The 129,986-nt window shown below is 39.8% G+C and overlaps 1 protein-coding gene and 1 long non-coding RNA gene across 2 annotated transcripts; both read right to left on the bottom strand.

The window, feature by feature from the left end:
- Nucleotides 1–31,055: 31,055 nt before the first annotated feature.
- On the bottom strand, nt 31,056–40,628 carry LOC103891972 (uncharacterized). Its single transcript, XR_656212.2, has 2 exons — nt 40,558–40,628; nt 31,056–31,310 (listed from the first exon to the last, which is right to left on the bottom strand). It is a non-coding gene; the product is annotated as an uncharacterized LOC103891972 (long non-coding RNA).
- Nucleotides 40,629–59,650: 19,022 nt separating this feature from the next.
- On the bottom strand, nt 59,651–111,077 carry LOC100450639 (ovostatin homolog 2). The gene is given in 30 exon segments (XM_063711978.1): nt 59,651–59,828; nt 61,262–61,374; nt 61,935–62,108; nt 63,106–63,356; nt 64,123–64,288; nt 65,434–65,508; nt 67,517–67,673; nt 68,296–68,377; nt 69,136–69,309; nt 70,034–70,117; nt 70,904–70,955; nt 71,667–71,785; nt 73,362–73,491; nt 73,737–73,965; nt 74,405–74,497; nt 75,903–76,051; nt 76,857–77,027; nt 82,709–82,858; nt 83,215–83,410; nt 85,390–85,631; nt 86,326–86,484; nt 86,827–86,936; nt 87,698–87,818; nt 91,847–91,964; nt 95,529–95,613; nt 96,429–96,597; nt 99,180–99,231; nt 100,989–101,161; nt 101,706–101,855; nt 111,006–111,077. Coding segments are annotated over 30 exon segments (4,194 nt in total).
- Between the last annotated feature and the right edge of the window lie 18,909 nt (nt 111,078–129,986).

The raw sequence follows: 129,986 nt of genomic DNA on the forward strand, positions 1-129,986 counted from the left end.
CTCTTTTGGGGCGTGGCTTTGGCACTAAAGGCCTTCCGGAAGTTGCTGCTCAGACCAAGGGGGGCTCCCCTGCTAAAGATGGGAGGGAGGAGTCACCAGGAGTGGCCACCTTACGTATGGAATTGATTGTAGCCATCCTAAGGAAGGTCTGTGGGCTCTTGAGGAAGGCAAAGGTCTTGTATAATAACTGACCCACAAGCTGTCTTTTGCCTGTCTTTTGCCAACAGCAGTGCCAAGTTGTCTCTGGCTATTGGGCAGCTGATGAGCACTGTCATGAAAGAGTGGGGCCGAGATGTGCTGCAAGTAGTGTGGCGCTGAGGCAGGAGCTCTGCCTGCAGAACAGGGGCCAGGCTCCCTCCTGGCTCTGTCACTCATCAGGTGCAGGGCCTTGGCCAGTCCCCTCTCCTGTGTTGGTCATGATTCACTCACCTATCAAATGGAGGCTTGGACTCAGTTTTCTCTGCAGTCCCACTGAGCTCCAGCTTTTTAAATTCTCACCTCCCTACTGCCTCCTCTGCTGTGGGCCAGTTTCTCAGCTACAATATCCATGTTCAGGGGTGTAGGCAGTGGAAGTGCCCTCACAGGCAGGGCACAGGGAAGCCTTGTGGGTTCATTCATGTGGCTTTCCTGGGGCAGCTGGGGGCTTAGACTGTGGCTGCAAACCAACAAGCTGGTGGAGTGACTGTGGCCTTGGAATGCTTTTCCTTTTTAGGTTGACACGTTAAAATGGGAAAAATTTGCTTACAAATCTCCATTTCCCACTTTGCTGAAAGAACTTTAAAATGGGGTCACTTAGGACAACCTGAACTCTCTCACAACCTTCCTCCTTCTCTTTCTGAGCCTCCTGACACCCCTGGCCTCCACTAATTTAGGTGACTTGCCTGGTGTAGCTACTGGAAGTGGAAGAATACCCTGAGGGCATCTGGGAGGCATTGCCCTGTAGTGGGCTTCCCAGAGGCCATGTGTTAGGGATGTGAGGGCCAGGCCAGAGCCTTGCTGCCCCTCCTGCAATGCCAGCTGTCCCTGCAGTTTTGTGGGTGGAAAGTTGATCCCAGCTGAGAGTGGCAGCCTTGAAGTGTCTCCAGGAGGGTCTTGTACCTCTTGAGTGTTGGAAGTAAATGCTCGGTGCTGCCAAGTGAAAATAGCACTCAGGCAAAAGTTTTCTCAGCAAGGCAATTTACTTCTACAGAAGGGTGCATCTCACTGATGGAGCAATGGCAAGAGCACACTGGACAAGGGAGGGGAAGGGGTTCTTATTCCTAATGCAGCTAGTCCCTACTGCTGTGTCTTTCCCCTATTGGCTGGGGTTGGACCGCACAGTCTAAGCTAATTCCAACTGGCTATTTTAAAGAGAGCAGGGGTATGAGCCAGAGAGGTGGGGTGAGTAATTTTGGCAGGAAGGATGGTTACAGAGCAAATGACTAAGGATGACTAAGGACACAGCAGGTGATTAAGGATGACTAAGGACAGAGCAGGTGATGGAGGCTAGGAGGGGGTTGTTTACCAAAACTAGGGGCAAAGAGACGTAAAGAACAAAGTTAAACTTTAAAGTGGAGAACAAACAACAGGGAAGCTGAACATACTGACATGTTGGTTCTTTGAAGAGGAACTCAGAACTCATTGTACTTAACAATTTTCCCCCTCTTGAATTTTTTTTCAAGTTTCTGATAACTTTATTTCTTTTTTTTATTATACTTCAAGTTCTAGGGTACATGTGCACAACATGCAGTTTTGTTACATAGGTATACATGTGCCAAGCTGGTTTGCTGCACCCATCAATTCGTCATTTACATTAGGCATTTCTCCTAATGCTATCCCTCCCCCAGCCCCCCACCCCCTGACAGGCCCCAGTGTGTGATGTTCCCTGCCCTGTGTCCAAGTGTTCTCATTGTTCAATTCCCATTTATAAGTGAGAACATGCGGTGTTTGGTTTTCTGTCCTTGTGATAGTTTGCTGAGGATGATGGTTTCCAGCTTCATCCATGTCCCTACAAAGGACATGAACTCATCCTTTTTTATGGCTACATAGTATTCCATGGTGTATATGTGCCATGTTTCCTTAATCCAGTCTATCATTGATGGACATTTGGGTTGGTTCTTTGCTATTATGAATAGTGCCACAATAAACATACGTGTGGATGTGTCTTTATAGTAGTATGATTTATAATCCTTTGGGTATATACCCAGTAATGGGATTGCTGGGTCAGATCCTTGAGGAATTGCCACACTGTCTTCCACAATGGTTGAACTAATTTACACTCCCACCAACAGTGTAAAGGCGTCCCTATTTCTCCACATCCTGTCCAGCATCTGTTGTTTCCTGACTTTTTTTTTTTTTTTTCTGTGACGGAGTCTCGCTCTGTCGCCCAGGCTGGAGTGCAGTGGTGCGATCTTGGCTCACTGCAAGCTCCACCTCCCGGGTTCACGTCATTCTCCTGCCTCAGCCTCCCGAGTAGCTGGGACTACAGGGGCCTGCCACTATGCCCAGCTAATTTTTTTGTATTTTTAGTAGAGACGGGGTTTCACCATGTTAGCCAGGATGGTCTCGATCTCCTGAACTCGTGATCCACCTGCCTCGGCCTCCCAAAGTTCTGGGATTACAGGCGTGAGCTACCGCACCTGGCCGTTTCCTGACTTTTTAATGATCAGCATTCTAACTGGTATGACATGGTATCTCATTGTGGTTTTGATTTGCATTTCTCTGTTGACCAGTGATCATAAGCATTTTTTCATCCATCTTTTGGCTGCATAAATGTATTCTTTTGAGAAATGTCTGTTCATATCTTTGCCCACTTTTTGATGGGATTGTTTGCTCTATTCTTGTAAATTTGTTTAAGTTCTTTGTAGATTCTGGATATTAGCCCTTTGTCAGATGGGTAGATTGCAAAAATTTTCTCCCAGATGGTAGTTTCTTTTGCTGTGCAGAAGCTCTTTGGTTTAGTTAGATCCCATTTGTCTATTTTGGCTTTTGTTGCCATTGCTTTTGGTGTTTTAGTCATGAAGTCCTTGCCCATGCCTATGTCCTGAATGGTATTGTCTAGGTTTTCTTCTAGGGTTTTTATGGTTTTAGGTCTAACATTTAAGTCTTTAATCCATCTTGAATTAATTTTTGTATAAGATGTAAGGAAGTGATCCAGTTTCAGCTTTCTACGTATGGCTAGCCAGTCTTCTCAGCACCATTTATTAAACAGGGAATCCTTTCCCCATTTCTTGTTTTTGTCAGGTTTGTCAAAGATCAGATGGTTGTAGATGTGGGTTTTATTTCTGAGGTCTCTGTTCTATTCCATTGGTCTATAAATCTGTTTTGGTACCAGTACTATGCTGTTTTGGTTACTGTAGTCTTGTAGTATAGTTTGAAGTCAGGTAGCATGATGCCTCCAACTTTGTTCTTTTCGATTAGGATTGTCTTGGCAATGCAGGCTCTTTTTTAGTTCCATATGAACTTTAGTTTTCTCCAATTCTGTGAAGAAAGTCTTTTGTAGCTTGATGGGGATGGCATTGAATCTATAAATTACCTTGGGCAGTATGGCCATTTTCACAAATATTGATTTTTCCTATCCATGAGAATGGAATGTTCTTCCATTTGTTTGTGTCCTCTTTTATTTCATTGAGCAGTGGTTTGTAGTTCTCCTTGAAAAGGTCTTTCACATCCCTTGTAGGTTGGATTCCTAGGTATTTTATGCTTTTAGTAGCAGTTGTGAATGGGAGTTCACTCCTGACTTGGCTCTCTGTTTGTTATTGGTGTATAGGAATGCTTGTGATTTTTGCACATTGATTTTGTATCCTGAGACTTTGCCAAAGTTGCTTATCAGCTTAAGGAGATTTTGGGCTGAGGCAATGGGGTTTTCTAAATATACAATCATGTCATCTGCTAACAGGGACCATTTTACTTCCTCTTTTCCTAATTGAATACCCTTTATTTCTCTTGCCTGATTGCCCTGGCCAGAACTTCCAACACTATGTTAAATGGACTGGTGAGAGAGGGCATCTGTGTCTTGTGCCAGTTTTCAAAGGGAATGCTTCCAGTTTTTGCCCATTCAGCATGATATTGGCTATGGGTTTGTCATAAATAGCTCTTACTATTTTGAGATACGTTCCATCAATACCTAGTTTATTGAGAGTTTTTAGCATGAAGGGCTGTTGAATTTTGTCGAAGGCCTTTTCTGCATCTATTGAGATAACCATGTAGTTTTTGTCATTGGTTCTGTTTATGTGATGGATTACGTTTATTGATTTGCATATGTTGAACCAGCCTTGCATCCCAGGGATGAAGCTGACTTGATGTTGGTGAATAAGCTTTTTGATGTGCTGCTGGATTCGGTTTGCCAGTATTTTGTTGAGGATTTTTTCATCAATGTTCATCAGGGATATTGGTTTAAAATTCTCTTTTTTTGTTGTGTCTCTGCCAGGCTTTGGTATCAGGATGATGCTGGCCTCATAAAATGAGTTAGGGAGGATTCCCTCTTTTTCTGTTGATTGGAATAGTTTCAGAAGGAATGGTACCAGCTCCTCTTTGTACCTCTGGTAGAATGTGGCTGTGAATCCGTCTGGTCCTGGACATTTTTTGGTTGGTAGGCTATTAATTATTGCCTCAATTTCAGAGCCTTTTATTGGTCTATTCAGAGATTCAACTTCTTCCTGGTTTAGTCTTGGGAAGGTGTATGTGTTGAGGAACTTATCCATTTCTTCTAGATTTTCTAGTTTATTTGTGTAGAAGTGTTTATAGTATTCTCTGATGGTAGTTTGTATTTCTGTGGGATTGGTGGTGATATCCTCTTTATCACTTTATTGTGTCTATTTGATTTCTCTCTCTTCTTTATTAGTCTTGCTAGCGGTCGACTAATTTTGTTGATCTTTTCAAAAAACCAGCTCCTGGATTCATTGATTTTTTGAAGGGTTTTTTGTCATTGATTTTCGAAGTGTCTTTATCTCCTTCAATTCTGCTCTGATCTTATTTCTTACCTTCTGCTAGCTTTTGAATTTGTTTGCTCTTGCTTCTCTAGTTCTTTTAATTGTGATGTTAGGGTGTCGATTTTAGATCTTTCCTGCTTTCTCTTGTGAGCATTTAGTTTTATACATTTCCCTGAGATTCTGGTACGTTGTGTCTTTGTTCTCATTGGTTTCAAAGAACATCTTTATTTCTGCCTTCGTTTCATTATTTACCCAGTAGTCATTCAGGAGCAGCTTGTTCAGTTTCCATGTAGTTGTGTGGTTTTGAGTGAGTTTCTTAATCCTGAGTTCTAATTTGATTGCACTGTGGTATGAGAGACAGTTTGTTGTGATTTCTGTTCTTTTACATTTGCTGAGGAGTGCTTTACTTCCAATTATGTGGTCAATTTTATAATAAATGTGATGTGGTTCTGCGAATAATATATATTCTGTTGATTTGGGGTGGAGAGTTCTGTAGATGTCTATTAGATCCACTTGGTGCAGAGTTGAGTTCAATTCCTGGGTATCCTTGTTAACCTTCTGTCTCATTGATCTGTCTAATATTGACAGTGGGGTGTTGAAGTCTCCCATTATTATTGTGTGGGAGTCTAGGTCTTTTTCTAGGTCCCTAAGGACTCACTTTATGAATCTGGGTGCTCCTGTATTGGGTGCATATATGTTTAGGACAATTAGCTCTTCTTGTTGAATTGACCCCTTTACCATTATGTAATGGCCTTCTTTGTCTCTTTAGATCTTCGATGGTTTAATGTCTGCTTTATCAAAGACTAGGATTGCAACCTCTGCTTTTTTTTTCTTTCCATTTGTTTGGCAGATCTTCCTCCATCAATTTATTTTGAGCCTATGTTTTGAGTTTGGTAATAACTCCTATGAGCTATTGAGCAAATAGGAGCAAACTCAATATATAGGAGCAAACTCAATATATAGGAGCAAATTCAATATATTTTGAGTTTGCTGGAGGTCCACTCCAGACCTTGTTTGCCTGGGTATCACCAGTGGAGGCTGCAGAACAGCAAATATTGTAGAACAGAAAATATTGCTGCCTGATCCTTCCTCTGGGAGCTTCATCCCAGAGATGTACCAGCATCTATGAGGTGCCTGTTGGCCCCTACTGGGAGGGGTCTCCCAGTTAGGCTACACTGGGGTCAGGGACGCACTTGAGGAGGCAGGCTGTCTGTTCTCAGAGCTCTCTGCACGTGAGCTGGGTCTCCTGAATATAGCACACTAATGGGTCTTGACTCCTTATCCAATTTGCCAGTCTGTGTCTTTTAATTGGGGCGTTTAGCCCATTTACATTTAACGTTAATATTGTTGTGTGTGAATTTGATCCCGTCATTACAATGTTAGCTGGTTATTTTGCCCATTAATTGATGCTGTTTCTTCATAGCATCGATGGTCTTTACAATTTGGCATGCTTTTGAAGTGGTTGGTACTGGTTGTTCCTTTCCATGTTTAGGGCTTCCTTCAGGAGCTCTTGTAAGGCAGGCCTCATGGTGACAAAATCTCTCAGCATTTGCTTGTCTATAAAGGATTTTATTTCTCCTTCACTTATGAAGCTTAGTTTGACTTGATATGAAATTCTGGGTTGAAAATTCTTTTCTTTAAGAATGTCAAATATTGGCCCCTACTCTCTTCTGGCATGTAGAGCTTCTGCTGAGAGATCTGCTGTTAGTCTGACGGGCTTCCCTTTGTGGGTAACCCAACCTTTCTCTCTGGCTGCCCTTACCATTTTTTCCTTCATTTCAACTTTGGTGAATCTGACAATTATGTGTCTTGGGGTTGCTCTTCTTGAAGAGTATCTTTGTGGTGTTCTCTGTATTTCCTTAATTTGAATGTTGGCCTGCCTTGCTAGGTTGGGGAAATTCTCCTGGATAATATCCTGAAGAGTGTTTTCCAGCTTGGTTCCACTCTCCCTGTCACTTTCAGGTACACCAATCAAATGTAGATTTGGTCTTTTCACATAGTCCCATATTTCTTGGAGGCTTTGTTCATTTCTTTTTACTCTTTTTTCTCTAAACTTGTCTTCTCACTTAATTTCATTAATTTGATTTTCGGTCACGGATATCCTTTCTTCCACTTAATCGAATTGGCTATTGAAGCTTGTGCATGCATCACAAAGTTCTCGTGCCATGGTTTTCTGTTCCATCAGGTCATTTAAGCTCTTTCTACACTGTTTATTCTAGTTAGCCATTCCTCTAACCTTTTTTCAAGGTTTTTAGCTTCCTTGCGATGGGTTAGAACATGCTCCTTTAGCTCATAGGAGTTATTACCAACCTTCTGAAGCCTACTTCTGTCAACTCGTCAAAGTCATTCTCCGTCCAGCTTTGCTCCATTGCAGGTGAGGAGCTGCCATCCTTTGGAGGAGAAGAGGTGGTCTGGTTTTCAGAATTTTCAGCTTTTCTGCTCTGGTTCATCCCCATCTTTCTGGATTTATCTACCTTTGGTCTTTGATGTTGGTGACCTACCGATGGAGTTTTGGTGTGGATGTCCTTTTTATTGACATTGATGCTATTTCTTTCTGTTTGTTAGTTTTCCTTCTAAGAGTCAGGTCTCTCAGCTGCAGGTCTGTTGGAGTTTGCTGGAGGTCCACTCCAGACCTTGTTTGCCTGGGTATCACCAGTGGAGGCTGCAGAACAGCAAATATTGTAGAACAGAAAATATTGCTGCCTGATCCTTCCTCTGGGAGCTTCATCCCAGAGATGTACCAGCATCTATGAGGTGCCTGTTGGCCCCTACTGGGAGGGGTCTCCCAGTTAGGCTACACTGGGGTCAGGGACGCACTTGAGGAGGCAGGCTGTCCGTTCTCAGAGCTCAAATGCTGTGCTGGGAGAACCACTGCTCTCTTCAGAGCTGTCAGACAGGGACGTTTAGGTCTGCAGAAGTTTCTGTTGCCTTTTTTCATCTATGCCCTGCCCCCAGAGGTGGAGTCCATACAGGCAATAGGCCTTGCTGAGCTGCAGTGGGCTCCACCCAGTTCGAGCTTCCTGGCCACTTTGTTTACCTACTCAAGCCTCACCAATGGTGGATGCCTCTCCTCCCTCCAGGCTGCAGCCTGGCAGGTCAATCTCAGACTGCTGTGCTAGCAGTGAGCAAGGCTCTGTGGGTGTGGAACCTGCAGAGCCAGGCATGGGAGAGAATCTCCTGGTCTGCTGGTTGCTAAGACCATGGGAAAAGCACAGTATTTGGGCAGAGCACAGTATTTGGGCAGAAGTGTCTCATTTTTCCAGGTACAGTCTGTCATGGCTTCCCTTGGCTAGGAAACGGAAATACTGCTACCCTGTGCACTTCCTGGGTGAGGCAATGCCCCGCCCTGCTTCAGCTCACCCTCTGTGGGCTGCACCCACTGTCCAACGAGTCTCAATGAGGTGAACAAGGTATCTCATTTGGAAATGCGGAAATCACCCGTCTTCTGTGTCAATCACACTGGGAGCTACAGACTGGAGCTGTTCCTATTCGGCCATCTTGGAACTGAACTCCCCCCTCTTAAATTTTAATGGAAGTTAACAGGATTAAACCTTTGAAGGGGAATTTACTGTGTCCTACATGAGTAACTCTATAACTTTGCCAGGGACTTTGGGGTTGTGGACAAGGTTTTGCTCAAGTGGACCTTGGCACCGGCTTCTGGAGTTCCTCCTATGGCCCCTGCTACTCTGGTCTCTGCCACCCAGAACTGCCTTGAGAAGGGAGTCGCAGGCAGGACTGTAACAAGGCCCCTTAAGTTTAGGGAGCTGGTAGAGGAGGAAGTGGAGAAAGCCAGAGAGAAGAGTTACGGAGATTCCTTGTGGCTCTGTCCTGCAGATTGAGGAAGTTGTACAGGGCTTCCTGGAGCAGCTCAACTCGAAGCTGGAGCCCAGCACAAAGGAGACCCTGCAGGCCATGTGCTCACTGGCAGGCCACAACACCCAGACTGTCTTCCCCATGCTGTGTAGCAAGCCACTGCCTTAGGGCAGTTTCCTCTCCCCTGGCCCAGGGCATATTCTGCAGCCCAAGAAACCCTTCCCTGCTGTCTGGCTCCAAGCCCAAAATTCACTATGCAAGGATGGTTTTTTTCTGTCCCTTCTTTTCTTGGATGCGCATCAAGCCTTATCTTCATGTCCTATGTTCAATTCTTCTTTGGCCTCACTCCCTCTAGTCCCTGAAAACTGGCTTTTCATGGGCCCGAGACCAGACTTGTCCTAGGGGCCTCTTCAGCAAGGCCCATGACACAGCTGTCCCTGGGTCCTGCAGAATCACTCTGGGCCTGTGGAAGGCTTTCGGCACCCATCAGGAGACTGCCAATGGTGTCTTGCAGCTGCTCCCTGGCATCCTGGAAAAGACCTAGTCAGGCAGGAAGCTCAGGGGATGGACTTCCAGCCTGTAGTTGTTGGTAGAAGGGAGGAGAGGGACCCAGGGCTTTCTGTTCCAGGAACTTGGAGGTAGAGGGAAAGATTGGTCAAGAGGTTTGACCTTGGGAGACTCAAGCAGGTAGTGGGGAAAGGCACAGAGCAGCAGGTCCACATTAGAATCATCTGCTGTGCACCACCTCCATACTCTCACCTCGTATTTGTACTTTAATATCTAAGAACTGCATGATGGAGAAAGGGCAGGGAGCAATCTCATTCTTTGAACAGGGACACTGACATGCAGTCATCAGGTTTTCTTTCCTCTGATTTCAGGGCTGGCATTTTCCTGGAGGCCTGGCACAGTCCCATGGGGGATGGGAAAGGGGGAGGTCTGGCTGCCTGGCATTGGCGTGGACAAAAACAGGTAACACAGCATCTTTTGCTGAACATTTATAGCTGGCTCCCTTTTCCTGTTTAATGTCAAGTGAGCAGAAGGGAAAGCAGTTTGTATGTGTGTGCCTTGGTTTTCTGGGGATGAGGTGTGGCTTTTTAGTCTTTGGATGTGTCTTACATCCCAGAGTCCCAGTGAGCTGAGCCCATTGGAAGGACAGGGTGGGACTGTAGTCTTGGCTTTCAGTGTGCGGGATCCTGGCCCACTCGATGCCGCTTCCCCCCAAGCATCCTGTGCTTTGTGTGCCATGCTGTCAGGGTCTGTGTGCCAGGGGCAGTCCAGGAGCTCTACCCGCAGCTGCTGCTGGCTGTGCTGTGCCATCTCTACTGGGTGATTGAGCAACATCCTCCCCAGCAGACTGTGTCTACAGCAAGGAGAGGGCCCGGGCAACAGGAGCAGCTTTGACCCCACCAGATAAGCCTCACCACCAGGGGATGCAGAAATGAAGCCTGGCAATTCCTGAGAGCCCTGGACAAGCAGATGTGGATCCCTTAGCAGGGTGGGGAAGGGAAGAGTAGGATGGGGTATGGGGGCTGCAGCATCATGCATGAGAACATTCTCCCGGATGCTCCAATGTCCTGACTCCTTTTGCTGCGTGCATTCTTCCACTGACCCACACGATGTTCACATACAAGCTCATCACTGTGCACATGAAGAGATCAGTCAGACAAGGCCAGGCTGGATTATGCTCCCCATGCAGTTCTGGCCGTGTCCATCACAATGATTGGCCTGTGGCTTGCCTTTGTTCACAAGTTGAGTCCTCCTGTGCAAGGCCCTGTTAAGAGTTCAGTTGCCTCATCTGTAAAGTGAGGCTCCTGACTGAAAGTTTGCCATGCTGGTTTCTTAACCTCCGCATTTTATTCCAATGAAACCTTGTATGAAAAGGAATATGAATGAAACCAACAGAGCAGAGACACTTGGATTAGGTGGGTGTGGAGGTGAGTGATCCTAACCCTCCTTCTGTGCCCCAGAGAGCAGAATTTGGAAACCACAGCACTGGGATACCTCTGTGTCCTCTTTCATGGGACTCTGTGGCTGGATGAGGGACAGGGGTGCAAGGCTGAGTGGATGGGTGATTGGAGATGGGTTCTGGTAGAGCTATGCATTTGTGTCAGCAGAAAAGCAGAAGCAGGTATCAGGGGTTGCCAGCCAGAGCATAACATTCTGTCCATCTTTCTTTTTCCATCTTTCTTTTCACAAACCTGAAGGTGGTGGCCTTCAGTGGTGCCCTGGAGGTTGTGAGGTTGGTGCTCCTGGCAGGTTCATATGACAAAGTGGTGGCCTATGGAAGCGAGCATGGCTGTTGGGAACTTCTGTCCAGTCCCAGAGCTTATTACACAGGGATCATGGAGCTCACAAGATGGGACCACTTCCCCAGGACCCCTGGCACCACTCTGGCCCCTGATCCTACTCTCCCAGGTCTCAGGCTTCAACCCTCCCTGCCCGTCTCCCAGGCCTCTGGTGTCCTGATTCCTCAGCCCTCACATTCTCCCCGTTCTCTGCACATTGGTCCCTCACCCTGCACATTGGCACTCCTCACCCCCCTGCAACTCCTGGTTTCCTGTGTCCCATCCCAGTGGCATGGTGCAGAACTGCAAGTCCTCCATCCTTCTTCAACTCGTGAACCACGTGCGGAGCCTGCTGTACAGCTTAGATAAGCGGAGGAAGGTCATGGCCAGGGCCTTCTATGTACAGGAGAGAGCAGGGAGAGCTCCACAGCTCCAGCCACGCATTTCCTGTAGCTGCGCAACTAAGCATTTCACAGGACCTTAACTAACTTGCTCCTGAAAGAAGAGAAAGAGAACCATGCCATCTCAAATAGGGTTCCCTTCCATGGAACTTCAGGGGCATGGTTAACGGAGGCCGGGAAGGCCTGAGGAAGGGTCAGCAGTTCCAGTCCTCCCAGGACAACCCATGGGTCCCAGCATCTGGCTCAAATTCAAGCCTTATCAGCATCAGCCACCAGCCCCTCCCACTTTGTCTCCATCCTATGTGGGCAGATCTGCCCTGCTCTGGACACAGTCTTTACCTAACCATGAGGCCTGAGGGAGGACAGGGGGCCCCCTCCTCCAGGGGCCTGAACCCGCTAGGCCTTCTGTCTCTTCACTCACTTCAGTTCTGAGGTTGCCCACATCTGCTTCTTTTGGATTCTGTTTCTTTTCTCAAAACCTGTCCCTGAGGGTTACATGATCCCCAAGGTGGCAGTGACCTCTGCCTTCTTCCAAAGAGGCGGAGGCCCTGAAAAGCCTGGTTCCATCCTTGGGAGGCTTCCTGCACGGTGAGGCGTGGGTGACAGTGCAGGCGGTGAAGAGCCTGCGCAACATCCTCTGCCACAGGCAGGGTTGGGACATCCAGCTGCTCTGCGGCATTGCCAGGCAGCTGCGTCCACTAATTAACATAGATGCACAAATTTTCAGTCTAATACTAGCAAATCAAATTCAACAGCACATTAAAAGGATCATTCACCACGATCAAGTGGGAGTTACCTCAGAGATGCAAGGGTGATTGAATGAATACAAATCTGTAAATAGGACACACTACATTCACAGAATGGAGGACTGAATCCATAGGATCATCTCCATGAATGCAAAGAAATAAAAACTCAACAAATATAGAAGGGCCGTACCACAATACAATAAGGCCACATATGACAAGCCCAAAGCTAACATCATACACAATGAGATAAAGTTGTAAAGTTGCAAAGTTAACATCATCCACAATGAGATAAAGTTGCACTGGGACTGCTGCAGCAGGGAGAGCTGGTTTTGAGTGTTAAATAGAGAACAATGCATCAGCCTGGAAAGAAAGGGCCCAAGTCCCCATATAGTTTCATATTTCATATAAATATTTCATATAAATATGAAATATCTATATTTTCATATAAATATTTCATATAAATATGAAATATCTATATTTTCATCCAAGATATCTGCACCCCCAGGTGCACTGCAGCACTATTCACAATAGCTGAGAGATGGAATCAATCTAAGCATCCATCAGCAGATGAATGGATAAAGGAAATGGAGCATATATATAACAATGGAATACAATTTAGCCTTTAAAATAAAGGAAATCTCTTCATGACGTGGATGAACCTGGAGGGCATCCATAACGTTAAAATAAGCCAGGCACAGAAACGCAAAGCCACACAATATCACATGTGGGAGCCGAAAAAGTTGAACTCATGAAAACAGAGAGTAGATTGGTGGTTATCAGGGGGCTGGAGGTGGGGGTCGGGGAGACGTTGGTCAGTTAGGCAGGAGGAAGAAGTTCCAGAGAACTACTGTGTGACATGGTGACTAGTGCTAACAACACCACGGGTGTAGACAGGAAAATTGTGAAAAGAGTATGCTTGAAGTGTTCTCACCACAAAAAATGGGTGTGTGAGGCCATACACGTTACATAACTCAGTGTGGCTCTTCCACAGTGCGTTTATAGTTGAAAAACACTACATTGTGCACCATAAATATATCCAATTTTTATTTTTCAATTAAAAATATGAGGCAGACATTCTGCAGACGGACTAAGTTCAAGAAGCAATTCAAGGTAGAGGGAACAGGCCAGGCGCGGTGCCCCATTGGCGAGGGGCAGGAAGGGCACCTGGCACCTGCTCAGCACATGGCAAATGCTGGGCAGACCTGGTTCTCTTTCCTTCTTCCAAGCCATGGTCAGTGGTTTGCTGTAAGCATGATTTACGCCTAGGCATTACCTGCCGTTTAAACATACCCCTGACTGCCCTGTATTCACACCCTTCTGATAGCCAAGTTATACGGCGATCAGCTGGTGATTTTGCTGCAAAACACCATCAAATCCGTGGAGCCTGCCAAGGCAGTGACAGCCCTGCAAGTCTTCAGGGATGTGTCCTGTAGAGGTGAGTGGGAATGGGGCACAGTTCTGGGGTTCTAGGACTCAATTGTTCCTAGGAAATCTGCTTTTTCTGGAGACAGTCCGGTATAGTAGTTACAAGCACAGTTTTAAACGTAGAGTCATCTCAGTGGGTTCATATCTTGGCTGTGCTTCTCACTAGCTAGGCGGCCTTGGGCAACTGACTTTTAGTTTGTGCCTCTATTTCCTCATTTGAGAAACAGAGGTAAAAATAATGTTTACCTTTAGGGATTTTTAGTGAGGGTGGTGTGAGGAAACATATGTGAGGTGCTGAGAACAGGGCCTGCTCTGCAAAGGTTTCACAGTGGTTTATCTGTGATTACTGTCTGGAAGAGCAGGTGCGGATGTTAAGCTTTTGCTGTGTGCTGAGCACTGTGCCAGGCACGGAGAATACACATAGAGAAGACAGCCCCTGCCCTCGGCAAGCTCACTGTAGGGTAGGGAGGGTGAGACTGTCCGCGTGGCAAGACAGCACAGGACAACACGCACTGGGCTGCTTAGACGGAAGCCGCAATGCCGACAGGAGGGTGAGCAGGGGGCAGTCAGGGGAGCCAGGGTGGGCTTTACGAAGGGGATGGGGCCAAAAGCAGGGAGGAGCCTGTGACCGTGGGTCAGGACAAGGCAGCCACACGGGAGAGGAGCAAAGGCCAAGGCTGGACAGGTTGAGAAGGACAGATGGTGGGGAGGACAGTTTGGCCGGAGGCGGATTTGTGTGGGCAGTTGTGGGAGACTGCCAAAGGGTGGGGCTCGAGTGCCTGCCTGCCTGAGGAAAGTACTGGCCAGGCTGGTGGGTTTCAGTGTGGTTGGAAGTGAAAGGGTGGCTGACATGCCAGTGGAGGCTCCATCTGGCCTTTGACGCCCAGGACTGTACCTGGTGTTCCTCCCGCCCGGCTATCGTCTGATGTCTCCCCAAGCAGCAGAGGTGGGGAGGAGGCTGACCTCCAGCTGCATGCCTGTGTTTTTTCTAGTGACCCAGAGGGAGACCTTGAATAGGGAGGTGATGAATTCAGTGGTTCTGCTGATACAGGAAGATCAGAGACCCGTGAGCACAGAGGCTGCATATTTGCGCTGGGAGGGCAATTGCTTTCTTGAGACCCTGACGTCATGTAAATGGAGAGGGGAGGGAGATGGGGAATGAGGAGGAGGGGCAGGGCACCCTCACCAAGCTAATTCAGGCTCAGACCCCTGCCCTTGGGGTACATTTGGGTTCTTCAAAACCAGAGAAGAGTTTGAGAAGCGCAAAGGTGGTTCCTACTGAGGTAATAAGTAGGACTTGGCTCCGGAGGTGGGGTTGACCCTGGACCAGATTGAAGACTGGCTAAACAGGGAAGAGGGGAAAGCAACTGTCCATAAGACATCCCCACCAGTGCCATGCCAGTTTACTATTGCTATGGCAATGTTATCACCCTTTTTCTAGAAATTTCTGAGTAGCCTGCCCCTTGGTGTGCATGTAATTCAAAGGGAGCATAAATGTGACTGTGGAGCCACCCCTGAGTAAGCACTCTCGACACACTGCCTATGGGGTTGCCCTGCTCTGCAGGAGCAGTCACGGAGCTGTATCACTGCCACCTCAGTAAAGCTATTTTCTTCTACCATGGGCTTGTTCTTAAGTTCTTTCCTAAGGGAAGCCAAGAAACTTCCTGGGTGAAACCCCAATTTTGGGGCTCACCTGCACTGCAACACTACTTGCCTTCTTCTGAGCCTGTTCTGTAGGCAACACTGTTGTGCCCTTAGGGGGGACACACAGCTCCAAATGACACTGACTGGGGCACAGAGAACCCACAGGTTGCTTTCGGGGAGAAAGCCTTAAGCATCATAGCTGGGGTGGGGCCTGAGAAGCTGTATTTTTAGCAAGCTCTACAGCCAGGGGTGCAGGCAGCAGAGACTCCCAGCTGTGGATGGTGCAGGACAGTACATTGGGACTGCTGCAGCAGGGAAAGCTGGTTTTGAGTGTCAAATAGAGAACAACCCATCAGCCTGGAAAGAAAGGGCCCAAGTCCCCAGAAGGGTCATGGGAGGCTGGGCTCTTGAGGGCTGAGCCCTCAGGACTTGCTGGATTGGTTCCTGGCTTTCCTATGAAGGCCAAAACCTGGGACCGTTCCTTTACTCAGATTCCCCCACACCAATGCTTTTGCCAATTTCAGTATCTGCGGGCACAGGAGATGTGGGAAGTAAGTGCTTAGAGTGCTCCGGGAGGACAGTGGGGCTGGAGTGGGTCGGAACTTCAGAGCAGAGGATGGAAGTGGGCAAGTCGAGCCATGGGTGGTCTGCCACGGCCACGGCACCCATCAGTCACAGGGGACTTGGATTCAGGAGGCTCATGGTCCTTGAAGACCTTCCTGATCTGCTCTGGTCCTCTGTGTGCTCACCTGGAACAGGAGGCCTTCCTGAGGCCCCTTCCTGTCCCGCATGTGATGGTCTGTGACCCACAGGTACACATGGCCCTGCTGAGCTTCATCAAGCTGCTGGGGCAGCACGGCTACTTGACCCTGCCCCAGGGGAACATCATCATCCACCACCTTGTTAGGCTCAGCCAGCCGGAGCCCTCAGTGAGCAGGGCCTGGTGCAAGTGAGGGGACCAAGGGTGGAGCAAGCCAGGAGCAGGGGACCGAGGAGGGCAGGGATGGGAGCAGAGATACAGAATACGGGCCTGGCTGGCCTGACGGGGAGGGGCTTGGGCATCCACACCCCTGATCAGTGGGCCGGGGAGGCCTTGACCCAGAAATTTCAGCTAGCATTGGTTCCAGATTTTAATTTTTCTTTTCTTTTTCCAGAATAAAAGGACACCCAGCAGATGTGCACCAAGATCCTACAAATGGTACACAGTTAGGGCCAAAGAGGCCTCTCCATTTCCTCGTCCCCTGACTCCCCAGATCACTATTCTGCCCCACTAGACTGCCTTATTTCTCTGCTCCCCTCCATCTTACCCCGTGTACTGTCTCTTTCACCCTCCTGATCTCCATCTGTTCTTGCTTAAGGGCCTGGGGATCCTCTGAGAGGTGGCTCAGTAGAGCAAAAGACAAGCATTGGATGGTGAGTCTGGAAACCTGAGCTTGACTCCCTCTGCAAGTTTCTGGCTGTGTGAGCAAATTGCTCCCTGGGCTGCACTTTGTCCTTCTGTATAAAGGAGGAGATTCCCTGCCCTGCCTGCTCACAGCAGCCTCCAAGGATCCCTGAAGACTCCTGTGGGCTGTGCGTGGACGGAGCGGGGAGGAAGGCCCTGGGAGGGGGGAATTGTGAGTTCCTCTCCTCCCAGAGGCAAACTGCTCTCCCAAACAAGCCCAGTCTCCTGACCTTAACATTTCTTCTCCTCTGGAATGTTCCCCAGTGAAGGTGATCACAAGTCACAGAATTTCAAATTTTAAGAAGCCCTTCTATCTAAGCATGTCCTTCCTAGTGTGCTTTTCATAAGGACCTTGGTGACCGTTTAGCAATATGGGGCAGGAGGGGGAAAAGCAAGAGAGGGAGAGTCAGAGATGGAGTCAGAGACACTATGAGCACATGGGGAGAGCTGGCTGTGCATCCAGGCCTCTACTGCCCCTCCAGGAAAGGGATTCAAGGCCATGGGGTTGGAGAACTCAAGATGGGGGCTGATTTGGGCTTGCCGTTGATGTCCTTGCATATCACCTGCCAGGTGTCCCTGCCAGAACTCATCAATCTCCTATGCTAGCCATACCACATCTTGGTCTTCATGGTTTTTAGCCAGGTAGTTATGGAGGTGGCTCTGCAGGCTCTCTCCGTGGGCCAGTTCCTCTTCCTCAGCAGCTTCCGTTATAGGCATGAGTAAAAAGCTGGGTCATCTATGGGAAGCGGGGTGGCCAGGAAGGCTGTGGCTGCTGCGGGTGTGGAGGGAGGGGGTAGGCTGGCACACTGTGGGGGTGTGGGATGAGGAGAGGGTGTGGGTCTGTGGTGAGGGGCAGGCTGCAGACTGACCCTCGGCCAGGGTAAAAGAACTCTTTTCGTAGCATGCAAAATATGACGAAAATCTGCAATTGCCTCCAAGGCCTTCAAAACACAGTAAGTACCCCGGTTTCCCCCACTTGTTCTCTGTCCTGACCGAGAAACACACCTGCTCTGTGACCCACCAGCAGCATATTTTCCCTTGCAGGCTTGAACCCAACGCAAGCTGATAAAGGTGTTTACGTTGTTGCCCCAAACACTGAAAGAAGCTGGCCCTGGCCCGGAGTCAAATGCCTTAAACCCTCATATAGACTCCACTCCCTGAGCCCCTGACTGTGGACAGACCTAGGTGGAACGCCCCTTCCTCTTGCTGGCTACCATGAGGATCAACTGCCGTCCATTTTCTACGTGGCCTTTCCTAATAAATGCTTTAGACTGATCACCCTGGCATCTGGTGCTTCTTTCTTTGAGATCCCAACCAGCTCCATCTTGAGATGGTTTGGGGCACTCCCTTGTGGGAACTCCCCTGACACCACTGTTGACTCCAGCCATGGATTTGGCTGGGACAGAGCACAGTTGTTACTGACTAGTCCGGCCCCATCTCTGGCAGATGAGATTATGAAAAACTGCGCACTGATCGCCAGCACTCAGTTTACTTCCAGGCTGAGCCGAACGGGAAATAGCTTCCTCAAAGCCTTTGGCCTTGAAGCCCCAGAAAGAAGGAAGTACCTTTTAAAATGTGTCAGAGGGGGAAAAATGAAAACAAAAAGAATTTAGCAGTTTGCTCCAAGGCCTTCAAAATTCATTGCAGGAGTGGCCCAATAGGAGGGTGAAAAATAGTTACCTATTACCCCTTGTAATAGGTAACTGACATAAAAGGGCAACTGTGGCACAAACACTGAAGTCCACCTGCAGAAGTAGGGTCTGTCTAAAAGCCATTGTGAATCACGGTGAATAATTAGGGCTGATGAGATGACCAGATCCCCAGAGCCCTGGATTTCCAGAGTCCTGATCCCGCCCTGGAGACCATCTGCCCTTGGTGTTTATGGAACCCTGAAGCTTGGTGGCCTCCTAATTTCCAGAAATATCCTTACCATAAATTCCTATGGCTGACACTAACCCAGGAGGGTCTCTGTGGCCCTGAGGGCGTCTGACTGATACTTAGGATCTAAGCATCTGGAGTTTGCAGAGAGAGTTGGGGAGAGCTGGGAGCAGAGCAAGCCACCACACTCCCACTCTTGACTGTTTTACCTCCATCTTGTGCTTCTCACTCCTGCCACGGTGACAGACTGCACCTGCACAGAAGGAAGCCCTGGGTCAAGGATTTAGGTCTCAGTCCAATCTCTTAAAGTGCAACCATTGAGGCAGGCACCTCTGTCACTACCACTTGCTTCTCCATGAAGAAACTACCGCTCCTTCTGCTCCTCTGAGCCCTGAGTCACTTGGTTCCAGGCCCCTAGAGCTTAAGACATGGGTCACCATCTCTGTTTTCACCCCCGGGTTCTGCCCAGGGTGGCCTGATGGAAAGCCCCGACATTAGAATGGGAACCATCCCTTAAAACCTGTCTTTTCCAAAAGCCAGTTTGAATTTACATCTTTAAAATCTCCAGAATATTTATTTTACAAGGCAGGAGCTGTGCCCCAAAGCTTGTGGCAATTGGGGACCTAAGGTTCCTTGAAATCACCTGAGTGTGGAAGTGGTGATAAGGTGCTAAAGAGATGATCTGAACTCACCAGGCTGATGTGGATACAATGCGGGCCCCAGTTCTGTCCCTCCATCCCTGAGGCCCCTCCCCAACCCCCCTTGGACCCCCTGTCCACAGAGGCAGTGCTGTGTGCCAGCCTCACTCCTGCATTCTGGAGATGTCGTTCCAAGATGGAGGTTCCCTCACACCTGCCCCCACCCAGCAAACTCCAGTGGACAGATCCACACCAGCAACAGCTTCACAGCTAGGCCCTGGAGGTATGGAGCTCACAGACCTCCCACTAACTAAGAAAAACATGGTAGAGAGCCAGGAGAATGGTGGCAGGTTCCAACAGAGCCCCCACCATGTCCCCCACCCAGCCCCCTATGTCCCCCACCCAGCCCCCATCCGACCCCTTCCCTCCGCCTGGACTCAGCACCATCCTGAGTCCCTGCGTGAGAGGCACGTTGAGTTCTATGGAAAAATAACAAAAGTGAGAACAACTGGTACAGTTGCCATGAGGCCCTGGATACCCAGGGGACTGGAGGCTTTGACGCCCTCTGACTCGGCCCCTCTCGGGGGATCCTGAGGACTATGGGGATGTTTGCCTCTCCACACACACAGAGCATCCCATTCCCTGGCTGCCACTCCACATGTATTACCTTCCTACACCAAAGGTTTCAATATTTCTTCAAAAGGTTGGCAATTTTGAAATTTTTTTCATACATTTATTCCTTATGATCCACTCCTCTGCCTTCTTACAATTGAGCATTTTGAAAATAATTTAATCTTTTCATCATGACTTGGGGTCCTGATGATGAACACCATTATTGTGTTGAGATGTCGTTTCCTCCAGAGTGCAGGGACCACGTCTCAGTCCTCTGTGTGTTCCTTAGCACCTCGGCCAGCGCATGGCGATACTGTGTGTGTCTGTGGGGTTGCACTGAACAGAAGCCAACAGAGGCTCTGGCATAGAGGCTGACAGAGCCTGCTGCTCTGGGCGGTTCTGCTTTGTGAATATGCGTTCCTTAGTGTCTTTCCTTAGTATCCTCTCTTGCTATCAGTCTATCAGCTCACCAAATCTTGAGGCCACTCTTTTTATTTTCACTTTTTAAAAATTGAGATATAATTCACCTAACATAAAAATCACCCTTTTAAAGTGGTTTTCATGTATATTCACAAAGTTGTGCATCCATCACTACTATCTAATTCTAAACATTTTCATCACCTCCACAAAGAAACCTCATACCCATGGTCAGTCTCCACACTTCTTTCCCCTAGCCCCCACAAATCTACCTTCTGTCTCTCTGGATTTACCTGTTCTGCACTTTTTCATAGAATGGAATCCTGTGCCGTGTGGTCCCTTTATGCACGATATCCAACCCAGAGAAAGGCCCTGCTTCCTAAGCCCTCCTGAGACTCACCAGCCACGAGCCTGCATCTATAGCAAGTTCTTTCGAAGGCCCTCTTTACTGCTGGACATTCTTCCTTTGTGCAACAAGTCAATAAACCCATTTTGGTTCAGCTACAGGTGAGTTCTTGATGGTTTTTTAGCTTAGGAGGACTGGCAGAAATAGAGGTTCCTTGAGTCAGCTGATGCCCTCCTCCTTGGAGAAGAACCCCTGCCTCAGTTAGGGTGGACACAGCTGAGACATACAGGGGGTCTTCCTCTGTCTGAGGTGCTGGGTGGCCCACAGCTGGAAGGCAGCTCGGGCTGAATGGAGGCTGATATTTCCTTGAGGCCCCTCCGCTTCAGGTGTGCTCTGTTCTGGGAATGAGGTGCTGTGCGACTTTTCCTGGTGATCTGATCAGATTTCCCCCGCTCCACGGTGAAACTGCTGTCTAGCCTTCTGAGAAATGCTCCTATGTCTATCTGGTGGTCGAATGTTCTGAGCGTTTTCTCTAAGTGGAAAATTCAATAGTCGACAGGGGCCCGGGAAGTCTGTCCTCAAGCTGGTCTTGGAGGTCACAGTGCTCAGGAGTTCCCCTCAGACCAGCATTCATTGGAATGAGCTTTGCCCCAGGTCACTGTTTTCATACCTAAGGGTGGATTTTCCCCTCAACCTTGTCTCTGTGTGGTTCCTGAGAACTGCTCACTTTAAAGTTCCCTCTGCCTGGAATCAGGAGGATTGGGGACAACCAGCCTGTGGCCTCTGACCGAGCTCCGGAGGCAAGAAGTCTATTCTCTGCTCGGGTGCCCGTGCGACCTTCTTCATCGGAAGTGGCTCTTCCCCAGGCCAAACACCTGCTGCTTTCAGATTTCCTCACTGTCGTGTGAACTCATCTTATGTCTCTGACACAATTTCTTGAGACACCATTTGAAATTGCAGTGGCCACTCTGGGGAATTTTCACATGAATGAGGTTGTTCATTTGAGAGGTTCTGTACAGCAAAAACGGAAGGAGCCCCATGAAGAGCTTCTCTTGTGGGAAAGAGACATCGATCTGTTTAATGCAGGAGACACAGTCCCTTCCTCATTTGTTTCCATGCTTCAGGGATGAATAAGTGCTGGGGTTTTGTTGTGCAGATTGATAAAACTGTCGAAGGCCAAGCTGTTGTCCAAAACAGGATAATTTCACTAGCTTTGAGAGTATTTGTCAAAAATATGTTTTTCTAACTTTTCTTTTTTTTGCAAAATAACCTAATTAGCCTGATAGTCATAATTTCATACTTACTAGAAGCCAGTTCCCTCTACTTTTTTGTTTATTTAAAACAAGCATACATTTCTTATTTTAATATTTATTTATTTATTTGAGACAGGATATTATTCTGTCACCCAGACTGCAGTGCAGTGGCACAATCACAGCTCACCACAGCCTGGACTTCCCAGGCTCAGGTGATCCTTCCACCTCTGCCTTTTGAGTAGCTAGGACTACAGGTGCCCAACCACCACACCCAGCTAAGTTTTGTATTTTTTGTAGAGATGAGGTTTTGCCATGTTTCCCAGGCTGGTCTCAAATTGCTTGGGCTCAAGCAATCTAATCTGCCCACCTCAGCCTCCAAACTGTTAGAATTACAGACGTGAGTCACGCCATCCGGCCTCTAATTTTTTGTTTCTATCCCCTCCATTTTTCTTGGGTTAGACGGCATTGACTCATTATTTTTCAGAAAAGAAAACAGAGGCTCAGAGAGGTTAAGTGACTTGCCCAAGTTCACACTGCTAACCTACAGCAGGGCCAGGACTCAACTCAGACTGTGAGATGTGGCCAGCATTCGGAACAAAAGCGTATCTCATTGTGTTGCCTCCCTCAGCACCAAGGAGAAAGGAGAGAAACTTGGGGATCATCAGACCAGCCGTGCCAGAGCTCACAGCAGTCTTACTCAGTCCCACAAGCCCACAGGATGTCAGCACTCGGACCGATTTTGAAAACCATCCAATCTCACCTCTCGATTAACAGATGTGGAGACTCAGGCCCAGAGAGGAAAAGTGACTCATTCAAGGTCACACAGATTAGTGGCAATGCCTAGAGTTGAACTGAGATTAGCAGAGTCTGGTGCACTGCAACATCCCACCCTCCCCCTCCACAGCAGGTGCAGGGAGGGTCCATTCTTCTGGTCACTGAAGCATAGTACAGTTTTCTGTGTCAGTGCCCTTCCTCTTAGGAAGAAACATCTCTGGGCTGGGGTAGCTAGCTCCCGCTTTTAGCCATGTAAAATTTCTCTCTGGGCATTTTAGGTAGGAGTGTTGTCTATATTCTTAAGTGTCTGAGTCTACCTTGGCTACAGAGATGAATTAGGAAAAATTCGACTCTGCTTTGTATGTATGCAGAGTTCTCCATGCACGATAAAGTGTAAGTGAAAAGCAGCAAATGCTATTAGCAGGAGGGCAAGCCAAAACTGCTATGCCCTTTTTAAATGTCCTCAAGTCATCCTCAAACCTACCCATGTAATTATCTTCTAAGTTCATTCTCAAAAATGAGATTCTAAATTTCAGGGTTTATTTACAGCCAGATGATCATAATATTCCCCTGCTCAAAAAGCTTCAATGACCCCTATTCCTTGAAATTAAAGTCACAAATTCCTATCTCATCATCCAAGGCCACCTGTGATCTGGTCAAAATCTATTTCTAGTAGTATCACCCACTGTTTCCTTTCCAGGCACTCAACTCAGTCTACCTCCAGCTGATCAGATTTCCTAGAAATAACTACTCCTCCTTCTAAGCCCCATGAACAAATGTTTTCTGAAAAGGAATTTGGAGGAAAGAGACTTTATTCCAGTGGACAGTTTGCAAAACTGGGTGTTAGGTTTTGAAGGGAAGGCGAAGGTTAAAGAAAGACACACGTAAGCGGGTGGCTTAATAGCAAATGCAGGCTTTATGTCCAGCATAAAACCTACAGAAGTCAGGGACCAGCATAGTGCCAGAGCCCACTGCTGCTTACAGGCTGGGGCAATTTATGGGCCAAAGGGGTCTGGGCAGTATGGCTTGCTGCCTGGCAGGATATTGATAAGATGTTCCCATGATTAGATGGTTCTGGCCCTTGTTCCAGTGGGATTTTGTTGTGGTGTTCTGGGTGTTCCTTGGATCTTCATCCAGCATGATATTATAGAGACGTGTCTTTGATTGGGCCTTTGTCTACCTTGCGGTCAGGTGGTTAGGCAGGATGTTTCTCACACCCAAACCCCTGTTTCACTTTGACTGAGGTCTGCAAAATAGCAGGGAGAGCTTATAACATGGTGCAATTTGTACTAACACTGAGAGACCAGAGTTCAGTGTAAAATGAATGTGCATTCAGAGAACAAAGAGAGGAGTCGGGCTTTATAGCAAAATTTGCTGCCCAGGTTCCCCTTCAGGTTCATTCGCATATGAACCCAGATTCATTTGCATTTGCTTTCTTCTGATGCAGCTGAGCCCTGATTAACCAAGCAGATGAGTTCTGATTGATTGGTTTCCAAGCCCTAAACTGGGAGTCTCTGTCAGACTGTGGCTGGCTGGTGGTGGGAGGGGCCCAGCAGCAGTTTGTCCTGGGAACAACAGCAGGCGCTGGTTTGGCTTGATTGTGAAAAGAGGGGTCCTGTGATGCTCTTACATCTTTCTGAGAACACAGAGTACGTGATCGCTCCCACACCCGCCTGTAGCCACTGGGTTTCTGTTTTAAATGTGAGTACCTCAGTGAGTCATAGGGAGTCCATTTGGTCTGTGGGCTGTGAACATACTCTAAACAATCCCAATCCTGTTCTCTCTTGACAAATCACTTTCTTTACCCAAATACAGATACTGGAGTACGTGTCTTTCCTCCCCTTAAGGACAGGACCTCTTGGGCTTACTTTAGTTAGCCCCACCTAGGACAGAGCCTGACACATGTTAGGTCTTAATAAATACTGAGCAAATGAATGACTGTGTTCTATGAGACATTTCATTTACCCTCCCTGACTCCATGCCTAGGAGGAATGAGCTACCTCTGAAGATGGGTAACGTCTTGAGATTTTCACAAAAGAATATAAAGCTAGCAAGTCAAAGACAGTGTGATACTGCTTTAATTTTAGTTTTTTGTGGTTTTTTTTTCCTGAAACACAGCACATTAGGAGTTGAGATGATGGTATTGACTGTCCTTGTGGTTTGTGTGCAATTTTTAACCAGGATTCATGGCTGGGGAAACAAAAGCACTTCTTTGCTTGTATAACTTTTTTCCCTTCCTTTATTACTTCAAATAGGCAAGATGTGGTTTGCATTCATTTCACTGCTAATATTGCTCTCAAAGATCGCTAAAGATCTCTTCTCCCCTTACACATTCCACTCATTTGTAACCCAGATCCTCAGTGCAGCTAATGGAGGGTCCCTCAGCCCTGTAACTTCTGTGCATAAAGCAGTAGGTAGTGCGTCCAGTTATGTTAAACATTAGGTAATATCGGTATCTTTTAACCTTACTATGAGAATCTTAAAGACAGAAGCATTATCCTCTGCTTATGATTGCTGTAGGCAAGAATGTGCACCAACCCTCCCAAGAGTATAAAGATCATCACCATCACCGTCACCATTGTAAGGTGACAGCTCTTCACAGTTCACTTATCTTTTTCCTGGTTATTCTCCCTCCTAATCATTGCCAAAGTCTTGGGAGATAGGTGTGAATCTTTCTAGGACACAGCTGAAAAAGTTAAATGTCTTGTCCTAGAGCACACAGCTCAGCAGCACCAAGAATGAAATGTTAAATCTGGTGTTTTTCCCTCTCTGCTGTAGTGAAGCTCCGCTAGAGATTTACCAAAGTCCTTGATATTTTAACCTAACTATCGACTTCAGCCCAGAGAAAATCTTCCAAAAGTAGATTCCAAAAGTATATTCATCCATCAACCATAACCTTAAATCTGAAGCCAGGAACTAAAAAGAAATTCTCAAGGTAACACAATTGTCATGAAGTCTCACTTCCAGGACCAATTATAATCTGGATTTTTGTCTTCATCCTCCCAGATGTCTCTGATCCCACTGTAACCAAACCCTGAGTCCGAGGGCCTTTCTTCTGCTTATTTCACTCTTTCTGTACACATTTTCCAGCACTTCCATCACTCACCACCCTCCAAAAGGAACTGATCCCTAAGCTTGTGCAGTGATCAATGATTTTCATGTCTTTTCCATTTGCCTGCAGTTATGTTACAAGATCTCTTGGCAAAGGACTAGCCACGCATGCCTAATATATACATTCGTATGATTTAGCAAACTGGTTTCTACCACTTTCAGCCTGAAGCGATAGTGTTTTTTAACGTTGGTTGCAGGCAGGGGACTGTTGCCCCTTGCCAAGCACTTCAGCTTCCTTGCCCAGCCTCTCCTTGGCTTCTGTCTGTCCCTGCCAGCAGCTCTTCACGGGACCCATCCTGACCCTCAAAGAAAGCAGAAAAGGGGGTTCCTGATGCAAAACCTAAAGAGCTTTCATCTGAGGCAGGTGAGTCCTTTTTAAACTATGAGGCCTGGAGAGACGTTAAAATGAGAGCAATCACACCTTACTCCCCGCTTTGAGCTATGTATTCATCTCTTAAAACTGCTTGCTATTGCCACAAGTAGCTGTCAATTAATTTTAATTTAGGATTATTATAGTGTCTCACCAGAAGCATAACCCACATCCTATAACTTAACAATAACCATTGCTCATCAATTTTATTTCTGTAATCCAAAGAGAGTTCCTGATCAACAACTTTGTACCAGCCCACTCTCTCTGTCCCCCTTTTGTTTTTAAAAACCTGCTTAGAACAAAGGCTCTAGGAAGCTCACAGCCAAGGGTACTTGGGTCTGAGTCTTCCAGGCAGCTGTCCTCACTTTGGCTCAAGTAAACTCTTTAAATTATACTTTGTGTCTCAGCCTCTGCCTTTTGGGTCAACACTGAGGGGAGTAAATGAATGGCACCTGCTCCTTCTCTGTTTGAAGCTTGGACTTCTCCTGAGAGGACTTCCTACTCCAAGATAAGAGTCTCACTCAGAAGAGGAAGGAGCTCCTGTCTGCTGAGGACACGGTTCCATCCAATGAGGTCAGCAGGGCTATCAGCAGCTTCCGTTAATTCCGTTGGGGTAGGCATGTGGCAAGCGGCAGTTATTTGAGCTGAGGATGCTGGGATGGATTCTTACATGAGCAGTTGGCCCTTAGATCATGACGCCAGCCTAAGTGCCCAAGGAAATGGAACAGCAGGGAGGGGGAGGGACATCACACCCACTATCAAAACTTCTTGTTAGTCTCTGGCTTCCACATCCTTCGCAAAAACTTCAGCCCAATTCACAGCCTCATTTTTCCATCTCTTCTCCATTCCTCCATGGGAGAGTTTTCTGTTGGTACAGGAATAGCTGAGAAGTGGGAAAGATCAAGGGTAGTAAGAGCTGCCCCCGATAATCTACAGAAAGCTTTGCTGGAATTAGGTTGTGCATCTCTCAACCTGAGCTAGATTTGTTGGGTCAGGGACCATACTTATTTACTGGCCCAAGAATTAGAAGAAGAGGTGTCTAAGAAATGCTTGTTGGATGAATAAATAAACAGCCGAATGAGTGTTTATATGAGCCTGAAAACTGCCTGCACCAGCACAAAAGTAAAGCCCCAACACCCTCAGGTCGCACCTACTGGAAAAATATATGTCAGCCTCAGAAAAACGTGGGCAACAGGAGGCAACTCCGGAGCAACACAGGAAACTGCCCTCCTCTTTTGGCCCCTCTTCCACTGTGGTGCTCAAACTCTCATCAAGGCTGGTTATCTAATCAGCAGGATGTAAGAGGGTCATTCTTCACTGCGGCCATTCCAGTTTCCTGGAAACTTGGCTTTCTCCTGACCATTGCCCCATGAGCATGGTGGTGACAAGCTTGGGCTCTGACATCAGAAAGTCCCCAGTTTGAAACCTCTAGCTTCTTACTCGCTAGCTATGAGACTTTGGGCAAATTAATCCCTCTAAACCTCAATTTCTCAACCTGTAAAATGTTCAAGGTCAAGCAACTCACTTTTCCACATTGTAATTGATGAAACTAAAATTCAGACTCAGATCTGCCTCACTCCACAGTCTGTGCTTTTTCCTTCCCACTCATCTTTTTCTCTTTCTATTAAAAATTTTGTAACACATTTGAGATTCTGTCTCAACTCATATCACTAAAATCATCTGTCACGTCTGGTGATCAAATAGAAGCCAGACCTTATAAGCTTCAGCCACAAATGTTATGCCTAAACATTTCTTATTATTTCTTCTTAATGTTTTTCATGTATACAATAAAACTTGCACCCTAGTATTATTGGCAGGCTAATATATGCCCTTGAGACATGTAGCTTAAATCTCTATATGGGATAGGATAAATATTCTCCCTTTGTTTGTGATTTCAAAGCTTTCCATGGATGCTAAAGCGATTTGTTAAAATATCTTCATCTGTAGGTATTTTTTTCTCTCTTAAAAGCCTAATTCATCTCTGAGTTTGTTTACTAAAATAATCTAATTTGCTCATTTTCTCTAGCCATTCTATGCTAAATCCCAGGAAGTACGAAAGAAGCAATGCACAGACACAGTATCATACAATTTGAGACACAGTATTATACAATTGATGTGAACTTCTAGGCACAGTGTGCTCACAGTCTGTCCAGAAATAACTTTGTAGCAAGCATAGCTCCAGTCTAGCTGCCTGGCAGCCTGGCAGGATATTATTATTACTGATACTAATTTACTTTTTAATGTAAGTCTACCCAGAATATATTAAAGAAGTTTCAAGAAATCAGGATCATACCTGACATAGTGCTAAGGAACCATCAGTTCCATGTTAGCATTTGGTTAGCAAGTCTTTTTCAAAGGCCATGCTTGAGAAACAGTTTTGCTATCCCAATCAATGTGTTGTAGTTTTTTTTAGCATACTATTGTGCAGATACATAAATGAGATATTAATGCCATTGCAAGTTCTGGCTTTGTGTAGGGTTTTCTGGTGAAGCCTGTTTAGGATCCTGGATTTGCCCAAGGTGTTCTGATTATCCCATCATTTTTAACATGGATAATCTACAATCTCTCATCTATTACCTATATTAAATTCTGGCACAAGTTCAACTGCTCTTCATTGAAACTGAGAAAAATTTTAGGATCACTTTGCTGGAATCCAAAGAAGATGTTAAATACTACCAAAAAAAAAAAAAAAAAAAGGCTAAAAACTGGTTTCCAAGAATCTCTGGGGCATCCTTAAGAACTCCCCTTGCATGTTCATTAGACAGCCCTTTACCCAATGTATCTCTAATAGTCTGCTGAAAATACTCAAAGGCAAGTAATTTTCATGTAATCAGCTAAATAAAGTGTTTAACAAATATGGCAAATATTAATATTTTTAACTGTTTATGTAAAATGCAAGAGAGTTATTGATTAGGAGAGTAGCTCTGAAGCTGAACAGCCTAGGTCTAAATCCTGGTTCTTTCATCAACAAGCTCCATTACTGTTGATAAGTTATTTCAATTATCAGTGTCTTAGTATCTTTCCTTGTAAAATAGAGGTGATGATTGCTCCTACCTAATAGCACTGTAGCGATCATGTATGCAGAGCTTATCACACTAATTGACATTCAAAAATATTAGCTCTTAAAAAATTATTATTAGAAATTTGAGAAAAAGCATTACACTAAAAAAGGATAAAACGCATTGAAAATAATTCCCCAAAAAGAAAATAAAAATTTCTCAAATCATATAGGACTTATTTTGTAACATTAAGAGGATTCCAATTAATTCAAATTAAATGGATAAGATGGCTTATTTTCATTTCACAATGACTTTCCAATAGCTTGTTTTCTTATTTTAATGAAAATATGTAATGATGGTGAAGATTCAGTGAGACAGACACTTCCATACTAGCTGCTGGAATTCTACGTTGACACAACGTATTTATTTGGTGAGCAATATGGCAATCAGAAGACTAAAAGAATGTTGCATATTTTGTCTTGGTAATTCCTCTTCTGGAAATCTTTCTTAAGTGAACAATTCCTAATTCAAAAGCTACTTACTATATAGTTATACACAAAGACATATGCTACAAAATTATTAATTACTAGGAAAACAAAAAGAAATCATCTATATGTTATATAATAAAAGCATAACTAAATAAATTTTGTGTAGTCACATAAAGATATGTTTATGCAGCAGAAAATTGGAATTTATGAAAAGATTGACATAATATACAGACAAGTTTTCTTAGTTATCATGAACAGAAAAGTATGATGGCATTCATGAAAAATATTCATTAAAAATTAGAGGAAAATAAATCTATCTACATAATTTTGAGATTCTATTTTATAACTGACGTTTGGACTCTGTGACCCTCCCCTAAAAGTCTGTTCATCTCTTTTTTAGTCAAGACTGTTGACAGTTTTCCACAACGGCCAGTAGACATCAGTGACCATTAACCACTTTTCTCATGCATTCTATTTTCCTTATTTCCAAAATACATTTCCTTAAGCTAAATACAACTTCTCCCTCTGCATCTGTTTTCCATGAGCATATCTGGATTTACTGGTATATCTATCACTTCCATGTCCTCTTCAGGATTGGTGAACCATGTCATCCATTCCTGCTCCAGGCAGATGCTTGTTCTCAGTCCCTGGTTTTGAGCTTGTGTATCTGTCTCTTTTATTTTTATTTTAGGTTCAGGGGCACAAGTGCATGTTGGTTAGATAGGTAAACTCATGTCACATGGGTTTGTTGTACATATTATTTTGTCTTCCAAGTACTAAACCTACTACCCAATAGGTATTCTTTCTGGTCCTCTCTATCCTTCGACCTTCTACTCTCAAGTGGGCCTCAATGTCTGTTGTTCCCCTTATTGTCTCCGTGTGTTCTTATTATGTAGCTCCCACTTATAAATGAGAACATTGGGTATTTGGCTTTCTTTTCCTTTGTAAGTTTGCTAAGGATAATGGCCTCCAGCTCCATCCATGTCCCTGCAAAGGACATGATCTAGTTCTTTTTTGTGACTGCAGAGTAGTCCATGGTGCACATGTACCACATTTTTTTTCTAATCCGGTCTGCCATGGATGGACATTTAGATTGATTCCATGTCTTTGCTATTGTGAATGGTGCTGCAATGAACATGTGTGTACGTATTTCTTTATGGTACAACAATAAATCACAATGTTAATGGCAGTTGGTAGAATTAATTTTAGGTAATTTCTAATCTTTTTATATTTTTCAAATATTCTACAATGAGAATACGTTGCTTCTCTAATAATATTAATGCAAGCATATAAATAATTTAAGTGCCCTGGTTAATCTCACTTACTGTCTCTAAGCTTTGTGTCTCCTTGTGAAGGCAAACCTCCTGAATAAATGCTTACTTAGTATGTGCATCCACTTGGAATCCATCATCTGAAATAGTTACTGTTTGTGGTGCATTGACTTTAATTTCAAACTTGGGCAACACTGGAAACAAAGAGAAGTATACTTCAGCCCCCACAATCACTGGTGAGCAAAACTTATTGCAATCATGTAGCTTAAGGTGCTTCCTGGCACCAGCTTTCCCTATATGTCCATCTGGATAGATCATGTTCTGTTGCCCCAGATTCCATGTGGCACCAGTCTACATGATGGTGTCTCATTAGTTATTAGTTAACTCTTTCTCTTTGTTTTCTCTGTCCTCAGGATTTCAAGTTTTTTCCATTGTAATCTCTTAGATCTCTCCTGGCAGATTGGGCTCTAGAAAATGTATATTTCCTAGGGGAAAAAAATGACAGAAATTAGAATAAAGATACTGGGGGAGGAGTGAGGAGGAGGAAAATGCTGATGATGAAGCTGACCAGGCCAAGGAAGGGAGATGAGAGAAACAAGATCAAGCTTCACCTACTCCTGCCTACGTCTAACACCAAAGGTGTTTTGTTCCATCCTTTGAATCCTTTATCTACACAGGACAACTACAAATAGCAATTAGTTACCCAACCCCTTGACAGTAAATTGGTGTGTTAGTGTCTTTCCTGATCTTTTCACAACAATTGAGTAACCTCCAAACACTGTTTCTGAAATCAATGGGAATGAGAGGAATCGTACAGTATGGACTGTTTTGTGACTGGCTTCCTTCTTTCCACATGTCTGTGAAATTCATCCCTCTTGTGGCGGACAGGAGGAGCTCACTGCCTTTCACTGTCTTGTAATCTTCCATGGTCGGAGCACCCCGCACTGTATCCATTCTATTCCTTCCACTTTTTGGTAATGATGAATGAAGCTTCTCTGAATATTTTTGTATATAACTTTTGGCGAACATAAATGCTCATTTCAGTTTGGTAGATACCTAAGAAATTGAATTGCTAGGTCATGGTTTTTTCTTACATGTAGCCTTAGTAGATACTGAAAGTTTCTTATAGTTGTGGTTCAAGTTACACACCCACCAAGTGCAGACAAAAGCACTAGTAGCTCCACACTCTTGCCAACATGTGGTATTGTCAGTTCTTTTCATTCTAGTGCATCCGGGGGATGCAGTGCTATATAACCTGCATTTTCTTTTCTTTTTTCTTTTTTCTTTTGTTGTTGTTGTTGTTGAGACATGGTCTTACTCTGTTGCTAAGGCTGGAGTACAATGGTGTGATCATAGCTCACTGCAGCCTCCACCTCGTGGGCTCAAGGAATTGTCCCTCCTTAGCCTCTGGAGTAGCTGGGACCACAGGCATGCACACCATGCTCAGCTTAATTTGTATTTTCTTGATAGTTAATGAAGTTGAACAGGTTTTCATATACTTATTGGCTGTGTGAATGGCCTCCTTTGGGAAACACTTATTTGACCCATTTAAAAAGATTTTTATTGTCTGTCATTTGTTATTAATCTGTGGGATTTCTTTTTCTTCTTTTTCTTTTTTTTTTTTTTTTTGAGGTGGAGTCTCGCTCTGTAGCCCAGGCTGGAGTGCAGTGGCCCAATCTCGGCTTACTGCAAGCTCCACCTCCTGGGTTTATGCCATTTTCCTGCCTAAGCCTCCTGAGTAGCTGGGACTACAGGCGTCCACCACCACACCTGGCTAATTTTTTGTATTTTTAGTAGATGGGGTTTTACCATGTTAGCCGGGATGGTCTCAATCTCCTGACCTCCTGATCTGCTGGCCTTGGCCTCCCAAAGTGCTGAAATTACAGGTGTGAGCCACCGCGCCCAGCCTAATCTGTGGGATTTCTTGATATATTCTAGATAAGATTTGCTTTGAAAGACATATATTGTAATAATCTTCTGCTCTGTGGCATGTCTTTTCACTCACATAATGGTATTTTTTGATGAACCATATATTTTTATTTTAATAAAGTTCAATTAATCTACTTTTACTATATTTTATTTTTAACAACCTTGTCAATATATTATTTATTATTTTTGTTTATTTACTTATTTTTATAGGTAGTGATTTTTTATGTGTGTCTTATATAAAAAATATTTGCCTATCCCTTTGTTATAAAGATAAACTTATTTTTTAAAAAAAATCTAGACCTTTTTTCTCTTCAATATACCATGCTTAACACAGATTGACTTTTTTTACCCTTCATGTTTTGGTCTAGGATCCATCTCAGATTTATTTACATCAGGACTGAGGTGGAGAGTCACGGTTTCTGTTTTTCTGTGTGGATGTGTGGCTAACCCAGGGCCATTTATGGAAAGACCAGCCTCTCCCCACTTAACTGTGCTGTCTCCTGTGTCATCTATCAGGTGTTACCGCATTTTTCACGTCTGTGCACTCTTGTTTGCGCCATTGGTCTTAGAATATATTTTTGTGCCAGCACTTCAGCATCTTAGTTATTGCAGCTTTAAAAGAAGTGTTGCTGTCTAGCAGTTAAATCCTCCAGCTTTGTTCTTCTGTTTCAGGGCTGCCTTGGCTGTTCTTGATTCTTTGATTTTCCATGTATACTGCAGAATCATCTTCAATGTATACCAAAAAAAAAAAAAAAATGCTGGGATTTTGATTGGCATTCCACTGAATCCGTACAACAAATTAGACAGATTTGGCATCTGAAAATATTGAGTCTTCCAATCCATGAACATAATATAATCCTCCATTAATTGGGTATTTCTTTAATTTTTTTTCTCAGCAATGTTTTGTGTTTCAAATTTTTCAGTGTAAAGGTCTTGCCTGCTTTAGTTTGATTCCTGGGTATTTTTTGGTTTTGGTAGGATTGTAAATACTCCTTTCAAAAGTGTATTTTCCAATTGTTTGTTGCCAGTATATGGAATGCAATTGATTTAGGGGGGTTATTTATTTTAATTGTGATATGATATATATAATATAAAATTTACCATTTTAACCACTTTTAATTGTAGAGTACAGTGGCATTGAGAATACTCACGTTGTTGTGCAACAGTTCAATTGATTTTTAATATCAGCTTTGTTGAGGTATGGTTGACATATGTTAAAATTTGCTAGCTTTAGGTGTGCAGCTCAGTGAGTTCTGATAAACGCATGCGGCCACGTGGTCATCACAATGAAGACACGGACCATTTCCAGCATCCTTCAGAGTTCCTGTGTGCCCTTTAGGGCTCCTCCCCAGCAGCCTCCCTCCTGGCCCTCAGTATCCACAGACCTGCTTTCTCGCATTGTCATTTTGCCTTTTCTAGAATTTCAGGCAAAAGAATCCTACAGTAGGTATCTTTTGTGTCTGGCTCCTTTCACTTAGTGTAAAGCTCTTGAGAGGTATCCATGTTAGATGTGTATCAGTAAGTTGCCCTGTTTTATTACTGAATATATTCTGCTATATAGATGTACCACAGTTTGTTTATCCATTTATCAGCTGAAGGCCACTTGGGCTGCTCTCAGTTTGTGGGGAGCAGAGGGAAGCTGCTGGAACATTCTCGTGCAGATTGTTGTGTGGTAATCTGCTTGCATTTGTCTTGGATAAACACTTAGGGGAAGGATCGCTGGGTCCTATGTTTGACTTTATAAGGAACTGCTAAACTGTTTTCCACAGCAGCTGTGCCATCTTGCACGTCCGTCAGCACCATGTGAGAGTTCCCCTGCTCTGCAGCTTGCCAACACAGATGTGTCTTTTGATTTCACCTATTCTAGTGCAGGTGCCATTGTGGTTTCAAGTTGCATTTCCCTAATGAATAATGATGTTCTGAATCTTTTCAGGCACTTTTCTTTTTTTTCTTTTTTCTTTTTTTTTTTTGCCATTTTGTATACTTCTCTGGTGAAGTGCCTGGTCAAGCCTTTTACCCATTTAAAAAATAAAACTGCTTTCTTATTGATTTATAAGATAAAAGCCAGGCTTAGTTGCATCTGCCTGTAGTCTTAACTACTTGGAAGCCCAAAGCAGGACGATCACTTAAGCCCAGGTGTCTGAGGTCAGCCTGGGCAACATGGTGAGATCCTGTCACTAAAAATAAACAAAAAGTAAAGATACATATATATCTCACTGTGCTAGGCTGAATGATGGCCTCCCAAAGATGTTCACAACCTAATCTGTAAAAACTGTGAGTTTCTTACCTTACCTGGTAAAAGGGACTTTGCAGATGTGATTCAACTAAGGATGTTGAGATGGGGAGATTCTTCTGGGTTATCTGGCTGGGTCTGATATAATCACAGGAGTCCTCATAAGAAGGAAGCAGAAAGGCCAAAGTCAGAGACAGAGATGTGGCCATAGAAGCAGAGGTCCGTGTGCTGCGGGGCCATGAGCCAAGTAACCCACGTCGCCTCTGGGAGCTGGGAAAGGCAAGGGAGCAACGTCTCCCTGGAGCTCCAGAGTGAGCCAGCCCTGATGACACCGTGACTTCAGCCCTTGGAGACTGACGGTGGACATCGGACCTCTGTCACTGTAAGATCCTAAGTTTATGTTCATTTGTGGGAATATGCACTCTGTCTTCAGTGGAGGACTTGAAGCTGGCTCTTCTGATTCTAAGTCCAGGTTGATTTGTTCCTACCATTGTTCGGGGTAGAAGGGAGCAGGTATCTCAAGTGGTGGGAACAGTGCGAGAAAGCCCCCAGGTAAACATGAACGCTGCCGCCCGAGGAGCAGGCTCCTCTCAGATAAAGCCGCGTGTGCTGGGACTGCGGGAGGTGAGGTCCATTGTGTGGCTCCACTAGGCTTTGGAAGCAGAGAGTTTGGGCTGGAGATGGTGAGAAGTCACGTAGTGGTTGGAGCATTTTGGGGTTTGTCAGAAGGGTCAGGGCTGCTGGCCGGGGTAGGAGCAGGTGCCGGGGGGACAGCGCTGGCCTGCCCCCCTCACTGGGTTCTGACAGAAGGCATGCCGGGTGTGCTGTTCATTATTATTCCAGAACAGTGCTGTGCAACTCCATGGACCAAGCTGCTTCTGTGAATGACGGGTAGGGAATTCCAGAAGCCAAGGCCGCCTCATCTCTCAGGGACCCTCTGGCTCATTGGATGGCCTTATCCCTCAATCTTCTCCAAACTGGTGCTGGCTTCCCCAAGGATGCTCTGAGCTGGCGCCGTCAACCTGGGCAGCACTTCTCTCCGGTCCACACGCACTTCACTCTATTATCCTGCACCCTGAAAAGGCATGGGTTCTGTTGAATGGGGCCTTGTGAATCAGAAGCCAAGTGCACCTCTGTCTGGGAGCTGGAATGTATGCAGTGGTCATCTTTGCTGCTTCTGCCCTGGTGCCACACTCCGAAGAGTGAGAACATGGGCAGGGTGGTCAACGGCTTCACAGCCCTGTCTCCCCACCAGTATCTCTGGCTGAGACTCAGGGTCCGAGGACCCAGGGTGCCTCCAGAGCACAGACCAATGAATTTTCTGTTCTCTTTTCAACTTCTTCCCAGCCTAGGACAGTTCAAAGTCAGCTTCTTTCAGGAAGCCTGCCCTGATAGTGCCATCTAACTACAAACACTTATTTGCTGTGCTGCGTATTTTCAGTGCTAAGTGATTGTGCATTCAACCTTTCATTACACATGGTCTCCTGTGGTTCTCTAGTCCTTCTGGAGAAGCAAGTGTGAGACGGATGCCTTGTCTGGTAAGGTTACAGACTTTCTGAGAATGAGGAGCAATCTTTCTTCATTTGTATCATGTCTCACCAAATCGATAAACCACTGGAGGACAGGTACTGTTTGACATGAAAATACAGTTTATGGTGCCCTCCGGATCAGTGTTCAGTAAACTCTTCAGGGAAAGGAGTGGAGAGATCATTAGTTCATTGGAAAAGGTGTTTCTTGCCTAGTGGGGTGGATTTCTAAATTTAGGGCTAAATGTGTCATGCAGCTCTAATTTTCTACACCATGAGAAGGTAGTCCACTTTGCTTCTTTTATGTACAATCCATGCATTTGTTCCACAGACATCTGATGTTTACTGAATGCCCTGTGCAACAGAGATTGAGGATTCAAAGGTGAACAACAGATGATCTTTCTCTGCAGGTGGCTATCTCTATGCACATCACTCACAAATATCCATCTATGGTCCCAAGCTCCTTCCCCTAATCCACGTCCTGTGTTAGTTGTTGGGCAAACTTTCCAGATGTCAAGATGCAGAAAATTAGACCTGCAGCCCCCAGAGGAGCTGAGATAATGCTACTTCTTTCTAGGAGGGGCACATGACATCACCTGACCTGTTGAAGCAGTGGACAGAGTGGGGTTTGGGGGATCCTAACCAGAGTAGCTAGCCCTCCCCAACTGTGTGTCTTGTATCTGTAGGCTCTGCATCCATAGATTCAACCATGTTGGGTAAAACTATTCAAAAAACATTGCATATGTGCTGAACATGTACAAGCTTTTCTTTTTATCATAATTCCCTAAACAACTATTGACATAGTATTTACATTGAATTAGGTATCACAAGTAATCTAGAGCTTATTGAAAGTGCATGCAGGGTGTGCACAGGTTGTCTGCAAATGCTGCACCATTTTATATCAGGGGCTTGAGCACTTGCGCTGTTGGTATCTTTAAGGGAGGATCCTGAAATCAATCCCCAACAGATACTGAGGAATGACAGTATTTGGGTTTTGACAGAAAGCTGAGAAACCCAGAATGGCAGAAATAACCTCCTAACAGTAGGAAGCTGAGTTAAAATCAGGAAAAGCCAGTGGTTAAATTCAGTCTTTTTACATACAAGAGCAAACCACATGTTCTACAGCAACGGAGGAAAAACTCAGTGATTACCCAATGAAGTGAATAAAAGCTGCAGTGATAGTTACAACAACACGACAACAGGTTATATTGAGAAGCAAGATCTCATTTAGGGTTTGTTGGAGGGAGCCAGAGCCACTAAGGATGCAGCCTCCTTTGGAAGCACTGACCTGGCCCCTGCGCCCATGGACATGGGAATAGTGTGGGAGCTGGCAGAGTCTCAGCAACCTCTCAATCCAGTTTGTCTCCTTAGACAACATCCATCTCCCCCATTCTCCATCAGCTCTTTTCCAGCTTCCCCTTCCTGCCCTTGTTTTTGCAAGCCCCAGGAGGGAGGTGTCTGGGCTTACGACAATGCCTCACATTGCCAGGACAGGGCAGCAGATCATTCTCCCATCCCAGGTGCCTCCTCTGCACTGTCCAGGATTCCAGTGAATTTTCAAGGGTTATTGAGGGCTCATGGGAGCCAGGCTCTGTGCCAGGCACTGGGAATGCAAAGCCAACTGAGATATGGGGCTCCGCTCTGCAAGAGCTGGTGGTCTAAAAGGGTGAGGCAGCCATGGAAACAGATACAGGGCCAAACAGTGGGGTCAAACGCTGGGGCAGAAGGCTCTTCAGGGGACTGTGGGATCTCCAGGAAGTGGGGAGAGGAAGGGGTCTCAGAAAACACCCAGCAGGAAGAGGTGCTTGAGCTGAGTCTTGGAAGCTGGCAGGTTTTCCTGGTTCCTAGGCCAGGTAGGGCACCCCAGGCAGGGGAGCTGGACTGAGTGTGACACCACAGGGTGAGCTGGGGCTTGAACACAGGGTGCTGGGGGTAGGAGGGGTCTCAGGGAGGGGAGGATCATGGAGGGCTGTGCTGCATGGCCATGCTAAGGAGTCTGGACCAGGGCCTGGAAGGATCCAATAAGCCCCCGAAGGGTTTCATTAGGAGAACACCAGAGCAGACTTGCACTTTAAAATGACGGCTCCCTGTTCTGCCTGTGGAGGACAGACATGGCAGGATGGAGAAGGGCAGGCCTGAAGGCCGCTGGCCCAGTCAGCTTGGCTTGAACTAGGTGGAGGGAGCGAGGGCAGTCGTCTGAACTACGGCAGGAGCAGTGGGAAGGGCAGTGGGGTGAGTGTGAGGTTGAAATGACAGGTTCTGGTCTTTGGCTAGATGGGGCCAGATGAGGGCAGAAGTCTCCCAGGTTTCTGGCTTCAGTGGCTGGTGTAAGTGTTGGTGGCAGCTGAACACAAGGGTGGAGGAGCGATCTCGGGAGAAAGATTATGAGTCATTGACAAATATGGGGCGTCTCCCCAGCTCCCACTTATTTCATTTCCCACTGTACCCTCTTATCTAGATCCTTGTTATTTTTCACTGGTTTTGAGATAGTGCCTTCCTGTTGGGTCTTATAAGGTCCAGTCTCTCTTCCTGTTGGAATTCTTTCTTTCACTGCATGTTTATGAATAGCCTTCCCGGGGCAGGCACTGTGATGAGTTCCTTCTCCCATAGAGCTCATGGCCTGGTACAGAGGGGAGAAGGTGAAGGAAGAGATAGATGGTGAAGCTGATGTTTGTAGTCCAATATGCAGTGTGGTCTCATAAGTGAAGAACAGGCTGCAAGGAGAACATTCCAAGACGGGCCTGCAATCTGGACTTCAGTGTGAGAAGGTTTCCTAAAGAAATTGTCTGGGCTCAGCTGGATGTGCAGGGGCTCCTAAGTGACAGGCTGTGGAGAGGGGCTCCTGTGGGGCTGGAAGGAGCCAGTGCAGTGCCCGACCCTGTGGCATAGAACGTGAGAAGTGGGCAGCCTCCGCTTGAGAGGATGCCGAGGGTGGTCAGCAAGGATAACGGTGGCGGGGCCTGACGGGGTCAGCTTGCACCAAGTTGGGTGGAGAACGAGTAGCTCCAGGCCTCCCACAGTGGACAGATCCTTAGGCCTGGAGGGGTGTCCTTCTGAAGGAGCATTCCCAGTCTCTGACGAATGAGGCCTGGGTCTCTGGCTGGAGCTGGAGTGGGTCTGTGTCTGGAGGGGGCACTTGGGCTCTGGAAAGAGGCTACAAACTCTAGGCTAGGCTGGGCAAACTATGGCCAGCTCCTGTTTTATCAGAACGCACCTTTATATTCCCCTTCATGTATGTATTGTCCATGGTTGCTTTAGTGAGTTGAGTAGTTGCAACAGAGATCACATGGCCTGCAAAGCTTCCAACATTTCCTAACTGGCTTTTTATGGAAAAGGTTTCCTAAGCCCTGCTCTAAACTGGCAGGCAACTTTCTTAGAGATAGTTCAGGCCTAGTCTCCATGTGTGGACAAGATGAGCCCATACCCTGAAGCTGGATCTCCCAAAACACACGTCTAGTCTCAGGTCTTATAAAGCTGTGAATCATTAAGTGTGTGAACATACATGTGGTCGTGTGTGAATATGCACGTGGTCACGTGAGCACACCTATGTTGTCTATTAACATGCATGTGGTCATGTGTGAACGTGCATATGCTTGCATGTGAGATGCACATGGTCGTGTGAACATGCATACAGTTGTGTGTGAACATGCATATGTGTGAACATGCACATGTGTGAACATGCATATGGTTGTGTGAACATAGATATGGACATGTGTGAACATGCATGTGGTTTGTTTGATGCATGTGGTCATGTGATGTGAGCTTGAGGTGCACCGTCAGGCTGGGATGGGCCTTCCCGGGGTGATCCATGGGCTCAGCCACTTGCTGCAAGAGACCGCTTCCTGAATCCTGGTCCTAAGCCTGTTAGCCTTTGCTCGGCACCAAGAAGCGACTCTGTTGATACCGACTGAGATTCAGATGCCTGCACCTGACCTTCTACACACGTGGCCCTAGTGGATCATTCCAGCCTCAGTTTCCACGTCTCCCCAAATGCCTACTAAATGTGCCAGCCAAACCTGACTACTTCCCATTCTGCACACATACTTTCTCCACCTTGGGGGCCGAATCCTTTGGAGCCCACCTCTCACATTCAGCTCCCTGTTCTTTGTTATTTGGGCTCCCGTCTCGTGTGCTCTATCAGGTTCTAGGCTTTGTAGGAGTGAGTTCTGTGCCTCCACTCATTTCCATGTGCCTCATAGGGCTGGCTCTTGGGAGGGTCTTCATGGTGACTGAGGCCATGGATCCTTAGCCCTGTAGCTTGAATTCACTTGGCACTCAAATACTTATCCTGAAATGATGCTTTGAAAGTGATGCTTCCAGTCAATTAAGGGTCTACTGTATTATGGATCTCCAGCACCCAATGCCTGGCACATAAGAAATGAATGAAAAATAGTGAATGAATGAGTGAATGATCTCAAGTATGCCTAAAGGGCAAGAGGAAAGTGATCCTACTTATTGGCATGCTAGGGATGCATTTGGTGCTGTTGGCTCTGCTGTTGCACAATAGGCCTGGGACTCTGTGAAGGCTGGCACTTCCTCATCCTAAACCTCAAATTTTAATAAATTACCTCCAAGTGGACAAAGGTCCATGGGCCAGGGTTCTTGGTGTAAATAACCCACCTCTTTTGGGTGTGGTTAATGGACAGGGACTATACGAAACTGAAAACAATGTTTGAGTGCTGACTACCTGTCAGCCATGGTGATGAAGCACTCTGTATACATGAGCTTATTCAATGCTCACTACAAACCCATGAAGCAGATTTTTAGAAAAACTTTCTATGTGGAGCATTTTAAACAAGAGGATGGTGTAATGAGCTTTCACCTCCTCATCAGCAGATTTAAATATTTGTTAACTCATGGCCAATCTTGTTTCCTGTATACTCCCACCCACTTATCCTCCTCTCTTGCTATTTTAAAGCAAATCCCAGACATTATATAATTTCATCTGGGAATATCTTAGTATGTATCTGTAAAAGAAAGGGACTAATTTTTTGTTGTTGTTTTTGAAACAGGGTCTCTGTTGCCCAGGCTGGAGTGCTGTGGTGTGATCATGGTTCACTACAGCCTCAACCTCCTGGGTTCAAGAAACCCTCCCACCTCAGCCTTCTGAATAGTTGGGATTACAGATGCACACCACCATGCCCAGATAATTTTTTTATTTCTATTTTTGTAGAGATAGGGTCTTTCTATATTGCCTGGGCTAGTCTAGAACTCTTGATCTCAAGTGATCTTCCTGCCCTGGCCTCCTAATGTGCTGGGATTCTAGGCATGAGACACCATACCCAGTGATAAGAACTTATTTTTTATTTATTTATTTATTTTTGAGACAGAGTCTTGCTCTGTCATCCATGCTGGAATGCAGTGGTAGAATCTCAGTTCACTGCAACATCTGCCTCCTGGGTTCAAGTGATTCTCCTATTTCAGCTGCACGAGTAGCTGGGATTACAGGTGTGTGCCACCACATCTGGCTAATTTTTTGTTTGTTTTTTTTTTTTAGTAGAAATGGGGCTTTGCCATGTTGGCTAGGCTGGTCATGAACTCCTGGCCTCATGAGCCTCCCGCCTTGGCATCCCAAAGTGCTGAGATTACAGGCATGAGCCACTGTGCCCAGCCAAGAACTCTTTTAAAAACAAAATTGCAATACCATTATCATACCAACCATCGCACACTACTATTCTTTAATACTACCAACTATCCTACTGTCTCCAAATTTCCGGTAATTTCATTTTTTTGTTAGTTTGTTTGAATCAAAATCCAAATAAAGTCTCTTCTTATGATTGTTTGATTTGCCTGTTAGTATTTCTGGATCTATAGGTTTCTCCTTTCATCAATTGTTTCTCCTTTGCAATTTATTTATTGAAGAAACAAGACTGTTTCCCTGTATTTCGCATCTTGCTAAATGTATCCTTATTATGGCGTTTCTCATAGTTTGAATTTTGCTAATTGTATCCTTGTGTTGTTTAACTTGTTCTTCACTTTGTTCTCTCTATTTACTATAAATTAGTGGTATGATCTAAAAACTTGGTCAGAGTCAGGTTGGATTTGTGGGGCAGGGCAAAAATACTTTGCTAGGTTCTTCCATCAGGAGGTGTGTACTGTCTGGCCATTTTTTTTTTTTGGTGATGTTGCCAGCCATTGATCAATTATGGATTGAACAATGATGGTATTGTGATATCATTCCTTCTTCATTTTTGAGCTGTCATACTTCTATAAAGAGATACTGCTACCCTGAGAACGGCCTTGTAGAAGAAAAAAAATAAAATGAAAAACTAAATATAAAAAAGAGATACTTCTCTTTATAAATTATTGTGTTACCCAGTTGTACAATGTATATAGAAAAGGCCAGGTAGTTACTTTATTTATTTATTTAGATAGGGTCTCTCTCACCCTGTCACCCACATTGGTGTGCAGTGGTGCAATCACAGCTAACCACACCCTCAACCTTCCCGGCTCAAGGGGTCCTCCCACCTTTGCCTCCCAAGTAGCTGGGACCATAGACACACAGCATCAGGCATGGCTCATTTTAAAAATGTTTTGTAGAGACGAGGGTCTCCCTATGTTGCCCAGGCTGGTCTCAAACTCCTATGCTCAAGTGATCTTTCTGTCTCTGCTTTCCAAAGTGCTGAGATTACAGTCCTGAGCCACCCTGCCTGGCTCGCTTTTATTTTTAATAAAGAATCATTATGAATGCAGAGATTTAAACATATTTGATATATTTTAGTCCATTGCAATTATTATACTTATTAATGTACAAAATGTTCTATCTTTGGTCAGAAGGAGTTCCTTCAGATTGGCTCTTGAGGCATGTTGATATCATCCTAACGATCTTTGATAGATTCCTTGCTATCTAGAGTGACAATATGTTCCAGTCTTGTCTTAAGCATTTCTAACCCAGACCTGGAATCATCAATTTGTCTGAGAAGGCTTGGCTTCCTTTAGTGGGTAATGGTATTTGAGGACCACAATCTTGGTGATAAGGGTCAATGTTACAGTTTAAAAGTTTTTTTTTTTTTTTTAAATTGACAGCTTTAATTGAGGTAGAATTTACCTACTAAAATTCACCCCTTTTAAGTGTACAATTCAGTGATTTTTAATATATTTAGTCTATTTGCAGAATTGTGCATCCATCACCAAAATCTACTTTTAAAACATTCCATCATCCCAGAAAGAAAAGTTGTGCCTATCAGAGTCACTCTTCATTCTCATCCCCAGCCCTAGGCAACCACTAATCTATATCAGGCAATTCTGAACATTTCATATAAATTGAATCAGTCAATGTGTGTTATTCTGCATCTGGCTTCTTTCACAAAGCATTGTGTTGTTGAGGTTAATCAATGTGGTAGTGTGCATCAGAATTTTCCTTTTATTGCTGAATAGTATTCCATTATACACGACACTTTTTTTTTTTTTTAAATCTCTTCACCGGATAATGGGCATTTGTGTTGTCTCTGCCTTTTGGTTCTTGTGAATGGTGCTGCCATGAACATTCACATACAAGTCAGCGTGTGGGCATACAGTTTCATTTTCCCTGGACAGGTACACAGAAGTGAAGTGCTGGGTTTAAGGCAATTCATCTAACATTTTGAGAAACTGTCATACTGTTTTCCCAAAAAATAGCTGCACTATTTTACATTCCCACCAGCAATCTATGGGGGTTTTGATTTTTCCACATCCTCTCCAACACTTGATACTATTTTTCTGATTGGTTACAGTCCTTCTAGCGGGTGTGAAGTGACTTCTCATTGTGAATTGAATTGCATTTTCCTAGCGATTAATGACATTGAGCAGTTTTTAATGTGCTTTTTGGACTTTAATACATCTTCTTTGGATGGTTCTTTGCCCATTTTAAATAGGATTGTCTCTCCCTTTTTTCTTGGAGACAGAGTCTCTCTCTGTCACTCAGGATGGAGTGCAATGGCACGATCTCAGCTCACTGCAACCTCCGCCTCCTGGGTTCAAGCGATTCTCATGCCTCAGTCACCCAAGTAGCTGGGATTACAGGCATGCACCACCACACCTGGCTAATTTTTTGTATTTTTAGTAGAGATGAGGTTTTGCCATGTTGGCCAGGCTGGTCTCGAACTCCTGTCCTCAAGTGATCTACCCACCTTGGCCTCCCGAAGTGCTGGATTACAGGCATGAGCCACCACGCCTGGCCTGGATTATGTTTTAATACTGAGTTGTAAGAGTTCTGGATATGTCACTTACTAGAGATATGATTTATAAATATTTTCTCCCATTCTGTGGGTTGGGAGAAACCTTTCTTGTGTCTTTTGATGTGCCAGGGTTTTTAATTTGGCTGATGTCCAATTTGCCATTTTTTCCTTTTCTCACTTGTGGTTTTGGTGTTGTATCTAAGGCATCATTGCCTAACACAAGATCACAAAGATTTACTTCTATGTTTTCTTCTAAGAGTTTTATAGTTTTAGTCCTTACATTTAGGTATATGACTCATTTTAAGTTAATTTTAGTGTGTGGTGGTAGTTAGGGACTCAACGTTTTTGCACATGGATATCCAATTGTCCCACCACTGTTTGTTGAAACAACTATTCCTGGCTGAGTGTAGTGGCTCACACCTGTAATCCCAGTATTTCGGAAGCTGAGGTAGGAGGATCACTTGAGTCCAGGAGTTTGAGACCAGCCTGGGCTACATAGTGAGATACCCATCTCTTAAAAAACAAAAGAAAGAAAAAGAAAAGACTATTTCTTTCCAAATGATTTTTCTTAGTACCTTTGTCAGATCAATTGATTGTAAATGTAAGGGTTTATTTCTGGGCTTTCAATTTTTTAAATTAATTAATTAATTTTTTGGAGGCAGTGTCTTACCATGTTGCCCGGACTGGTTTTGAACTCCTGAGCTCAAGTCATCCTTTCCTCTCAGCCTTCCAAGTAGCTGGGACTATAGGTGCATGCCACCACGCCCAGCTAATTTTTAGTTTTATTTTTGTAGAGATAGGGTCTTGTTATGTTGCCCAGGCTGATCTCCAGGCTGATCTCAATTCCTGGCTCCAAGGGATTCTCCCTCATTGGCCCCCCAAAGTATTGGATATCAGGTGTTAGCCACCATCCTTGGCTTTTTATTTACTTATTTTTTTCTTTACTCACACAATCTCTCTCTCTGTTGCCTGACCTGGAGTGTGGTAGCCAATCATAGCTCACTGAAGGCTAAAATTCCTAGGCTCAGGTGATCCTACCATCTCAACTTCCTGAGTAGCTAGGATTACAAGTGTGCACCACCATGCCTGGCTAATTAAAAGCAAAATTTTTAAATTGATTTTGGTACGTTGATACAAAAAAATGTTTTGTATGTAGACACAGGTCTCACTGTGTTGCCTAGGCTAGTCTTGAGCTCCTGGCCTCAAGGGATCCCCTTGTCTCGGTCTCCCAAAGTGCTGAGATTACAGGTGAGAGTACTTGGCCTGAGCTTTCAATTACATTCCACTGACCTATTCATCTGTCCTTATGCTGGCACCATACTCTTGATTACTTTGTAAGTTTTGAAATTAGGAGAGTAAGTCCTCCCACCTTGTTCTTTGTCAGGATTGTTTTGCTTATTCCGTGTCCTTTGCATTTCCATGTGAATTTTCGGATTCACTTGCCAATTTCTGCAGAAAAGGCAGCTGGGATTTTGGTAGGAATTGGGTTGAACCTGTAGACCAATTTTGAGAGTGTTGATATCTTAATAACATTTAGTTTTCAGATCTATGAACAAGTAACATCTTTCATTTATTTAGGTCTTCTTTACTTTCTTTCAACTATGTTTTGAAGTTCTTAGTGTACAAGTTTTCCTGTTGTTAAATTTATTTCTAAGTATTTTATTCTTTTGGATGCTATTGTGAATGGAATAATTTTCTTAATTAATTTCATTTCTGGACTGTTCGTTGCTAGTATATAGAAATACAATTGATTTTTCTATGCTGATTTTGTGAACTTGCTGAACTAGTTCTAGGGGTTTTTTTTTTAGTGGATTCCTTAGGATTTTCTGTATACAAGATCATGTCATTTGTGAGTAAGACAGTTTTACTTCTTTTCTAGTCTGGATTCTGTTGTATATGGATCGCCTAATTGCCTGGGCCAAAACCTCATTACAAAACTGAATAGACCTGCTGAACATGGCCATCCTTGTCTTATTCCCAATCTTAGGGGGAAAGCATTCAGCCTTGCACCATTAAATGTGTTAACTTTAAGGTTTTCACAGATGCTTTGTATTATGTTGATGAAGTTCCTTCCTGTTTCTAGCTTGTTGAGAATTTTTTTTTTCCATGCGTGGGTAGATAATTTTACTTTCATTTACAGAAAAGGAAATGGTTATTCAAGCAGCCTGCCTCCAGACCAAGCCCTGGATTATGGTGCTCTCTACAGCACTCTCTTCCATTTAATTTTCCCTCTGCGCCTCCTCTAAATTCTCTTTCAGCTCACTGGGGAACGTTGGTGTTCTCCAGGATTCTCAGCACTTTGCTTGGGTGCTTCTCTGCTGAAGTGGGAGAATGGATTCAGCCATCACCTGCAAGCTGATGACTCCACGTTCCCTATCTTCTGCCCTGAGCTCCGGTGAATCCTCATGCTCCCAAGACTTTTCCACTTGGATACGGTCAGGAAATCTCAAACCCATCCTGTCCTAGAATGCCCCGTTATCCCTCTCCACTCAAGTGGGCTTCTCTGCCTCTATTTTCAATATTGTATGCTTCTGCCATTTGCCCTGTTCCAGCCTGAAACCTGGGCGTGATCCAACCCTTTTCCCTCTCCTTGATCCCTCCTCTCACCTTTTCTAATCAGTGGCCAAGTCTGACATATTTTTTTCTCCTCACCTCCACTGCTACTGATACAGGAGATAGAAAGAAATTATTTAGGCAGATAGTGAGGGGAACAGAGTCCTTGGCAGAGCTTCCCTTCTAACAAAAAGCAGCCCAACAAATTTTTTTTCGAACAAAGAGCAGCCTGAAAAATCGAGCTGCAAATGTAGATAAGCAAGCTGGAAGCTTGCACGGGGGAATGCTGGCAGCTGTGCCAATAGAAAAGGGCTACCTGGGGGCCGGGCATGTCCAACATGGAGGGCCCATTTTCCCTTTTCTGTCACCACGTGTGCAGTAATAGGGAAATGGGCAACGTGGCGCAGCTCAGGCAGAGAACCCGCCTGCATAATACAAGATTAGGGAGGGGGAGACTAGAATTTCGCACCCTATGCAAATGACACACCTGGTCTAAGCAGTTTTTCACGCCCTATGCAAATGGCACACTTGGCCTGACTAGTCTTTCATGTCCTATGTAAATCAGACATCACCTCCTCACCAGCTCATCTATAAAACCCTCTGCATTTGGCCGTGGACTGGCAATCCATTTCTCTGTGACCCCTCTCTGCAGCAGAGAGCTTTTCTTTTGCCTGTTGAACTTGCACTCTTAATCTTACTCTTTGTGAGTCCCCATCCTTGTTCTCCATGGCTGTGAGACCCCAAACTTCAGGTGATACTCCAGACAATGAGGCCGTTTCATTACTGCCTTGCTCCTGCCTCCAGTCTCATTCCCCTCAAATTCACCCTCCACTTTACCAACAGAGCAATTTCTCTGAATTACAGATCCTCTCATACTTAGCCCTTTAGTGGTTCCCTATTCCCATAGCACAGCAATTAAGGCCTTTCCTCATCTGTTTGTTTCATACACTAGGAACTTCCACTAAAGACTGAAGTCACTAAATGCACTTTCTGATGCCAATTTTAATAGCCTCATGCTGCTTTCATCATTTGATGTTAGAAACAATGTTACCCAGAAACAATGTTACCCATTTGACTCTACTTTCTTCTGCATGTCGTGTTTTCTCTGCCTCAATGCTTCTTGTGTACTCTGTTGTCTTTTTAAAATACTAAACTTATTTAAATAGAGACAGGGGTCTCACTATGTTGCCCAGGCTGGTCTCGAACTCCTGAGCTCAAGTGATTCCCCTCAGCTCAACCTCCCAAAGTGGTGAGCTTACAGTTATGAGCCACCACTCCCGGCCCTGTTGTCTTTCTTTTGAAAAGTTCTTTCTCCTCCCATGCCATTTCCTCTATTCCTTTACATCCTGAAAAGCCCTCTTCTTTGAACCTCCTCCTAGCTGGTGCATAGTTAATTATGCCCTCTTCTATATTATTTCAGAACATTGTGTATGCCTATAATATCACATATGTTATCCTATGTTATAATTATTTGTCATGTTTTTCTCTAGATTTATACTAGACTTATCTTAAATACTCTTATAATTGCCAGCATATAGAAAGTGCTTAAAGAATATTTGTTGAATTCATCTGAATTAGGATTTGTCTATAAGCCTCCTTGCTTTTAATAAACAATTTTCTAATTTGTCAAACGGTTTAAATGCATTTTGAAGAGAACATACTTAAAAAATAACATTTTAAATGTGACAAAGTAACATATGTTTATTTTAGACTATACAGAACATACTGAAAAGCCCTTCGAAGAAAAGAAAAATGATTTTTAAATGTACGATCTGGGTACTGTCAGTCCAAACTGCACCGTTTTGTAAGCCCCCTGCCATCTCACAGATCTTGGTCAGAGCAAAACATTCCATGGGGGTTCCACCGTGAGAAATGTCCTGCCCCACCACCTGACCACAAGGCACAGGAACGTCCTTATCATACCCTGCCGAGCAAAGGCCCAACTGAAGGAACATGTTTGTCAAGCAGCGAGCCATGCCACCCAGACCGTTCCCGCCCATACCTGTGAGTACCTCAGCCTGTAAGCGGCGGTGGGCTCTGGCGTTAAGCTGGTCCCCCACCTCAGCGGGTTGCTCTGGCAATAAACTTGTGTTGCTGTCGAGCTGCCAGCTCTCCCTGTGTCTTTTTTTCTTTTTTTTCTTTTTTTTTTTTTTTGAGACGGAGTCTTGTTCTGTCGCCCAGGCTGGAGTGCAGTGGCGTGATCTCGACTCACTGCAAGCTCCGCCTCCCGGGTTCATGCCATTCTCCTGCCTCAACCCCCGCCTTCCCTTCAAAAACTAACAGATATGTTACCATTTTGATGTATGTCCTTTCAGTTTTATCTGTGCATTCATATGTGAGTGTATGTACACATACATATGTGTATAGTTGTGTGTATAGATGTAGTATACACATACATAAGTGTATAATCTGGATATTTCCAACTCTGTTATCCATATCATTGGCTATGTCTACAGTAATAGTATAGATATTTTTTGTAACCTGTCTTACATTTTTTTGTTGTTAATTATTATGGATACATATTAGTTGTACCTATTTATTGGGTACCTGTGATATTTTGATGCAAGCATACAAAGTGTAATAATCAAACCAGAGTAATTGCGATGTCCATCACCTGAAGCATTGATCATTTCTTTGTATTAGGAACATTCCAATTCCACTCTTTCAGTTATTTTGAAATATACAATAAATTATTAACTACAATCACCCTATTGTGCTACTGAACACTAGATCATAATCCTTCTAACTGTATTTTTATACCCATTATCCGTTTCCTTAACTTGTCTTTTTTAACTTAATGTAGTGTGAACATTTCCCCATCAACAAATATCATTTTATAAAATTATTTTAAATAACTGCATTTATAAAATAGCCACATTTTATAAAATTATTTTAAATAACCTCACTCGTGAATACTGGGGTAGCTGGGGATAAATTTTTAGGCTCATTGTTATTTTCCCTCAAAACGTGGAAGCTATTATTCCATTGTCTCATCTACTGTTGCTGATGAGATGTCTGCTGTTGGCTTGGCAATCTTTTCTTTGTGGCAAATCTTTCTTTTTTTCTTTTAACTTTTTGGCGTTTCCTCATTTTTAAAATTTTTTCTTTTATCCCAATGTGTCTAGAGGTTTATCTACTATCTAATAAATAAATATGTATTTTTAATCCTGTAAAAGACTTGATGTGCCTTTTCAACCCGAGGATTGATATCTTTTTTAATTCTGAAAAATTCTCAGCCATTGTCACTTGAATGATTACCTCTTGCCCAACCACTCAATTTTTTTTTTAATTCCCCTTAAGCACATATTGGAGTAAAACTCTATTTTACTTTACTCATCTTTCTACATATCTGTGCTGTATGTTGGTCACTCTGTCTTCCAATTCACTCATTCACTCTTCAGCTGTGCCTAGTCTACTGTGAAACCTATCTAGAGAGTTGTTTAAATCAATCTCCGTTTTTCTATTTTGGACCCGTTAACAAAAATACAGCTCCATGTTTCTTTTATGTAAAATGCTGTATTCATCTTAAAGTTCTTCTTTTAACTTAAATAATTCTTTTCGATAGTTTAACACACAGAAAAGTTTATGAAACAATACGTACACCTTAATGACTTGTCACAAAGGAATATCTATGTCATCATCATCTAGGTTAGAAAAACAAAAAAGGACACTGCCAGCACTCCAGAACCCACCATTGCAATGCTCCCTAGTCTCTATTCCCTCCCAAGGTGAGGATTAACCTGATGTTTATTATATAAAAATCACTTGTTTGCTTTTCTTTAAAGTTTTTATTTTGAAATGATTGTAGATTCACAGGGAGTCACAAAAGTAGTAGACAGAGTCCCTCGGATGCTTTACCCAGCTTTCCCTAACAGAACAGCTATCTTGTAGAACAGCAGGACACCATCAAAACCAGGGCATGGACACTGGTCGACTATTGTTAGACTACAGACCTTATGCAGTTTTCAGAGTGTTTGCATGTACTCCTTTGTGTGTGTGTGTTCTATGCAAGGTGATCTCATGTGTAGTATCTTGTAACCACTTGCACCACTGTCCTGGCCAAAGAACTGTTTCATCACTGAGAGGAACTCACTTGTGCTACCTCTTTTTATTCACACCCTCATACCTTATCCCTGTCTCCTGGCAACCACCAATCTGTTCTCCATCTCTATAGTTTTGTTAGTTGGAGTGAAACAGGAATTAAAATAAATTAAAGAATGTGTAAGCAAAAACTCAGTTGTATGTAAGAAAACCCAGTTCCCCCTGAGGAAGATAAAGAGCTGGAGTCCTTTAAAAATTAACTGCCTGTTTTTCTGTGGCTAGTGAGCCTTATCTCTCCCTTTCCCAGGCATTGTGAAGACCCTGTTTCTCTAGCTGTGCAGCCACAAGGTCACTAGACAGATAAACTCAAGTTGTAAAACATGTTTTTCCTTGAAAAGTAAGAAATAATGTAATGCAAGTCTCAATTGAATAACTGTCTTTGTTTTCTCACTTCTGTAATATGCTTCCCCCTGCACAAATCTTCCCCCACCCACGAAATGCTTAAAAGGTAACTTGACTCTTCGTTCGGGGCTCAGTCCTTTGGATGTTAATCCCACTGGGCCAATGCACCTAAATAATAAATATCCTCCTCAACCCCTCGATCTCTGATTCCTAAATTATCCCACAACAGGAGAATGTTTTATACATGGAAGCTTATAAGTGTAAAACCTTTTAGAAGATTGGCTTTTTTCATAAGAGAAAGTTTTTTCTTTCGTCAACAAAAGCCAAAAGCCAATCTTCAACAAAAGATTGGCTTTTTTCACCAAGTTTCATACTCTAACAAAACTGCCAAGTTTTTGCCAGTATCAATAATTTCTTGCTTTTTATTCCTGGGTAGTATTCTCTTATATGGATATGGTAGAATTTGTTGAGTCTTTCACCATTGAAAGATATTTGGGTGGTTTCCAGTTTGAGGCTATTTTGAATAAAACTTTTAAGAACATTTATGTACAGGTTTTTGTGAACCTGTTTTCATTCTTCAGATTAAATCCTGAAGAGTGAAATTGCTGAGTCACATAGGACATACACTTTTGGTTTTATAAGAAACTGCCAAACTCTTTTCCAGAGTGGCTATACTTTGTTCAAGTGATGCCAGTGATGTGTGAGTTGTTTGGTTTCTAAGCAATCTTGCCAGGATTTGGTGTCATCATTGAGCTTATCCTTTCTAACAGACATAGCGATACTTCATTGTTTTAATTTGCATTTCTCTAATGGTTACTGATGCTGATCATATTCACTTGTGCTTATTTGCTGTTCATGTTCCTTCTTTGACAAAATGTCTTTTGCCCACTTTTTCACCGGATTGTTTTTTTTTAAAAAAATGTGTTGAATTTTGAAGGTTCTTGATAGATTCTACATACAAGTCCTTGGTCAGCTATACGGTTTGCAGATGTTTTCACTCAGCCTGTAGCATGTCTTTTCATCCTCTTAATAAGATCCTTCACAGAGCAAAAGTCCTAAATATTGAGGAAGTTCATTTTGTCAGTATTTTCTTCTATGAATTGTTATATTGGTGTCATGTCTAACAACTTAGTCTTGAATATTTCTCCTATGGTTTCTTCTAAAAGTCTCATAGTGTTACATTTTTATTTAAATCTGTGCTCCGTTTGAATTAATGTTTATATAAAGGTAGGAGCTGTAGGTTGAGGTTCAATTTTTTGCTTATGAAAGTTCAGTTGTTTCAGTAGCATTTGTTGAAAGATTGTCCTTTCTCTATTGAGTTGTCTTGGCAGCTTTGTTAGAAATCAATTTTCCACATCAATGTGGATCTATTCCTGGATACAGTCTGTCCCATTGATCTCTGTGTCTATCCCTTTGCTGGAATCACACTGTCTTGACTACTTTAGCATTTGAGCAGAACTTAAAAATTGTGTAGTATCACTTTTCCAAAATCATTCTTTTTTCTACCTTTTAATCTTTGCATGTCTTTTAAAATCAGATTACCTGATATACAATATATCCTTTGGTGGGATTTTGATGGAGTTGTGTTAAAAGCATAGATCAATTTGGGAAGAATTGAAGTCTTTATTAAGTATTTCTACCCATGAATCCATATATTTCTTCACTGATTTAGGTCTTCTGTGATTTTGTTTACAGCATTTTGTACATTTTCAGCATACAGATCTTATATAGACTTAATCATTTTATTTTTTCAGAGAGTACAAATGCAATTATTTTAAAATGTTGATTTTCTGTTAGTTATTGTTAGTATATACAAATTAAATTGAGTTTTGTATATTGAACTTGTGTTACTTCTGGAATGTGTGTGTATGTGTGTGTGTGTGTTTATGTAGTCCCTGGAATACACCATAACCAAGTGGGTTTTTCCTGGGAATGCAAGACTGATTCAATACTTGAAGATCAATCAATGTAATCTGCCATAGTAATAATCTAACAAGAAAATCAACATGATCACATCAATTGATATAGAAAAAAAATTTACAGAATTCAACATATTTTCCTATTACAGATTTTCTGCAAACTAGGAATACAAGCAAGCTTCTTAACCTGATGTATGGCACCTTCAAAAAGCCTACAGCAAATATCTTACTTAGTGATGAAAAACTGATTGCCTTCCCCATAAGATTGAGAACCAGGCAAGGATGTTTACTCTCATCACTCCTATTCAACACGGTACTGGAAGTCCTAGCCAATACAATAAGGCAAGAAAATGACACAAAATAAAGGTAGAAAGATTAGAAAGAAAGAAATTGTCTCTATTCACAAACAAGGTGATTACTTTTTCTTTTTCTTCTTCTTTTTTTTTTAAGAGACAGGGTCCTTCTCTGTCACCCAGGCTTAAGTGCAATCATGGCTCATCGTATCCTCAAACTCCTGGGCACACACAAATAGTCCTCCTGCCTCGGCCTCCCAAGTAGCTAGGACTACCAGTGCATGCTGCCAAGCCCAGATAATTTTTTTTTATTTTTTGGAGACACAGGTAGTCTCATTCTGGTTTCAGCTCTGGAAGGGGCAAAGAACAAGTTCCCAGAGCCCATCCTGTCCCTCGTGGATGACATACTGAGGGCTCAGGAAGCCTACCCCAGTTTCCAGGCTGAGCCACCTGAGCAGCTGCTTCGGAAAGCCTCTTGTGCCATAGCCATGCTTAGGAAAAAGCATATCTTCCATTCAGTTCACCAAGAAACAACTGGATACAAAGAATAAAAAATACCCTGCCACACTGGCAGGGCAGGAGGGTGAAAATTGTGCCCCCTCCAAAGGTAATGTCCATAAAAGGATAACTGAGGCCAGCGCCAAAGTCCACCTACAGAAGGTGGGTCTGTCTCAACCCCAGCTGTCAGTCACTGTGAACCTTTAGAACTGGGGCTGAAGCTTCTTCCAGTTGCTTGCTCAGATGTCAGTGAGACCACTCCACAACAGATAAGGGGAGCTGTGTATCAGGGAAGTCCCAGGCACTAGGACAAGCTGCACCCCAGGCAGATGTTTCTACTCTTGTGCAAAGAACAGTGCAATCCATTCAAGTTCACAGGGGCAGGTGGCACTTGAAAATGTCAGGGTCAACTTGCAGGGCAGAAGTTAGCGGGGAAGTCTTCCTAGGGGAATGGGAGAGCCCAGCAGAGTTTAGGAGGAGGGAGGGGCGATATAGGGGCAATCCTCTGAGTCTCTCTTTCCCCCTCAGGAACTGTTCAGGAAGTCCCTGTAGTCTCTCTGCAGGCTCATGGGAGCTCCCAGAACTGAGACAACACACGGATTCAGGCCTGCTTTGAAGTCAGTGGGATGAGGCCCTTGAAAGTCGATGTATTGGGTTCCTAGGGCTCTCATAAAAACATGCCACACCTGGCTGCTTTTAAGCAACAGGAGTTTATTCTGTCAGTTGAGAAGGTTAGAAGTGCAAAATCAAGGTATTGACGGGATGAGTTCCAACCAGAGGCTGTGAGGCAGATCAACTCCATGGCTCTCTCTTGGCTTCTGCTGGCTTCTGGCAACCGTTCCCTTCCCATGCCTGGTAGACACATCACTCTAACCTCTGCCTCCCTTTTTCACGGGCATATTCGCATGTGTGTGTGTGTGTGTGTGTGTGTGTGTGTGTGTTAAGGACAGCAATCATTAGACTAGGTGGGGCCCACTCTAATCCACTGTGAGCTCCTCTTACTTTGGTAACATCTGCAAAGACCCTATTTCCAAACAAGGTCACATTCCATGTTCTGGGACTGTCTTCTGAGAGATGTCTCCCCCAGGATCCTTCCAGGTGGAAGGATGCCCTTTGACCTGCAAAGTCAGCCTGAAAACCAGGATCAGGGCAGGACAAGAGGATGCTAGCCTGTGATGGCTCCCACTCAGGTGGGGTGTGAGGAGACGTGCCTGTGGCCTGGGACACGCCAACTTGCTCCCATTACCTCATCTGAGGTGGATTGTACAGTGTACGTCCAGGGCCTATCCCGGCACATCCTGCCTTTGCGATGCTGTCTCTGCACTTTGGAAATTCACTCAGCCCACTGCGTGGGGTGGTCTGAGGCAGGCCACCACTGTTTCTCAACCATCCCTGAGTACCTGAGCAGTATCCCTCAGGGGTGACGACTGGTCACATCTGGAGCATGAGGGGCGTGCTTACCTAGTGAGTAAGGATGCAAGCACAGGACATCCTGGCCGATCCTCTGCACAAGCAATGCCTTCGCTCCAATGGGATGGGCAATGTTGGACTAGGCCTGAGGCAGATTTGATCTCGGAAGACACATTAGCGTCTATGTGTTTTGTGTGTTTATTTTTGTTTCCTTGAATTAACATGCAGTCCATTTCAACTTTCACTTAGTCTCTTTCTTTCTCTTCCCCTACTTCTTTCTCTCTCTCTTTCTTTGGAGATGGAAGAATTCTAACTCTGTGTTCCATAATGTCTAAACACTCGAATTTAGAGTTGAGAGCAACACAGCAAATTATTCAAGTTGCTGTCAAAAAAAAAGCCCCGCGGCCGGGCGCGGTGACTCACGCCTGTAATCCCAGCACTTTGGGAGGCCGAGGCGGGCGGATCACGAGGTCAGGAGATCGAGACCATCCTGGCTAACACGGTGAAACCCCATCTCTAGTAAAAATACAAAAAATTAGCTGGGTGTGGTGGTGGGCACCTGTAGTCCCAGCTACTCGGGAGGCTGAGGCAGGAGAATGGCGCGAACCCAGGAGGCGGAGCTTGCGGTGAGCTGAGATCACGCCACTGCACTCCAGCCTGGGCAAAAGAGTGAGACTCCGTCTCAAAAAAAAAAAAAAAAAAAAAAAAAGCCCTGCATTTTCTACGATGAAAACTGTGAATGAAGTATCTGGAAGAAAAAAAAATCATAGACTCAGATGCAAAATGACGACATTTAATGGGATGATAAGGAAATAAGACCTGACAAGAAGCCATAGCAGATTGCAGACTGTTCAGGACGTCAGATGGTTCATGATTTTTTTCCAGGTCTGATACAGAAGAATCGGTTTACTAAAAGAAATGCTTTTCCACCTGGGATTTAAAACATTGTTTAAACAATAAACACATGTTTGTATGTATATATAAATAGATATTTAGATATAAAAACATGCATATATAGGCACATAGACGTATCATACATATATACACATATGTACAAATATATGTGCCTACATTTTTACTGACATGTCAACTTACAAAACAAAAATGAGAGATTTATAAAAGGTACATATATAGCTGTGAATTCTTTAAAGCTATTTTTAAAGAAATTAATAGTCTTAATGACTATCAGATTACTCATGTAGTACACAGCTACACAAGTCTAATGAAGTACCAGACACTTTTCTTTCTTCAACCATTGTCCTATCTTATTTAGGCTTTCATTTTCTTACTAGATGTGTTTTCAATGGTTTATGATGTAATAAAATTTCTTTACCTCTTCCAGTAATTGCTTTGTCTCACTCGGAAACTGAACTACTGTCGATGTTGTAAAAAGCAAGGGCATATTCTCCTGAAAAAATAAAGGGAACATGTATTTTTATTAAATAGATGATATAAGCACATTAGATCTAATCTTTCCAATAATTTTGAAATAGAGACACTTTCCCATTTTATACATCCAGAAATATGCTAATAATATTTAAGACGCTTGATGAAATACATTCTATTAGTAAATGACAGAGACAGAATTCAAATACTCGACAAACTTCACACAGCATTCAACAAGAAACAAATAGTACCAACCTTCCAGGGAACAGTTGTATGGTCTTTACAACATCTTAGTAATTGTTTTAGAAATTAATCTATCAATTTTTTAAAATAACATTTCAGAATATTCCCCACTCCCATTTTTAAGTCAAAGTCCATAGAGATAGCTTGGAACAGTCAGTCTTAGCATGAACAACAATGACAATAACAAAAAGACCTGGAAGCTTAGTGTGGCTTGTCTTTCAAATTCAAGTGGAGCACTGTCAGGTTATATTGCAAGGATTCTGGTGTTGAAAAACTCTGGTAACTGGAAAATGGGTTCAGTCAGAAGACATATCATGGAATAAAGAAACCAGTATACAAAGTAATGCCATCTATTGTTTACTCTGTGAAGACAGAGGTTGATTTTGGAAAGTTTAGTAGCTCAGAGAATGTTAGATATAAATACCATGTTCAATAGCCTTAGGGCATGGCTGTTGCTTGCCTACCTTTTTCGTAATAATCGTAGACCATGACTGGGGCTGGCTGAATGTTGAACACAAGGTTGCTCTGCTCAACAGAAAAAGTGAAACTGTCTGCTGTAGCAAAAACCTATAATGACACAAATTATAATTACATTGTAGCAGGTCTGAGAAAAGATAATCACTGAGAAAATTATCCCCAGAAGTTTATGATCTACGTAATTAAATAGATCTAGGGTATGATAAACTTACATATTGGCAAAATAATGAGTTGTTAACCTTAAATCATATAAAATTTCAAGTTCCTTTGCTTACATTGACGTGAGAGGAATTTAGCTGGAAGTCTTAGAGGAATGTAGGCATTTATGTGAGTGGAAACGATACACATAGAAAGGATGTCTCTAAAGCGCATGCCACAGTTTGGCGTTTCCTCAGTAAAATAAAAACAGAACTACCCTATGATCCAGCAATCCCATTTCTGGGTATGCATCCAAAGAAAATGAGATCAATATCTTGAAGAGACAGCTGCAGTCCCACGCTCATTCTTTCATTACTCACAATAGCCAACATAAGGAATCAACCTAAGTGTTTGAAACAGATGAATGGATAATGAAACTGAGGCATATATACATACAAATTATTCAGCCTTAAAAAAAGAAAGAATTTCTGCCATTTGTAACAACATTGAAGAACTTGGAGGACATTATGTGGAGTGAAACAAACCAGATACACACAAAAAACACTGCAGGATCTCACCTGTAAGTTAAATCTAAAGTTGAGTTCATAGATGCAGAGAGTAGAAAGGCAGTTATCAGGGATGGGAAAATGAGGAGATGCTGGTCAAAGGACAGAAAGCTTCAGCTGTGCAGAATGAATACATTCTACAAATCTCGGGTGCAGCAGTGGCCTACAGTTAACAATGCTGTACTGTATATATAATATTCCCTAAGGGAGTAGATCTTAAGTGCTTCGTCACAAAAAAAGAAAAGGTAACTGTGTGAAGAGAGGGATATGTGTTAGTCAGCTAATTCACATATAGTCACACTAGATGATAACAATCAGCTCACTATATATATCAAAACATCACACCACATACCTTCAATACACAATTGTAATTTAGAAAAATTATGGTAAACTTTGTAAAGAGTTTAGTCAAATCATAAAATAATTACATATTTACTCTGTGACCAGACTGTGTTTGATAGGGAGATGATGTTTCTAAAATGGAAAGCTATCTAGTCACATAGCCAGGGCATATATGAAATAGCCTTAGAACTAGCAAGGAGAAGATGATCAGTGGGATAAAACACTGGTCATCCTTAACGTCCCTTATTTTTTCCTTTTACAAGTCCTATCAAACATATCTATAAGAAACTGAAGCATCCAATTATCCTTGGAAGGAAAAAAGAAAAACTTTAAAGAGAAAAAAATATTGCTAAACTTACATTTTCCAAGTAGAAAAGAACATGGTCATTCTTGACTTCAGTCTTCATCATTTGGCCCTTGTTTTCAAGCTTTGAAGAAATTGTTAGGGAAGGATAGAGAATAGATATTAGAACAAATGACAGTGCCACTGCAAAACTGAATGTCCATTCTTTTCTACGTCAGGTTCTGTTTTATGGAACATTCCTTGGTGCCATGATGTTTTCATAAGCACAGGTAGCAACTAAAGAAAAATATATGATGAACCATGGGAAATACTGAATGCTAATTGGTACAAATTAAGTATACCAGCTCTCCAGTGTTAGCGCAAAAATACAAAGGTGAATGTTGAAGAAGAATTCTATAGTTTTGTTTTGCTAAACAACGGCTAAACAAGTATTTATTTTATCTTTATACTCTATGTAGCTGTCTTTGTGCTGAAAGATTAGGCTTCTATTATTTACCTCTTCAATGGATGACATGGCTGGAGTAAATCCGGATAGCATTTTTACATCTATAACCACCATACTGGATTTATTGCGAATTCCAGTATATCTGAAAATTTTAAGAAAACATTCGTTTAGATATCAATTTTAAAAAGTGACTTATCTCATAATGAGAGTGCCAGGTGGATAAATACTAATTGGCTAGAAATCTGGAGGACAGGTAAAAGCTGAAGAGAAAATATCTGAAGAAAGTCATTTTCATGCATCTGTGAATAGGCACGACCAGAATGATAATGAAAGAGATGATACATAGCAACAGAAATTGGAGCAAATAATGAATTATCTGGACATGAAATCTGCCCCAAACCCTGCTCTTAAGCTTACCTGAAGTCTCAAAGTTTGAACTGATAAGCAAAGCTTCTAAATCTATATTACATATACTTAGGTTAGTGTTAGAGTTGCATAACACTTAGAGGACATCTTTGCTTAAAAGGTGGTATATTAGCAGAATTATAGAGTAGACATGTCCCCAGGAGATCTTCTAGCTCAGTTTCCTGCTTCTGGATAAGACTATTGGGGTGTGAAGTTAAGAGTTCCATAGTTGATCAGGGCATGGTGGCTCACACCTGTAATCCCAGCACTTTTGGAGGCCAAGGTGGGTGGATCACTTGAGGGTCAGAGTTCAAGACCAGCCTGGCCAATATGGAAAAACTCTGACTCTACCAAAAATAGAAAAATTAGCCAGATGTGGTGGTGCACGCCTCTAATCCCAGCTACTCAGGAGGCTGAGCCATAAGAATCCCTTGAACCCAGGAGGTAGAAGTTGCAGTGAGCTGAGACTGTGCCACTGTGCTACTGTACTGCAGCCTGGGTGACAAAGTGAGACTCTGTCTCAAACAAACAAACAAACAGAAAAAAGAAAAAGAGTTCCCCAATTCATTGAGTTCTTAGCCCTGGAGCTCAAGTGATTTTTATTTAGAAATTCTAAAAAATATCTCCCAAACTAATTTTACTCAATGTTTTCCACATATTAACTAAGGCTAAAAGCCTTTAGCATCTATAAATCATGCTTGAATTCAAGAGGATCATTTTGTTTTTCTATTCTGAAAAGTAAAAATCTAAAATGTTACTCTTTACAGTTATAAAATAAACATTTGTGGGCTTGCTACTATATGACCATGCATGCTTGTCTTGAGAAAGAAATATAGAATCTCTGTTTTTCAAAACTAGGAGTACTTCCATACAACAGAATAAAAAGTATCATTGGAACATCAGTGCAGCGAAAGCTTTCAAATCATGCTCACATAGACTGCATGTTATACTTGCCTCATTTTAGCTCTGATTTAGCTGAAGATGTACTAAATTGTGGTGTTCGGACAGAGGGCTAAAAAGTGACCGTGCTGTAGAATTGTCACCACCAACATGAGAACTCATCATATTACCATGATTTATATTTTGTTATTTCACTACTGTTTGAACTTTTTACATATTTTACCATCTTGTTCACATGGGAGTTACTATCAATCAAAATATTACACTTACTTGAGGGTCACTGTGAGGTCAAAAACAGTCGAAGAGTAGTTCTTTGCTATTTCCAAGGAAAGAGAAAATCCAGATGCCTTCTTAGGTAGGAGAACATTGTACTTAAGGGTGGCCTAGAAAGAATAGCAAATTATAAGAAAACCCATCCTGTATTAAGAATTATACAGTCTGACTATAGTCAGTAGTAATGTAATTTTACATTTTAAAATAACTAAGAGTATACTTCAATCATTTGTAACACAACGGATAAATGCTTGAGGTGATCCATACCCCACTTGCCCTGATGTGATTCTTACACATTGCATGCATGTATCATGCACCCCATAAATATTTACACCTACTATGTACCTACAAAAATTAAAAATAAAACATTTTTAAAAAGAAAGAAACTATTGTTTATTTCTATTATTAATGCAGTTAACATCTTTGTCATCAGGGAATCAGGTTAAATTCTTTAGTTTTCAGCATAATGTAATTTAATGAAGATATAATACTTTCTAATAGCAATATTCCTCAAGAAACTTCTCTTAGACAGCTGAGTACCTTTTCATAAAGTAACTTGCATTTTTGGCTATTGATCATGAAAATACACAAAACGGTCAAATAACACTTCACGTAGTCTGACTCTTTTACTGGCAAACACTCATCACCCTCTTAGGCAGATTTCTGTTACCTGGATAAATGTACAACCGTGTCCTTCCACATCTACTGTGTATTGTCCAGGTGCCTTTGTTAGTTCTGAACGTTGGACCAGTAGGCGGTTATCATTGTTAACCTGGAAAATCTCACTGGATCCTTCACTGCTAAAGGTGACAGTGTTTTGATTCTTAGAGAAGGTTAACTTCATGTAGCGGGTTATGGCAAGAAGACAAACTGCAGTTTCCTGCACAGAACAGCACAAACAATGATCCAAGCTCAGTTACGACACAATATTGGTCATCATTTGACCATGGACTCCATATCAATCCTTAGAAATGCTCCTAAAACAGGTCAGCAAAACACCAAGAAGCAATACCCTGAATGATAGGAAAATATCCTTGCTTGTGCAAATTGTTTCTTCTTCAATTAATTTTCTTCAACAAATGTTAATTATATTTTTACTTTCTAAAATTTTTTAATAAAACATAGTCTCTTGGTTAAAAATGGTGTCAAAGCTTTTCTAAAAGTTAAGGCATTACATAATTCAGTGGCCCCTGTAGCCGCCATGGATAATTCTTTTTTTTCTGCTCATCTTCAAAGAAGGGAAGTCAGAATCAGGAAAAGATCTTTGGAAATTTATTAGCATATGGTTTTACTCCAAAACTAAGACCAAACAGAAAGAGAAATGAAGATTTTTCTCATGGAAAGAAAACTGCTTTTTTGCGTTTTCAATTCGTTTCCAAGTAAGGAAAAGCATGTCATTGTTTCTCATACCCCCCATTTCTCCTGTTTTCCTTCTTTTCATTTGCTTTTCCCAGTGTATAACCCACAGAACTAGAGAGAAAGCTTTCTTTTTGGCCCGTATGTAATTTGAACATAGTATCATCAGGTGTCTAATGTACCACCAAGAGTGGTGCTTATGACAAAAATGTCCTCTAGGCTTATTCTATGTTTGCTGTGTGAATGAAGATACAAATGGTCATAAATTCCTGGAACAGGGGACCTCATTTCATTCATTTCTATTCAGAGGCTTCCTAGTAGAGTGCCTGATACACAATAACTGGCCAATAAATAATTGTTGAGGAAATAAAATAAGATTAATAAGATAATAAGAATCTTATTATCGAAGATTCTTCTCAGAAAGGGTTTGTTGTGATAGCTTTACTATTAATATCTCACTCTTCATAGAGTTACAGCTTCTGCATTAAACATATTGCTAATAATATCAGGCCTACATTAATCACCTGGGTGGAAGAAAAGCCTCCATGGGAATTCATCTGTCGGGCAAGCCACTGCACAATCTTACTAGCATAGGTGAGGTCAGGAATTTTCCGGGAAATGACAGCCAACAGCACATAGCAAGTCTTCTCAGTCTGAGCAGAAGGTGCCCGGGGAATAAAAGATGGAAATTCTTCTGTCTTGGGTTTCCTTTCTCTTTCCCAGTAGATGACATCATCTGAGAAAAAGGAAGAATTTTCACATAGTCTGTATAAAAGTCATGGGTTACACATAAAGAAGGATGCCAATTCCATTCCTGACCTCTGTTTGTGCTGAATTGTTCCCCAAAAATTATATGTTGAAGCCCTAACTCCAAGTACCTCAAAATGTGGCTGTATTTAGAGATAAGACTTTTTAAAGAGGTGACTAAGTTAAAATGAAGCTTATGGGCCACAATCCAATCTGAGTGGTGCCCTTATGAGAAGAAAAATTTTGGACACACAAAAGGGAGAGCAGGGCTTTGCACACACAAAAGATCTTGTGAAGACAAAGGAAGAATGTGGTCATCTGCAGGTGAAGAAACCACACTTTCAACACCTTGAACTTAGACTTCTAGCCTCCAGAAGCGTGAGAAAATAAACTTTTGTTGCTTAAGTCATCCAGTATGTGGTATTTTATGACAGCTATAGCAAACTACTACAGCCTTAAATAGCAACTTTCTAAGTAGCAGGTGATTAAGCTTCCCCAGCAGTTTCGATAGCCTATGGCTTGGTCACCAGGCTTGATTCCCCTCACATCACTCATTTGAGAGGAAGCTAGCATAAAGCAAAACAGGAAAGTCTAGAATATGTAGTGTTCTTGAAAGGTATAAAGGCCACTGATAAATTCCATAAGAGAAATAGAAACATACTGGTGAAGAGGGAGCTCCTATGTGACTGCTTAGAACGCTTCCTCACTGTGCTCCAAGATCACCTCCATTAGCAACAATGAATAATAACGCTTACTTAGTTTTGTGGCAGATTGATCCAGCGTTTGGAGTAAAGATTCCACTTGCTTCTCTTTTCCAGCTAGGGCAAAAGCATAAGCTAGAATTGCATGATTGTAGCCATTTTTGACACCACTGTCCAATGCCGCTTCAAGGCAAAAGAGTGCGTTTCGTAGAGCAGGAAACTGTTGGTCAGGAAGAAGAATCATATATTGTAAACTGATACCCGAACATTCCATGAGCTTGTTGAACATTTAAACTAATCATTGTTTATAATATATATAATATATCCTCAAAGTATATTTTACATACAAATCCATTTATATATACACATATATTTTATCCTTCAAAAATATCATTAAAATAAATTTATAATGTCATTATTAGTACCTAAGCAATATATATATATTTTTTTTGAGATAGGGTCTCGCTCTATTACCCAGGCTGGAGTGCAGTGGCATGATCTCAGCTCACTGCAACCTCCACCTCCCAGGTTCAAGCGATTCTCCTGCCTCCATCTCCCGAGTAGCTGGGATCACAGGCATGCACCACCAAGCCCAGCTAATCTTTGTATTTTTAGTAGAGATAGGGTTTCACCATGTTGGCCAGCTGGTCTTGAACTCCTGACCTCAGGTAATCCACCCACCTCAGCCTCCCAAAGTGCTTGGATTATAGGCATGAGCCACCATGCCCGGCCCAATAAAATTTAGTAAGAAAATGGCAGTTTTTATATTTGATCAGTGATATTTCAGTTATGAATGTCTTCTATGCGGCAAAGCATCCAAATTTATCATAAGCCTAAGCTTTTTTTTTTTTCTAATGCCTAAAATAGAGGCTTACATTTCTGAAGATAATTTTCAAGGTATACTAATGACCCTGACAATTCCTAGCATCTTAGTTCAGGAATAGATTTTGGAAATCTAACCTATGGATTGGGAGGTGGCTAGGGTGAGCCACACTTCAGTTGAAAATGTTTACTCACTTATTGTTTAGAGAGAAACAGAATACTAGGCTATGGCTTTACTTAGAACAGGGGTTCTCAATCCGAAATTTATGGCTGAACTTCAGGAGAGATGTGAATGCCTGCAATTGTGTGAATATCTCGTTTTTCTGTGCATATGTGTATTCTCCCTAGGGAGAAACCCAATCCTGTTTTTCAAAGTTGTCTATGAATGAAAAACAATTTGAAAAGCTTGAATTTAAAGGGTGGTAATAAACTAAATGTTATCTCGGGGTTTTATCCAGTCTTAGAATCTCAAGTGACTCTGACTCTACAGTTATTGAATGTGCATTCAGCTGACTGAAATCAGAAGATGATGGGAATCCATACAGTGAAATTGAGCCCAGCTTCAAAGAACATCCCAACAACATATGCAGTGAGTGAAATGTCCTCTTCATCTCCACCCTGAAAACAAAGGAACAAGGAGTCATTTGGGACAGCAGAGCACAAAATAGCAAGTATTCTTTTGAAGTAAAACTAGGTATGAAAAAAATACTGGAACAAATACCATTATTTATAAAAACACCTGAACATGTGTAGTTTTTAAATTAGATGGTTAATAATCATACTATCTAAGCAAGAATTCATTCAGACTCTATGCAATAATTAAATCATAATTATTAAGTTGTTATAACAATTAATTTCAATCGTATTTATGTGGCCTGGTGTTAAGCATGCATTCTAAGGAATTCACAGGACTCTATTTGTCTCCACTTGGTATAAATCTGAAAAAAGCCAACAAAGAATTTCTAATGAGGTGAAGCAGAAAGTTGCCGTGAAGATTCCTGGAAATTCCTGGAAAAGCACCCTAGGAGGTCACCAGAATTAAGTCTCAGATTCTTACAGTGTAAAATGAGAAACTCATTTATAAATCACGTGGTTTGCAAATTGACTGTGCATAAAAGTCCCCTGGGGTACTTCAATCAACCAGTGTCTACACAGAGATTCTGGTCCAAAAAATTCAGGAATAAGACAGCGAAATGCATTTTAATGGGTGCTCTAGTGACTCTGATGCAAATAGCATTCAGAATGGCATCTGGGATCTACCGATCTTGTACAAGCTTCCCATTTTATCTGTTTAAGCAAAGGACAACTCCTCTCTTCTTCAGAAAAGAAATATTTCTGAGAAACCAAGTGTTTAAGATGCAAATAACAGCATATGGTAGACACTAACATGAGGTATGAGGACTCTCAGTACGTCTAAATTACAGCAAGTGGTATCACCATTCTTCTGCAGTGTAAGCTTTGATTTTTCCCTTGCATTTTTATTTCTCTCAACTCAAAACACACACAGACATCCACCCACCCACCCACCCACACAGATATTTAATTATAGAGAAAGTACTGGGTAAGATCAGACAAACTGTAGCAGTAATCAGCAATGATTCACCAGTAATGAATCCAATAAGAAGAAAGATGTGGAGATGTTTTAGAAGAGAACGTGGGAAAGTTTTTGATTTTTCTACGAAGGAGCAAGAGCTCTCCTCCATCAGGGTCCTCCTGTTGTAAGGAATAAGTTTGGAATACATTAAAAATACCACAAAGCAATTTGAATACAATTTGCATGCAAATTAAATATCATAGAGTGTCTGTTTTCATTCATATTTTGATGTGGATTAGATATGCATTCTGTGTTTCAAGAACAGGAGTGATGATTATGAGGAAGGATGCTGAAGAAAAGCTCAGGGTATTTCAGGGGCCATCAGAGCATGCTAAAATGCCATGATAGGAGATTTTGAGCAACCACAGGGAAAAAAAGGAGGGGAAAGGAGATAGAAGATGGGCTGGAGGTGGACAGGTATCTGCAAAGAAAGGAAGTTGGAAGGGAGGGATTTACCTAAATGTGAACAGGAAAAGTGTTGGATTTTGCCAAGGATATACTTCACCTCATTTGTACTTTGGCCCCAGGGCAAGCTTGGCCTTTGAATTTTTCCTTGAGAGGGTCTGAGAAAAACTTGCTTCATTGAAACAAGATGAATTACTAGATATTCTCCCCCAGAACTTTCTTGCCATTCATGGACAGGAATAAACTTTCCTTCCTCATATACTCACAGCCCCCTCCCTTTATACATTGACTGTCTCCAAATTTATGAAAGTTTCTTTTCTAGGTTTCCTTTCTCTCCCCTCCCTTCTATTTCTAGTTTAATTTCTGAAGAGGACTGACTCGGGAAGGACTAGAGACTGAATAAGGCAGACAAGAGACTCAGAAGGAGTCACATCCAGGCTGTGGTTAAACATGCACGAAGCAGGAATGGTGCTGCTGACCAACCCACCACAGGCCCAGGACTGCAGTGCCTCAGAAGGCTTCATATGCACAGGAAGAATATTCATATTCCAGATCAGGAAAGCCAGAGGCAGGGCAAGGCGCGCAATGCCCAGGAGCAAGGAAAGCCTGGTGCTTCTCCTCTCTCACCTCCCAGGCATGATTGAAAAGCTGGCCATCATTCTTAAAGCAGCCGCTCGTTTTCTGTTGGCTTGAAAGCCAGATTAAGGTCTGTTTTTGAACATTTTCATCAATGAATACATACTTTTTCATTCTCTCCAATGTCTTAAAAGTAAGAGCACTGAGCCTGTAATACAAATCACCAAAGCAAAAGTTAGATAAAGAGGAAATGACGATGTCAGCAGTTTCACAGTTTCATCACCATTGTTCCCTTTGAGTAAAGGATGCATTCAACTCATCTACTGTAAACCATCTTTATTGATAGCGGCCCTTTCCTTTGGGTCAGGAAAATATTATCACTAGTAATAAGTGGAAATTAGAGTAGGTAATTTACAGCATGTTTGCACCCAAAGGTCCTGTTGTATAGCCCATTAGATTATCCATACATGGAGAGAGAAATGATGTAATTAGGTATTTTGTGTCCTTCTAATTTCACTTTCCTGAATCTATATGGGACTCTGAGAAGCACAGAGTAAGACGTGCCCTCTTTGGTGGAGTTAACCAGCAGTGCATGTATAAGGGCTGTCATGAAAGGATCAGACTGCTAAGCAAATCGTCATGAGACTGAAGGAACATTGTTGTATTAGGATTAGAATCAATAAATCTTTAGTTTTATCTATTTCTCCTCTGTTAATTGACTTTGAAACCCACTTTGCTTCTAAATCCCCACTGAACTCTATCCTTCACCTCCTTGCAAGCCCTCCTCAGGTAATTCCTATATTATATAAAATAAATTTTTTATGTCTCACCATATGCTTCCTTTCTGATTCTGCTGCCAAAACACACTATATGAACCATCAGAGTTTTTGAAAGATAACTGCCTTTGATAACCTAAAATAGAACATTGTAGGAAATTATTTTTTAACCTAAGAAAGTTAGAAGAGAAAGAATAGTGCAGTGCAAGCCCTAGGTATTGGTGTTAGACACAAATCACTAGGATGATCATTTCTATTTGAACTTCTGAAACTCAGGTTCTGTATTCATAAGGGAGAAAAAATAACTCTTACTTTATAGGATTTTGATCACAAGATAATACACATGGATATGTCTGGCTCAGTAACTGCCTCATCATTGGTACCTACTAACTATTCAGTATATTTCCCCTAAGGTCATTTTATTTCAGTGTTATCTTTCTGAGAAGAAAAACCAAAGATGATTTTATGCTCCTGGACTTTTCCTTAACCTCACATTTCACAACATTGGCCCTCTTTCCGTATACAAAGCCAATCACTTCACTGCAACAAACCACAGCTGAGCAAACAAATACAGACGTTGACAGATGAACCACTGACGACAACTCCTAACAAAAACAACAACAATAACAACAACAAACAAGGTAGCTTGCAAAATACCAGACATTAAAAAAAATTAAGCGCAGAGCTTGAAAACTTTGCAGCTGTAAATTATGAAGCTAGCTGACCACACAGATTTTGAAGTCAAACGGAAAACAAGAGCTAGGACTGAGAGTTCCTCAGTTCAGGTTCACTTTTCCTTCACCAGACTACTGCATAAAAGCAGCTTATGACATCTTGGTATGAGTAACAATTGATTTCAACAATTATGGGCAGAAATTACTTAAATCTTCTCACCATTAGATAAGAGAAAGAAAGCCTTAGATTGAACTTCCTCTGTCAGTTGCTCAGTAGATTTCAGATAGTCAAGAACATAAGTATCAGATGCTAGTAGGGCAGCATTCTGCTCTCCACTTCCATAGGGCATTTGGAGAACAACCAGATTCTGCATGGCAAGTCCTAGACTATCCCCTAAAAACAGAAAAAGCGGAAAGCTGTATTGTTTAGAGTTGCCATCTCAGCATTAATAACTATAGACAAAAGACGCATAATGGAATAGGTAACATTTAAAATTGAGTCTAAATGGTGGAAACAAAGAAAGTTTTATGAAGCAATTTGAAAGAGGAGATAGCCATGAAGGGTGAAGTTAAACTGCTATGAAAACTATTTCTGAAAATCTCATTACCAGAGAGAGGAGGAAGTTAGGAGAATGTGTTTGTTTGCTTGTTTTGCTAGTTTTTTTTTTAATCAATCAATCCTATGAATTACAAAGTATAATCCATCCCTTCCAAGAGATGTTCATGTTAATAACAGACAAAGAAGTTTGCCTTTTGTATCAGCAACAAAAATTTCTCCTTTTATTGAGAAAACTCCCAACATCATTAACAGGCAAAGTTAATTCGATTCTCCAAGAGGTGAATTTCATATTTCAGATTAATGATTATAAAGAACCTCTTGCTTTCTGAACACTAGTTACCATCTACCCAAGCTAAGGTTTCCTGGGAATATAGATCTGGAAACCGTACTGTAATCCCTTCAGATCCCATCAGGAAACATAGAGGATGATCTGAACAATAATTCACTCTAATTGATAGCTTAGGAAAATCTCTCCATTCTGTTATTTTAAGGATATTTTAAAGACCACCTCAACCAAGATTTTCAAATCATAGTGAAACACAAAATGTAATCATCTTACCCACAACAGTGAAAAAGCCTCTGGCTGACCCTTCTACTACATCGTTTGGCAAGTCCAAAACTCCCTGCTTGGAGGCTTTGGCACCTAGAATGAAAATACTGATTTAAAAAATGTGATGGCTTCTTTATATCAGCAGATTTGGGGGATAAACATATTGGAAATAAGATTCCGTTACTTATTTTTATTTTACAAGTTGTTTATTAGAGGAGATGAAGTTGGGAATTTGACCTAGTTTAGGAGAACACTGCATTCAGAAAATGGCATTTAAATCTGTGCATTAGATTGTGGTCACCGTTCTTCACTGGTTTAGTGCCTGAACTATTTATGTATGAAAAAAATGTAAAAACTACACTGACTATAACGCATAAAACAACACACACAAAAGGTAAAGCTTGAAGGCTCTGATGAGGGTGTATAATCAGATCACCATCAACCAGGTAAAATAATACCCCTCTTGGCCATAAAACTGGAGACTGAGGGGCAGAGGCAGTGATGTGTCTATGGGTTATTTCATCCTGAGTACAAAAGCAAAGATTATATTATATGCTATTGGTGCTCAATCCTGATGTCCCATTGTCCAATATTGTGTGACAACCATATCATAAGAGGAGCTAAAAATACACACGATGAAAAAAAATAGGTCGGGTCAGACCAACATCAGAAAGTGACCTAAAAAACCGCCTCCTGACTATGCTTTTTGATGGCTAAAATTATACCATAAAGATAAAGCATGAAACACAAGAATCCTCCATGAGCTATTTAAAGTGAAATCACAGGGCACATGGACTCATGTGGAAGGAGAGGACATGAACTGATTCTCTTGGTGAATTTTATTTAGGACTAATTTGACTTCCTAAAAGATCCTCTTACCTTCTGTACAGATAAGGAAACTCTGGGTCATTTCCTTTTCAATACCTTCAGGCTGTCAAAGAGTAACACAAACAAGCACAGAAGAATGAGTCTAGATCCTCTGTCCATGAAGGAAAAGTGATTAAGCACCAGCTCACTTAAGCATGGCTGGTACAAGTTTATCCCTGAGAGAAGATCCAACTCATGGTCCCCTTTTGTTCATATCTGGAAGGCACGGGACATCACCAGCACCCATTTTAGCCTCTGTATTCTGTAGCTTGGACAAGCATAATCTTGATGTCATTGTGGGACACTGTCAGCTCCTCTGATCCTGTATAGCATCTCCAGTAAACAACTAAAAGTGCTTTGTGGAGCAGGGATGTGCCAAGAGGCAAATCAAGAGTGTTCCTCTGACAAGTGCTGATTCTTGTTGAGGATGATGGGAACTGCACGCGAGTGTAGGACAAGTAGATCTGTCTCTTGAATTTGAGAATCAGAAACAGAGAAGGAAGAGAAATAGGTGTACAGGAAACATCTTGACTCAGAAACAAACAAAAAATTGTCAAGTCTGTTTCAAATGTTAAGTTTTACTATCCTGGGTGAGGTATTAATTAAAGAAAGGATGAACTTTATGCTGTTTTAATTCATTTAAAATGGCATATCTTGTGTCAAAAGTAAATGTTGTCAACTAATTAAGTCTCTTCAATGAGAAGGTCTTTTAATACAAAACCTCTTAGATGTCTGTTTCTTTTCAGGAAAAGCTTGACGGTTTGCATATCCATACCTCTACCAAGAAGCTTTTGACCACAGTGTCTTTCCAGTTTAGCTTTTGCTGCTTCATTCCTTCATTTGGGCAAGCACTGCTTTGTTTGGACTCAGCAACTACAGTGATATTCACTTTACCTGGAAGACATTCCCAAATATAAATTGAATTGATCATTGGTCCCTTCTGTAATGAGAAATGACTAGAGTCTGTGAACCATGTCTTGAATTGGATTAATCAAATTCTATCATTAAGTTAATGCTTAGAACAAAATAACTTATTTCTTCTCCTTCCTAGGTATAATGTGGTATCTTCCATTTCACCTCTTCCATGATTTTCATGATTCCTTACATTAAATGATAAATTTACTTAATTAAAACTTAAGAAATTTTAGGAAAAGTAACATTCTACAAAGTCGTCTGAGTCAATTTCTTGATATTAATTGTTTATAAAGGTTACTTATGACAATATAGGCTAATAATGTCAGCTAACTAGGGCTCCTAACTTCCCAAGATCAAGCAAACATAGTAAAATATGATATAGTAGATAGGCACTGGATTGAAATAATGTCCTAGCAAGGAATCCATTGTTTTTAAACGTCCTGATTTCACATTATGTAATTAGAACTGATCTCCAGTTTCCTTGCTTGTAAAAATTAGAGGATTGAAAACAATCATTCTTTAAGGTTGTTATTATTTACATGACTATATACCAATATACATAACCAACATATTGTTCTTTTTGTTGTTGTTGTTGTTGTGTTTTATTTGTTTCTCTGTCTCAGGAAGCTTGCTATTTCACTCTTAAAACTGTGTCTTCCACTTAATGTCATAAAACTATACAAGTTGGTACAGTATTCTATCTCAATTGCCAAGGTAGGATTTTGAAAATCTTGTGCAGCAGAAATATTGAGAAACTTCAAATCTAACAGAAAAATAGTCCGAGAACAGCATCACAACTGAGCTAAAATAATCTCATAGACATATTATTTGCCGTTAAAATAATACAATGAATATAGGACATTAAAGAAAATTTGAATGACTATTTTTTAAAAGTAGTGATTAAAAGTATCACACACATCATATCTAGCATTCCTTGTTTACTAGAATTTTAAACTTTTTCCATTCCATGTATTTTCAATATTTCAATAGGAGACAAGTTAGTTTATTTTTCCATCTTGCAGATAGCATAGGCACTAAGACAATATTCTCAGTTTTTGATCTCAATCCAATCATTTAGTGATTTTGGTATCCCCATGGCACATCTAATAAATTTACAAACCTGACAATTCCCTAATTGGTCATTGTGATGGAGCAGCAATTTTTGTGAAGGTGGCATGGGTTCATGATGGTAGGTGAAGGACCCAGCGAGAAGTCAAATAATTAAGGTGGCATTAATGACAACATGGCCTTCGTCTGGGATATGGCATATGGCAAACATATAGTCCGTGATAGGTCATGCAAGTTAGCATTTATATTATATTTTAATTACATTATGCTCTTGTCAAAATGAATGGTGGTTTTGATCTACACAGCATTAACAACCAGAAGTTAGATTATTATAGATTAGAATTTCTAATGGAGAATTTACAATAAGAATTTTTAAAATGTGAGGGAGAAAATCATGTTTGTATACACAATTTAAGGAAAATAAATGGAGACAATAAATATGGGCTGGTTTTCCATGAGTGACTGGTGTAGACAGATAGCTGCTTACCCAATTTCTTAGGTATAATAGTCCAGACATTTGTTTTCCTCCCTCCAGCTTGGATAATCTCACTGCCATTGATTTTCAAGGTATTAATATTTGCTTCATAATTCTGAGACTCCTCCACTTGAACAGAAATCTAAGAAAACAATCATGGCAATGAGAATAGCACTGGAACACACATCTCTATGAAACGCCATGCTCAATACAATGTTTAAACTGTCACTGTGAATGAAAGCAATTGTATTTGTTTGAGGAATATGGACTTAAGTCTTATACCTTTATAGTAGCATTTTGCATTTGAGGATAAAGAGAATACAGAAATATTAAGAAATATTTTAGCTTTGTTAGATTTTTGCCTCCAGATCAAACAGAACAACTCACCTCCACACATGTATTCAGGTAGCTGAAGACATTGACAATCAAATCAAATTGTTCATTTTGAACAACCGAAAAGGGTGAGGCAATTTCAATAAAGAAAGGTTGGGAGACTTCTAGAGTGGTTGTAGAGGAAACACCAAATCCAACGTCACCATTCACACAAAAGCCACTTGCCTCCCATTGGGTTATCGTATCAGGAATGAGGAACGAAAGATTGGCAGAGCCTGAGGAACTGGAAGAAGAGGTTATCGGTAAAACACATTCTTTGTCTGAACCAAGAACTTAAAATTAAGTGCAGAGCAAGCAGAAAAGTATTGACTGAAGCTCAAAAGTGAGTTATATTGTTTGGATGGGGCATTAGATAAAAATAATGAGAGCTGGATTTTTATAAAATTTGAGTATAGAAAGGTTATTTTTCTTTAAACACCACTTTTTTTTTTAAATTGGGGTAGGTTAAATCTGTCTGCATAAAATGAACAGAAGAGAAACTCTTGGTGAAGGGAAAACAATGCTAGAGAAAAAAATAAAATAAAATGTATGATAAGTACATGCAAATCAATGATACATATTTTACAAATATGGTACTGTTTTATATACCCAGGAATAAGCGTGAAGAAAGAAAAAGAAAATAGAAATAAAGACACATAGGAGAGAAAATGGTTAAAACTCACTCGACACTGACGAGGTCCCACATCCATGTCTCAGGGAAGTTTGTTCTTACTGTTTGAATTATAGCCTGTTCGACATAGTCAGCATTCTTCTCTCTGATTCCACTAGCTAAAAAAAAAAAAAAAAAGGAAGAAGTACCTTATTCAGACCTTGGACTCTGCAAATTATGGTCTATATATTATCAGGGTGTAAGTTCTCCAGAAAACACCTCACTTTCCTGTATCACAGTCACTTACTATGACTGTTTTCCTGTATCACCATACATTGCCTGTTCCTATACACAGTCAGGTACCACGTAATGACATTGTGATCAATGACAGACCACTTAGACTACAGTGGTCCCATAAGGTTATAATGGAGCTGAAAAATTCCTACCACCTATTGACATCAAAGCCATCAGAACGCTGTAGTGCAATGCATTGGTCATGGGTCTGTGGTGATGCTGGTGTAAACAAACCTACCGCACTGCCAGTCCTAGAAAAATATAGCAGACACAATTCTGTACAGTACAGAATACTTGATAAATGACTATGTTACTGGTTTTTGTGCTTACTATACTATACTGTTTACTGTTTAGAGTGTACTGTTCTTACTTATCAAAAAAATTAACTGCAAAACAGCTTCAGGCAGGTCCTTCAGGAGGTGTTCCAGAAGAAGGCATTGCTGTCATAGATGATGACAGCTCCATGCGTGCTATTGCCCCTGAAGAACTTTCAGTGGTACAAGATGTGGAGGTAGAAGACAGTGATATTGATGATCCTGACCTTGTATAGGCCTAGACTAATGTGTGTGTTTGTGTCTTTGTTTTTAACAAAAAAGTATGAAAGTTAAAGAAAATTTAAAAATAGGAAAAAGCTTATAGAATAAGAATGTAAAGAAAGAAAATATATTTGTACCCTGACTCACTCAGAGTAACTTTTAACCTTGCAAGCTCCATTCATGGGAAGTGCCCTATATAAAAGTACAACTTTTTTTATCTTGTATACCACATTTTCACTGTGCTTTTTCCATGTTTAGCAATGATTAGATACACAAATAGTTACCATTGTGTTACAACTGCCTACAGTATTCAGTATAGTCACATGCTGCGGAGGTTTGCAGCCTAGGAAAAAGAGGCTCTACCACATAGCCTAGGTGTGTTGCAGGCTACAGCATCTAGGTTTGTGTAAGTATACTCTATGATGTTCATACAACAATATCACCTAACAATGCATTTTTCAGAACAAATTCTCCATCACTAAGTGAAGCATGATTGTATTTCTGACATTGTATTTTATCAATAAAAATAAACTACATCTCACATCTGAAGCTAATTTCTTGTCATAGCCAAAAGCATGTCTAGTCTGTCTTCTTCTGCTTTATCCAACTATAGGATGTCTAATTGTAGCCAAAAACATGGCATAATTCACATATAAAATTCCAAAATTGTATAGTTTATCCCAAATACACTAAATTCTGCAAACCGGTTTGGTCATCCCCCAACAAAAAATGTAAGATTACCTACATGCAATTCTAGATGGAACACTATGCATTGGACCATAATTTTCTGTTTCTAGATAAAGCGGCTTAGGGAGTGGCAGCCTTCTCTCCATCACACATACTTCTGGTTTTCGGTAATGGAGATTGGTAAAGACTTTTAGACCCATGTTCTTTAAAGAAACAAACAACAAAAATATTGTTCATTCTTTTCATGCAAGAACTATAAAAGGCCTATTATTTATATTGTAAAGATAAATGGATCATAAGTATCCATATTTTCTGTGTTAACAAAGGCCTGAGAAGTTACAAGTCAACTCACCTCTATTTGACTTACGGAAAATCCCTAATTTAGAGAAAAAATTATAATCACTATGATTTATCTAACACTTACTATGTGCTAGCATTTTTCTAAGTATTTTCCATTATTCTCCATTTCATCCTAAGTGGAAAATACTTATGAGATCAGCACTATCATTACCCTAATTAACATCAAACACACACACACACACACACACACACAGCACACTCAGTAAATTAAAGAGCTGGAACCTGATAAAGTCTGTCTGATTCAATACCCCTTTTCTGACGCACTTGTGACGTTAATTATAAAGGTTATTTCACGGAAGGCTCAGCATGTCTCATTAATGGCCTAGGGATATCTGGAGTCCACACTCCCTTAGCCTCTTGATTTGACTATCTTTGCATAAGATTTATTGTATTAACTGGAGACTGTCTTATTTTTTTAAGTGAGGTTTTGTAATTATAGCTACATGATTTATTTTCAGCAGAAAATTTTAAAATCAACAAAGTTAATATCTCCTTTTTATAAGACAATGTCTATGTACTCTATTGGCAGGTTACAGACACGAATCTCAAAGTATAGGAAGAAAACTACATAATTAACAAAACATCAATATGCATTATGAGTACTAAAAATTGAGGTAAGATATTTTGCAAAATCCTTAGTGATCTTACCCTGACAATATTATAGATGTCTCCATCCCCATAGTTGCTTACAGGCGTGTAATATAAACCATTGTAGAACACATCCCTCTGAGGAACGCAAGGGTCTTCCTTGCCATCATCAAGATTGAGGCCACGGTAGAAATAACCATACGGCTCTATACTTGGAACCATGTTATACACCTATGAGAAAAAACATTTCCCAATAATTTTAAGCACTTCTTTTAAAACTACAAAATTGGCAAACTGTGTACTGTACCATTTATTCTTGTTCTTTTCTTTAAGAGCATGGCCATCATATTTAACCCAGTATTTTCACATAAGCTCTTCCTTTCAAAAGAGCAAACCAGTTTTGTTTTAGGCAACTGATGTCATGTTCACGGAATTTCTCAGCTTGGGCACAGGATTTAAGAGAGAATGTAAGAAAGCAATGCCTGACTATTGATTAATCCAAGGCCCGTTGTACAGACAATCAATTATAATGCTAGAATTTCTAAGTCTGCAGAATAATCTTAGCTGCCTGATTTTAAATCTTCTTACATAACCTTCCAGAGAAAACATAAAATCAGCAAAGAGAACAAGTAATGATACTCATGACTAATATCTTTAACATTACTATGATACAGAGAATACCATGATCTTTAAATTATTTTTTAGTAGAGAAACAAACACCAAATTCCAAGAGAGCTACTATTGCTATTGCAGAGGGAAGGCTTAAGAGACTGCACAGAAAAAGAGAGCAGAATGGCATGGAGAAATGAGAAGAAACACATCCCAAGTCAACTCCAGGTAAGAGAAAGTCTAGCATTGTTAAAAATACAAATCATAGTTTTCGGACTCAACAGTTCCCAGTACAGCACACAGGGAAAGGGCTTGGAATGAATGGGCCTGGAAGTGGAAGCTTCCAAAAAACATGGCTAATGGGAAATAATCAGATCACAAGAGGAGGTATGCAGACCCTTGGAGACAGGGAATTTTAAAAAGGAAAGGATGTCATAGGATAAAATAACTCCCTCCACCCTCATTTCCATCACCAACATTTTTAAAATAATGCATTTTACTAAAAAAAAAAAAAAAATAGAAGGGCACTCTTCACCTATGAACACCCTGCACAAAATATCAAGAACTAGAAAAAATCAACTCCATACAAAGCTGCTGTAAGAGAAAATAGGAAATGCAAACCAAAACATTTCAGCTAATGAAACTTCTCCACTAAAGTCACTAAGTAAATAAATAAGTAAACAAAGAAAAGCCATACCAAAATAATTTAACATGAGTGAAATATTCTCAAGCATGTATCTGGGGTATTTAAAAGGCACCATGAGTCAGAAATTCAATTAAGAAAATACAGAAATGGACAAAACCCAAGAAGAAATAAAATGAGGCTTTATTGAACTCAGGAAAACTAGACAAAATTATATCATAAATAAACTCTAAAGTATAAGGACATCAAGTGAAAATTGTTCAGAGAAAACTTTAAAAGCAGCATAGAGGAAAAACAAAAGAATAAAACTGAGAAAGAATGAATTAAAACAAGTCACAGACAAAGTGATTGAATTGGAAAGCAGGCAAGGAAGATCCAACAAATGTACAGAGATTTTTTTAGAACAAAAAAAATGGAAAGACTAATATTTACAATTATAATTCAGGGGAAATATCTGAAAATAAAAGAAGATTTGAGTTTACATATTGCATGGCTCCACTGTGTACCTGGCAAAACTTCTACAGAATAATACACTCTTACTGAAACTATTAGATTAAAGTATAAAGGGGAAAAAACATTCAAGGCCTTCAGACATAAAGATAAAGTGGCCCATAATGGAAAATGAATTAAACTAATGTCAGCACTATTAAAAGCCATATTCAAAGCAAGTCAATAGTAAGGTAGCATTTCAAAGAAATTTTAAAATGCATAAACCAAAGATTTAATATACAAACACCTGTCCTTCATTTATTAAGGCTTTAGAAAAAATAATTTTGAATATGAAAATGTCAGAGATTTCTATACTTATGCGATATCCTGAGGACTCTGGTAGAAAATGCACTTTTTGAACATTTTTATTTATTTATTTTTGAGACAGGGTCTCATTCCCTTGCCCAGGCTGAAGCTCAGTGGTACGATAATGGCTCACTGCAGCCTCGATCTCCCAGGCTCAAGCAATTTTCCCGCCCCAGCCTCCTGGAGAATGAGCTTTATGTAACCAAAAGATGACTCAGGAAATTAGTAAAACTTGATGAATAGGAGAAATAATTCAGAATGTAAACATTACACATTCTGACAGAAAAGGAAAGATGCAACAATAAAATTAGAGAAGAGGGAGAGAAAAGTGGAAACTAGAGATTACTGACTGTTGTGTAGGTAGCAGTTAAGACTCAAAGATTAAAAATAACTGACTAGATTTTTTTTTTTTTTTTTGAGAGGGAGTCTCGCTCTGTCGCCCAGGCTGGAGTGCAGTGGCGTAATCTCGGCTCACTGCAAGCTCTGCCTCCCAGGTTCACGCAATTCTCCTGCTTCAGCCTCCCGAGTAGCTGGGACTACAGGCGCCTGCCACCATACCCAGCTAATTTTTTAATGTTTTTAGTAGATACGGGGTTTCACCGTGTTAGCCAGGATGGTCTCGATCTGCTGACCTCGTGATCCACCCACCTTGGCCTCCCAAAGTGCTGGGATTACAGGCGTGAGCCACCACGCCTGGACATAACTGACTAGATATTAAGGTTAAGCAAGAAAAAATGAGATTAGGATATTAGGATATTATAAAATATGTAAATATAAAAATACCCACTAAAATAAAAATTCAACCTAGCCTGAATACTCAAAGAAGCTTTAAGCAAGATAACAAAACAAACATAAAAGCTAAAGAAATAAAGTAGCTTTAAATAAAATATAGAATCATAAGAAAAATAGTATGATAGAGCTGAGGCCTAACACATACATCATATCAATAGAGTGAATAGACTTTATTCTCCTTTAAAAGACAAAGATATGTATATTTAAAACAAAACCCAGTGCTGTACTTGATACAAAAGACAAGTGAAGTGCGTATTTCAAAAGGTGAAATCCAAAGGAAAAGTAAAGGAAAATAATAAGAATGCAAAGGCTGCAATCCTCCTGTTATCAGAAATCATAGAAGTAAGGCCAAAAGACATCAAACAAGATAGAGAAGAATACTCACTGCTAAAAGCTGCAATTCATAATAAAGGCACAACAGTTATGATTATCTATGCAGAAACTACAGAAGATGAAAGAAGAAACAGAGCACTATTCGTAGGGTATTTTAACACACCACTCAGCAGAAGAAGGTTAAATAAATTTTACAAAATAAGTAAGAATACAAAGGATCAAAATAATCCAACCTCGTGGATAGGAAACAAACTGATCATAGAGACTATATCTTCTCAACACATGAGATATATTCACAAAAACTCATTATATATTTGGGCACAAAAATATACCGGTGGAAATATTGCTGACCATGAAGATATAGAACTTGAAATTTAAAAGAAAACTCTAAAATAAATTCCTTTTTACATGAAAATTATAAAGTACTCCAGTAAGTAAATTTTCAGTGAAAGGGTTAATACAAACAGAAATTACAGAATTTCTGAAAAATAAAAATGATGCAATTGCTATGTATCAGGATCTATGAGATACTTCAAAAGTAGAAATCATGGAAAAACTTATAGGCTTAAAAACACCTAGCCCAATAAAATAAATTAATGAAGTAAATTTCTAAGGGAAAAAGCTAAAACTAACAACAAAATACAGCGCCAGTAAGGAAATAATAAAGATAAAAATAGAAATTAATGTAGTGGAGTAGCAAAAAACCTCATATTACATCACGTTAATAAATTAACATGTTTTTGGAAAACTTGGCAAAATAGGTAAACCACTAATCTAACAAGGAAGAAAAAGTAGCTATCTGCTTAGGAACAAAAGAAAAACAACTTCTTCCATGACTCAGTTTTCAGCCTCATTTTTTGTCCTTTTAGCATCGTGAATTGGGGTCCTGAGTTGTTTATATTTTTCTTTCACAATAGACTGATGTATGTAACCTAGTCTCAAATGATTCAGAAAAAATTGAAATGCCATAAACTGTGTGTGTGTGTGTGTGTATGTATGTGTGTGTGTGTGTGTGTGTATGTGTGTGTAGGGGTTGAGAGAGTGAGAAAAAGAAAACAAGTACGGCGAAATGTTCACAAACTGGTGAAATCAGGCCAAGGGTACATGGGAGCTCTCTGTGTAATTCTTGCACTTTTAAAAATTATTTAAAACTAAAAACTAAGCTTACATAAGATAATACAAAAAATAACATAAACTTATAGAATATAAATTGGAATTCACTCATTTATAGAACTTCACTTGATTTATACTATTAATATAGCTATCAATAATAAACAAGGGCAACCTCTTTTGGCTCTGATATATTCCGAGACTCCTGAAAATGCCTCTAGAATTTTCTTTTTACGGTCCCTTGATGGTCTTTTCTTGAGGCAGTTTTCCTAAGATATTGCCACCTCCAACTGTAGGAAGAATGAGCAGAAGCTATTTACTCTGAATCCATGAAACTCTCAAGGGAAAAAAAAGTGTGTGTGTGTGTGTGTGTAAATATATGTTTATATACATATATATATATACACACACACACACATATTCCTTTTTTTAATTTGAGACAGGGTCTTACTCTGTCCCCCAGGATGGAGTGTAGTGGCACGCTCTTGGTTCACTGCAACCTCTGCCCCTACCGGGGCTCAAGCGATCCTCCCATGTCAATCTCCCAGGTTTCTGAGATCACAGGTGCACACCACTGTGCCCTGCTCATTTTTTATATTTTTGGGAGAGACGCGTTGTGCAGGCTGGTCTCAACCTCATGAGCACAAACAATCTGCCCGCCTTGGCCTCCCAAAGTGCTGGGATTACAGGCGTGAGCATATCTATAAATATTCCATATTTATAGATAAATTTATCCTTTATTTGTTGATGCCTCCTCAGATTCCGAAAGCTTCTAACTAAAAGTATTTTTGCTCCCTGTAATAGAAAACTTAAATGTATTTATGTTTTGCATTGAGAAAAATATGTTTTATATCATGATCCATAGTTATTCAATATTATTACTGAATTCTATAATTTTATATTTAAAACTGGACTTACTACAGAATGTTGAAAGCAAAATACAAAACTGTATTTTTTGGTGAGATCTCAAGTTTGTAAAATATATATGCCTTCAGAAAAGAGATTCGAAAAATCACAGCAAAACTATAAAGATGCCTAAGTGTTAGGACTATAAATGATTTTAAAGATTTCCTTCTTTATGTCTTTGTATACTTTGCACATTTTCTATATTATACAGGTATAATATTAATCAGAAAAAATTAGATTATTAAATTACATTTAAATATGATCTTAAATTTCAATAGTTATTTATATGTAATTGTGTTAGAAATAAACGGAAAATATCCAACAATCATTAACCGAAATAAATTTGACGTGAACTTCTGGAATTCCAGGTCTGGAAATGTTTAAGAAAATACAATATCCATTTATAGATAATAACTTTACACTCAATCCAAGCGTATCCTTGAACATAGAGATTTCATTTTATTCCAGGTTTCCACATCTGTGATTACTCCTATGATTTTTAAGAATCACAGTTGTAAAATTCCTAAACTGTTATAATTATCTATCAAATTCTGTATTGTTATAAGCATATTCTTAGGATAGCCAAGAAAAATAAATGTATAATCCATGAAGGAACAAAGGAAGAAAACATTCAATATTTTCAACATGTTCAAGACATCATCTGAAGGGTAAGACCTCTGGGAGTCCAGAGAAACATGAAAAATGGGGAAGTCAGAGAGCTTACACTTTCAGCTGACAGCTGTTGTTCAGATTTCAGTAGAAGGACGCTCCTGTCCACAGCCCGGAGCGCACAGAATGAGTCAGGGGCTGCTTGAAGATAGAGACTAGCATTGGAGCCAGGTAGGCCCTGCTCTTTAGAGAACTTTATGTTAACCTAAAGTAGAGAAAAAAAAGAGATGAGAGTAGAGACCATTTTATGTAAAGATGATCTGAATACATTTAATCTCTCCTGAATAAATCCTTATAGATTTCTGTACTGTATTTCCCCGGCCCACTCTCACCCTCGGCTTTCTTTGCAGGAGACCCCCTTCACCACCCTGCTGCCGTCTCAGGATTGGCACTGCTGCCAAGGATCATGCATTGTGTTTGGTGATTCTCGCATCCCCTAATAATTCAATTATGCCAGCACTGCGTGTGAGTTTCCCGCGTGAAGGTGATAGTAGTCACACAAGAAGACAGCAGGGAGCAAACTGTTCCCACTTCTCGGGCCAGAAATAGGAGAAACATCACCTTGTGTTTAAAGCACTTGTCAATCTGGAATCTGACACTGTCAGCCACAATTTCCCCACTGGGGTGAAGGGTGTAGACAAACAGGACAGCTGCAGGAGCCAGATCAGCACTGATGCTGATTGGGAATGAGAAGTTTCCATTCCAGGCTGTGTAAATAGGAGACGAAGAGATAAAATGCTGAAAGTTTCCTGAATCACTGGTACACTTAGATAAAAGAGAGTGGCTCATGGACAGAAAGAGTAAATTGGGCCCTGTTTTCAAGACAAATAAATCAAATAATAGGAAGTACGTATACAAATAAAGAAGACTGCATAATTTAGATAATAACAATACTGGGATTTTGTACACCACTTTTCTAATGTACTCAATGATCTGCCAATAAAAGAAACAGGTAGAACTCTCCTTCATCAAGACATTTAGTAGCTTCCCTCAGGCTGTGCTAACTATTCCCTTCATCCACAAATTGAAATAAGTGCTTGTTCTAACTTCTTTTCACTATATATATATACACATACATATACACACACATATACGTTTGACTATATATAAATATATTTTCTTAATATATATAATTCCCATATATATAATGTCTATATTTCCTTAACAAGAAAAAATGAAGTTGGAGCACATATTTTAAAATGAATCATTATATATACCTTTGTTTCTGATTTCCTTTTGCCCACTGAGTAAGATAGCTCCTTTTACCATCATCTGTGTGGAACAAAGAAAACATAACATGCAATATATTATCTAATGTCATCATATTCTCTTATTGCAATTAGGTAATTCATTACTTAATGGTAATTCTGTTCCATAAGATAGGGTAGCTTTCACAAGCAAATATTAAAAATAGACTTTGCATAAGTTGGAAAAGAGCAGAGAAAGTGAATAAAATTGATTGAGATTCTATTATGTACTGGAAACTTTGTGAACTATGTGCAATGCACTGTGCAAAGTGGCACATAAAGCTCTGAAATTGTCAAGGCTGTCCGGTTTCAAGTACACCTTCACCTGCTCATTAACTTTGTGACTTAACACATGGTGTTTTACCTGTTTGCCTCTGTTCCATTATCTGTAAAATGGAGATATCTATAAGGCTAATTAAATGAGTTAACACCTATACAATCCTTATAACAGTGCCTGACACAGAACACTTACCCTAAGAGGTAAGTCTTATAATCTCCAATTACACTGTACACCTGAGGAAGCCAAGGCTTAAAGAGTTCAAACAATCCATCCAAGATGCATTAACTTGCATGCTAACTAGGAGAGGGTGGCGGATTCAAGTTAATGTCTTAATTTCCCGGTCTGTGTCTTCTCACTCTTCAACAGGCCTTAGAGCAGAAGTCCCCAATCCCTAGGCTGTGTACTGGTAGGTACCTGTCAATAGCCTGTCAGGTACTAGGCCACACAGCAGGAGGTGAGCAGTGTGGTGAGCAAGCATTACCACCTGAGCTCCTGTCAGATCAGCAGTGGTATTAGATTCTCATAGAAGCACAAGCACTGCTGTGAACTGCACACGTGAGGGATCTAGGTTGCGTGCTCCTTATGAGAATCTAATGCCTAATAATATGTCACTGTCTCCCATCACCACCAGATAGGACCATCTAGCTACAGGAAAACAAGCACAGGGTGCTTACTGATCCCACATTATGGTGAGTATGTAATAATAATACAAATAAAGTGAACAATAAATGTAATATGCTTGAATCATCCTGAAGTCATCCCGCCATCCCCACCCCATCTGTGGAAAAATCATCTTCCATGAAGCCAGTCCCTGGTGCCGCAAAGGTTAGGGGCTCTTCCTTAGAAAGACAAAATGGACAGAACCAAGAGAACAAAGTCCTTTTACTGCTTATCAAAATAAGCTTTCCACCTTACTTTCTGGCATCTGCCCAATATTTTACTATTACAGAGTGTCATAAATACTTGATATGAGTTACATTTGAATGCTTAAACAAGCAGACTCTGAACAGCAAGTTCTTCAACCTTAGGGAAACTTAAATTGCCTTAGATCATTCTATGTGTTTGTTTGTTGTTAATGGATCGAATAGTACTCACCAGCAAAGTGAGAAAGCTGCCCTTACTCTGGTCACCGTGGCATGACTGATGCATGCTTTCTAAGCTGTGCTGGGCTAAGCAGATGTGCAATCAAACAGGATTCCAGGAACCCACTGACTGAGACTCACCAAATAGAAGAACTTTACATTGGAATCATCCTCATATGCTTCACTGTTTAGGGAGTAATGCACAGTAACAACCTTCTGTTGATTACATTCAAGCTGCTTTGGTTCAGGAACAATCTTCAGGAAGCTGTTGGTTCGGGAGTAAAAGCGTGAGACTAGGAAGTGAGCATCCAAGTACTGAGGCGTCAACCAGCTGGGAAGATAGCAGCTCTTAGGTCGAACATATGTGGCCTGAGATGACAAAAGAAAGTGAAGGGTCTTAGTATCATGACATCCGAAGACAGTTGTTACTGAGAATGGAGGCTTCTCAACTCTCCAGAGTAGGGAGGAATCTCAGCTTGTGGCTGACATTTTAATGTTAAGTTATTGGAATCAAAATAATAATAGCACTTTGCTCTTTGTATACAAAACGTGACCATGAAAGATTGTGTAAATATTTTATTAGACTGATGGTGAATTGTTGTGTTTTTTGCTCTTTCATTGAAGCCACAGAATTGGGCTTCAGTTCTGTTTCTTTCAGCTACATGTGAACACTGACAAATTATTTAACTGCAAAACTCTGTTTAAGCAGCAGAAAATAAAAAGAGAAAGTATAGGATCTCCCCTATCTATGCATGAAATGATCTGAGGAAGAAAGTAAAATCATCCTCATGAGCTACTTCTTGTTTCCTAGAGGAAAATATTAGTTGTTAGCAAATTTATAACAATCGTGATAGACTTTTAGCTTCCCATCCTCTTGAACAAGTATTCTCATAAATTATTTAGTGAACAAGCAAATTTATAAAATAAGCTACATTTTAAATTTTCTTTAAAATATATTCTGTATACAAGTTATCTTTTGAGATATTCCTAATGTTTAACATTTCTGATATCCAAATCCTCTGTGGGATGTCTAATGGTCTTCTTCTGTTCTTTGATGTCTTACTTTTAGGTTGAACTCTGGATCAAATATGTCTGAAGTGTCAATGGAAAATTGAGCTTCGCCATTCTCATCTGTAGTGTAATTTCCTATAAATTCATCATTGAGCTCCAGTTGCAACAACTTGTTCACCATAGGTACATTATTGGGATCTGAAAATTTAAGCTGTACAAAAAAAAGAATAATTAATATGACTTAAAACACAAAATGTTTAAATTTTTACAGAGAAATAGTTTTCTACTCATAAATGTAATCCCTAGTCATTTTCCTAAATTCCAACAGACAGAAAGATGCTCCATTAAATACATAACTATATAATATAAAGTATGGAAAAAACTATAATGTTATCTATTGCTTCTTTCAATCTAGGGCACTTTCTAGCACCTCAGACATAGTAATGCTTAAAATGTATTATAAAAGTAGGAAAAAAGTGACCAGAAATTTTCAAAGGGCAATCTATGATCCAAGAAAATGAAATGGAAGCATGTATTCTTTAGTCAAACCTACAGTTCCAAAATAAGAAATCCCTCTTCTATAGAAAGTATCCATGTTCTCAAAGTTTATAGTTCCAAGCAATTGAGTGATAAAAACTGAGGTCCGCTCACTGATCTGCACACCTGTAAGGAATGATGAACACAGCAGAGTGAAAATGTCTAAGTTACCATCCACAGCAATATAAATGTGACCAGCTTGCCCAGTGTGAATAGCATCATGATATTGATCAAGTATGCTTATATAGAGCACTTTACAATGGCATAATCACAATTCCTTTTTAAATAACAAGAAATAATTAGTGGTTAAATCTGATTTTCCCACTCCAAATTAAATAATTAATCTCTTTCCTCTTTCTCCCTTCTTTCTTTCTTTCTTTTTTTCTTTTTTTTTTTGAGACTGAGTCTTGGTCTGTCACCCAGGCTGAAGGCTGGAGTGCAATGGCACGATCTCAGCTCACTGCAACCTCCGCCTCCTGGGTTCAAATGATTCTCCTGCCTCAGCCTCTAGAGTAGCTGGGATTACAGGCACTCACCATCATGCCCGGCTAACTTTTTGTATTTTTGTAGAGATGGGGTTTCACCATGCTGGCCAAGCTGATTTTGAACTCCTGACCTCAGGTGATCCACCTGCCTCAGCCTCCCAAAGTGCTGGGATTACAGGCATGAGCTACCATGCCTGGCCTCTTCTTTCATTCTTTTAACAAATACTTATTGAACTCTCACTATGAGCAATCTTGTAAATTTTTCAGTAATAGTTTTTGCACTTGCAACTATTCCCAGTTGTATTAAATTAGAAATAATTAATCTGAATTTTGTACTTAGTGCTAACTCAACAAGCTTCTCCCAGTAAGTTGCCATATATCCCCAGGTTGTCCAAAAAATACAGTCATTACCTGTCCCAAATTCTGTAACAATTACAGCGACATGAAATGTCATGAATAATCCCGAACGGTAGAGTTGGAAGACTTTTGTATTTACAATTTGAGAAACACAACCATTTTCCAACTGAAAAATAAAGAGAACGTATAATTAAAATATTAGAGATCCAAGAGGTTTAAGTGTCTTTTAAAAATACGGTTTTTACACAAATATATTAACATCCCCACCCCGTGCCATGACTCTACCTCATAAACTTGTTGAAATGGCCAAAGAATTAAAGGAGGAGAAGGAGGAGGTGAATATTTACATCAGCATTTTAAATAAGGGAAGGAGGTAATCTGTATTTTACAGATTTCAAGGAAATTCTCCTGGAAACATTGTAGATGGGAAAAGATTAAAGGATGGAAATGAAGCTGAATGGTATTATGAAAGGAAAGTAAATCTCAGGACCCCAACGTCCCTAAGCCAAAGGGAAAGGGCAAGCTGGGAACTGCTGGGCAAATCTGTCTCCCATTTTATTCCCAAATAAGGTAGCTACAAAGATAAAAACTACATACCTCCCTCACGATTTGCCCACAGGGAAATTCTTTGTGGGCCTCAAGAACTTTTCCCTAAGACAGTTCTTTGGAAATTCACCCTGGCAATATAAATTCATAGCTTATCTTTACAGGCGTGGGACAAAGGACATAACTCAAAGTCATGCCTCTGCTTACCTGAGACAAATGCATATCGGATTTATCTGATTGCTTCCTCTGCCCAGTAGTTTATGTAAAAATGCAGATTTACTGAGCCAGACTAAGGCATAAGTGACTATTCCTCTATCCTCCTGTCACATGTAAATTGTGTATTCAGTGAAAGGTTGATCAAAGACAAAGACTTATTCTTCTTGTTTTTTTTTGAGATAGAGTCTTGCTCTGTCACTCGGGCTGGGGTGAAATAGCACAATCTTGGCTCACTGCAACCTCCACCTCCCAGGTTCAAGTGATTCTCCTGCATCAGTCTCTCGAGTAGCTGGAATTACAGACACCTGCCACCACGCCCGGCTAATTTTTGTATTTTTAGTAGAGATGGGGTTTCTCCATGTTGGTCAGGCTGGTCTCGATCTCCTGACCTCATGTGATCCGCCCGCCTCGGCCTCCCAAAGTGCTGGGATTACAGCCATGAACCACTGAGCCCGGCCTCAAAGACTTATTCTTTATGCAACTGTTTGTCTCTTATCTACCTATGACCTGGAAACCCCCTTACTTTGGATTGTCCTGCCTTTCCGGACCGAACCAATGTACATCTTACACATATTTGTTGATGTCTCACATCTCCCTGAAATGTACAAAAGCAAGCTGTACCCCAAACACCTTGGCCACATGTTGGTAGGACCTTTTGAGGCTGTCATGGGTACATCCTTAACCTTGGCAAAATAAGCTTTCAAATTGATTGAGATCTGTCTCAGATACTTTTGGTTAACAGTGTTTTAAGAGGAAGAAATTATAATCATCTAGAAAGGCACTAAAACAGATGGAACAGAAGTGCTCAGCAAATGTGTAACAACAAAACAAACACTTTTTAAGGTAAATTGCTTATTTAAAATAACAAAAAAAAATCTGTAGTTAATCTATCATCAGTAATGTCAATAATTAGAGGAATATAAATTTAGTTATATTTTACAACACAGTGTTTATTCCAGATTTAAAATGTTATAAGGATATATCAGTTTATTTGATAATCAAAACTATCACATGAGCCAAGTACTGTTATTATCTTATTATATAGATGAATAAACTAAAATAGGTACATCATGTAACCTGTCCAAGATCTCACAGTTAAGAGATGGTGGCGCTAAGTAGCTGCTCTGGCTCCAGAGTATGTGCTTCTTGATTTTAAATTAACAGCTATTACATCAACAACAAAAGCAATTTTACTTTGTCTAATTATAATATAGTCAAATTAAAATGAAATAATAGAAAGTGACCAGAGGAACCTTAATTATTTTGAAAATAAGAGAAAAGCTTTTTTTCAGGAATCCTTGGAGCAAAGAGAAAATATAAAGTAAACCAATAAGAATCCAGATATTAAAGTAATGAAAAAATGCTTTGCATCAAAATCAATGGTGTTCACCTGTAGTTAAGAAGAAATGTAAAATATTGAATGGGCTTATTACTAAAAGAAACAGCTAATATATTTTTTAAACTCCAACAAAATCAACTACGAATATTAGAAAAAGGAATTAATAACATGAAAGAGAAAATAAATTATTTAGAAACACAAAATAGTATAAGAAAGAAAATAGTAAAAATAAGAACCAATAAAATAGGTGAAACTTTCATGGGCATGATTTAGAACAAAGAGCGAGAGAACAAAATTGTGAGATAGGTGCTAACACAACACGGCCCACATCTGGAAGAAAAATTCCCATTTTAGAACATCATTGGAAATGAACTTCATGTCTATTAGAAAATCGTAAACAATCTTAAGAGCATACTTAACCACATGTACAACACAGGGGCCAGTGAGATTTTTTTTCTAAGGCTGGAAACCCAGGAACGTAAGGAAGGTGAGTATGTCAAAAATACTACAAAGTAAATGAGTTGCCTATTCAAATAACAGGCTTGAAAAAAATGCTTGGAGGATGGAAGGCAGTACTTACAATGAAAGTTTCCATTTCACATGAACAGAAAAACATAGGTAATTAAGAGTTCTCAAATTCAAATTGATAACAAAAATATGAAAAGTTGCTCAAACCAAATAGAAATTAGATAACACAAGTTAAAACAAGCTAAGTTTGTGTCTATCAAAATGACAAAAACTTTCAAAACTTCTAAATATATTGCTGAAAGTAATTTGGAAAATGTAGTATTCTCATGTATTTCTGACAGGAATTTGAATGCCTAAAAACTTTTAGGAGAGCAATATGCTAATATTTATTAAAATTAAAATTATCTGTCTATGAACATTATCTATATTTTCTTTGACTCAGGAAACTCACTCTAAGAAATTTCAAGTAAATAAAACCTCTCATATATAAAGATAGTTCCACCAGACAGATTTTTTTTTTTTTGTCTGAGGCAGGTCTTGCTCTGTTGCCCAGGCTGGAGTACAGTGGTATGAACACAATTCACTGCAGCCTTGACCTCCTGGGCTGCAGTGATTTTCTTGCCTCAGCCTCCCTGTAGCTGGGACCACAGATGTGCACCACTATGCCTGGCTAATTTTTGTAGAGAAGGGGCTCCCTATGTTGCCCAGGCCGGTTTCGATCTCCTGGAGTCAAATGATCCTCTCGCCTTGGCCTTCCAACATGCTCAGATTAGAGGTGTGAGCCACTTCTCCTAGCCTCTACCAGATTGTTTATTGGTTTTTTTTTTCACATGGGGGGAAAAAAATAAACCATTAGCTGAGGGAACACCCATCATTGTGTAAAACGTTTGACTGAACTCTATCAGAATGTACTGCTGACATGGAAAAATTCCACCCTACTTTTCTTTGTCTGCATTTCCTATGTAAAGGTAGGATTCTGCTTGTCTTTGTCAATTATTGATATTTACCTAGAGGATGTTCACTAAATTTGATGAGTAACTTTAGGACAACAATTGGACTTAAAATATGAACTACGTGGTGTACACAAGCTTCACTTTGGGGAGTCAAAAGACAATTTCAAAGAGATAGGAAGAGTTGTTCACTTAAGGTTAGGGTGCTGCAGATAGAGCAAATGATGACTTCACATATGAACTGCAAGTCTAAAGTAATATAGTGGGGATACTCTGAATTGCAGTTGATTGCAAGTAAGCTGTTTCCACTAAAAAAAAATCCAGGTGGCATGGAGAGTAGTATCACAGACTCATTTAAAGGATGATTAACGATTCTCCAAAGGAAAATCAGGAAGGCTACCTAGGCAATATATAAAACAACAAAGCCCACGATACCTTTCATATTCTAAAAATCCCATGAATCTCTAGGTGAATAACAATTTACATGGTCTATGGAATAAAAAACTGCTTTAAGCACTGTATTTTCTTCTCTTTCTTCACTTTATTTAGCTGCAAACTCCATTATCAATAAAATGAAAATAGTATTGTTAAGCTCCCCTTATAAATGAAATCGAAGAAATAAGAATGAAGAATGAGTGAGAACTTTTTTTTTGGAGTAAAGATCATGGTCTGTACCTGTGCAATAAATTGCTCACATATTTCATTGTCATTTTTCTCACAATTGCTTGAAGAAAAATACTCTCTGCACACCCGGATTTGGGTTTTCCCTTGCACGGGTTGGCCAAAGGTGTACCTAATGGGGGAAGGTGTAGTTATGATTACAGATAAGCAATATCATAGCAATATTTTATGATCTTCTTCAGAAATTATATAGGAAGTCTCTAAACTGTGAGTAACCCAGTCTAACCAAATTGAATTACGAATTCTCACCTATGGGTGAGGGTTTAGGTTCCCCACAGAGTTCAGGTTAAACAGGGCATTTGATCTCAGGAGGATTTGGCTGCCTTTAAAAAATCGAATTCAGGGTAAGGCAGAATCTAAAATAATCTAAAATCTCATTGAATATGATTTAATGCTTAAATTGAATTTTTTAAAAATATATTTTAATCTGATAGAAACATCATAACATTGTAGCACTTTCCCTTTTATCAGAAAAATATATATGTATATAAAACTTGGATGATTCAGGATCTTGAAACATTTCCAGATCAACATTTTAAACACGAGTTTTTATTTACGACTCAATAAATATAAAGGCTATGGGGCTGGCATGAACTGGTTATACTTTGACCAAAAATATAATACCTTACAGGGCGGGTTTAAGTATCTCATTTTCTCCTAAAACACAAAACTACAACACTAGATTTGTAAAGGTTCAACCAAAGGCAAATCCAGTCAATTGGAGTTTTTTGTTTTGTTAATAGACAACAAATGTAAAACTAGCATATAATAAAAGTGAATATGATTTTCACAGATTATAATACTTTTTTCTAATTGTTGGACACTGATATATATCATTTATTTTTCCCAGTGACCCTGATCTGTAAAATGAGGTCAAGTAACTTCTCCACATTGTAATTGATGAAACTAAAATTTGAACTCAGATCTGCCTCACTCCATAGCCTGTGTCCTTTTCTTTCCACTCACCTTTTTTTCTTTCCATTTAAAAATTCCTAACACTTTTGAGATTCTGAGTCAATTCATACCAATAAAATCATGTGTCAGGTTTCATGATTATATAAAGGCCAGACTTAGATCTGGCCACACATATTATACCTGAACATTTCTTCTTATTTCTACTTAATGTCTTTTATTTATAAAATAAAAGTCTTATTGTAGTATTATCTGTAAGCTAACATATGCCTATAAGACATGTAACTTAAATTTTTAAAACAGGACAGAATAAACATTCTCCCTTTGTTTGTGATTTGAAAAGCTTTCAGTGAATGCTAATGCAGTGTATTAAAATCTCTTTGTCTGTAGGTAAATTTTCTTCCCTCTTAAAAGTCTAAGTCATCTCTGACTTTATTTGCTAAAATAATCTAATTCTTTCTTGTTTTCTCTAGCCATTCCAAGCTAAATCCCAGAAAAGACTAAAGAAACACAGGCACAGTATCATACAATTTGAGACACAGTATACAATTGATGTGAACCTTCTAGAAACAGTGCTCTCACAATCTGCCCAGAAATAACTTTGTAGCAAGCACAGCTCCAGTCTAGCTGCCTGGCCTCCTGGCAGGATATTATTATTGCTGATACTGATTTACTCCTTAATGTAACTCTACCCAGAATACAATATCAAAGAAATTTCAAGAAATCAGGATCATGGATTGTAACCTGACATACTGCTAAGGAACTACCAGTTCCATGTTAGCATGTGGTTTGCAAGTCTTTTCCAAAGGCCATGCTTGAGAAACATTTTTGCTCTTCCAATGTGTTGTAGTTTTTTTTTTTTAGCATACTATTGTGCAGATAAATAAATGAGATGTTAATGCCACTGAAAGCTCTGGCTTTGTGTTTGGCTTTTCCGGTGAAACCTGTTTAGGATTCTGGATTTTTTCCAGCTTATATTTATCACCTCATCATTTTTAACATCAATGATCTACACAGTCTCTCATCTATTACGTATATTAAATTCTGGTATTTTCAACTACTCTTCATTAAAGCTTAGAAAAAAAATTATAATCATTTCCTAAAGTCAAAAGAAGATTTGAAATGCTACTGAAAAAAAAAAGAAGGCTGAAAACTGGTTTGCAAGATTCTCTGGGGCATCAAAGGCATCTTAAGAACCACCCTTGCACGTTCATTAGACAGCTCTTTAATCAATGTATCTTTAATAAACTGCTGAAAATACTCAAAGGCAAGTAATTTTCATGTCATAAATTAAACAGTGTTTAACAAATATGGCAAATATTAATATTGTTAACTGTTTTTATAAAGTATATGACAGTAATTGATTAGGAGAGTAGCTTTGAAGCTGAAAAACCTAGGTCTAAATCCTAGTTCTGCCATCAACAAGCTCAATTACTGTTGATAAGTTATTTTAATTCTCTGTGTCTTATTATCTTTCTTTATAAAATAGAGATGACAATAGCTCCTATCTCATAGCACTGTGGTAATAATATACGCAGAGCTTAACAAACTAGTTGACATTCAAAAAAAATTTTTTTTCTTTTTTCTTTTTTTTTTTTTTCTGAGACAGAGTTTCACTCAGTTGCCCAGGCTGGAGTGAGGTGGCATGATCTCGGCTCACTGCAACCTCCGCCTCCTGGGTGCAAGCAATTCTCCTGCCTCAGCCTCCCGAGTAGCTGGGATTACAGTTGCCTGCCACCATGCCCGTCTAATTTTTTGTATTTTTAGTAGAGATGGAGTTTCACTATGTTGGCCAAGCTGGTCTCGATCTCCTGACCTCGGGTGATCCCCCTCACCTTGGCCTCCCAAAATGCTGGCATTACAGGTGTGAGCCACCGTGCCTGGCCAATTATTTATAAATTATTATTAGAAATTTGAGAAAAGGCATTAAAAAAGAAAAAAAAACATTAAAAATAATTTTCCAAAAACAAAATACAAATTTCTGAAATCGTGTAGATTTTTTTTACATTAAGAGAATTCAAATAATTCAGAATAACTTGATAAGATGCCTTACCTTCACTTTGCCATTTCAATAGCTCATATTCTAATTTTAATGAAAATATGCCATGATAGTAAAGATTCAATGAGACAATTTCACACCAGCTGCTAGAATTCTACACTGGCACAACATGTTTAGTGAGGAGTATGGCAATCAGAAGACTAAAAGAATGTTACATATTTTGTCTTGGTAATTCCTTTTCTGGAAATCTTTCTTAAGTAAACAATTTTTCATTCAAAAGCTACCTATTATATGTTACACACAAAGACATATACTGCAAAATTATTAATTACCAGGAAAACAAAATGAAACAGCCGACATATTATATAATAAAATAATTAAATTTGGTATAGTCACATAAAAATATGTTTGTGCAGCAGAAAATCGGAATTCATGAAAAGATTGGCATAATATGAAGGCATGTTTTCTTAATTATTATAAATAGAAAAGTATGATTGTAGTCATGGAAAATATTCTTTAAAATTAGAGGAAACTTACAATGTTAGTGACATTACAATGTTAATGGCAGTTCGTCAAATTAATAATAGGTAATGTCTTGTGTTTTTCTCTATATTTTTCAAATATTCTACAATGAGGTTTCATTGCTTCTCTTATAACATTAATGCAAGCATATGAATAATTAAAGTTTCATGGTTAATCTCACTTCTCATTCTCTCTGAGCTTTGTGTTTTCTTGTGATGGTAAATCTCCTGAATAAATACTCACTTAGCACATACATCCACTTGGAATTCATCATCTGAAATAGTTACTGTTTGTGGTGCATTGACCGTAACTTCAAACTTGGGCAGCACTGGAAACAAAGAGAAATATACGTTAGCCTGCACAATCACAGGCAAGCAAACCTTATTGCAGTCGTATAGTTTACTATGATTACTTGTACCCTCCATCTGTATGAGCTATGTATCATTTGCCCCAAATTGTGTGGCACCATTCTACATGGTGGTGTCTCACTAATGATTAATTCTTCCTCTTTCTTTTCTTTTCCCTATCCTCAGAATTTCACATTTTGTTTCTTTTTGTTTGTTTGTTTGAGATGGAGTCTCACTCTGTTGCCCAGGCTGGAGTGCAGTGGTGCAATCTTGGCTCACTGCAACCTCTGCCTACAGGGTTCAAGCCATTCTCCTGCCTCAGCCTCCCGAGTAGCTGGGATTACAGGCATGCACGACCACGCTGGGCTAATTTTTGTATTTTTAGTAGAGACTGGGTTTCACCATGTTGGTCAGGCTGGTCTCGAACTCCTGACCTCATGATCCACCCGCCTCAGTCTCTCAAAGTGCTGGGATTACAGGCGTGAGCCACCACATCCGGCCTCACATTTTCTTTCTATTGCAATCTCTTAGATCTCTCCTAGAAGATTGTGGGGATTCTAGAAAAAATGTATATTTTCTAGGGGGAAAAAGAAGGCAGGAATCAGAATAAGGATACTGGGGAAAGAGTGAGGAGCAGCAAAGTGCTGATGACGAAGCTAACCAGGTCAAGGAAGGGAGATAAAGAAAACCAGTTCTAGCTTCACCTACTCCTGCCTATGTCTAACATAAATGTTGTGTTGGTCCATCCTTTGAACTCTTCATCTACATAGGACAGCTACAAATAGCAACTGGTTACCGTATCTTTTAACAGCAAATTGGTGCGTCACTGTCTTCCCTGAGTTTCTTTTCACAACAATCCAGTAATCTCCAAACATTGGTTCTGAAATCAGTTGGAACGAGAGTTGGGTAATATTTCGGAAAGAAGTCACATTTTGCCATTGAAAAATCTGATTGTTTTGAGGATCCTAGAAAATAATGAAAAAAATATAAAGAATCAGAATTTGTATGAGAGTATTACCCTTTGCCACTATATTTTGGATAGTTTCTAGAGTTATTGGAAGTAAAGAAAATGCAGCCATTTTATTGCACTAATTATCTCAAATTGTAGAAACAACATAACTTCCTCAATGCATTCAATTCCAATCTTAAAGTGTATCTCACTTAAACCCAAAATGGCTAAAAAAATAGTATGTAATGCTTTTGCTTTTGATCTTTCTAAACCAGAGTTCCATAGTTAAAGAATTAAAAACTTATTTTGCTTGCTTCAAAGTGGTGCTGTCCAAAGTGATGGACTCACACCAACAGAGCCACAAACAGACACTTAACGCTAACAAATGCTTATAAAAATTGCCACGGGTTTTTATTTAGTCTCTACATAAGTCGGTCATGAATTGCACACTTTGCATGCAAGAGCTGCTAAGTGGAGGTTGTATGACAAGAAAGATTGATGATGCCAATATAAATAAATTTATTAACTTATTTATTAATAAATAATATTTATTTATCATTTAATATTTATTAATAAATGATAAATAAATAAAGTTAATTGATATCATTCAGCAGTGATTAAAGAAATCCTGACTAAAAGTATCTCTATAAAAAGACAAAAACGACGGCCGGGTGCGGTGGCTCAAGCCTGTAATTCCAGCACTTTGGGAGGCCGAGGTGGGCGGATCACAAGGTCAGCAGATCAAGACCATCCTGGCTAACACGACGAAACCCCATCTCTATTAAAAATACAAAAAATTAGCCGGGCGTGGTGGCGGGCGCCTGTAGTCCCAGCTACTTGGGAGGCTGAAGCAGGAGAATGGTGTGAACCCGGGAGGCGGAGCTTGCAGTGAGCCGAGATCGCGCCACTGCACTCCAGTCTGGGCGATAGAGTGAGACTCTGTCTCAAAAAAAAAAAAAGACAAAAACATACTTCTCTACTCACTACATTTTTTTTTTCTTTCCTCTACTATAAAGTCTAGAAAGCTAGGGGCCAGGCACAGTGGCTCATGTCTATGGTCCCAGCAGTTTGGGAGGCTGAGGTTGGAGGATTGCTCGAGCCCAGGAGCTCATGACCAGCCTGGGCAACAAAGTGAGAACAGGTCTCTACAAAAAAATAAAAAATTAAACATTAGTAAGACATGGTGGCATTTTTTTTTTCCTGTGTAGTTCTGGTCCCAGCTACACAACAGGCTGAGGCAGGAGGATTGCTTGAGCTTAGGAGGTTGAGACTGCAGTGAGCTGTGTTCTCATGATTGCACTCCAGCCTACACGACAGAGCAAGATCTTGTCTCAAAAAGAAAAATAAAATATAAAAAAAGTCTTAAGGCGGAATTGATATCTTAGACTTCCTTTCAGTTAGAGTTACACAAGTGACTAAGTTTTGGTTAATTAAGTGTAAGGGGAAGTCACTGGTTAGAAATTCTCTCCAAAAGAATCACGCCTAGCTGGCAGTGAAAATAAAACAACACATTGAGGGAAGCAGAGAGGTTAAGCAGAATAAGCTTGGATCCTTGGCAGTACTGTGTTGTTGCTAAGTGCCTACACTCAGACTTAGTGGTTTGTGAAAACAACGAATATTTGTTTGTTTAAGTCAACTTTAGTTAAGCTTTCTGTTACTTTCAATGGAATGCAATGAAATCACAACTCTCTCTATGGGCTATAAGGGCAAAAGTTCCCACTGGTAGTAGCTGCTAGTGTCAGCCTTGATCACAGCAGAGCATCCTGAACAGAGGAATTATCAATGTGCAATAAGAGATCTTTCCCAGTGGATGTTGAGGAGGGTGTGATGAAAATACTATTTATAGATTACTGTTTATGCAGACAACATGAATGACTGACATGATAATTATTCTACTATAAAGATGAGCTTAGAGTAGGGTACACCTCTATAACAAAGTCAAAGCCATCTAAATTATACAAAGACTACTTGATGCACATATTTACATACATAATTACTAGTGCTGAGCCTGGATTTCAGTGTACCCATCTTCAGACATAGCTAGTAATACTGGTGTACGTTGTATATACGGGTTAAAACATATAAGTTGGAGTTGGTTGATACAATTTATTTACTGATAAGCATACAACTTCAAATAAGTTTGAAGGCCCCACTATTCTAGAGACTAGAACAGTTAGGAGGAGCCTCCCTTAATTATTTTCTGAAAACAGAGTCAGTTTTATAATAATATCACCTTCTAGCCAAAATTTTTAGATGTTTGTGTTTTCTATTTCCTTAAAACAAGAAGTGGCTAAATTAAGATTGAGAAAGGCCAGCAGCCAAAATTAAGCAATTTCAGGCATGGACATCGCTTAGAAAAAGCTCAATGCTTTATTCTTCATAAAAACCAAGATAATGCATTTGCCACACGGCTTACACTAAAACCAACAGTACTTGATTTAGACCTTCATCTGATGCCTTACATTGTGTATGCACATAAAGACTTCACTTCTCCTTATTTTAGTCATCTTAATTTCTAATTGTGAATCATAAAAACCAAAACACATAATATTTATCTAAATATTTTAAAAGAATGAATGTAAAAAGCAGGTCTCTTACCTGAACTGTGATTAAAGGATACTGAAAGAGGAAAAAACAATACAGATCAATACTGTAATAGCACATTCTTTTTTGCCAAATATTGCATTACAAAGATCTAAATAGATCTTAATTTAAGTATTGAAACCTAGCCCTTACTTCCCCAGAGGACAACGTTTCTATGGCTAAAAATGCCAAGAAAATCACAAATGCGAAATAAATCCCAAACATCTTCTGGGAAGTAGAAAGCAGGTTCCATACAACCTATGTTTACTTTACATAATGAAAAGACCTAAAAAATATATACATCAACTCACTACGAATGAAAGTTTTCCATTTAAACGTGAGGTTAGCATTGAAGCTATACCCATAAAGTACCCTATGTTGGAACCTCATTTCCACACATATGGAAAGCTTCCTGAAGAAGCTTTATGTAGCAATGGATTTGTCTAACTTGTGTACATTTTATTGTGCCACTAGAAATTATTGAACTCACCAACTCTTCAACAGGCTTGAACTCGGTATCCAGGGTCACAATGCGAAACTGAACTAAAAGAGATAGAGAGAGAGAGGGGATGATTTGTTGTTGTTGTTGTTATTTTCCCTCTAGGTATGATTGCTTGTAAACAGAGAAATTAATTGCCTTGCAATCGTGGACTACTACGCTCTCTTCTCCCCTGACTCTGACTTGACCCTTTCAGATTGGGGTTCCACTGGGAAAGATCTCTTATTGCACATTGATAATTCCTCTGTTCAGGATGCTCTGCTGTGACGAAGGCTGACACTAGCAGCTACTACTGCTGGGAACTTTTGCTCTTATAGCCCATAGAGAGATCTTCAGCACTGGTGACAGAATTAGTCATAGAAGGATAAATGTGAAATCCATATGGCAGGAGAGAAACATAATTTCCCTGAAAAAATGTGTTGACGTCAGCAAACATTAATTTTAGCAGAATTCTGAAAAACTATCTTAGCTAATTTTGTATATATAATTTTCACCATAGCATTTTAGTGAGTCCAAAAGAGAGAATATAATTTAGCAAAAATCTCACTATAAGAATTCTGATTTTAGTTGTATTTATTTTCAGTAAACGATATATAATAATAACCAGAATTAAATGTAGAGATGCTTTCTTCCAACTCTTTAATTTTACAAATGAGAAAACTAAGCCCTACATAACAGAATTTGCTTGGCAAAAGCCAATCATTTATTAACAGACCCAAGACCAAAACTAAACCCTTTGAATCTTGGTTTGGTGTTCTTTCTGCTACCTTCTACTTACAACAACAATAAAGAAAATAGAAGGGCTTTACCTAGGTTATCAGATTTGTGATGACTTCTACTAGTATGAATAACAGTGATAATAATATTAGTTAGGGGTCTTTACTGAATGTTAGGCACTATTTTACGTTAACTATCTTATTTTACTCTCACAATATTTCTACAAGTGAAACACTTTTATTTCCATTTTGCAGGTGAAATAATTGAGCCTAAAATAGAGAGTTAATTAGCTTGCCCAATTGGTAAGTTATGGAGCAACGATTCAAACCAAACAATTGTCCTCCAAATCCTACACTTGTAACCATTACATTATATAGGCCTATCACTAGAATTTATAAGCACTGAAAGTGGTATTGAAAATTTTATGAAGCAAAGCATTCAATTACTGGTGTAGGAGGGTACTCTTTCATAACTGACCCAGGCAACCAATAAGAATTCCAGAAATTCACAATTCCATGATGTTAAGAATCAATTTCAGACTAAAATTCATGTTTGAATTGCTCTCAATTTGGAGAATGCATTTCTGAAGCCAACGATACTAAGGAAACACAAATATTTACTTACCATTCTCTCCCGATTTATAGATGGGTTTATCTGTCTGTATAAAGGTTACTTTCTCCTGTGAAATGACTGCTACAGATCTTCTCTCAGAGATTTGATGAGTATTTCCCTTAGCCAGTAAGGTAACAAAAGCCAACTGTTCAGATGACTTCTGAGAGACCTTTTTATGTGCAACAGCAGAGAATGAAAAAATTATTTTTGGATGTTAAGATGGTGAACAAAGTCTTAATTTGGTTTCTTAGAATAAGAGAGACTTGTAAATCTATGTTTTCCTAATGATAGACAGTGATCCCCTGTTACAATTCCTTTATTTAGCATGAGGACACTTTCTAAGAAGCTTGTTTTTTATATCTTCTTGCCTTTTATTTATGGTTGTTTTTTTTTTGCCCTGAGTCCTGTCCTAACCCTTCTCTTCTTTACTTACATTCTCTTTCCTCAAACTGTGGATCAATTTTACTATCTAAAAACATTTTTTACTATTACTTCATTATCTCTTTTTATAAGAGAAGAATGGCAGTATTTCCCAAGTTTTGTTACATGTGAAAATTTTCTTTATTTCTTGACTTCCAGGTATTCTCCAATTTTCTTCCCTAGCTTCTACAATTCATCCCAAACGAAGATTTGTTACCTCTCTAAAAATAATTTTTAAAAAATAATTTCATCTTTCCATCTGAAGTCCCAAAATGTCAAATTCAATGCCTGACCTTGAAATCTGCACAAGCATAGAAGTTATCTTCTTCCACAAACCGGTCAAAAATAGTGGTATTGGATCCATCATATTCTAAGGTGACACTCAAGGATACAGATTCATTAAGTTTTAAGAGGTGGAGACAAGCTTTTCCTGTAGAATCACTCTGAATGACAGAGGAGACCCATAGGATATATTGCCTGTGCAAAGAAAGTAACTGACACTGTAAACACATGTAGGAGAAATGGAGAACATCCACAGAAAGCATCTTTTCCTTATTGAAATATTCCTGAAATATGTACATTTTTCATAGATGGTATTACAATAAACTTAGGCACAGAGAAGCATCTTAAGAAAAAGATGTCAATAGTCTTTATACTTGCTTAAAATTTATAGAGCAAACAAACCAGCATTCAGTCTCAGAAGCTGAAATGGTAAAAATGTAATTAAATTTTAACATGCAACATATTTAATGAGGTCATTTTGCTAGTACTTCACTATAAATAGTGCAACATTTCCTTACGGTTCTGAAGCCGCAGCAGCAGTAAAATGAAGCAAAAAGGTGCTCAGGAGAAAAGTAGCCACCATTTTATTCAGATGCCTGAGTAATAAAGACTTGAAGAGAAATTTTCTCACTGTCTCTTTCTCACTGTCATTAGAAATTAGCTACCTCAACTTTCCACTTTCCTTACTTCCTTCTGCTCTGCCTCTCTCTGTATATTGTTGCTTTTATAGTCATACACAATGGAAGATCAATTACTTTTTGAAGCAAGTACCATGGGATCCACCAATCACATTTAGATCACCTCTCCTGTTACTTCTCCGAAAGGTGTCACTTTATATGCAACTTCCTGCTTAAGTTCACTGGACCCTCCTCTGTTTTTAGAATCAGCAGCACAAGTTGTACAGGAAGAAAGAGAAGAACAAAGAAAATAGCTGTGTGCCAGGAGTTCATTATTTTATTTTAGCATCACACAGGTTTGACCGCAGTATTAAAAGCATTGCTCCCTAGGAATTAGCACTTGGAAGAAAAATACCTCTCCAAAGAGCTGTTACCATACCAAATCCCAAAAAGTAAATTTTCCGGGCTTCTGAGAGAAGCAGCATTACTGATTTTGCCAAAACATTAATACAAACAGACATTCAATATAAGCTTATGTTACAGATAATTGAAACTGCTGTTACTGTTTTATAATTTCATAATACAAAATTCAGCATTAAAAATGTTGATCTATGTTTAACATTTAATGTGATTATCTTAGTGAGGTTTTCTTACAATGTTCAATGTCATTTTCTACCCTCAATGTAATGAGAAAAAATGAAAGAAAAGGTGAAACACACACACATATCATTTCTTGGCAAAAAAAAAGGAAAATAAATTCTTTACCATTATTTTGATTGCAAAACATTTTTTACAAAGCACCTGAACCATACCAAGGAAACTAGGAAACTCTTGATAACATCTTTAGTGTGTTAATTCTCCCATTTGTATTGTCTTACCCTTCTTTTTTTCTTAAAAACATTCCTTTCACTTTAAGTACTGATGGAGTTAATGCATATTGTTTAAAGAAGGTTACATTGGGTAAGGAAAGACAGAAACTGGATTTAATATTTTGGAAATAGGCCTGAAACAGCAAACACAAAGGAAAGAACAACAAAACCAATTATAACCTAATAATTGAGCAGCTGTAATGGCACTAAAATGCAGGCAACCATGAGGTCTGGGGAAGGTGAGAACAGGGGTTCCTTGTTGACCATATTTCATGTTCTAGCACAGAATTATAGTCATAAAAATTCTGACCATCTTATTCTCTCAGTAGAGTTGAGACATTGCTCTCTTACCCATCCCCACTTAGGATTTTGTTTTTGTATGTCTTTTCTCTAACCTGCATAGGACCCCAACTCTCTGAAAATCTGGGTTACAGAAGTTAGTCTTCAATTGCTGGCCTGCCCTGCCAGCAATTGGAATATTTTCTTTCCATTGGAATATCAAACTGTTAGACTTCATTTTTGACCAAATTCTTCCCTCTGATAGCACATTAGAGTATTATTAGAGCCACTCTTCACACTCCTCTCTCCATGCTTATTAAGTAGAGTCACTAGCTTCCAAAACAACTAAAACTCACCAGCTTTCACTCACCAGCATTGAAGACAAATAGAACAACAAGGCAAATTATTTATAAATCAAAGCCACCAATTCTTCATCCCCAAGGCTGATAAGTCTAAAGTAATAAAATTTCTCTAAAATATTTTTATTTTTCAAATGTAAAATTATTATGTTAAATAAATGACTTTATTGATCTTAAATTTAATAAAGGCAATTTACTGCTAACAGAAATACAGGAAAAAAAGAGCTCTCTCTTCAAATATAGAATACTTCTAAGGAATTTTATCTGATTAACATGGTCTTCAGGTTAATGGAACCTTATCTCAGAAAAATTCAGATATGATTCCAAGAGTGTCTATTGAGTGCCTCTTATGTATCAGCAATAATGCTAGGTTCTAGGGATAACAAGATGAATAAGGTGATTCTCTAAAAAAATTTACCCCTTATTAGAGAAGGTAAGAAAGGAAGAAAAGAAAGCAAGGAGGAAGGAAGGAAAGAAAGAGGGAAGGAAGAGAGGAAAGGAGAGAAGTAGGACAGGAGAGGGAGGAATAAAGGGAGAGTGAGGATGAAGGAAGGGAGGAAATATAGAAGTGGAGCATTTGTTGAGTATTTAATATGTAGCAGTCAGTGTGCCATGTACTAGGATTTACAGTATCTCATTTAATCCTCAGAAAACACAATTTGGAATTTATTTACCCTCACTTTATAGAGGGGAAAAATACAGTATCAGGAAAAGTCATTATTTCCATATGGTCACCCAGACATAAGTGGCTGGGAAAAATTTCTTTGAACAAACATAGATTAAACAAGATCAAAGGACATCTTCATATATAAGAATATGAAAGGACATGAATTAATGTGCTATGTCTTTATATAGGAGGTTTCTGCTGAGCAAAGAGATATGGAAAACAGATATTACATTATCATCACTTGACAGATTCAATACTATTTAGGTTATTGGTGTTCACTTCTGTAGTAATACCTCTGTTTACTCATTTATTTAGTTTGTTTTTATTGAATACCTACTATCTGCCAGCATTATGGTAGATGGTGGGAATGAAAAGGTGAAGGTAAGTGTTGGAGTTATGCTAACAGGAAAAACAGAGATTAATTAATTTCACAGTTAATTATCTCATTATAATCATGATAAGTGTTACAGAGGAGACAACTATAAAGTGTCACGGGAATGCTTGTTGAGAAGGACTAAGTATTAGACCATGTCCTGGTGGTAAACATATGAATAAGACCATTTCTTTCCCAAAAATAGTTCACCATCAACTCAGTGGGATATATAACTATAAATTGCAATGTCAAGTGATACTAAGAATATTCCACATTGGAACTATGAGCAATGATTTATAAAATCTCATTAAAATTATAAATGAGAAAGTTGGAAAGAAATTAATAAGGAAGTAATGTTAGAATTGGAAATATTAACATGATTAGAAATTTTCCAGGTAGAGTAGAAACTGAAGAAATTGTTACTGAAGTAATAGCTCTTTAAAGAACATTGTAGAATTATAATCAAATATTGTGTGTTTTGAAAACAATAGTAGGTTCAGTTTTGCTGAAGAAAAGTGTGTGGTATGAAGTAACATTCATTCATTGAGCCTATTGGAAGAGTTGTGGTTACCTTGAGAAAGGTCTTTTACTTGTGCTTAGGAGTTTGAATGTTATAGTGAAAAACAGTGGCTATTATTATTCTTATACTCCATAGAGAACAGAAAAGAATGAGAGTAGAATAATGGTAGGAAAACCAAATAAGAATTTGCTTATGGGTACGGTGGCTCATGCCTGTAATCCCAGCACTTTGGGAGGCTGAGGTGAGCAGATTGCTTGAGCTAGGAGTCTGAGACCAGCCTGGGCAACACAGCAAAAACCCAATACTACCAAAACAACAACAAAAAAATACAAAAATTAGCCAGGTGTGGTGCATGCACCTATAGTCTCAGCTACTCAGAAGGTTGAGGTAGGAGGATCGCTTGAGCCCAGGGTGTCAAGGCTGCTGTAAGCCATGACAATGTCACTGCACTCCAGTCTGGGTAACAGAGTAAGACCTTGCCTCAAAAAAATGAATGAATGAATAAATAAATAAAGTAAAAACATTACAAAATAGAATTTGCTGCTGTGCTCAGTGGAGGCTGAGGTTGTAACCACCCAGTGGGTTCACCTTGCCCGCTGCCTAGACAGAGCCGATTTATCAAGACAGGGGGATTGCAAAGGAGAAAGTAATTCAGGCAGAGCCGGCTGTGTGGCAGACCAGAGTTTTATTATGACTCAAATCAGTCTCCCCGAGCATTTGAGGAACCGAGTTTTTAAAGATAATTTGGTGGGTAGGGGTTTGGGAAGTGGGGAGTGCTGATTGGTCAGGTTGGAGATGGAATCATAGGCGGTGGAAGTTGGAATCGTAGGGGGTCGAAGTGAGGTTTTCTTGCTGTCTTCTGTTCCTGGGTGCGATGGCAGAACTGGTTGAGTCAGATTATCGGTCTGTGTGGTGTCAGCTGATACATCGAGGGCAGGGTCTGCAAAATATCTCAAGCACTGATCTTAGGTTTTACAATAATGATGTTATCCCCAGGAGCAATTTGGGGAGGTTCAGAGCCAGAGGCTGAATGACTCTAAACTGTAATTTCTAATCTTGTAGCTAATTTGTTAGTCCCGAAAAGGCAGACTGGTTCCCGGCCGGAAGGGGGTCTTTTCAGAAAAGGGCTGTTAGTAATTTTGTTTCAGAGTCAAACCGTGAACTGAATTCCTTCCCAAAGTTAGTTCAGTCTATGCCCAGGAATGAATAAGGACATCTTAAAAGTAGAAGCAAGATGGAGTCAGTTAGTTCTGATTTCTTTCACTGTCATAGTTTCCTCAGTTACAATTTTGCAAAGGCAGTTTCAGCCCCTTCCTTTGGGTTTCATAGCACCTTATTCTTAAGGTGTAGGCGATGAAGATGGGAAAAGACTGTCAATTACTCAATGAAGACAGCATGAGGCCAATTGAGTGTCTCCTTCCTCCTGCTGACAGGGGGCATATTGCGGGTAGCAGGTGACCCTAAGGTGAGAGGAGTGGAACTGCATTGCTGCTGTCTGAGCTGTCTGAGTACTCATGCAGGCCAGGCTGGGGTTCCAAGGCTTTTATGACAAAGGTGGTAGTACTTTCATTTATTGTTTTTGTGCAGCATTTAAACAGACAGTGTACTATAAGGTAAATAATGAGTTTTAGGATAAGGAGTGCAATTCCCAGTTTTAAAAGTAAAGATTTGAAAGCATTAGTTTGGGGACTTATAATCCACAAAAAATTTATCATTTAGTCTAAATTGAAGAAAAATAAAAATAAAAACTCAAAAACAATGAACAAAAGCTATAGTTTTTGGAATATAATTTTTCTCTCTCCAGTCCTTATTTATATTAAAAACAAATCATGATAGGATTGATTTGTTTGCAAAATAAACTTTAATTTTATTATAGTTGGTCTGATTATTTGCATAAAACACAGCAAGAATAACTTTTTTTTACATAGGTTTTTTTACATTGACTTTGATGAAACTCTGTTCCACAGGAATCTTTTTAAAGCCAAGCCCAGCCATGGGTTTCCACTCTCAAATATCGATGAGCTGGGAAAATTCCTCTCCTCTCGACATCCCTAGATAACTTGGGGCTTCTGGTCCTGTCAGAAAGTGACATTTTTTACTTACCACAGGCGAGAAATGCAGTACAGCGACTGTGTGGACAAAGTATGATGCAAGTTTTACCAATGGCTTTTATTGGCTTTATAAGTCAGGTTTAACTCCTTAAAGGAAAGCATGCCATTCCAGGTAAAGCCTTGGTAAAATAACCAGTTTTTCCAATTGTGTCCTGTTACAAAAGAAAACAGATTCTGACTGCACTTATGCAAATACCTATATTGCCATAAATTATGAATACTCACAAATAGTTTTTAAATTCTGGAGAAATCAGGTAGCGATAAACACATATGCTCCAAATTTTGTTCATAGCAGTATGTGTTACTCAATTGCTACAAGCTGTAAATAGCTTAAAAGAAGTTTCCTTGACTCTGAAAAACAAAGCAAAGGGTCAGCAGCATTTTAAGCAAAGTTAAAAAGATTACTTTAGACTTTTATTAGTTTAGTTCATGCAGTTAACTTCTGTTTGATATTTATGAACAGTTCAACTCTCCATGAGAGTTCTAAAAGTTTTTTCCTTTATTTTAATGTCATAATCTCCAAAGCTATTAGAAACTTGCATTCAAGAGCACCTGTCAAAGTTTTATAGCTGATTATAAAACCATCTTCTAAAGAGGACCAAAAGAAGACAATAATTGACTGGATGACAAAAACGTTTTCATCAAAACAGTTAAAGACACAATTGACAATGAAATTTGTTATTTATTTGGCACACAATAATTCAAAACAATAATTATAATTATAACTGATGACATATACTGAGGCATATGAGAATTACAGGAATTTTATACAATTTTGCAACACATGCTAATAACAAATTTATATGAATATAACCTAAAGAAAGTTAAACACCATTTTATATTTGACAAAGTTTCCTGCATGATTTTAATACATTAAATAAGCCGAATATGTCTTTTGGACTTTAGGATACTTAATTTTTTTCTTTATTTTAAGTTAGAGCTTGATTTTGAAAGATTTCTTGAATACCAAAGATTTAAAATACTGTATATTACAAAATAGAATCTTAAGTTACCATAAATCATTCATTTAGCCAAAATGATAGCTTACAAATTTTAAAAAGGAAAAGCCGTTATTCTTACAGGAGACTCATCTTTCCAAACAAGACTCAATGAAGATAGCATGAGGCCAATTGAGTGTTTCCTTTCTCTCAGGAGGTTTCAAAGGGAGGATTGTTTAAGTCCAGGAGTTCAAGACCAGCTTGGGCAACATAACAAGAACTTGTCTCTCTAAATTTACACAAAAAAATTAGCCTAGCATTGTGGTACGGTGCCTGTACTCCCAGCTACTCAGGAGACTGAGGCAGGAGAATCCCTTGAGCATGGGAGGTCAAGGCTGCAGTGAGCTGTGATCATGCCACTACACTCCAGCCTGGGAAATAGAGTGAGATCTGACTTAAAAGCAAAAATTTGCTCAAAGATTATCCTAGCTTACAGAGGTAAGGCCCTTACAATGGCAATATCTCTTCAAAAGACATATTTTAATTCGAATTCTTAGAACTTCAGGTTGTTTGGTATGGGGTTGATGGTATGGGGTGATGGTATGGGATTGAAGAAGAGGGAGAGGGTGGGTTGTCACCAATGGCGAATGGTGTTAAAGTTAGAGAAGACAGGAAGACAAAACAAATATGTAAATGAAGTGATGATTAAAGTTTGGTATATATTACCTATGAGGTACTGCAGTACAACAAAGCGGTGATATCATATTGAGAGTTGAAATAAATCTCACACTCTGGAAAAGAGAGATATAGCTATAGATTTGGGAACTATTGTGATATATAGATAATATTTAATATTAAGGACATTGATAAAATTACACAGGGAAACCATTTATAATGGGAAAGAAGGTAGCTGATGATAGGAAAGACTGGTGAAGATCTGACTACTCTGCTACTTGAGCTGAATGATATCTACAGGCATGGGGCAATGTTGGTTAATTTCCTTAGTGCCACTGAGTTGAACGTAAGACAATGCCTTGAAAACTTGCTTTGACATTATATGCTTTACAAATTTTTAAACAACAGAAAACCATTTTGTTGATTTTCCCAGCTGCACAATTAGTCATAGTACATTTTAAGTGTCAAAAATATATAATCTATTTCAGTTCTTGAGAACATCTCGAACTTCTGGTTCACCTTTATGAAGTGTTTTCACCAACACTACAAATAAAAGTATTGCCCAAGTCCAGTAATGTGTAGGCAGTTAATTATGCTGGAATATAAATAAAACTGTTCCATTCTTGATGTTGCAATCCATTGAAAGGGAAATCACTTTTTCCTCATAAAGGAATAAGCTGCTTGACAAGTGAAATGGCTCCTCTTGATGTCAGATGTTTATCTCTAGCATCAAAGATTGATTGTCATAGTTGCCAAGAAATTTCTAGTTACAACACCCACCTGTGGATGAGTGATCAAAAAAGTAATGGGGGAGAGGCAAGTGGATAGTGAAGAGCCAGGTGAATATGTATGATGTGACTGGGTTTGCAGTCATATTTTTTCAACTCTACAAAGTTCAACAGTGTCAAAGATATAATTTTATCCAAGGTCATTTAGGATAAGTTTTTATTCTTTCATTTGCCTGAGAGTCTTCTAATCCTGAATAATATCACACTACCTGAGCAAACAGACTGTCAGACATGTAAATAAACAGACAAATGTCAAACAGAGTCTTACTAAATGCTGCCACCAATATGGTAGTTCAAACATCTTTAATTTTTTTTATGTTAATGAAATGCAGCCTTTATCAGTTATATATATTGAGGTTACATAAGATTGGATTCAGGGGAAAATGGTTTCATTGTTAATAAATGCTTAAGAACCACTGATAATATAAATACGAGAACTCTGTACTTGAAAAATGAAGACTTTGTTTCATACCCATAATTCACCAGGGCCTAGTTCAGTGACCTTGAGTAAATTACTTAAAAGTTTTGGTCTTCAGTTTAAATCTACGACACAAGAGAGAATTGTGTTAGCATTTTTTAAAATAAAGAAAACAAATAAAAATAACCTATATGAGTGATACCATTTGAATTTATGTCCCTGCCCCTTGCTGGGGGGTGGACTTCTCCTTTGCTGTTCTCATGATAGTGAGTGAGTTCTCATGAGACCTGGTTGTTTAAAAGTGTACAGCACCTTCCTCTTCACTCTATTCCTCCTTTGGCCATGTAAGACATGCCTGCTTCCCTTTCACCTTCCACCATGATTGTAAGTTTCTCTCAGGCCTCCCCAGCCTGTAGAACCATGAGTCAATTAATCCTCTTTTCTTTATAAATTACCCAGTCTCAGGTATGTCTTTATAGCCATGTGAGCATGGACTAACGCAATGAGGATTAAGAATCTCAAGAGATATCTGAATATTTAAAAAGAAGCTGGTTGGTGCAAAAAAAAGTCTAGTAGGTGACAAATGTGGAAAAATGATCTTTTTCTCAGATTCGTCTCAACTCATTCATCCCATCTCATTTGTCTCATCTCAACACTCCCTTGCTCTTTCTTTACTTCAGCTAGTGACCCTACTTACCATGATGCTCAGAAAAATATAAAGGCCAGTATGGGCCAGTATAGGGAATTCATGAATCCCCAAGGGTACCATTGTAAGGTGTATTCTATGCCTACTCTTGAAGACTTTGAGGTTGACTTTCACTAGATGTTGAATATATATGATGAGATTCTCACACCCAGCACTTGCCTGATCTCATCAGACATCTTTAATTCTACAACCATTTTCTTTACTAGAAAACATAGTAAAAGCTGGAGGTGGTGTATGGATGAGGTGGCGGAAGAATGCCAAATAATGATTTAAAAACACAGCATTTATAATTATGAAATTCACTACTAAAACCACTCTCCTTTTGAAAATTTTGCTACCTTACTTGGAGAAATATGGCCTTAGCAAAACAGCTGTGATAATATTATGCATTCAACGTAGAGACTTATTCATTGACTCAAGAAATATTTATCAGTATATATTTTAGGTGTTGTGACTGAATGGAAACTAAGAAAATGATATATGATTTCTTTTCCTCAAGCGTATAGTGATATGCTTATTGAGATAAACACACACAAAAAAACCCATTCCAGATTATATAAGACAATGGAGAAACATACAATTTAGGAAATCTACCTCAAGAAGAGTAGGATCAAACGTGATTCCACAAAAGGGGTGCTACTTGAAAATCTTCCCACTTCAGCCTTTTGAGCAGCTTGATCCACAGGAATGCACCATCATGCCTGGCTAAGTTTTGTTTTGTTTTGTTTTGTTTTGTTTTGTTTTGTTTTGTTTTTGTAGAGACAGGGTTCCGCCATATTGCCCAGGCTGGTCTCAAACTCCTGGGCTCAAGCAATCCTTTTGCCTTGGCTTCCCAAAGTGCTGGGATTACACACGGGAGCCACCATGCCTGGACTACATTTATTTTTATCTAAAAATCAGACACCTTAATCTGATGTTGTATTTCATAACCAGGACTTTAAATCAAATAAGCTAGATAAATCAGCAGTAAAGAAAACACGGAAGTTGGGTTATGAAACTGTGGGGCCACAGAAAAATTTGAATTTAGATAGTGGATGTTAGGCTTGAAAATATGATATTTTTTCTCTCCTCCTTATAATAAAAGGAGATAAAACTTAGCTAACCTGGCATTCTGGGTTCCTCTGAACTGGTGGAACTCTTCCTCCTTCAATCATTAATTCCTAGAATGATAAAACCAATTAAAGTAGCACTGCTTTGAAGAAAAAGAGAGGGACTGGGAAGTTGTATTTTTATTTTCTTTGTATCTTTTTCCTTTTCTTGCTATAAAGAAACAGTAAAATAAAGCAAACTAACCATAGCTAAGTAGGTCTGACCTAGCGCACTGTGATTCTGGGCAGTCTTCAAACTACCTTGAGTAATGTTTCTGGCCTGGACACCATGCTCACCAGGATTACTGTGGTGATACTTAAAATACTGTTTATATATGACTCTCATTACATATTTCACAGAATTTTACACATCAGTCATTCTATCACTTTCTAGTATCATAGTGATACAGTAATGACACATTTAATGGAAATAAGTTATATTGCTATAGCCAGAATCATATTTACAAAAGTCCTTTTTCACATCCTATTTGCCCTAAGGTAGTCCAAATTTCTTTCTGACTCTGACACTGTGCCTCCGACAGTAAATATCAAGCCTATTAAGTTGAATTGTTATTATGACACTTCTGGAACAAGATATGACATAATTCAATAATTTAGCACAATTGCTACTCTACAATCAGTCTATTCATGAGTGTTTAAGGATAGCTCCAGGTAGATTACCAAGTTGCTAACTGTGCATGACACCTGAGAGTGCATCATTTCCGCCTTTTCTTTGGAGTCTTGTCAATGTCTGTAACCATAGTATTGCTAGAAAAGGCAGTGAACTGGGCAGTGAAATAAAATATATGATAAATTTTGTAAAATAATTACTGAATATTTGCTATGTTCCAAGCGTAGAAAAAGGTACTGGAAATTCAACAATTAAATAACAAAACATATATGACTCCCACTCTCAGAGGTTTTACAACCAAATGGGAGAGACATTTTAAAAACTGGTTCTGCACAATGTAACAAGTGCCCTGAGAGGAGCAGTATTAGGCACAGAGGAGCCTGTAAGAGTCCTTCTAGATGTAACTGGAGGCCATTGTCTTAAGTGAAATAACTCAGAAACAGAAAATCAAACACCATATGTTCTCACTTATAAGTGGGAACTGAATAATATGTACTGATAGACAAAGAGAGTGGAAGAATAGCCACTGGAGACTTCGAAAGGGTGGAGGTTTAGAAGGGAATGAAGGATGAGAAATCACTTAATGGGTACAGTGTACATTATTTGGGTGATAGTTATACTAAAATCCCAGACTCTACTACTATGCAATAGATCCATGTAAAAACACTGTACTTGTACCCTCTAAATCTATTAAAAAGGAAGAAGAAAAAAAAGTATGATGTCTCATGTGAAAAATAGCTATACATTTATAATGGAAAGATATGTCTGTTGTTAGAAAAAATAGTTGGTCCCTGCTATGGTTTGAATGTGTTCCCCAAGAAGCATGTATTAGAAACTTAAACCCCTTATGCCACAGTTTTGGGAGATGGGGTCTGATGGGACCATGACATGACACAGCAAGAAGACCCTTTCCTGATGCCAGCCCTTGGATCTTTTACTTCCCAACCTCCAGAACTGCAAGTCAGTAAAGTTCTGTTCATTATAAATTTACTCAGTCTCAGGCCTTCTGTTGTAGCAGCACAAAACAGACTAAGACAGTCCCTGATGAAGGGAAAAAGCATGCCACAACTTGTAAGTAACACAGAGTCTGTTTGTCAAGTACAAGGATTTAGCATAGCCAACGTGGCTAGAATACCAGAAGACAGGGTAGGATGCAGTGAGACTTGAGGTAACAAGAAAATTGAGGTGCCAAATTATAAGGTCATTTTGTTCTTTGTCCAAATGGCAACTGTAATCCACTTAAATGTTTTGAGTATGGAGTGACAGAAACAACTTTTTGAATAGGAACTGGGTTAAAGAAAGCTCCTAAACTAATATTATTTATTCAAATTAGCTAATTAAATTTTTCAGAAAATCTAGAGCAAAAATGCTGTTTTACATCTGTCAATTCAATCAGCATCTCCTCAGCATGTAAGAGTCCCCTTTTTCCTTTTGGGGGGAATGTTTGGTGAATTGTTTAATATACCTTATTAAGTTCAGTGATGGATTTATACTTGGAGAAAATATTTGACAAACAAAAGATTTAGAAGCAAAAATAAGAAAGCAACATTTAGTGAGCATTTATTACATGCTAGACTCTACTGGGTACTTTGATGTAAATTTTCTCATGTAAATTTAGACAGGGAAAAGGGAGCAAATGAGGAATGCATTGGATTAAGTGGCAACTAACTCTGCTGCATATGGCTTCTTATATGGTTTAAAGTCACTAACTACAATCATAAAACAGGAAACGAGGCAGTGATGTTCCTCTAAGAAGACTTGCCCTGTAGTTTTACAGACCCACCGTCTTGAAAACAGGAATATCTTTAATTCATTGGTCTCCAAAAGCAGGCTTTCTCAGTCCTTCCACTATTGACATTTTGGGCTGGGTAATTCTCTCATGGGGATGGTCCTGTGCATTGTAAGGATGTTTAGCCCCATACCTGGCCTCTGCTCACTAGATGTCAGTAGCACCCTCCTCCCGCCAATTTTATGACTACCAAAAATATCTCCAGACGTTGCCAAGTGTTCCCGGGTGGTAAGATTATCCTTGTTTGATAACCACTAGAGTAATGCATCTCAAACAATGATGTGAGAATCTCTGAGAATAAAATATTGGTGTTGGAGACCAAGTTCATATTGATCTTTGGGAAAATAAGAGATCTGACAACACATTAGGTTCTTCATTTTGAAATTATATTCTTCCTACATGTTTAGTGTCAAATATTCTTCCTTTTATTGAATAATGGGGAAAACAAATGGTTGTATTCTTTTATTTTTAATTTTCTTACTTGGAAAAATTAAAATTCAGCCATCTTTTTTGATGTCCTAATTTTTATTTTATTGGTCTATGAATTAAAAAATTGTAGGAAACCTCATCTGTAGAGGAAATTTCATGGCCACCTCATCAAAAGAGAAATATTCTTATGACATGTGGGAAGAAAGTATCTGGGTTAAGTGATTAAATGGGGAACAGCAAAGTTTGCCTTAGAACCCCATACATTACATTTCATCCCTTCCTGCAAGGCCTCATTCTATCGGTTGTAAATTCATTCCAATAATAATGCTGAAAGTGTTAACTATATTGGAGTATGTGCATTGTAAAATAAAATAAGTGAATATTGAAGAATATTTTGAGGCTGTAAAGGAAAATAAATCTTGGGGCTCCAAAATCACTAAGCTAAAGGAAAAGTCAAGCTGGGAACTACTTAGGGCCAACCTACCTCCCATTCTATTCTCAGTCACCCCTCTGCTCACTGAGATTGATGCATATCTGATTGCCTCCTTTGGAGAAGCTACTGAGAAACTCAAAAGAATGCAACTATTTGTCTCTTATCTACCTATGACCTGGAAGCCCCCTCTCTGATTCGAGTTGTTCTACCTTTCCAGACTGAATCAATGTTCATCTTACATATGTCGAGTGATGTCTCATGTCTCCCTAAAATGTATAAAACCAAACTGTGCTCTGGCCACTCTGTGCATATGCTGTCAGGATCTCCTGAGACTGTGTCATGGGCACGAGTCCTCAACCTTGGCACAATAAGCTTTCTAAATTAACTGAGACCTGTCTCAGATATTCAGGATTCACAGAAGTGTTCTAATGATAGAATTCCAGGCACAAGAAACTGTGGAGATATGTAGGGGTAAAGGAGTTAGTTTACATTCTACTCATTTTGCTTTTAAAGTGAGTCCTAAGAAGTTACATAATTTTGCTAGAAAATTAAAAAAAAAAAAAAACTTTCCCCCCAAAAAAACCTGAACACAACTCAGAATACCTGCATAATGTTAAAGGAAAATGAACAGTTTATATCTTCAATAATCAAAATTAATTTTCTCTTGCAAGTTACTGGAGAGCTTTTTAATAGTTTTCAGTAAAATCTGAAAGTTCATAGGGCATGATATTCTCCTAAGATGCTGATGTGTTCCAGGGCTAAAGAAGATGGGACAGTATGATGCATCTGCGTGAAGCAAGCTCAGTGACTGGACTTCCAGCTCCTGTGAGTGGACCCATCCTCCAGATCTATGCTATTGTAGGATTTTGGATAAGGCCCCAAAGTATACTATTCTTGGCTTGGGTGTAGAATCGTATGTTTTTCTATCCCTGAGTCTTCTATTTGGTTACCTACCCTTTTCTTTTAATTTCTTCAATGCACAAAGGTCTTCGTATTCCCTACATTGCTAACTTAGTCAAGGTTTTTTTAGGTTCACCAAGAGGTACTTGAATGAGAAAGAACAGACATTCTGAAAGCCCCTCACACCCCTGGAATGACCGCACAAGACTGGTCTGAATAGACTTAAGGTTACAGTGACTACTTGGGCAAAGGGAAAAGAATGCTGTCTTTGGGAAGAAGGAATCTTTGTCCTAGTAATTTAGCCAAGTCCTGAATGTGACCTAGGAACCTTACTTCAGGACAGGAAATAAATTACTTGGGACTATTTCAGATTCCTACTAACATCTTTGTGTGAAGAAAAAGAAAAATTTTTTTTTTTTGAGACAGAGTCTCACTCTGTCACCTAGGCTGGAGCTGGAGTCTAGTGGCAGCAATCTCAGCTGACTGCAGTCTCCACTTCCTGGGTTCAAATGATTCTCGTGCCTCAGACTCCCGAATAGCTGGGATTACAGGCATGCACCACCACGCCTGGCTAATTTCTGTATTTTTAGTGCAGATGGGGTTTTGCCATGATGGCCAGCCAGGCAGGTCTTGAATTCCTAACCTCAGGTGATTCGCCCCCTCAGCCTCCCAGAGTGCTGTAATTATAGGCGTGAGCCAGCACGCCCAGCCTGTAAAAAGGAATGTCTTCTTCCAGGTTGGTGCAGATTACATGTATCAATAACATATTTATATATATACAGCCCAAAGAAAATCAAACACCGTTTCATATTTGACAATGCTCCTGTATAATTTTTTTATACCAAATAACCCAGATCATGTCATTTTTGGACTTTAGGGAAACTAATATCTTAAAGGATTAATTAGGTTAGAAAAAGACATAATTCATAATTTGATTTTGGAAAGTTTGTCACATGTAAAAGGTTTAAAACACTTGATATTACAAAATAGGATTACAGGTCATTGTAAAGTCATTTATTTAACCAAAGTGATAATTCAAGGATTTCAAAAAAATCAAAAACCTTCCTTCTTTGAGAGAGGAGACTTCATTTTCTAAATAAGAAGCCCTAATAAAAACAGCATGAAGCCAATTACATTTGTTTCTCAAAATTTTGTAAACAATCTGTAACATTTAATCTTGATTATAAAATATAACTTCTGTAAGTCTTTTATAACCTTTATAACCTTTATTAAGAAGTTGAGGGCCAGGCTTGGTGGCTTATGCCTGTAATCCCAATGCTTTGGGAGGCCGAGGCGGGTGGATCACGAGGTCAGGAGTTCAAGATCAGCCTGGCCAACATGGTGAAAACCCATCTGTACTAAAAATACAAAAATTAGCTGGGTGTGGTGATGCGCATCTGCAATCCCAGCTACTCGGAGGCTGAGGCAGGAGAATCACTTGAACCCAGGAGGTGGAGGTTGCAGTGAGCAGAGATTGTGCCACTGTACTCCAGCCTGGGTGACAGAGCAAGATTCCATCTCAAAAAAAAAAAAAGGAAAAAAAAAAGAAGTTGGTTAATGCTTCAAGAAAACCTTGTTAATCTGACACAGGCGTCCATATACTGGTTTTGCATCAGTGTGCCTTTGACGTTAATAATTAATTTATAGATTGAGCCAAGATGGCCGAATAGGAACAGCTCCGGTCTACAGCTCCCAGCGCGAGCAACGCAGAAGACGGGTGATTTCTGCATTTCCATCTGAGGTACCGGGTTCATCTCACTAGGGAGTGCCAGACAGTGGGCGCAGGTCAGTGGGTGAGTGCACCATGCGCCAGCCGAAGCAGGGGCGAGGCATTGCCTCACTCGGGAAGCGCAAGGGGTCAGGGAGTTCCATTTCCAGGGGTGACAGACGGCACCTGGAAAATCAGGCCACTCCCACCTGAATACTGTGTTTTTCTGACGGGCTTAGGAAACGGTGCCCCAGGAGAGTATAGCCCACACCTGGCTCAGAGGGTCCTACACCCACGGAGTCTCGCTGATTGCTAGCACAGCAGTCTGAGATCAAACAGCAAGTCGGCAGCGAGGCTGGGGGAGGGGCGCCCGCCATTGCCCAGGCTCGCTTAGGTAAACAAAGCAGCCGGGAAGCTTGAACTGGGTGGAGCCCACCACAGCTCAAGGAGGCCTGCCTGCCTCTGTAGGCTCCACCTCTGGGGGCAGGGCACAGACAAACAAAAAGACAGCAGTAACCTCTGCAGACTTAAATGTCCCTGTCTGACAGCTGTGAGGAGAGCAGTGGTTCTCCCAGCACGCAGCTGGAGATCTGAGAACGGGCTGACTGCCTCCTCAAGTGGGTCCCTGACCCCTGACCCCCGAGCAGCCTAACTGGGAGGCACCCCCCCGCAGGGGCAGACTGACACCTCACACGGCCGGGTACTCCAACAGACCTGCAGCTGAGGGTCCTTTCTGTTAGAAGGAAAACTAACAGAAAGGACATCCACACCAAAAACCCATCTGTACATCACCATCATCAAGACCAAAAGTAGATAAAACCACAAAGATGGGGAAAAAACAGAGCAGAAAAACTGGAAACTCTAAAAAGCAGAGTACCTCTCCTCCTCCAAAGGAACGCAGTTCCTCACCAGCAACGGAACAAAGCTGGATGGAGAATGACTTTGACGAGCTGAGAGAAGAAGGCTTCAGACGATCAAATTACTCCGAGCTACGGGAGGATATTCAAACCAAAGGCAAAGAAGTTGAAAACTTTGAAAAAAATTTAGAAGAATGTATAACTAGAATAACCAATACAGAGAAGTGCTTACAGGAGCTGATGGAGCTGAAAACCAAGGCTCGAGAACTACGTGAAGAATGCAGAAGCCTAAGGAGCCGATGCGATCAAATGGAAGAAAGGGTATCAGCCCTGGAAGATGAAATGAATGAAATGAAGTGAGAAGGGAAGTTTAGAGAAAAAAGAATAAAAAGAAACGAGCAAAGCCTCCAAGAACTGTGGGACTATGTGAAAAGACCAAATCTACGCCTGATTGGTGTACCTGAAAGTGACGGGGAGAATGGAAACAAGTTGGAAAACACTCTGCAGGATATTATCCAGGAGAACTTCCCCAATCTAGCAAGGCAGGCCAACATTCAGATTCAGGAAATACAGAGAACGCCACAAAGATACTCCTCGAGAAGAGCAACTCCAAGACACATAATTGTCAGATTCACCAAAGCTGAAATGAAGGAAAAAATGTTAAGGGCAGCCAGAGAGAAAGGTCGGGTTACCATCAAAGGGAAGCCCATCAGACTAACAGCGGATCTCTCAGCAGAAACCCTACAAGCCAGAAGAGAGTGGGGGCCAATATTCAACATTCTTAAAGAAAAGAATTTTCAACCCACAATTTCATATCCTGCCAAACTAAGCTTCATAAGTGAAGGAGAAATAAAATACTTTATAGACAAGCAAATGCTGAGAGATTTTGTCACCACCAGGCCTGCCCTAAAAGAGCTCCTGAAGGAAGCACTAAACATGGAAAGGCACAACCGGTACCAGCCACTGCAAAATCATACCGCAATGTAAAGACCATCGAGACTAGGAAGAGACTGCATCAACTAATGAGCAAAATAACCAGCTAACATCATAATGACAGGATCAGATTCACACATAACAATATTAACTTTAAATGTAAATGGACTAAATGCTCCAATTAAAAGACACAGACTGGCAAATTGGATAAAGACTCAAGACCCATCAGTGTGCTGTATTCAGGAAACCCATCTCACATGCAGAGACACACATAGGCTCAAAATAAAAGGATGGAGGAAGATCTACCAAGCAAATGGAAAACAAAAAAAGGCAGGGGTTGCAATCCTAGTCTCGGATAAAACAGACTTTAAACCAACAAAGATCAAAAGAGACAAAGAAGGCCATTACATAATGGTAAAGGGATTAATTCAACAAGAAGAGCTAACTATCCTAAATATATATGCACCCAATACAGGAGCACCCAGATTCATAAAGCAAGTCCTGAGTGACCTACAAAGAGACTTAGACTCCCACACATTAATAATGGGAGACTTTAACACCCCACTGTCAACATTAGACAGATCAACGAGACAGAAAGTCAACAAGGATACCCAGGAATTGAACTCAGCTCTGCACCAAGCAGACCTAATAGACATCTACAGAACTCTCCACCCCAAATCAAGAGAATATACATTTTTTTCAGCACCACACCACACCTATTCCAAAATTGACCATATACTTGGAAATAAAGCTCTCCTCAATAAATGTAAAAGAACAGAAATTGTAACAAACTATCTCTCAGATCACAGTGCAATCAAGCTAGAACTCAGGATTAAGAATCTCACTCAAAACCACTCAACTACATGGAAACTGAATAACCTGCTCCTGAATGACTACTGGGTACATAACGAAATGAAGGCAGAAATAAAGATGTTCTTTGAAACCAACGAGAATCAAGACACAACATACCAGAATCTCTGGGATGCATTCAAAGCAGTGTGTAGAGGGAAATTTATAGCACTAAATGCCCACAAGAGAAAGCAGGAAAGATCCAAAATTGACACCCTAACATCACAATTAAAAGAACTAGAAAAGCAAGAACAAACACATTCAAAAGCTAGCAGAAGGCAAGAAATAACTAAAATCAGAGCAGAACTGAAGGAAATAGAGACACATAAAACCCTTCAAAAAATTAATGAATCCAGGAGCTGGTTTTTTGAAAGGATCAACAAAATTAATAGACCACTAGCAAGACTAATAAAGAAAAAAAGAGAGAAGAATCAAATAGATGCAATAAAAAATGATAAAGGGGATATCACCACCAATCCCACAGAAATACAAACTACCATCAGAGAATATTACAAGCACCTCTACGCAAATAAACTAGAAAATCTAGAAGAAATGGATAAATTCCTGGACACATACACCCTCCCAAGACTAAACCAGGAAGAAGTTGAATCTCTGAATAGACCAATAACAGGAGCTGAAATTGTGGCAATAATCAATAGCTTACCAACCAAAAAAAGTCCAGGACCAGATGGGTTCACAGCCGAATTCTACCAGAGGTACAAGGAGGAGCTGGTACCATTCCTTCTGAAACTATTCCAATCAATAGAAAAAGAGGGAATCCTCCCTAACTCATTTTATGAGGCCAACATCATCCTGATACCAAAGCCTGGCAGAGACACAACAAAAAAAGAGAATTTTAGACCAATATCCTTGATGAACATTGATGCAAAAATCCTCAATAAAATACTGGCAAACAGAATCCAGCAGCACATCAAAAAGCTTATCCACCATGATCAAGTGGGCTTCATCCCTGGGATGCAAGGCTGGTTCAATATACGCAAATCAATAAATGTAATCCAGCATATAAACAGAACCAAAGACAAAAACCACATGATTATCTCAATAGATGCAGAAAAGGCCTTTGACAAAATTCAACAACCCTTCATGCTAAAAACTCTCAATAAATTAGGTATTGATGGGACGTATCTCAAAATAATAAGAGCTATTTATGACAAACCCACAGCCAATATCATACTGAATGGGCAAAAACTGGAAGCATTCCCTTTGAAAACTGGCACAAGACAGGGATGCCCTCTCTCACCACTTCTATTCAACATAGTGTTGGAAGTTCTGGCCAGGGCAATTAGGCAGGAGAAGGAAATCAAGGGTATTCAAGTAGGAAAAGAGGAAGTCAAATTGTCCCTGTTTGCAGATGACATGATAGTATATCTAGAAAACCCCATCGTCTCAGCCCAAAATCTCCTTAAGCTGATAAGCAACTTCAGCAAAGTCTCAGGATACAAAATCAATGTGCAAAAATCACAAGCATTCTTATACATCAATAACAGACAAACAGAGAGCCAAATCATGAGTGAACCCCCATTCACAATTGCTTCAAAGAGAATAAAATACCTAGGAATCCAACTTACAAGGGATGTGAAGGACCTCTTCAAGGAGAACTACAAACCACTGCTCAAGGAAATAAAAGAGGATACAAACAAATGGAAGAACATTCCATGCTCATGTGTAGGACGAATCAATATCATGAAAATGGCCATCCTTCCCAAGGTAATTTACAGATTCAATGCCATCCCCATCAAGTTACCAATGACTTTCTTCACAGAATTGGAAAAAACTACTTTAAAGTTCATATGGAACCAAAAAAGAGCCCGCATCGCCAAGTCAATCCTAAGCCAAAAGAACAAAGCTGGAGGCATCACACTACCTGACTTCAAACTATACTACAAGGCTACAGTAACCAAAACAGCATGGTACTGGTACCAAAACAGAGATATAGATCAATGGAACAGAACAGAGCTGTCAGAAATAATGCCACATATCTACAACTATCTGATCTTTGACAAACCTAACAAAAACAAGAAATGGGGAAAGGATTCCCTATTTAATAAATGGTGCTGGGAAAACTGGCTAGCCATATGTAGAAAGCTGAAACTGGATCCCTTCCTTACACCTTATACAAAAATCAATTCAAGATGGATTAAAGACTTAAATGTTAGACCTAAAACCATAAAAACCCTAGAAGAAAACCTAGGCATTACCATTCAGGACATAGGCATGGGCAAGGACTTCATGTCTAAAACACCAAAAGCAATGGCAACAAAAGCCAAAATTGACAAATGGGATCTAATTAAACTCAAGAGCTTCTGCACAGCAAAGGAAACTACCATCAGAGTGAACAGGCAACCTACAAAATGGGAGAAGATTTTCGCAACCTACTCGTCTGACAAAGGGCTAATATCCAGAATCTACAATGAACTCCAACAAATTTACAAGAAAAAAACAAACAACCCCATCAAAAAGTGGGCGAAGGACATGAACAGACACTTCTCAAAAGAAGACATTTATGCAGCCAAAAAACACATGAAAAAATGCTCAACATCACTGGCCATCAGAGAAATGCAAATCAAAACCACAATGAGATACCATCTCACACCAGTTAGAATGGCAATCATTAAAAAGTCAGGAAACAACAGGTGCTGGAGAGGATGTGGAGAAATAGGAACACTTTTACACTGTTGGTGGGACTGTAAACTAGTTCAACCCTTGTGGAAGTCAGTGTGGCGATTCCTCAGGGATCTAGAACTAGAAATTCCATTTGACCCAGCCATCCCATTACTGGGTATATACCCAAAGGACAATAAATCATGCTGCTATAAAGACACATGCACACGTATGTTTATTGCAGCATTATTCACAATAGCAAAGACTTGGAACCAACCCAAATGTCCAACAATGATAGAGTGGATTAAGAAAATGTGGCACATATACACCATGGAATACTATGCAGCCATAAAAAATGATGAGTTCGTGTCCTTTGTAGGGACATGGATGAAATTGGAAATCATCATTCTCAGTAAACTATCGCAAGAACAAAAAACCAAACAACGCATATTCTCACTCATAGGTGGGAACTGAACAATGAAAACACATGGACACAGGAAGGGGAACATCAGACTTCAGGGACTGCTGTGGGGTGGGGGGGGGGGGAGGGATAGCATTGGGAGATATACCTAATGCTAGATGACGAGTTGGTGGGTGCAGCACACCAGCATGGCACATGTATACATATGTAACTTAACTGCACGTTGCGCACATGTACCATAGAGCCTAAAGTATAATAATAATAATAGTAATAATAATAATAAATAAAAAATAAAATAAAAAAAATAAAAGAAAATAAAAAATAAAAAAAAGAAACCAAAAAAAAAAAAAAAAAGAATAAAAGCAAGATATTTTATGTCAAAATTATCTCAGCGTAAATGCTGCAGCCACAAGTGCCACCAGTGTGTATTCTCCGGGAAAACAGGAAAAGGAAAAGGGTTAAATATATTTCATGTTTTAGCATAACCTGTAAGTTTTAGCATTTTAGCGTACACTTATCTGTATGTTGTAATCTAATGCAGTGTAGCTTACTTAGTGGCAAAATTCCCTACTGTTTAACTTTATAACAGTATTTCAATGTAAAGTGACTTAATTAAGCACATGACATTTTAAAATATTTTCATTGTTCATGAAGTTTTAATCAATACCATACTTAAAGGCCAGCTATTGTTCTTTCTTATGGACTAGATTTATTATTTTGTAATTTTAATAAAAATGCTTTATTAAAAAAATAATAATTAATTTATAGAGAAACTGAACTTATTTTATCTTTCAAAATTGGCCTTTACAATCTTATGCACCCACCTCTTCTGCCATAGTCCCTGGGCCTTGAGGAGCTGAATAGCATTAATTTCTTGCCCTGTGTCTCAGGAATACAGTTTATTTTGATTGGCATCTTCTATGAGGTCTGAAGATGAGGCTTTAATTGCTGTCAGTGTTTAAGATTTAGCAGCACTTAGTGTCCTTTTTAGACCCAGGAGTTAACAGCCCTGTAACTCATAGTTACACGGACTTTAAAAGCATATACAGGAAGATACCTGGATGTAATAACCTTAATTTTAAAAAATAATGATCTCAGTTTTTTTTTTTTTCTGAGCAAACCAAAACTTAATAATAATATGACAACCTGATTATATAAAAGTTTTTTAAAATATAAATCCCCTGATTGTGACTTACACTGACTGTTCATGACATGGTCAGACTTTCCGATTTGTTCTGAATATCCCTGCTTTTTAAACAACCAGTTATTTTATTTTAGGACTAAATTTACCTTACAAGATTCTTTCTTATATAAAATTATTTCTCTTTAAGCTTTTTTACCTCAAAAATACCTCTTTATTTTTATAATTTTCTTTATATCTTTTTTTATTTCCTGGTTCCTTTACCTTGTTTTATACATAACCCTTAAATAATCTTTGAATTAGAGAAAACTTGTTTACCTTTTTTGAAAAAAAAAAAAGACACTTCTTTTTTCTTTTTCTTGTTTTTTAGCAGGAAAGTTTTCCTATAATATGTTTACTGGAAAGTACCCAAATAATGAAATATCTATTATTTAATTTAACATAACTGTATATTCTAAGTTATAAGTTTGTCTACAAGTATTTATCCCATTACATTTACCTAATTATTTTATTTTAATTGTTTACCTAGATTATTTATGAAAACTGTGATAGTCATGATTTAAATTTCTGAAACTGCCATTGCACAATTGTAACTGAGACAGTGAAAAAAACATTTGACCTCACTGCCTCCATCTTGCTCTTAACCTCCAAGCCATCCTTGTTCATTCCTGGGCATAGGCTGAACTAACTTTGGGAGGAACCTAGTTTATAGTTTAGCTTTGAAACAAAGGTGATAACAGTCCTTTCCCAAAACAAACCTCCTTATTGTCTGTGGACTAGACTGCCTAAAGCCCCAGGATTAGAAGTTGTGATAATCTTACTAAATTCAAGATGCAGCTACTTTCATTAAACCCATATCAATGTCTTATTTATTAAAAATTACACAAGCAAAGATTATTTTGATTTGGGCTGGGTTTACAGTTTTGTAAACCTTATGCCAAATTTTGATAGCTTATAGTACTTGGCAGTGATAAGTATGAAATTGCTTGATTAATAAATACAAACAAAAATGTATGCTGGGCAATTCTTAAGATATTTCTAATATTACTTTACCAATAATTTTAAATCTAGCTTATTTATTAAAGATTTTACTTAAGTTACATAAACTTGAAAAAACATTTGACTTTTCCTTTTTAGTATCTAATTTAAGTGCTTTGGTTTTTTTAAGCCAATTAATTAGAGCTCCTTCATATATTTTTAGCAGTAAATCATTCTGTACACAACACGTAAAAAATATAAAAACATATTAGGATGCTGATAGAAGTACCTTTTATAGATTTATAAAGACCCCCCCCTCTTTTTTTTCTGTCTTAGACTTTCAGATTCTTGATAACCTCTTTCACAACCCTAGGCAGTTGTCAGCTGAATAGGCTTAAATTTGTACATTAAAGAAAACCACTTAGATGAAAATCAAATAGCAAAATTTCCATCATAAATTATACAGAGAAAAAGTATGGTGGTATAAGAGGGAAGCACTTTTATTTGTTTTGAGCCAAATTAAACATAAAATTAAACTACACTCTTCCTTAAAACCCAAGAGTAGCCTCTGTTGCAATACTATTTTAGTCAAAAAATCAGGTGGAAACATAATTCAGTCAACTGAGAAGAAAAAAAAAAAGACAAAGTCTTAGGAGAGAAAAAACAACCAACAAAAAAATCCAAAAACATGAAGGCCTTTTAAATACAAATATGCACACATGCATACAAACACACACACACACACACACACACACATCTTGGATGTTAGCCTTTTAATTAAGCTGACTTTTAACTATTGAGCACCTTCAACAAAAACAACAAAAATTTTTAATTTTATTACCATGTTTCAGCTAGGACAAAATGCTGCAAAACTAACAGTGATCATACAAATCATATGATTTCTGAGCACTCTAAGTGTAAGCAGAAATTAACACCAGCTAGTTGTTAATGCTAACTTTAGTTGTTTAAAAAGAATTTCCAAGACAGAATCCCAAACCACTTTCTTCCCTAGTGATGGGTCTCAGGCTGTGGATTGCTCTCTAGCATCCTAGAAGCAGGAAAAAGCAAAACAAAACAACAAAACAACTCATCTTCCCTATTGGAAGCGAGCTCAAACTCCATACAGGAATTACCCGCCTTCCATCATCATGGAACCAGGAAAACTTGCCTTCCTGTTGGAAGCAAGTAAAACTCCAAAAAAAAAAAAAAAAAAAAGGAGGAGTTGTACAGCAAAATAAACTTTAGATCTCAATCAAATTTTGGAAGATCAGGGATTCTCTGGAGTGGGTGCTCTCAGACCTCACTAAATTGTCCCACTGGTTTGAGCCATAAAGTTAGCTCATGCTGGTACCAAGCACCAATAGGAGATTTGCCAAAGGTCAGGGGCATCTCCACTCAGAATCCCTTTGTTGTTACCAAAATGTCAACCTTGAAAATTTGAGACAGGTCTCAGTTACGTTAGAAATATTATTTTCCCAAGCTTGAGGGCGTACCCATGACACAGCCTCAGGAAGTCCTGATGAATAAATTTAGGGGATCATCTTATTATTTTTCCCTGCCTCAGCTTTAGAATCAGCCATTTCTCCAAAAAGTTCTGGTTTATTTAAGAGGAGGACAGTATTTGGAAGTCAAGGTCTGGGATCTCTATGTGCTCATTATGACTGGAATATCTTATTTCTAGCTCCTTTCAGTGGAGGGAGAGCTAGCAAAGGTAAATGATGATAGATAGATAGATAGATAGATAGATAGATAGATAGATAGATAGATAGATGGATAGATGATAGATAGATAGATAGATATACAGATACATCTATAGCTATGAGTTCATATTGGTACCTCTAATTCTAATCTGATACTTCAGAGTTATTCCGGCCTACTTTTCAATGCTTTTAAGTACATTTTCCAGCTGAGAGAAACCTGGCTCTCATCATTTACAATGCCTTTATTTATTTGCTCAATTAAAGTAGTTATTTGCTCAATGTAATGAATCTCTAAACCACCCCTGGATACCTCCTCCACCTGCCAGTTCCTCACCCACCTTCAATGTGCTTCTGCCTGGCTCTCCTTTTCTGCTGCAGAATCCTGCATACCTCCAAGAAGCCTTCCTATATGGCTCGCCCTCCACACGTAGATCCTGACACCTCCATTCCAGGAAGGAAGAAGGAAAGGAATAATTGGAAGGGAAGACAGGCAGTGAAAATTAGAAAGAAAAGGACAGTGGGAAGGTTATATATTTTATTATTTATTTTAGTCAGGAGTTTGGTGAATTACTTTTATAAAGTCAATTTTGTTCTTTGCTCCCTTTTTTTTCTTTGTAAAAGATATCCATGGCTGTCTTCTAAGCTTATTTGTGTTAGAGTGCTAGTTATGCGTAAAGAATCATCAAATGTTAAACCCTTGCAGGACAAAGGTAAGGAAGTGTGGCCCGTATTGTAGAAGCCAATGATGGTTGCAGGAGCAGAAAACAGAACTGAGGCTTAACCTATGAGGGCCTGTAAGACTGGATACTGCCTACTTCTGTATCCTCAACTGCCTGGAAGAGAGTTATACAACAATTAATGCTTCGTTCAGGTAACTTGCCTCTCAGCCTCCAGGGTAGAAGAGTGGAGGACCTTTATTCCTCCCCAACCGCTTACTACTTGGGTGAGAACATTTCCCATCAGATGCCTGGAAGTCTTCTCACATTCCCTAATCCAATCCATGGGAACTCTTGACCTTTCTCTTTCAGAAACCCATGCTTCTGTTGGCAACCCATCCATCTTCATCCCCCTAAAACTATCAAGAACTATGAAGAATCTAAGATGTTTATCCTACTTGCAAGCTAATAAGTTAGTCTGTGGGTTTCGTGAATACCAACAAAAGACGTGAAACTCCTGAGTCAGAGAAAAAGGAACCTTATTATTCATGCATAGCCAGAAGAGTAAGTTGCACTTTTGCTTTAGTTCCCCTTGTCCATCCAAAGTCTGAATATTCATTTCATATATCATTATCTGTGTACAAACATTTCAAAGTATCCTTTTGAATTTTCCAGATACACAATAATATTACCTTCAAATAATGACAGTTTCTTATACATATATTCCACTTTCATTTAGGGAGAAAATTTTCCAGGTTGTAATTATGAAAGAGGAAATTCAGATTCTAGTTATGGGCATAGATTTTTCCTTTCCACTTATTGATTAATTCATCACATTTACTGGGTGTGTTCTATGTATCAGAGTCTGGGAATCCTCATCACAAAAAGCAGAGAAAAGGAAGAAGCTGGGGTTTTGTTCATGTCTCAGGAAAAAAAAATGCATTATTCATTTGTAAATTAAGATTTATTGATATTTACTGATCAGAAAAGGAAAAAAGTTTGGTAGTATTTAATTTGCAAATAAGCATTTGTTGCTTATTTTTGAGGTACACTATATTAAGTGAGTTTAGTGTTGAACTGCTTGCTACATTTCATAAAAAGGTCAATGATGAGAACAGACATGCGAAAGCAATTCGCCATTGTCTAAACGGATAAATACAATTTTATTATACTAGATTAAATAAATACAATATAGTTTAAATTATGTTGTTAATAATAAAGAATAAGAGATGTAAAATATGACTTCTATATTCATATAATAGTAAAAAAATGTCTGTACAGTTTTACCATTTGAATACATTGATTGGGTAACACTGCTAGATATAAAGTATTAGAGAGATGGAATATATTGTGTTTAAAGTGTAGGCTCTGAAGTCTGACAGGGTTCAAATCTAGGCTCTTTTACTGACAAACTGACATTGAGCGTGTCGACATCTCTCGGGAATCGAATCTATTAAATGAGAAAAATAATAATGCCGACTTTATAGGGTTCTCATAAGGATTAAATGAGTTATTGAAGACAAAGTGCTTAGAACAATGGTTGGCACATAGTAAACGTTCAATAAACGTTAGGACATATAAGGTGAGAGATGAGAAACTGAATTTAAGTAAAGTAAAAGTGTTTGACTTGGCCTCATTTCTGCTTTTGTAGAATGTGGCCATTGTACAATCTCTATGATTCCATCTAAGTTTATACAGCCTGTTTCTATGGTTAGATTATTCGAAGTTCCAAGCCAGAGACAGGATCAATTGTTAGAAAAGCAAATGGTCATTTGCTTGTAGCCAGGGCAATGATTTGCATTGTTCCAGGAAGGAGGAAGGAACATAAATGTTTTGC

The sequence above is a fragment of the Pongo abelii genome, chromosome 10 (assembly GCF_028885655.2).
Source record: "Pongo abelii isolate AG06213 chromosome 10, NHGRI_mPonAbe1-v2.0_pri, whole genome shotgun sequence".
Taxonomy (NCBI): domain Eukaryota; kingdom Metazoa; phylum Chordata; class Mammalia; order Primates; family Hominidae; genus Pongo; species Pongo abelii.